Source organism: Haemaphysalis longicornis, unplaced genomic scaffold (genome assembly GCF_048455015.1).
Source record: "Haemaphysalis longicornis isolate Haplotype H1 unplaced genomic scaffold, Haemaphysalis longicornis Haplotype H1 scaffold_12, whole genome shotgun sequence".
Classification (NCBI taxonomy): Eukaryota; Metazoa; Arthropoda; class Arachnida; order Ixodida; family Ixodidae; genus Haemaphysalis; species Haemaphysalis longicornis.
Window position 1 is genome coordinate 23,897,328 of NW_027526225.1, and position 144,179 is coordinate 24,041,506.

The following is a 144,179-nucleotide window of genomic DNA, read 5'->3' on the forward strand; positions in this document are numbered from 1 at the left end:
TGTGTACAGTATACAGGGTGTCCCACCTATCATGCACCAAGATTTGAAAAAAGAGCAATGGCTTTACGCGAACAAAACCTAGTGCGTAATGTTTGCAGTACTGTGGAGAAGCGGATAATAATTTTTTCGTTAATGATGCTTAACTAATTATTTGTAATTAATTATCTAACTCGAGAAGTACTGTTCTAATCACTGAAGTGTCAATGAGGCGCTTGTAGGTACCCACGAGGGGCATCTAACTGCGGTATTTTCAGCGACGAAATAATTGCGTACTCATTTATTCTGACTGATAAAGAAAACCCGCGAAATATGAAAAATACCACGTGACGGCGCATTGTAAAGTAGCGTCCCCAAATAAGCTGATTGAAAGCAACTGCTTCGCCTGTCACCTGCCTGAAGAGACAATCATCACCTTGATAATGGCATGCATGGAAGGAGCAACAGCAGCAAGGTTCGCGGGGTGCGTGTGCAGATAAGGCACAAACTCGGTCGCGATTTATTCTTTCTTTCTTTTGTTTATTTCATTCTGGCTAACTCAGAGGCAGCCTGTTTGAGGGCATTGCTTTACGGTGCGCGCTAATGCGCGCGGAGGCGCCGTCACGTGGTATTTTTCATATTTCGCGGGTTTTCTTTATCAGTCAGAATAAATGAGTACGCAATTAGTTCGTCGCTGAAAATACTGCAGTTAGATGCCCCTCGTGGGTACCTACAAGTGCCTCATTGACACTTTAGTGATTAGAACAGTACTTCTCGAGTTAGATAATTAATTACAATTAATTAGTTAAGTCTCATTAACGAAAAAAATGCTGCCCGCTTCTCCACAGTACTGCAAACATTATGCATTAGGTTTTCTTCGAGTTACGCCATTACTCTTTTTTTAAACCTTGGTGCATGATAGCTGGGACACCCCGTATACAATTCCAATCCAATACAATCAAATCGAATGGAATACAATCCAATCCAATGCTCTTCGCGCATGCGCAACACTGTGTACACGGACGCCAAGGGACAAGCAACGGACAAAGCGAGGTCCTAAGGTGCTTCGCCCTTAAAATGCATGTAAGGCTGGTACTGCCCGCGGAAGGGAACATCAAGCATGCATTCGTTGAACCGATCTCACACGACATGTCTAAGAACGTTCTAGCAGGCATTTGTTCCGTAACGCAAAGCTTCTGTCGTAAACGAACGTGACCAAACACTGTTCTCCCCGCAGGAGTACCGCGACATCTCGACCCTCTGCACGACGGCCCAAATGGAGATCCTCGAGCTGGAGCTGAGGGCTCGCGCCATCCGCTCTCTGATGTCCGCAAAGGCTCGGGACGGGCCTACTTCGTCTTCTAATTCCGCCATTCGCAGCGACCCGCGCTAGCCGGAACCTGCCACTTCCCCCACATCTCTCCATGTACACGCACTCACACCCCACACCCGATCCGCTTAAAAGGACAGCACCGGCTTTTTTTTAGTGCACGTCTTCCGACTCATATGAGATCCTGCGTTTTATGTAGTGGCGTAACCACAAGGAATTTCTACATGAATTGGCGGAAATAATTTTAAGTTGCAACCAGACTTTATGAAATCACAAGAGGTGGCGTCATGTAGTCTCTAAACGTGACACTGCCGTTCGTAGTCCTAGCAGATTCAATGGCGACAGCCCCATTTCTGTTTACCGCCGGACTGTTTCTTTCGAGAGATATCAGTATGCCGACTTTAATTTCAACCTGTGGTGCAGCCACACCAACGTAGTCCTTAGAGGGACACTGAAGAGAATTTGTCAAGCTCCCGTTTTTACTTGCACTGCGTAGGCTGGCTCAAATTAACACACTTTTCATCGTTTATCCGGTTGACAAGTCGATAATTATTTTATAAAGTTCGAAAGAAGAAAAACTACCATGCGCGGTCTGCGGCGGCTGCACCAACTAAACGATGTGATGACGGGAGGAGATACACCGTGATTGGACGATGCCCACGATTAGCATTCAAACAAATTTCGGTTCGTTCTGTAAAATTACATGCTTGACATCCGACTTTATCTGATGGGCATTCTCGATATCTCAGTAATCGTCATACCGCGCTTCTGCCATGTTGTCGGCTGTGAAATGCCCAAGATTAGCCTCCCAGGACGGCTTGGAATCGTAGCGATCACTAGCCGAGGCCTACGCAGCGAATGAACGCCCTCCGCGTCACCGCAGACGCCCAAATGTCATGCGCTTTTCCCCCATATTTGGAGCTAGTCCTAGTAGATTCGTAGTCCTAGTAGATTCAATGCCGACAGCCCCATTTCTGTTTACCGCCGGACTGTTTCTTTCGAGCGATATCAGTATGCCGACTTTAATTTCAACCTGTGGTGCAGCCACACCAACGTAGTCCTTAGAGGGACACTGAAGAGAATTTTTCAAGCTCCCGTTTTTGCTTGCACTGCGTAGACTGGCTCAAATTAGCCCACTTTTCATCGTTTATCCGGTTGACAAATCGGTAATTATTTTACACAGCGGGAAAGAAGAAAAACTACTATGCGCGGTTTGCGGCGGCCGCACCAACTAAAGCTGTGACGTTGGGAGAAGGGAGCACCGTGATTGGATGATGCCCAAGGTTAGCAATCAAACAAGTTTCGGTTTCGGTTTCGGTTCTGTAAAACACAACCGATGGTGTTGTTGGATGGGCATTCTCAATATCTCAGTAATCATCGTACCGCGCTTCTGCCGTGTTGTCGGCTGTAAAATGCGTAAGATAAGCCTCCCAGGACGGCTTGGAATCGTAGCGATCACTAGCCGAGGCCTACGCAGCGAATGAACGCCCCCCGCGTCACCGCAGACGCCCAAATGTCATGCGCTTTTCCCCCATATTTGGAGCTTGCCTCACTCATGCCTGTATCGTAAAAAGCGTGTTCGCAACAGGCCAAGGGTCTGCTGATTCTGGCCTGTGCCCGCTGCCCGCGAGCAGTCGGTGCTTATACCAACAGCACGCCAAAGAGAACTGGCTAGCGCGTCAGTGTCAGCCTGCCCCTGTTCTGCGAACTCGCTCGTGGAGCAGTGAACGTTACGGCCCAAAAATGGTGAACTCAGTATAGAAAACACCGGCCGAAAACGAAAAAAAACAGCTTACAAAAAAAGTGCCCTCGGGGATTCGAACTCGCGACTTGCTCGAGACCACTCGGCCACGGGCCAGGGCTGGTGAAAGCGGAAATATAAGGTATATAATGTATAACCTGTCTACGCTTTTATTTAGTTTTAGCGTTTTAAGCAGCTTAGGTGACTATTTGTTGTATAGCGCTCGTGCAGTAAGCGTCACCCAAATTTCCACAATACCTCACGTATAGCAATTGCATTTCTTAGACGGGAAAGCGTTCGCAGAAGCGTAGTCGTGCTGCTGACCGCTGTGCATGTTCACCCGGCGCAAAAAAGTGCTTCCTGCTCCCTAGTTTTACGCTGTACGGTAAAAGTTTCAGTTGATTTTATTTCCTTAGACCTAGATTGCCTTCGCTGACTTCTCCCGCCTTCAAGTTGCCTTAGATTTTCCTACTAGCGTACCAGTCAGCGAAACGTCGCATGTGCACTTGTGCAGCGCTTGTGTGGAGCGACCTGGACTTGGAGCTTGATACGGTGTACAAACTAACAAAGTAAAGTAAGGCACACACTTCCATTCACAAACGTGTCGTGGCTTCGTTTCAACTGGGCGAACGAATTGCGACGAACCGTCGGCGGCCGGCGGACTAAACGCTGTACCATAAACACTGGGCCGACTGACTCTGTCGGAAGGTCGGCGAGCCGTGCAGTAGCGCAGCCAATTGCCAGCTCATCTCCTCCTGACGTCACACGAAAACGCCATTGAAAATGAGCGAGGATGCAGAGAGGAGGACAGCATTCTCGAATTGATTTTTCTACTAAATAAATTCGCGTTAACACACTCAGAGTGGTCGAAACATGGCCTGTGGACTCCGGACTACAATTTGCGCTAGTAATCCCGCAATGTTCACAAATCACTTCAGTGTCCCTTTAACACTCTCTCAGAGAAAAGAAATACGTCCTATCCGAAGACTTCGCGTAGGTGACACGTGTACAGGAAATAAGTAAAAGAAAATGAAAAATAAAAATATTAGGCTGCTCTTTTCTAAAGGGGGGGGGGGGGGGGGTGCATGCAGACAAAATTTAAGTTTGGTTCATTCGAAAGATTGCCTCCTTAGAATAACACTGATACCACTTTTTACGTAAAGTTCACCCAAATAAGCTACATAATGAGGAAAACGTAGCTTATAGGCACCGACCACTTTCCCGCACTGGATTTGTGACGCAGAGTATGGGTTGCGTGTTGCGTTTGGCGGAGGCCTGCAGAAGCAGACGCAAGTTAGGCAGGGCTTACAAGCTTGCAGAACGAGCTGTTTGCGCTTTAATGTAATGCATATACTTTTTGTAGCAGTAAGAAAGGTGGGGTAAACAATGCAAGTTACGAAATACACGTAAACATGGAAGCACCAGTGCGTACTGCCCGCACTATTGCGGTTACAGCTGCACAGCCGTCCGGCGCGTTGAGCTTGCACTAGCAATCTGGCACAAGCGAAATTGTCTTCTGTGACTCGCTTTGTCGAGCATACCCAATGTCTCACTAAACGATTACTGTCAACCGTAAAAAATTTAGCAGTGGCTCAGCTCGGCTATGCCAGGATATACGTAGCGTGAGCTAAGGTTGAGCTGGTTGTTTTTGGGTTTCCTGGTTGTCTAGGATTAGCTGATTATGATGCTTGCTGCTGCTAAAATGATGTTCAATCCAATCCAATCCAATCCAATCCAATTTAGTCCCGGCGGCGGCGGCTCCGCCGCGCCAGCTGTGCGCCGTGAGACGGCACTGTGCGCCGTCACTGCGACGGCGCACAGTGGCACTGTGGCACTGTGACGGCGCACAGTGGCACTGCGACGCCACTGTGCGCCGTGAGTGCCGTGAGACGGCACTGCTCCTCGCGCAAGCGCGGCACGGCTCTCCAGGAGCCACGAGAAACTGCTCAACCTCGGCCAGTGTAGCTCACGCTACAAAAAAGATTGGCTAGATACAAATCCGTCCAAAAATAAGGTGAATGCGGACAGCGGTCATGAACGGTGTCGTGGTGCCATCTAGAAGAACTGGCGCTAAACAAGGCGTTTCGCCATTCGCTGCAGCCATAGTACAGTGTACTAGTAACAGTGTACTAGAAGCCATAGCCAGCGTACTGACGTTTGCTTAAGTACCTTCCCTGAGTACGTCATTGCAGACGTCTCTAAACACACGATTCAGCGGGAAAATTAAAATTTCGGCTTAAAGTGTTTAATTTCTCAGTTTTTATTTGTTTGTTTACTGCCGGGTGCAGTATGAAACACCAAATCTTTACAACGAAAAAAACTTGTGTTTTGTCTTCATGGCCCCTTTAAACGAGTGTTTGGTTATTCCAAACATGAAACAAAGTTGCTTCCCTACGAGAATTAATCCGCCTGACAACGCGCTAATCGTATTTTGCTTCCCTTTTAAACAAAGCGACGTAAACGTTTTCGAACCATGCAACGAAGAGCAGTTCGCGTTATCTTCAGTAGGTATCGGGGAACTACCTTCCTAATGAAGTGCTATGTTGCTTGTGTGCCGCCGCATTGTCAAGCTCCGGAGCCCCCAAGCGGCTTGAATTTGGCAATTACATTGAGTTTTTGTTAATGATAATGCATTACAAATTTCAGATCGATGCAGACATTTACATCAACTTCAGTCATTCACGGGAAACAGTAACCGCGAATGAACACTTGAAGAATACTTTTCTGCTAACCAAGCATTTCGTTTTTTTTTTTTTTTTTTTGTCTTCTCATGGGCTCTGCCGCAGTGAAATGTTTAAAGAGGTGATTTGTGCGCAGGCAACTTCGGAAAACCTAATTGAATTAGCTGAAAATATTCTTAGCCCCCAGTACACAGTCGGATATAATGCATCTTTGTATGGTACATCCGTTTTGTTGTTTTGTTTTTATTTTTATTTTTTCAATTTTAAGGGTTTAACTCGCCAAAACTACACCCGGGCTATGAGGCCCGTCGTAGTGGATGGCGCCGGATTAATTTTTATCACCCGGAGAACTTTAACGTGCTCCGACGTGTGGGCACACGGGCTTTCGCGCGTTTCGCCTTGCTTTTGTTTGGCTTCAGTTTTTACTCTTGCTTCCATCGCCGCAACTGCACATTGGTTGGTATTTTAACTGGTAAAATGTACTTTAGAGGGTATTGTTTGTGTTTTGGTGTATTTTTATGTATGTTCACCGCAATGTTGTTTTGATTGTCTATTCTGCATTTTGCACACGTATTTCGCTGTAGCAGTGTCAGTGAGGATTACCACAATGCCGAAATAATAAATAAATAAATATCATTTCCATGTCTCGATTAAGACACTCGATCCACTCCCATTTTTGGGGGGTACTTCCTTACCAAAGATGTACCATTACTCGCAACCACATCAAAAACAAACTTGCAAGCAAGATTTGCTGTTAAGTTCTAGCCAAAAAAAATGCCGAATGATGTTTAATAGCGTTTCTGGGAAGCGCGCGTCTGGCAGTATTCCTTCAATCATTGACACGCACCACGTTTTTGTGTGTGTGTGTGTTAAGCAACGCTTCACTACTTTCGTCCAGCGGTTTCGCCGCGGATGCACAAATGCACCTTTTGACCTCAGGCACACCCCCTGCGACACACCCCTTGAAGCGCATCGCGTGATTCGCCGGGCCCGCTTTCGGCACTGCGCGCAAGGCCTCGTTTTCAGTCGTTATGCTCAACTGATAAGCTGAGCGGCACGCAGTTGCAGGCGCTCGGCTGATCGGCAACCGACCAACCCCACCGCCTCTCACGCGTGCGCCACTTGGTGGTTTCGGGCTACGTGACTCATCTTGCGCCCGGCGAAGAGGAACACCACGTTCGCTGCGAATGAAAGCAAAGCGCCCCTCCTTCTGTGAGCCTTGCACGGGACCGAACGGCGTTGAGCCGTGGCGGCAGTACAGCTACAGCAAGGATTAACCAAGCGAAACCAAGACTCAACCAGGCGAAGCCAAGCTTTTTCTTTGCATATCCAAGGGTAGCTTAGCTAAGCCGCAGCCCTTTTGTTTTTTTTTTCTTGGTTCTCTGGGGCTTTCTGTTCACCAAGCACCACTTGTTACGGGCCTAATGCTTGAATGTTCTGTCATGCTTTTCTGAAGAATTTCCAATCAATTTACGCCGAAATTCATAGTGTGGATGTCATAACCTCATAATTGAGTTAAGTAACTGGCTACCCATCGAACAACAGATTATCTAAAATTGGTGCTACTGCGGTCTGTATTAAATGTTCACCCTGATCATTATGCATTAACGCGTGCTTGTTAATGTTGATAACCGCTGCTTATTGGTGGTAAGTAATATTCCTTACCAATTGATAAACAGTCCTGGGTTAACTATTACGTATTAACTAAAACGGTAAACTTTTATCTGCTACCTACTGAATAATTATAACCAGCTCCCATTCATGCTAATAATGTATTGTAAGAATCTGAATTTACTTTAAACTTCTGCTGAGGGAGCAACATAAAAAATTCCGGAGTTTTAAACTTTGTAGTTGCATCGCATTTCACGCAATAAACGGAAAACGCCAATAATCATTTTGCAAAAAAAAGCTGTTAGTGCTACCTCTACCGCAGTTTTTCGTGGCCATCCAATGTCAACGCCCAATGCCTATTTTTAGCCCGAGAAAAATGGAATTACCGAAGAAACAAATAGCAGTAAATTCTACCAACATAGATAATAACGAAGTGTACCACCAAGTCGGTGACGACAAAGCATCTTAGGGCTTAGACTAGTGACCACAAAGCAGTTGTCAATGTTGTTCAATAAAGTATCACGAAATAAAAAAAAATCACTCCATCTTCCCGTAGGGGAACCCTGAGGAGTATGCAAAACAGCCATGGGGTCAATTCAAGTGCTCATTAGTTTTCAGTTCGTCGTTTCCGTTAGGTTGAGGTACGTAGCTACCGTTATATTTACAGTTTGGTTTCCATGGTAACTACCACACTTTTCACTTACCGGAACTACAAAATGGGAGATTGCGTTCTCCCTTGTCGTTGTTGCGCCGTCCACAACCCACTGCGCATGCTCGGCTTGCTGAACGCCCGATGGTGTCTTACCCTTTAATGGCTCCTGGAGCGACAGTGTTACCGGTGTCTTCCCGGGCCGGCCCGAGATGAGCCGAGCATGCGCAGTGGGGGTGTGGACGGCGCCACAACAAGGGAGGGACATAGCCCCGACCATGAGATGCTGGAGCGACAGTGTTGCCGGTGCCTTCCTGGGCCGGCACGAGACGAGCACGCTTCCCCTTAAAGGGCTCCTGGAGCGGCAGTGTTGCCGGTGTCTTCCTGGGCCGGTGGATGAACGGACGACGGACGACGGAGCCGAGAGCAAGAGATGCTTTGCATCTAAAAGTGCTCATTCATTGTAAGGGTGATGGACGGAGAGCTTCGCTCTGCACTAACATGTGGTCAGCGATTAATTTGCACCAATTTTCCCCCACTGCGTAACTGCTCTTCTGCGTCATCGCATATGTCCCGCTACGATACGCAGCTGGTCCTCTGAAGCGAGTAGTTTAGCTCAGTGCAATGATGTGCAAGAATTGAAAACTAAAGTCCCATTACAAAATAACTACAACAGTGTTTGTATTGTCTGTTTTTTTGCAAAAAAAAATGAAAGAAACAATGTGAAACAAATTTACGCGTATTCCTTCGAAATTGAAATCGTGAGACCCTGTTAAATCGCCACCACTCATGAAAGAACGCATGTGCGCCCCTGTTGCATGCTGTGTGAACAAACGTTTGTTATGATGCCCGATTAGAACTATAGAGCTCTTGCCGGCTGAAATGTTTGGCGTAATTGTAACCTAACCGTAACGCCACGGGTTACATAACAGGGCCACAAGCGTTGCCAAGTCCAGTCAGTGGTGCTAGGCTACATTTATAGCCAGCCGACGTGCTAACGGTTGGGAAATGATTAACAGCGAAGTTACAAGATGCCTATTTTCGCACTTGAAAGATACCTCCGGCGTATGCCATGCAGGCGGTGCGTTCAAAGTTTCCGGAGAACTTCGGTTGCTGGCCAGTCGAAGCTTTTGCTGATTGAACATCATGGAGGTTGTTCCTTCCGCTTATGAACAACACTTTGCCAGTCTTTTTCTAGGAAATACTTTGGCAGCCTATATTTATTGGGGGCGCACTTGTAACATCACGGTGCCTTTCGCGGCGTGTGGTTTGTGTCTTGTTGTTGTTGTTGTTGTTGTTGTTGTTGTTGTTGTTGTTGTTGTTGTTGGTGGTGGTGGTGGTGGTGGTGCTGGTGGTGGTGCTGGTGGTGGTGCTGGTGCTGGTGCTGGTAAAAACTTTATTTCTTTTTATTGAAAGGAGGTTGGGGTTTGAAAGCGGGAGAAGCCCTCAGTCCACGGCTCCTGCGGCGGCTGCTGCTGCCCTGCTTGCGCGGTCCACCAACTGTCGCTCGTCCTCGGGATCCGGGCCGAACAGCGCGGCTTCGATTGTATACGGGTGTGGTTAATGGGGGCTGCTGGTCTGTTCTTACAAGCGCAGGTTGTCTGGTACAGTGTGGGATGTTTGTTACAGGGTGGTCATCTCAGTGGATATATGGCGTTGTGTATCTTGTCATGCATTTCTCCAGCTCAAGCTGAGACATAGTAGTTTCAACGCTGTTTGGTAAGCTGAAGTGCAACGTGCGCGCGGAGTATTAATAATGCATAGTATAGACAGGCACTTCGGAATGCCACCCGTAACGCACAAGTCAGCGGTACACCCGGAACTGGCCGGCATCGTTTGTGTCTTCATCAGCATCACCGTCATCACTACCATCATCATCATCATCAACAACAACATCATCATCATCATCTCATCAAAGTACAGTGAAGGACGAAGGCTTTTCCCAGAGGTCTTCAAACGTTCATCATACGGCGAAGACCACTCATTCGCCGTAGCGCGAAGGTGTCGCATTATAAGATCGGCATGCGTTTGCCCGGAAGTCACTGCGACTCACAGAATACGCACAAACACTTCTTTAAGGCGTGTGGACACACATAGTACAAAAATTCATTGATGAGTGCAGAAAGCATGGACAGATAAGTGAATCACGGTAAAGACGAGGACATCCGTGCAGGTACTACGGCACGTTGTGACAGTTCCAGCAGAAACGAATGCAACGGACGGTACAGAACAATACGCAAAGCGGGTGCTTGCTTGCAATGTATGAGGGCATTCACACCTTCTTAACGTACAGTTTTTCAACAGTTCTTGTACCCATGCTTTTGTCACCAACGCAAAGTAAGCACCGCAGAATGTCTAAAAAAATTGGGACTCCATTATCAGTGCTGGCCCGACGATGATCAACAAGAACCGACAAATGCTGCATATTATACGAAAACTTCTTATGCAACAATGCGCATTCATTCAATGAACCAACCGTCTTTAACGTCACCCCACCCTTTCCTAAAGAATGTCCCCAAATGACGCGTAAGCATATAAAAATGCAGCACATGTGAGGATAAATAAATACACGTGGTCCGTATCGATCCGTAGCAGCCCTTGGTTACATGCTAACACTTTCGCGTGCCCTACGGAAGGGAACGTGTAGGTAAAGACGATCATATCGCGCTGATCCTTTCGTCCATGACCATTTGCTTCGACAGAGCTTAATACTGCTTCTGCCTCACTCTTCGCAGCTGTGCGTTAAACTTCGTATTTTTTTTTCTTCGGGCGTGTTACAGTCATGGTATGGTAGAACGTAAGCTAACAGATTATGCTAGAAGTTATGCATATTCACTTTCACCGTGCTGTGGACGGAAGCACTTCTACGTATCAACATGAACAAAAATTTATGGCGAATTGCTGGACAAATCAAAATGCTTAACTTAAAAACGTCGTATTGCTTTCGGCTAACGACACACGGTTTCAGCCGCTCTCCTTCCTATCTGACCTCCTCCTATTTTACACAATTTCACTTCAGTCGCCCGCTTCCCTTTCCCTTTCCACTTTCCTTTCCTCTCTTTCCCTACCACCCTTCCTTCACTTGTGGTGTGATACAGCCAGCTGAAGCGCCATTGGTCAGGCTAAAAAACTAAGGTAAAATTGGCTGCAGCCGATTTTACCTTCGAAAAATCATCTCGTGAAACATCTCACAAAACTTGGATGGGTCATCGTGTAAACGTTTCAAGGTAAAAATGTACTTATAACCATGGTGGTAAACTGAAAAAGAACTGTTCCCAATTTACGACAGTGCATGAACATTGTCCATGTCTTGTCTATCGATATTGTTTTCCAACCATACTGGCAATACGACCATGGTTCTAAATGCTGTGCGCTCCGGGTTGTGACAGGTATATCGCAAGTCGTTCCACATCCATCGGGTCGTTTGTCCTTCAAACGCACGTCCCACAACATCACACACACACACACACACCACGAATGAAGCCCTATCCCTTTTCTCGTCCGAGAGGCAGTGTCCACGCCGGCAGCGCAGGAAGAGGAGTTGCGGCGAGGTCGCGGCGACGGTAGCCAGCCCTTCCAAACCAGGCTGCACACGACGGGTGTTTCACCTCGCCAACCTTTCCTTTTAGTAGAGTTGCAGGACGGCTTCCGTGGCCATGCTGGTTAATGTCCGCAGCTGTAGGTTCACCGTCACAGTCAGGCTCTGAAACGGCACGTCGTATACATGTGGGACGCGGTAGACTTTCACCTTTACGCTAATCGGTAAACTTCAAGTGCGGTGTTTTCCCGCGTATACCGACTGTATAGTCGTGTTTAGAATGACATGTAACGCTCATTAGTGTTCATAGCTTTATGCATTCTTCGTTTGGTAACCATGCTCGAAATCAAGTACACATTACATCTAGTCTTAGTTGGAGCAACTGACCCACTGATCGCCTCCTCCTGCTTCGGTGTAAGGTATTTTAGTCACAACTACTGCTTTTATTTCACGTTTAAGGGCAGGTCAAATCGTCAAGAACAATTTTTTGACTGGTCGGCGTCTCGTGTGTTTGAAAGGGCAGGTTCAGTTCTCCACATTCATTTTAACAACTTTTCGTAGGAATTTTTGCGATACTCCACGCTAAAGTCAAATCTGATGTTCCAGCTAAGCCTGTGGACGACTGTACATAACGTCCTGTCGCATGCAACCTTATACTAATTTTAAGGCAAATAATAGCTTGGCGATATTATCGCTTGAATACTGTGGGGCACTACTGTTCGTACTGATTGCAGTTGTTCAGTCAAAGACAAATGCAAACAGAAAAATGGGAACCTGAAAACAAAAGAATCCCTTTTAAGTCTGTAGCATTCCTGGGCCAGGTATACCTGAGTTTCTGAGGGATTCAAGCGGACGTTTCGTCCAAGCTTTTTCGTGCTGCAAGAAACGAGGAGTGCCATCTATGTGCCCTCTTCAATAAGGACGAATTATGTACAGTCATGGGCAAGTGAAACGCGAGCACGAAATTATGAATCAGAGCACATAAATACCGCGATTTCTTGCCGTACGATTCGAAATGACGCGTGGCTTAGTTACAAAATCAAAATTGGGAAATCTGGGTTTCCAAAAATACCAAAAGCGCGCCATTATTAGACCTCAACAAACAGTATTTTAACACGAAAGTGTTTCATTCCGGGATTCACGGAGATTTCACTTACGTCATATCCGTCACGGAAGTGACGCCAGTACCAAGAAGGAAGTGGGCTGTAAAGGGTGCACCCCTGCACACAGGGTCTTCTCGTGGGGAAGCAATCTTTAGTACTAAAGAGTACGTTATACTTCGGGTTGTTCGTTTTCGGGCTGTATATTTTAACACGGAAGTGTTTTATGCCGCGATACACCAAGATTTCACTGACGCCATATCCGTCAAGGAAAGGACGCCAGTACACCTTTGCCGAAGCGACACGCCAGCCAAGCACACCCACAAACAGCCGCCGACCCGCAAATCATGCTCAGCGGCAGATTTCGCTGCACATTTCACTTTCGTGTTCTGCCGATTCCTATGACAGAGGAATCAGCCACAGTTTTTTTTTTTTTTTCAATTTTGTGTGTTCCGGTTCGCATTTTCGTGTTCCCACTTTATTTGTTCACGGCTGAACAAGCAAAACATTTCTAACTCTACTACTGGTGCCACGGTACATGCATGTCGACATAGTTTAACGCACAGGTTTCCCTGGGAAGATCTCGGGGCATAAACGAAAATTTGGAGCCTTCTTTTAATAGCACATTCATCTCTAATCGGTTTTTACGAAAGTAAAGTAAATAGTCCGGTTTGAAACGGCGCCTCAGACAGGCGAAATAAAAGCTGAATGTAAACGCAAGATAAAGGAAAGAATTCAACCTCCTGCTGCTGCGAGCGGCGCCAAAATGAACGAACACAAAGCATACAGAAGAAAACAAGCAAGACAACACTTACCAAGCGTATTCCCATATTTTTATCGGCTGGTCGGTCTACATTTGGACACGGTTCTCGCCTATTAAAATTAGTTTTTCTTGCTTCTGGTTCATAAATAATGCGCCACGCATCAGAGTTTTATCATCTGTGTGTGCGTAGGGTATCCGTCCTAGACCGCCAGTCAGGGGGAAAAAATGTCGCGGCTAAAAGCGTGCCTCGCAGATTTCGCACCTCACCATACTGCGCTTCCGCTCCGCAATTATCCCACTACAAGCCCGTGTTGAACACAAAAAGCGTCGCCATGATGTGGGCGACATTTCGGGCAAGAATAAGTTCCACACTTTACGGAAATGGTCAATCTGGCCTATAAATCGCTGGAGATTTTGGTTCAAGAGTCGTGTTTGCGGGTAACGTTAGCTAAAATAAAATCCCAAATATTTTTTTGCATTTGCGAGAATACGCAAACAACGGTGTATTATATCAGCTCATCGCAAATAAGTATTCTCTAATATTTTTCCAATGCTCCGCAAACCTTCCAACTGCCTTGCCCGGTTTACAGCAGAGTTGAGTCGTGTCAAAAATGTACTATTGTGAATTAATGGTGTCGTTTCACTCACTCTCGTACGTGCTGCTTTGTTGAACACATCCTAGAACGCAAGGTTCTGTGAAACCCACGTTGCTTATCGCGGAGCAAACACTTATTTTTTTCTAAAGCTAAGCTTTCTATGTCTCACTTGTGGCGGTGCCGGAAAAAGACGCACTCCAGGAAAGCCAACCTTACGCAACGGGTTTCCGCAAAGAGCACATCAATCACACACCGCATAAACAATGGGATGTCTTTGCATGCATAACAACTTCCATTATGGTGGACGAATCCAGTTTAGCCTCATACCGTTAAGCGATGGTGATGATGATGATGAAAGCATTCTCTAAGAGGCGCAAAGATGGCGTGTCGATCACGCCACCCGCTCAACTAATGGGAAGCCCGAACCAACGACTACGCTGAGCTAAACGAATTGGCACATTCAGATGACCCTATCATAAACAAGAGTGAAAATCGTAACAACACATTCAGTTAGCTCAGCCTTGTATATTAGTACTTCGGCTCATTGGATTGTGACTTTGCATTTGTATCGAAGAAAGTTTCGGGTGTCCACCACCTTTCTTCCAAAAGGGGTTGTTATATTTCTCTCTCTCTCTCTCTCTCTCTCTCTCTCTCTCTCTCTCTCTCTCTCTCTCTCTCTCTCTCTCTCTCTCTCTCTCTCTCTCTATCTCTCTCTCTCTCTCTCTCTCTCTCTCTCTCTCGCTGTAAATTCACCTAGGATGGTGATGCTGTTTTAGTGCATTAATGTAACGAAGTTAGCCCGCTGCTGTTATATTAGATTGCTTACCTTCTTCGTCGGATCATGGACGACAGAGTTCTGGGAGACGCTGTTCCTGTTCATGGTCACCCTGGATGGGGCGATGTCAACGTCGAAGAAGACCGCGTTCCTCACAGTGGCATTCTGCCGCGTACCATTTCCGAAATGGCTGATGGACACTCGCAGCAGATTCTGAAATATAGAAGACATCGGGAGCATCGTGACCATCCCTCCAGTGGGTGCCCGAAATTTCAGGCATGGGATAACGGTGTCGCACTTTACCTGGGCGAAAATGAAGCTGAAGAGGTCGTACTGGTTCGATTGCACCGTGCCTGAAATAAAGGAAGAAGCGGGAAAGATTGCATCCACCATTTCGCGGCCGTCCGAATTCACAGCAGACTTCGACGCCGATACCGTGAGCATAACATACACTCACACGCAGACGGACGCACATGCACACGCACACACACAATATGTGTGTATGCGCGGGCGGGCGCGCATTTGATGTTAGGGTGGCACATCAGTACTATCGGCATGTTGTGCTGATGTTTGCCTCGCAAGCAGCAGCGCCGTTTTCTATATCGTGGTGGTTAGGGGGGTCATTTCTTGTAGGAAAGATGCCACGCATATCACAGGCTCGGTTCGTAGCATTCATATTACGTAAGTGTCGGTGCCCTGTCCTAGACAGCAACAGCCGGGATTATTACGAGTCACGCACGGGCGCCCACACAAAGAAGGAATCTAAGATAACGTCATGATAACAAGGCTGAGAAGAGCGAGCAGTTTAAGTGGCGCTAGCGAAAATACGTTAGCTGTTGATATTGCAGCCGACCAGTCAGATTGCGATAAAACAAATGGCAGGAAGGAACCGATGCACTCTCCACGGCCGTCTTTCTTTACACCGTGTCTCAGTGTCAGCCCCATAGATCGTTGGCATGGCATGCTGCAGGCAGTGGGGGATAACGGGTCGAGGAATCGCCAATCCTTTACCGATGCCCTAGCGTGCGCTATAGACAACTTTAGTAGGAAAAGTGCTGTGCTCACAGCGGTCTCTGTCCCGTGCAAAGTGCCTATAATCTAACATTCAATGTAGTACTTGTTTGTCACCGTCAACCGTGAGCCCTTACCCTGCGACACACCATCATCCACAAACAACTCGCCACTGGCGAATCCGTCTTTTGGGTACACATGAAGGTCGTACGGAACTTTCGACCTGCGGGTGGACGTAAAAAGAACATTAGTACGTACATTTTCACAGCCACCCCTTGGCAAGCCACTCTTGAACTACGTTTGTTCTACCGCTTAAATGCCATTAAATTTTATGCTAACGTCTCCTGTGACTGCATGCAACGTGGTTTTGGGTCCGTACCCTTCGTTTTGGGTCCGTACCCTTCGGCGTTTGTATCTCTGATATTATAAGTGAGTACAAGACAGTCAGCTGGATATGTGAGCACTATTTCTTTTTAACACAAAGTAGGATTCGTTAGGGAACCAGTAAAGGCAATCTGTGATGGCGTTCTTCCGGGAGCGCGTTGACCGCTGGTCCTCGTGCTCGGTCTCGTTAGTATGTGGTCGGTTTGTAACAGCGCCGGAGAAAACGGAACCCCTCCCCCGGTTCGCTACTCGGTACTCGGGGAGGGTTCCTAGGGGATGAAAGAGAGGGCAGGCGAAAAGGAGGCTATAGGAGCGGAGACGGGCACGCACTTTAATACCTTTGTGGGCACTACAGTCGTTCGTCTAAGCTTGTGTCGTTCAGGAAACGTAGAAGGGATTTTGTCTCCCTCTGCGAAGTCGATGGTAGGGATCGGTGCCCTAAGATTGTCTTTACTGTGAATGGTTGATTATCCAACCGGCCGAGCTCGGTGGTAAGCACGCGTCTTTCCGATGAATATCGAAGGCAACGGCAAAGCATATGCTCGATAAGATTTTTCTGGTTCAATATAATCTTTTTGACATAAAATGAGAAGCCAGAGCCTAGTACTACATTTCTCCATAAGGCCAATTTGTGTCTCTAGCAAGCAGTATACACCAAGCACTTTTAACGTCGACTTCACAAATGCAATGTATGAAGACATTTGTAAGGGCAGTATAAGCGGTCTTATTAATAGCAATTTCTTATGCGGAGAAAGGGCCACACATCAAGCGTTACAGGCAGACCTACGGCTTTCCTCGTTGGGTCCACGCAGAAGCGCTTCCACATTTGAAAAGCCTCGGGCACATCAGTGCTTGTTGCACACACATCGATCCGCAAACGAGTAAAGCAGTTCTTTTTGCTACTGTGTCGACTCAATTTAGCCATTTCGCTCTTGTAGAGCGTCACGCCGGCTACTGGAATGGAAGTTCACGCAGAAACACTTTCGGTTGCGAACGTCGCTGCAGTTTACAAAATCCCGCAATAGGCGCACCAAATCGTGGGTGTTCGATCTTACCTTTCCAAGGTGCTCTTCAGCATGGGTTGGACTGGGATGACCTGTCCTCCCCTCACGTGGACAAGCAACGTGGAGTTCTCGTTCAGGCTGCGCGTGAGCATCTCCGTCGACCCACTCTGCCGCATCCCCTTGAACAAAGGCGGTCAGAAAGAACGCCATGGGCTCAAAGCACATTCGCAACAAAGCAGTGGCCTACATTTGAGGCTGTAGCGTGGGCCATGCGCGTTTCATTTTTCATAAAAAAAATTACCAGTGGCTTATCTCGGCTATGCCAAGATATACGTAGCGGGAGCTAAGTTTCAGCTGGTTATTCTTAGGTTTCCTGGTTTTCTAGGATTAGCTGATGATCAGTCTTACCGCTGCTAAAACGATTTCCAATCCAATCCAATTTAATCCAATCAAATCCAATCCAGTCGCGGTGGCGGCGGCTCCGGCGCGCCAGGTGTGCGCCGTGTGATGTCACTGCTCCTTGCGCATGCGCAGCACGGCTCTCCAGGAACCACGCAAAACTGCTCAACCGCGGCCTATGTAGCTCACTCTACAAAAGAACAATGCTAAACTGATGCAGCAGAAAAAATAATGAGTTTACGGTGTGTCAGTACATGTACTCAAGACTAAAATGAATCGCAGTTGTAGCGGCTAGACTTAAATTCCGTAATGCAAACCTTAGCTCAGCGATAATTTAAAGCTGGCGAGCATTTCAGACAACCTAAATCTGGCGTTTAACTTTAAATATGTTTTGCTTAGAGTGGCTGTCGCGTTCTTCATCGTAACATCTGAGCTATCGATCGCAGGAGGCCGAGCTTGCTCAAAAGTCATTTGCAGCTGTGTATAAGCGCGTATATTGGCCCCACCTTGTGCGCGTGTGTTTTCGTGTGTGTTTACGCGCGTATTTGCTAATTTGTGATTGTGGGAAAGCCTACTTTACAGAACTTTAGTATGCCTTGGCTTAACCACTCTACACAAGCTGGTTTTGGTGCTATACACAAGCGCATTGCTGAGAAGCAGCAATTTCATAATGTGCGAGCTTTTTAGGAAAGCTTTTCATTTTCAATTTTTAATTTAGATCGCGACGCGATGCCCGCCCTTTAAAGGCCACTTGAATCATGAGCACATATCGCTTATGTGGTAGTTAACGAATGGTACCCAGGTCCCCCGGCCTTTCACGATGACGCGCCTTACATCGCGCGCCTGTTGCTTCGGCTCGTAAACGCCCTTTGAATTTGCGTGAAACAAAAGCCATTGCTTCCGTGAAGGTCGATGAACAAATGATTAAAAGCCCTGCCACGTTTTCGCTTGTTATAAACAAGGCCGTGTCTAGAGTGCCGTCCGACGGTATTATAAGCACTCCACTATATCGACGTCCACCGGCGTTTTGTGCTAAAATTAGGCAACCTAACCTAAACATAACATAAGATAACCTAACGCCACAAAGAAATCATTTAAAACACCAAAACTAACCTAAGGCACAAAAATTGCACCCGCAATTGCACCTCCACCACGTGTAAGGGGCCTTCAAGGAGACGTCGCTCACTGATAGAGCGGAGGAGACAGACGCCGTTTATTTGGCGAACGCGCAGCCAAGCAGCACTACCCTCCGGGATGATAATGATCATGTACAGGTGACGAAGATGAAGCATTACTGAAAAGGATGACAGGTGATGATGATTGCACAGAAGATTGAAATCAGCGAAATATTGTGCCGCGGAGAACTGCAGTGCTTACACTAATAATGAAAAAAAAAAAAAAAAAACCAAGGCAAAAGCCGCTCTCGAACCACCGACTTTGGGATCAAGAAGCTAAGACGGATCCTCTACACTATAAAATGACAGACTCTTTGGCCGGTGCTAGCCTAGTGTTAAATATTCGAATGTCGTGGGACGGCACTCTAGCCATGCCTGCAACGATCAGCTAGAAAGCCGTCGGACGGCAATCTAGACACTGCGTATAAACAAAATGCAACTTGAGCAAGAACGTTTCGAATTCAATCGCGCGGGTAAGCGCATTCACTTACCGACATGAAGTCAAACCAGACGTCGGGCGGAAGGTAGTACTTGTGACTAGTCGCTTCCTAGAAGGCGCAGGGAAGCAGAATGCAGTGTGAGCGATCATCTTGGCATGCAGGGTTCATTTTTGGCTAGCGGCAGTTAGAGCGATTCGCAATGTTCTTCGTGTTTGGTTTTTTTTTTTTTTTTTTTGCGCTATTACAGAGATTCCGAAATACAGAAATGCGGTGGGATGCTGTCAAACTCTGCACCAACTTATATCAGCTCATCGTAATGAATTTGCATCGCAGATTTGGCGGCACAATTACAACGGCTTGACTGATAACAATGCACTTATGGGGCCAGAATTTCAGTTATGCGAAAACTAACACTTTTAACTGCGAAGCTGTTAATCAAATAGTTTGTTATGCGGTCCGCAGTTAAAAAACCAAGAAAATGGCGAGCGCTCGTGCACGCGCGCCTCGAGCGCACGCTCGTCAAGTCAAGCATGCCCACTAGGGGGACCGGCAAATATTGGCCAAAAATAAAACTCCAGCGTTCAGCGTATCATGGCAACACTTGCTCGAAACGAGAAAGACACGTCATAGCGTACGCCCCTCGTTCGCGCGTCCTCGTGCGCATGCGTTCTGACTGTAGAAGAGCCGCGACTTGAATGTCGAAGCTGTTGTAGGTGATCACTGACTCCACGTGGCCCGGCCGCGGATAGTTCGCACGGCCCGGGGAAGGCCGCTCTGCTTCGAGAGACTCAGCGCGAAAGCATTCGCTAGAGACAACAAGTCGCACTTGCAGAGCAGCGTACGTAAACGTCGACCAAAGCGACGAGCTCACTCTGGCCTTTCTCAACATAAGGTTATTGAAATGCCATGCCGCTGACGTCAACCACGACACCACAAGGACAGTAAAACTCAACTTCGTGTCAGTCATTGATATCCTATTCAAGTCATTCAAGTCATGGGCTTCGCCATTCAAGTCATGGGCGAGAGTGTAAGCTTCCCCGAATTTTTCCGGTTTAGTTTTTAATCTTCGGTCCGATCGATTCTCGTCACTAGCCGACGTCAGACGTCGTGTGAAGTAACAACTGCTTATTCCCAGACAGTGGTATAGGACGTCGAAATTAATAGGAAGCAACTACGCGGTGCGGTATTACTGACGTAACTCAAACGCTCTAATGGTGAAGAGCAGTGGGGATTGATGCGGAATGAGCGGAAACTTGCGCTTATTATGCAACAGCACAGGTTCGTCTTTTTTATGTACCGGCAACCAGTTTGTTATTTACGTCTACGACAAACGGCACTATCGAAAAGGTGGGGCGATTATTGAATAGTCCAACGCCGTACCTCGTCCAGAATCGGCGAGAAGAGGATGGAAGAACCCCACATGAACTGCTCGTCGATCGTGTACGTGGCCTTGTCCAGTGGAAACCTGCAAAAATTGGTGTCAGTGCGAACATTTACCGTATTTACTCGCGTATTAGTGAACGCACTTTTTTTCCCCATAAAACCGAAGCAAAGTTATGGGTGCGTTTATTATGCGGGGTAATTTTCCGGAAACCTTTCAGGAGTGACGAAAGAAGGCCATCGTGCACGAAACAAAATATTGCATTAGATAACCTACCGTTCGAAGTAAATATATACGCGTACACATTTCGCAAACGCACAGCGTTTTTTTTTTTTTTTTTGAACTACACTCGTTTTCGTTCGTCAAGGGTTCACTTCGTCAATTCTGAAATGTCTACCAGCAGCACGGTTCCCATGCTCAACTGCGTACTTTACAACCTTTCACTTAAAACTGGCCGTGTAACTGACATTTTGGAACATATCGCCGGCGGAAAAGTGAAAGACAGCGGTAAAAGCAGGCAACAACTCTATCAAGAAAAAAAAATAGCAGTGGCTTAGCTCGGCTCTGCCAGGATATACGTAGCGTGAGCTAAGGTTCAGCTGATTTCCTGATTGTCTAGGATGAGCTGATTATCATGCTTACTGCTGCTGAAACGATGTCCAATTTCCAATCCAGTCGCGGCGGCGGCGGCTCCGGCGCGCCAGCTGTGCGCCTTGTGACGTCACTGCTCTTCGCGCATGCGCAGCACGGCTCTCCAGGAGCCACGCGAAACTGCTCAACCTCGGCCAGTGTAGCTCACGCTACAAAAGTAGGGCTAGACGCTCAGCGGACTCAGCCGACTGAGCGTCGTTGTGATTGGCTGTCCGGCGACACCGCGCTGGAGTGTTCGTTTTTACTTCGAGAGATGGCTCTATACGCCTCGAGCTTCGCGATCGCTGCGCCGCCTGCCGCCGCTTCTCCGCGGCGTTGACGGGATTTGCGCTGCGTGACTGATAGGGGCTCGTGCAGTGTTTTGGTTCTATTTCACTTCTTTTCGCCTTTCCGCGCCCTAAAAAAACTTGTTATGGTGACGAATATAGGCAAAGAGTACGTTTAGGTCACTTAAAAAGCAGCAGCGTCTTCGTAGAGTACGCGATCGCCTGCAAGAGCTACCCGGGGACGCGGTTCTGCGCGCTTCGTCGCCGCTCTTCCGGGCGTCGGCGACGGCAGCAACATATCACCCATGTCACCTCCAAAACATCAGGCACAAATGAATTCTACTGACGCCTCGTTTAGACCTGATACTGGCTTCTTTTTGCAGCGTGGACAACGAATGCGGCTTCGTTTCGCATATATACGCCGCAGAAAAATATGTTTCGGGGATGTGATTACCCAATCCCGGACAATGACTTATGCCTTTTATAAGAATATAAACAATGAAAAAATGTTAAGTATATTCCAAGCCTGTACGTCGTTAAATATGTGCCCACACACGCCATATATCAAGAACCAAGGAAACGAAACCACAGAAAAATAAATGCTGTGCCAATGCGGAATTTAGAAACATAATAGCTCTAACGGAAATGAAAAAAAAAAAAACAGTGCAGCTTCTGGCATGCTAAAGACGAGTCTAAACTTAAGCCAGGTAGGTTTCACTAGACACTAGACCAACTATACGCGAAATGCACTGCTATTTCGAGAGAAATCGGTGGAAGGGGGGGGGGGGGGGGGGAGGGGGACGCCGTGTACAAATGCGGAGCGGAATCAAGCAATGAACGTTTTAGTAATCCCACACATAAATCTCACGTTCACTTTCCTTTTGTTTTTCTACTTCAACGAAGAGCTGATCGTACGGCGGACGCATTTTTGGAAGTATACATGGTAGGCTGTTCAACAAGCGATGAAATATGTCGTTGGAAGAGTGTGGCATGTGATAAGGCCCTCTGATTTCAGTTTCTGGTTTATTGTGCAGGCTCCCTGTGCCATATGACGATATTTCGAAGAAGCATTTAGTCTCGGACGCGGATTATATTGTAAGCCCGTCTCCGCGCTGCTCGCAGAGGATATATGTAGCAAAGGAAGGTCTGCGGGCGCGCACCTCACGACAAGACAACTCTGTCGTGTGCTGATCCCCGAGTATAATTATGCATTGTCCATCGTACTTTTGTTGAATATTCCCGAAATTAACACAGACTGGCTTGTAAATGGTGGTGATCAATATCTGAGGTATAATATTGGCAAACATAACTGGTGTGCTGTCAGGTATGAGTGCTCCGCTGATTACACATGTAAGCGCACAAAACCGATTTAAATCGTAGTTTATAGCCGTATCATGGACATCTGAGGAACCGGCGGTTACGGAGACACGGCTAGTAAATTCAGGTCAGTGTAACTACAATCGGCTCCATCATACGCCGGTTCCGCGACGCTGGCCTGTGACACACACCTGGCGCTAATACAGACCGAAAATACCACACTAAGATCGCGTCGGAAACATTTACACTCTCGTAAACACACCCCATTTCCGAACAGAGTGACTGCTCCACACAAACATGAATTTCAAACGCCCACAAACGGTAAATCTCAGTCGTGAACGTGCCGCAAAAGCAGCGGCGGCACTGGGGAGCGGGGCGCGGACTCCCGCGCCTGCTTTCGAAACGGGCCGCTAGGGGGATTTCAGTGGCGCCCCTACAGGCCGCGCTCGAGGCGTATACTCGGTGACAACTTAAGAACGGCACCGGAAGTTGCCGCTGTGCCTTATCACCGTAGCCGGATGTTTCTCCGCGCGGCGGAAGTAGGGCGTTACTGGGAATATTTTGAACATGGCGTGAGCCGTTCCCGTGATTTTTTGGACTTTATATGCTTATAAACGACTCCAGTGACGACAAACAAACTGCGTGAGACAAGGCAGACGATATCACGCATTCATAGCAAACCCCTTTCAAAATGCGCGCGCACTGACGTCGCGGGTCCGGCGCTTTGGCGGAGTGATACACTACATGCGGTGGTGCCGTTCTTGAGTTGTAACCGAGTATAGTCGCCTTTGCCCCTTTCCTCTCTCGTTGCTTTGGGTGTCAGTCGGCGGACGGTTGGTGGTTCGGCTGTTTTGCACGCTATTCACATGAGTGGGCACGTATTTCTTTCTAGTGAGTGATCTTGCTGTGAAGTTCGTGTGAATTGCGGCGCTCGCCAGAAGAAAGTAATGGATTTCTTCAAATAAAGCTGCTTTGAAGTGAGTGCATCGTTTTGATTTGAGATTTTGCTTGTCTGCAGCCACGTATACTGCCAAGGCATGTAATTTTCACTCCTACGTACGGGCACTGGCTTGTAACCGCCAGTTTTTTACTACAACGATATTTCAAAATAACGAATGATTTTAGGTGGTCCCGCGTGATTCGTTATACAGTCGAGTCCACTTATAACGATACCGTTTATAACAATCTGGCACCGTCAACTTTTGTATTCTTTCTATGGTAAAATAACCCGCTTATTACAATGCCCCAGTGCCACGATATCGGATATAACGATTGAATCAGGTTACAATTGTGCACCAAAAGTGCAACAGTGACGACTCTAATGACGCGGTTGCGAAGCCTGCTCAGGTAGTGTCTTCGTAAAAGGCCAAATTCATGACACAGTCCCTCGGGAACTTTGTTTCCGCCAAGGACATTTACCTCAGCTAGATGAAGCACCTATGATGCTCTTGGAAGAAAAGATCTGCGCTATCTTCACACGCGGCAAACAAAGGTGGCCGACTGTGGCTCCGTTTCCGCAAATTAGTAGTAGTACGACCTTGCTGGCATGCGAATAAAATGTTTTGAGCTCTGTTCCGTCTTTTTATTTCGCAACGCGCTTATAACAATTATCGGTTATAACGATGGGATTTCCTTGGCACTTGTATATTGTTATAAGTGGACTAGACTGTATCGAGATTTGACTGTATATACTAGAGGGAAAACTGGCAAGTCTGTACGCGCTTCAGCGAGCGTTCCGTCATATACCGGGAAGGCACGTTCCACTTGTCCTTGGCATGGATTTTAAAAGAAAGCAACAATATTACTGTAGAAGATTAATGCAATTTGTTTTGTTATTATAAAATGAAGCTCCAAAAAATATTTGTCAGGGCATTATTTATAAGCCTCATGCAAGATAAACAAGAAAAACATGCTACCATTGTTGATTTTGGCTTCGAGACAAAAAAGAAGCCGTGCGGCTAGCTAAGACAAGTAGGCGAGGAACGTCGCTAGCCGCAATGGCGGTGCCCACGGTGGCCCGCGATGGCCGCGCAGATTTCCGTTTAGAATACTTTAGTATGAACCTCTATGGATGGCAATAACAAGACCACGATGCGCATACACCACGGCTGCCTTGGAGATAAGCCAGTCAAAATGGATCTTTTTTCAGTAGCGTTCTGCGCATGCGCTACTGTCGCTCCCAGCGACCGATTGGCCATTATTGGGTGGCGAAATGTAAACAAGACGACGCCATATTGGATTAGCCAGTTGTGAACGACGAGCCAGGTAAGTGATGCTCCCTTTTCTGAGCCCTGTAAGCGGCCGACAGGTAGGCGCTACGGCTGCCATCTAAAAATGTCTGTGCCATCAAAACCATGCGTAGCTCCTGGTACGGCTATCTTAACTGCACATGGCAGGCAGAAAAAAAAGGAGGCGTGTTCTATAATCCCACGAATGCTGTTCAGACCACCGCCACAAGAGGACTACGCTACTGGAAAAAGGTTCATTCTTGCATCTATTCGAAACTGCGCTAGACAAAGTGTATGTTTCTGAGTTAGTGTTAGGTCCTATAACAAGCGTCATCTAATCAAATCACTTTTATGCAACATCGTTGTCCGCGATATTGGGAGCGCTGACAAAAAGCCTTCACAGGGTCGGCTTGACTGGGTCCGCACCCCCTCAGGAAACTAAGAACGCTATAAAGTAAACCAAAGTTGACTATGCAGCAGCGGGGATAGCGGTACATCATTACGCAGTGGTAATAATAGAACAAAAGGAAAATAACACAAAATAAAACAAAAATGAAAAACAGCAGCGACAAAGAGCAGCCAAAACTTGTTCAACAAAAAAGTCGGTACAGTTTTTCACCCTTTTTACAATCTTGCATGTTGTTACAATTGACACGGTAAAAAGAGTTGTCTTAAGGAGGAAAACAGACACACGAGTGCACTAAACAAAACGAACCACCAGCTGAAGTTTTAAAAAAACTGATGAATTTAGTAGGGATGGCAGCGTGTGCGCTAGAACTTGAACCCCGTAATTTGTGCGCGCACGAGGTGCTTTCCAGGGTTCTATATGGCCCGTGTGATGGTCGGGTTTAGGTTAGCTGCGCGATAAAGTTGGTCCTCTTCTTTTGCCCTGCATAATGACGGAGTGATACACTACATGAGGTGGCGCCGTTCTTGAGTTTTAACCGAGTATAGGTTGCTGCGCTATCATCATCAGCGGGAGCGACTAAAGAGGGAAAGCTACAGTACGGCCATTCGTGGGACTGCCGGGTTGAGAAGTTGGGGGTGCGTTTATTACGCGGGGAAAAAAAGAAACCTAATTTTGACGACTAAAGTTGGGGGTGCGTTCATTATGCGAGTGCGTTCATTACGCGAGTAAATATGGTAGCAACGTTTCCCCTTCCCCGTTGGCAACACGATGTGTCAGCTGAATTCTGATCACCACTTTCGCGTATCAGAGGAGGGGATACAGCATAGTTGCAAGTGGGGCGAGTTAACAGATGTTCATAACTAATCACAGCACGAGAGACGGGACAGACAGAAGAATAACGACAGGGTAGGTGCTGACTCTCAACTGAATTTATTGAAAACCCGCCGCAAACATCTATACCGCAGGCAAACAACGCGACACGTGTCAAAGTAGCATTCAAAAACAAAGAAAAGCAGAAAAAAAGAGAAAAAAGGAGAAAGAAAAAAAAAATGAAACATGACTTATTTGTCGTTATCCATGAACTGGACCTCTTTATCACTAAGCACCAGTGAAGGGTGGCTCACGCACTGTTCGCCCCTCTTGCTAATGTGATAGGCTTCAACTATCTCTCGGTGTAACTGCTTCGGGTGCTTGGTAACAATATCAGTCTCCTGAAACACCGGGTTGCAGCCGCACGTGTTGCAGTGTGAGGACAAAGGCGGTCGCGGACATTTGTCGCGGACGTTAGTCAATAAATTCAGTTGAGAGTGAGCGCCTGACCTGTGGTTGCTCTTCTGTCTGTCCCGACTTTCGCGCTGTGATTAGTTAGGAGCGGATATACCAGCCACATGAGCCAGAACTGTGGGGTGGCAATATTTTACCACTGTTCACTCACATAGGGAACTACTGTTTAATGTTAACAAGCATCGTCTTTGAAATAACTGTACATGTACAGGTGCCGTCATAAGTAATTGGAACGAGGATTTGCGAATATCACGAAATACTTGTCTTACTGGCTTTATGATAGCCATTCTGGCTGGCCTGGCTGCATTGGTGTGCGTTTAAAACGCACACCAATGCAGCCAGGCACTTTTTGGAAGAATAAATTCCTGTAAACTTACAAGTCCGTGTTCCGATTCCTTTTGATGGCACCTGTACAATCATGGACAAATGACACTCGATCACGAAAATATCAGCCAGAACACACCAATAGCGCGATTCCTTTCTACGCAGTTAACATTTACGCGTGCCTTAATTGCAGAAACAAAGTTGCTTAATGTGGCTTTCCAAATATACCACAATAGCGCGCCATTATTCGACTTCCATGAACAGTATATTTTTTAATTTTGCGGGTTCGTATTAAATTTCTTCATGATTGTAAGTGACGCGTTACAAGTAATTAATTACTTGTAATTGAATACAATGTACTGTTGTTTTGTAACGCCTAAATTAGTTCCTTTAAGGAGTAATGGTTTTTGTAGTTCAATTACTTTTTTTTATGTTATCGATTTCAAAATTACCCATTACAACTTTTCTCTACAACACGGCTCTAGCCGCTCCGTGTCCGTCTGCGTCGTCGTCCACTGTGTACATTTCATGAACTGTTGTTCTTGCTTCTCACAGAAGCGAAGCTACGCTTTGAATCTTGACACGGTAGCGTCCGCCACTACAATAATCTTTCACAAAAATTGGAGACACGTACCTGGAGTACCGATTTTTTTTTACTCGATTTACCGGTGGGCTGGCTATTTATACAACGCTATATGTGTATATAAAATGTATAAAAACGTATAAAGTGTATAAAGTGTATAAAAAAATGTATAAAAACGAAAGTCGGAAGTAATCGATTACTTTGGAGTAATTTTGGTTACGTTTTTGGTCCTGTAATGGTAATTGGTTACGTATTTTCGGGAACGCGTACAAGTCTGGAAATACCCCAAACTTTTACTGCAGCTAGGAGCAATCAGCGTCATACGAGGCAAAGTACGGTGTGTGCGGAGTGTGGCTGTGTTTTGCCCTTCAGTAATGACTACGTAATGCAACACTCCACCAGCCTCCCCGATGTTCGTGAGCTGGAAACTGCCACTCCATACGCGCGTTGCTAACATGACGACTCGCTGTGAGCGATGCGTTACACTGGTGCCATCTCTCCGCGATGCATTAGTTGCTTGAGGTGCGTTAAGAACCTAAAAGAGTATCCTTCTAACAACTCTGTGACTTGGGTTTCGCTGCGCATGCGCAAAGCCGTGAGCTCAGCCAGCGCCTTTAACCACACTTAAGTCGCAAGCTTCAACGCCCCCTTCCGGCGCAATGTCGGTGAAAATTCGGCATAAATAATCAGTTCAAAACGCCATTTCAAGAAATACAAAATGCATGGTACGATTGTTTTGCTAGCACCAAGTGTGAAGTGCTTAAAACTGAAATTTAAGGATCACTAAAGCGGGCCACACAGACTACAAATTGCAGTTAAAAGTTACTGTTGTACCAGGCGATTTCACTCCGCGTGTATCTTCCACGTAGACAGCGCAGTACAAAACAGCATATTTTCTCTGCAGCAAGCGAACATCCCGTGCACTGGTATGCATTTATTGGCTTGAAAGTTTTGCACGTGGAGCAAGCAGAACTCACTCGAAAAACAGAGGTCTCACGACCGTTCCTCCCGCCATGCTGACCCTGAAGAACAGCGTGTACAGGACCGGCAGCAGCTGGTACCGCATCTGGATGGCTTCGAGGGCAATGGTCATCAAGGACTGGGCGTCTGCCTGGATGGAGGAACGCAAGCCAGGTAGAGACATAACACGCCACGTTATATTTCCCGCAAAAAACACACAAAGAATGGCTGACGATTACTATACTTCCTAACGCGAAATTTGTGCGTAGCGCTAACTGCGGTCTTCTCGGTCGCGGCGCAAAAAATCATGCAAAAGCGAAACCGCCTAACGCTGCGTAAGTGTACAAAAATGCATAAGCCGTGAATCTAACACATTTAATCGTTATAAAAGTTTAAATGTACAATTTTTGTCGAAATAAGAAACTTAAAATGATTTATTGTTGAATTGACGACGCAACGCAGACGATGAGGCGCCGTAGTGGACGGCTTCGGATTAATTTTGACCACCTGGGGATCTTTAACGTGCACCGAAATCCCGTACACACGGGCGTTCTTGCTTCTCGCCTCCGTCAGAAAAGCGGCCGCCACGTCCGGGAATCGAACCTGCGACCTGGTGTTCCGCAGCGCAACGCCTTAGCCACTGAGCTACCGCGGCGGGTGAAAGTTAAGATGAATAAAAGTGACGTAAGAATGCTTCTAAATTAATTGACGATTCTCCTAATTTGTGCACATTTTTAAACCACTGTAGGTACAACAGCGATAACCATGGTGTCGGAACGAAATGTTTTTCGTTCCGGTTTCTGTTTCCTTCGATAAATAAAAGTTCCGTTTCGTTTCAGCTCCGGAACCAAAAAAAATAATAATAATAATGGTTCGTAACGCTTCATAACGGTTCGTGTTCGTGCGAGAAAAATTGATATCTATGAAATTGTTAAAAAGGATTGAGAATTGTGAAATTACGTTAAAGAAGATGAAGTGATGCTTAATAATTGTTTTGAAAAATATAATTTTTGAAAAACTTGTATAGTTGTGCTCTTATTGTTAAAAGTTTACAACGGTCTGTCTCACGGAACACTGAAAAATTTGCTGTTTTTAATCATAAAAGAGATTGTGTGCGAGTATGTAGCAATATATTAACATCAGTACCTTCAGCAACCCCCCCCCCCCCCCCTCCACCGTATATATCCGAACGAAGGGATAACAGCAGGAAAATTGGTGAATAATTATTAAGTGCAATGCACTTCTTAAGCGACCCTGAACCTGCGTCCACCTGCGATGTCCGCGCACGTGGAGATGGGCGCGCGCTGCCTGGCCGCTGACATGGCACATACCCACGTGGGGGATTGGCCAAGAATCGGGCGTGAGAAGGGCTACTGCACCTGCTTAAAGGAGTACTGACACGAAATTTCAAAGCTGAGATCCGCTCTAGCATTCAAGTACAACGCCAACACAAATAGGTGTCTGTGAATAAATGCATCTTTCTTTCTTTTTAGTTGTGTGTGTGTGTGTGATCTCTCTTTCGCGAACATTACCGAACCGCGCAAATTCAACTCGTGCATTCGCACTTTCACATTCTTCCCCTCGGGGAAATGCGGGGAATTTTTGCGCACTTCCACATTGCAAGCGTATTTTTCTAAAATGCTATAATGGATAGGAGTACCCTGCCCGACATTGTTGCTTCCGCGCTCCTTATGAAATATTTTCCGCTGCGCTCTGGCAGCACTTGCTTACAAGTGCAACATGACTTGCAGCTGTTTGCATTGAGTGTGCGGCTGTAATTTGTTTTTTGCGCTGCTAGGGGTGTATGCTGGTGTTCATGCAAAAGGTTGTACGCTGTGCATCTTGTTCTTATGTCGTGTTTTAGAATATTCGTGTTTCCTTATGTATCACACAATGCCGTAAGGCTAATGTGGGTATTTTATTAAAATAAATAAATAAATAAATAAATAAATAAATAAATAAATAAATAAATAAATAAATAAATAAATAAATAAATAAATAAATAAGGCCGCGACGTCTGCATCGAAGCCAGATGCCCGTGGCAATCACGCGTGCACCTCGGCAGCGCGCCTATCGGCACAAACGGAGAGAGTATGTAAGCAGGCAGCAAGCCTTCTGAAGGAGAGTGGGTGCCATAGAGACGAAAGACGATTTCATGCCAGCAATCGATGGCAATTTCCCATTTTGCTGAATGGAAATTGAATGAATCCTGAAACACGTGAAATGGCCACTCAAACCGAAAACCGAAACGAATCTTTTTCGGTTTCGCTCTTGAACGAGGTAATAAATATCATTACGTTTTCGTTCTCGTTCCGGCAAAAAATTCCGTTTTTTTTTTTCGTTTCTGGTTTTCGTTTCGTTCCGAGACCCTGGCGGTAACACAAAATCGGGGAGTGACCGTAAGGTCAGCACTTTCTGCGTGGAAGTTTTACCTCACGAAGCGCTGACAGCGCGCGGAGTTTAGAAACAATCATTTCCCTTGAAATATGCGAATGAGGATGAAATCCCAGGAAGCGCGAGGAACCACTGAGCAACAATATCATCCTCAAGGAGAACTGATTCAAACTAAACTTTACTCCACACGGAATTTCTTTTCTTAAAGCGAAGCTTTTTTTTTTTTTTTTTTTTGATCGCGACCTTAAGCGAAAGCGCACTGCAGGAAAACCAACTTTACACAGTGGAAGGCACATGATGATCATGGGTTTCCACAAGGGCACATCGAGCGCCTCAAGAGAAATAGCATTGGCTTAGCTCGGCTATGCCAGGATATACGTAGCGTGAGCTAAGGTTCAGCTGGTTATTAGCTTTCCTGGTAGGGTTAGCTGGATTATCATGCTTACTCAGAGGCGCTATCAAGCGGCTCCGGCGCAGAGTCAGACTTGGCTACTGCGCAACGGAGGCGCACAGCTGGGCACGCGCCGGCGCCAGTGCGTCTGCCGCGGCTATGACGTCACTCCTCTGGAATGCGCAGACCGGCGAGGCGCGCTTGGCAGTGCCGGAGCGCGCGGCGGCGGCGGCTCCGGCGCGCCAGCTGTGCGCCGCGTGACGTTACTGCTCCTCACGCATGCGCAGCACGGCTCTCCAGGTTCCACGCGAAACTGCTCAACCTCGGCCAGTATATCTCACGCTACAAAAAAAAAAAAAAAAAAAAAAAACTCTTCCTGTGGTCGGAATCAAACTTGGGTCTCTTTCGTTATGAAGCCGACGTCGTTCCGACACGGTCGAAGCAGCTAAGCAGCTTGGGTTTCAGATTTCGACATTCCCTCAGGTTGCATGGGGGGGGGGGGGGGGGGGGGGGAGCTTCACGTTTTTTAACCATCTGTTTAAGTGCAATGCACTTCTTAAGCGACCCTGAACCTGCGTCCACCGGCGATGTCCGCGCACGTGGAGATGGGCGCGCGCAGCCTGGCCGCTGACATGGCACATACCCACGTGGGGGATTGGCCAGGAATCTCCTCGTCTTCCTTGGCAACGGGGGGAGATGGGCGCGCGCTGCCTGGCCGCTGACATGGCACATACCCACGTGGGGGATTGGCCAGGAATCTCCTCGTCTTCCTTGGCAACGGGGGGAGATGGGCGCGCGCTGCCTGGCCGCTGACATGGCACATACCCACGTGGGGGATTGGCCAAGAATCGGGCGTGAGAAGGGCTAATGCACCTGCTTAAAGGAGTACTGACACGAAATTTCAAAGCTGAGATCCGCTCTAGCAATCAAGTACAACGACAACACAAATAGGTGTCTGTGAATAAATGCATCTTTCTTTCTTTGTAGTTGTGTGTGTGTGTGTGATCCCTCTTTCGCGAACATTACCGAACCGCGCAAATTCAAATCGTGCATTCGAACTTTCACATTCTTCCCCTCGGGTAAATGCTAGGAATTTTTTCTAAAGAAAGGGGCTTTGATTTTTCTTGTAAACCAGGCTCAAAGAGCACCATTCATTGAGTCGCGCTGGCTTTCGTAACTGCATCAAAAAGATGGCGACGTCCCGGAAAGCGTTCCTTGGCAAAACAAAATTCCGAAAACTTGCGTCGTGCGACTGCTGAAGTTTGTCAATAATTGCTCTTTGACACAACATGTATCAAACCAAGTTATCTCCGCTTATACGCAAGCTCCTGCGCGTGGGAAGAGTCAGTCACCAATGTACAAGGCTGATTTCGTCAGCGACAAGCGCGCGTCTGCACGCACCCGTGTCTTGTCCATCCGGAAGTCGAGAGCCAGGGGGAAGAAGGCTCCGAGTTCAATCCATCGCTGGCACAGCATCCTCGAGGCCGTTTCGGAGCACAGGGGAACTCCTACCTACGGCGAGGCCCATTCAGAAAGCAGCAGTGGATAGAGGGAGAGAGAGAAAGCTCTTAGAGATCTTTGCCAAATCTCAACACCAACGTGCTACTCGGCAGGGAAGGTGTAAGGGAGGAAATACGCGACCCCATAGATAACGGGGTAATAGGACAGAAGGAGGATGGATGGAGGGATGCCTGTACCAATAGCCATTCTTATTGTTTCTACTGATTTTTTTCTATTTGTTTCCACTCTAGCGATGTAAATCATTTTTGCCTTTTTTATTTCTTGTGTTTATTTTTCTCTTTTTGTAGTTTTTGTGACACCAGTGTAACCACCTTTACCCTACGTAATTCCCTCCCCAGAGGGCATTAGGGTTTTTTTTTTTTAATTAAATAACATAATGATGAAGAGAAGTCAGCCTGGCAGCGAGCTTGGCTTGCTACTCCATATGAACAGGAGAGGGGCGAGAATGGGCGAAAGAAGTGAATACTCAAAAACGCATACAAACTCTAACAAACGCAGATAAGCACACAGAAACTAACAGACTCAGGGAAACACACAAAGCACACGCTAATGAGTAAAGAGTTCTGTTCAGGCCGGAGGCGCGGATAAATGACGCCGAGGCCCCTGCACCCCGTGTCACCACGGCAGTTGAGTGCCAAGAACCGATGACGTCGCTGATTTTCAGGGGTGCATCATCACGCCGTCCCAAAGCTGCCTTCATGGTTAGCCATGGGGTATCAAAACGAAGACATACACACAGCACATGTTCGTTTTCATGAACACTGCAAGCGCGACAGTGAGGAAAAGAAGGGAAATAAAATGAGAGAAAAAAGATCATGCGTGGTTCAGTTTGTGCGAATAATTGATGAATCAGTCCAAAGATCACGGTACTAGTCTATATCATTTAAGTTACGCCCATCTCTTCTAGGCAATCAAACAACACCGCTAGAGCGTTGAATTGAATTGATGGTAAAGGCCATGGCACAAGAAGTGCTCTGAAAGTCATTGGTCCGCGGCTTACGCGCTCGACTTTCTGCACACGACGGCACTTTTCGTGCACCTAAGTGGCCCCACTGACAGCAGGTGTTCCACGGTTTCGTAAGAGCTGCGTTAAGGCAAAACCGATGGTAAAGCGTCTCAAGTCGACGTGGGATACGCTTTGGGAGGCTCATTCTCACATACTCCTACCGACATCGCCTCGGTCAAACCACAAACCCCTATTGTGATATCTGTGGTTTGCCAGAAACTGTTGAACGCATCTTATTAGAGGGTCCGGCGTACTGCCAGGAAAGAAACCACCCCGCCAAGAAGATCGAGTGCCTCAACAACGGACTTTTTTCTTTGAAAGCTCTTCTTGGACCGTGGTCATCGCCACGATCCCAGCGCAAAGTATTAGGTGCAGTGTTTGAATATTTACACGACATCGGCGTCGCAGAGACAATGTAGAACTATGCATCATCATCCTGCGAGACCACCTAGACTTTTACATAACCCACGGAACCCTCCATGTTGCCTTATTTTTTACCTCTTCCTTTTTTTCCCCTCTCTTTCGCCCTGCTTCCTTTAGGTCCTTTATTCACTTCACCCCATCCCCACAGAGTACCCTATAGGCGAATACATGCCAGCAGACCTATCTGTTTTTTTCTAATAAAGAGCTCTCTCTCTCTCTCTCTCTCTCTCTCTCTCTCTCTCTCTCTCTCTCTCTCTCTCTCTCTCTCTCTCTCTCTCTCTCTCTCTCTCTCTCTCTCTCTCCACGGTTTCCGGGGTTCCGCAGTTATCGCAGTAAGGGTGCGAGGTCTCGCCAATTTGAATTTGAAACAGGTATACGACTTAACAAGCGCTGCGTTCAGGGGGTATCCGGAGATATGACGTCTCTAGACGCCTCGGCAGTAGCACCGGTAGCTTCATCCTGGGCTCAGGGTCTGTGTAGTGCAAGGAACCATGATGGTTCTCTGGGAAGGACCAGAGACGGTTCCGTTCCGTTCGGCGTAGTTGTGGCGTCATGGTTAGTGGGAACTGTGCTTTACGCGAATAAACCTAGCTGGCGTTCATGCAGACGGAATGATTATGTGTTCGTCCCACTGATTGCATACGTTCGCCTACGCAACGCATCAGGACGCATGAGCTTGTGCGTAAGCGCATTATGCATGGTTATGCAAGGTTGCGAGCTCTAACGGAAACGGGGCTCAGTGAGGCGTGCGCATGACATACCTTCGTCGCGTTCTCTTCCTACCTCATTCCTGCCGGCCTTGAAACTTGTGAACGTGGCTAAGAAGAGCAATACGACTCGTCCTGCTTGTCTGGCTCGCTCTCGAAAAAGCACACGCTTGCAGAAATGTTGAACGAATTTTAACACGAAAGTGTTTTATGCCGGGGTACACAAACCTTACCGACGTCATATACGTCACGGAAGTGACATCACCAGAAAAAGTTCCATTGGCGCGGCGGCTCTAAGTTTCGAGCCCACGATCAGTCTGGCCGCAGCGGGAGGTATGAAGCGCTCTACCGACTCGGCCACGAAGTCATACCTGGGTACGAACGCGCCTTATGCCCTTCCCTCTAATTTCTCAATTGAGATGGTGCTGCCGTCTAGGAGAGGCGAAGCGAAGCAGTGCGTCATGACGCTAGTGAGCGCCGATAGTTGGCGCCTCGATAGGGTCGCGTATAGAAGCGGAAGCTGCTGTGTTTATCCGTCCGCAACCTATGTAGAACGCCGTTCATCTTGTGAAGCGCCGCCGCTGCGTTCCACAAGCTGAGCTCGTCGCAACGCAATCGTCTGGCGTACACGCCACGGAGCAGGACCAATGTGGTCGCACCTTTGCCGAAGCGTCCCGCCAGGAGGACGTCGCTCGCCAAGCACACCCACAAGACTGCTGCCGACCCGCAAATCGTGCTCCTTTCGCTGTAGCGGACCGTGACTTCACCAAATGATTCGCTGACGACCCGTTCGGTTTCTTTCGCACGGTTTGCGAGCGCCTGGGGTTTCAAACGGGTTTACGCAATGCTCCGGCGCGTGTAATCCAGTGTCTAATGTTGATGAGTCTAAAGGTGCCATACAGACGAAATATAAATAGCGATGTGCAAGTTCATATGGATGCACAATAAACATTCAAATGCTCGTGTGAAGGCGCATTTTCACTTCCGTGTTTTAGCGATTCCTCTAAAAGAAGGATCAACCACATTTTTTATTCACGTTTTGTTCTGTGACTACCAAAATAAATTGGAACGGACAAAGAAGCCCATTCGAAATATCCTGTCTGAAGCTGTGCGCCCTGCCTGTTTACGCGCTTACTTATGTTGCGATGCTCGAATGACAGAAGTATGTCTATAGCATAGTAATAGAGGATGTAACTTCATTATCATCATCGCCATCATCCTGTTTGTGTCTACTGCAGAGCGAAGACCACGACCTGCCAACCACTCCTGTCAAGCAGTTCTTGCATCCATCCCGTGCCTCTAAACTCCCTTATCTCCTTCTTTCATCGTGTCAATGGTCTCCTCCTACTTCTTGGCCCAGCTGTTATCAGTGCTCTCCGCAATTTACGCCCAGCACCACTCCACTTGTTTCCCTTGCTACGACGTCTTCCACCCGAGTTATCTCCCTAACCCGAGACGCTCGCTTGCTATGCCTAAGCGTTACTAAAATCATCCATGCCATTGCTCGTTTCACTGACGTAAGTGTTATTTCGAGGCGCATAGTAAGTATTCAAGTTCAGGCTCCATAAATAATCACGGGAATTACGCACTGGTTGCCCTTTCTTTTGAGTGACAAAGGTAACCTACTGTTCATTGCTCCACACTGCTTGCCGAATACTCCCCAGCCCGTTGTAATTCAACGTCTTATTTCCTTCTCGTGGTTTGGACCGGCACTGACACCTCGTCCAGGTGAGTTATGTATTTTCTTGTGATATATTTTATCCATACGTCATTCACCATATGGCACCGAGCAGTGCACTTCTACTCGTAACACGTTTGCGGGTTTATCACTGATAAATGCGGCCTTGAAATTCATACTTATGTTGGTACCCTTGTTAGGATAAATCATGGTTCGCTCACAAATGCGCGGGACGTTGGTGTGGTTTCAGGCGCATAGGCAGTAACACAACAGGGTAATGAGGCGTTCATTCAAAGATTATAATTACTAGTCGTCGTGGTCGCAAAGCACCAGCTTTCAAGAAAGATAAACCCCGACCGTGGCATGCTAATACACCTGTCACACGGGCACTTTCAATTGCGATTGAAGTGAATCGCTATCGAGTTTTCGAGCGCGCTCAACGCACTGCACTCGTGTACGCCAGATGGCGCTAACAATGTACTTGCGGCAGGCGTCTGGTAACTTCGCGTGGTCGTAGGTATACGTAACTATGCAAATGTTACCGCACGCTTATTTGGGGCAAGTTAGTTTACACAATTTGTGGCTTTAGTTGAAGTTGTCACCTTATGTGCCATTACTGAGCGGGGACGAGAGTATCGCCGCTTTCGTTCAATCGCGCTTGGAAACCTCGATCGAGCTTGATTAACCAGGATTTAGTTCGAACGGGATCGAGCTCTATCGCAATTGAAACTGCCCTGTAGCAGCACCGGATCCGGATTGAGCTCGACACGGATCAACTCAATCGCGATCGGAAGTTGCCGGGTGACAGGGGTTTAAGCCAAGATGCGTGAAGCACAAACTGCACCCCACCCCCCCCCCCCCCCCCCACACTCCGGTTTTTTCTTATCGCAAATAAACTTTCAACTCACGTATGGAATCCCGAAGATGCTGTACTCCAGGACAGCTGAAAGGCAAACGCCACACATCACCTGGTTTGTCGATCAATCATAAGCTATCCACCCACCGACAATGGCTCGGCGCAGTCCCGACCATTCCCCGAAGTCCGGCAGTTCAACGAGATGTCCGGCGTAGCGACCAGTTGAAGGGAACGTGGACTCCGAGATGACAAGACATCTGTCGCTCGTAAGGTCGCTCAAAGCCCTGCACATATTGACACACATGTGATTGGCACTAAACGGACCCAGGCCGAAATTAAGTAACTCTCGGCGGGTAAACTGACAGGCTGTCACAGTATTTTAGGAGCCCGGATTCTGCGATGTTCCTTTATCTTACGAGCTTAAAGGGACCCTGAAACACTTTTGATAAACGCTTTCTCTCTTTCCTTCTCGTTTGGAAACACTGCGAAAGTTATAGTTATCGTGAGCACGGAGCGGCACTGCGTCATTTGCTCGTCGCAGCAGATACGCCTTCCATTTCTGCGTTGCTTTTGTAACTTTCTTTTTAGAGTTGCTATCGAATCCATTCATTGCTGCAACTGAACGAAAGCCGGCCAACAGACGCTACATCGCTGTAATGACGTCAAGCGGTCAAAGAACGCTAACCGGGAAAAAGAGAAAAACCTTTTGATCAAGTTTCTTGGTTTTCTGATTGGCATAGAGCAGTAATTTTTGGTTGAGGTACTTTGCGACCTCCTAATATATGTACTGAGTGTGTAGGTCGCCTACGTTCTGCAAGCATTTAAGATTTCAAAAAACGATAAAAGAAATGTTGTAGGGTCCCTTTAAATAACCCGTATGCGGAGTATTTGGAGCAGTGGAAGTTTCGAGCGAGAAGGACAAACTACGCTTCGATGCGCAACAAAGTGTGGTTCGTCTGCTTCTGTCGTCCGAATACGCAGTGCAGGCTCAAAACTGCGCTTGAAATTAACATTCGGAAGTTCGAAACTAGCCCCCCACAAACTTCTTAGTTTTGTTATTGCACAATTTCTCGTCCTATACCCAGACAGAAAAAAATGTGACGACGTTTCGGAAGCGACCTGCGATCGAATTTTCTCTTACTCATTTTTCGAATATTCGGTTCAGTCATCCTTCTCGGAGCTATTTCCTTCCTGCAAAATCTAGTCTCGTACTGTCGCAAGGCTGCCACTAATTGTAAGCAAAACGGTGTGGGGAAAGGAAATTCGCAATTATGTACGCATCTTAATTATTTATACTATTACGAGTTTAGACACAAGACATCAATCGAAACATTCGCTACACCGCGTGGAAAAATCTTTGACGGTGCAGTGAAGGAGAGCCAAGTGTTCATTTATTTTGTGGAACGTGTTGTGCCCTTGTAGCTTCGGACTTTATTTGATTATGTATTGGGGCGCAGGCTTCCAGCGCGTACAATTAACGGCAAAAACAAAACCATCCTACATGTCATGTACACAACAATAAAGGATCCAAAACAGGGTGCTGAAGTTCGTGTGCTTGACAGAGCAAAGTAGCGCCCGGAGAATATCGCGTTTTCCAGTTATGTAGACCTTTATCTACTGCGAATCTCCTCCGCAGCGCGCCGCTCCACAGCTTCACTTCAAAGCTATTTCAGTCAAACGTACTCTTCTGAAATCATCTGCTTCAAAAGATATTTTTTTTAACTCCTCCTGGGCAGAGCCTTACCTGAATAGATTTTTAACACGAAAGTGCTCTATCCCCGGGTACACCAAGATCTGACCGGCGTCATATCCGTTACGGAAATGACGTCGCCAGAAAAAGTTCCATTGACGATGCTGCGTCCGGATTCGAGCAACGAACTCTCTCGCCGCTACGAATTCAAGCAATTCAAGCGCAAGTAGCTCTACGAACACGCCTTATATCTTTCCCACTACTTTCTTTATTCAGATGCCGTATAGGAGATGCTGCCGTCTAGGAGGAGGGAAGTGAAGTAATTCATCATGGCACTGATGAGCGCCGACAGTTTGCGCCTCGATGGCGGCGTCTTCGTGTACGCGGGACGCGGGTAAATTGAGGCATTCTCCGCCACCTACTGCTTTCGGTTTCGGTTTCGGTTCCGTTTCGTTCGCGCGGATTTCAAGAGGCTGTGGTTTCAGCCGGATTTACGCAATGTTCCGGCGAATGCAATCCAGTGTATAACGTTGATGCGTCTAACGGTGTCATACCGACGTAATATAAATAGCGATGCGCAAGTTCATATCGATGCACAATAAATGCTCCTGCGAAGGCACATTTCTTTTTCCTGTTTTTCCGATTCTATGAAAGAGGCATGAACCACATTTTTTCCTTCGCTCCGTAAATTCCGCTCATTTCAAGATACGGCAGCGTCGAGAAGAGACTGTCGCCAGTGGATCCACAACTGTAAGCGCTTTTGTGCTGCGTATTTGTTATTGTCAAACCCAAGGCCTCGGGCCTACCATTAGCAATAACTACAAGCAGTGGCGTAGCCTGGAATATTTCATGGGAAAGGGGGGGGGGCAGTAAGAATATAAAAAGACGCAGAACCGTCACCCAAACAATATCTTAGCCATTGTTCTGTTTTAATGTAGTTGGAAGATTATTTGTTTCGTTCACTGTAATATCTACATAATAATACCAGTACAGACCAGATTTCGACGGCTCTATTTCGTAAAAAACACCGATTTTCTCGCACACACAGAAAAATCCTCGTAAAGGAAAAGAAATGTCACCTGGTTTCTAGAACAGGCGTTATTTTTTGTCAACCAGCCGACACCCTTCCTATTTTCGTGTTTACATTTGAATATATCAATGCGGTCTGCTAATAGCAAGGGCAAGGAAAGCGCCTAAAGGATGTTGAGTGGAAAATGCAGCCCTCACAAAATTTAGGGGGCTGTTCTGACGCCGGAACCCGGACTACAAGTGAGCGAAAGAACAGCTTACCGCTGAGTTGCTAGGCTGTGGCTCCAGCCATAAATGTTGTGGACGTCGTAATGTCTGTACCGCTGCCGCTCCCCGAAGGCCGCGCTCATGCAGAGCGTTCCGTTACGAAGCTGCGTTGCGTTTCCCTCCTCGTTCCTGTAGGCGACTTGAGAGGTGAGAGATAGAAAATGAAGGGGTAAATCCACAAATGACCGCAACATCACTCAGCGATCAAGCGAAGCTGTTGACACGGGGGGTAGAAACATTTATTGAAGATCTTTCGCTGTTGCAAATAAATGTCAGACACCGACCGTATGAAACTGTCAAGACATTAAAAAATGAGCGATGAGACGTTTCGACTTCGCTACGGTAGCCTGGTTCACGAAACGTCTCTTGCTCGTTTGTTTTCAAAGGTTTTGGCGGTTTCATACGGTCGGTGTCGGACATTTACTTGCAGCATGTTTCATGCCAGCCGGACGTGCTTCCGTTGAGTCCTCAACTTCAAGATCCATCGGTGGATCCTTAAAGGGACCCCGGAAAGCTTTGCGAAGGTGGCAAACAAATGCATTCAGGTGTTAGAACACATAACGGGGGATTTTTGAGCCAAGTGTGAGCCCCATACGTGGTACGGATAATTTGTAAACAATTTTTGAAGATCGCCTTTCTCAGCCGATGAGCACGACGGCGCAGCGAGCCGACCGCGGCTGACGCAACGGCGAAGGCGCCCCCTGATTCGCCCAATCGCCGGCGAGGTCGGCCGCCGGCGGCGTCACTGCCATTGGTTTCCGGCTGCTCTTCCTCCTTCCTGCGCGATCCCGAGGCAAAGGCGGCAAAGGCTTGTCCGCAGCGATTGACACGTGCCTAAGCGCAGGAATGTAGCTAGCGCAGAACGGAAGTCGAGCGTCGCGATGTCACATGGGTATTCCGAGGGTTTCCAGCTGCTTTGAAGGAAGCAGAGAGGGAGGAGGAGTCGATCGGCAAGTGGGGAGAGATGCATTTAATTGCTTCTGGCGCAGCTAATACTGAATGTAGATCAATAATTCCAACGGCATTGCATCGCTATATTGGTGCTACGCGACAATACAGGCCTTTTGTAACTCTTACAGAAGGCTTTTCTGGGTCCCTTTAAGAGTGCGTGAACGTCTAGTCTCTCGCGAAATTCATGCGTACTCTCAGCTCCTGCTTCAGAATTTCGTAACGCAGCGTATTTCGCGCGCCCCTTGTACACCGTGTCAACCGTGCTTAGCGCTCTATAGCCATCTTAGCCATCTATGCCCACCTTTAGCCATCTATTGATAACCATTTATAGCTATCTATAGCGATCTTAGCGCTCTATAGCCATAGTTGACACGTTGTACAAGGGGAGCGCGAAAAATGCACATCCCTTGTATACTGCGTCAACCGGGCTTAGCGCTATATAGCCATCTCAAAGTGATCTCGTTTGTTCACTTTAGCAGCAACGCTGCCTGCCTGCCGCTGCCTTGGTTATCCACCAATATCGGTACTCCGTCGCTATCATTCCAGTTCCTTCAAATTTTGCCGCTCTGCACCGGCTGCAGACTCCATTTTACAGCACATACAAGCGGCGAACCCGTCACGGAACCCGTCGAGGCGGTGTGCGACGGGCGCATCGGCAGATGCAGGTGGCGAGCCGCAGTCAGACTTGACCTTTACATTGCAACGTCAGCAGCGGAGTGAAGGTAGGGTCAGCGCAACCACGCTCTCGTTCGTTCTCTGTTCTGTCGCTGTGGGCATCTATCGGCGGCCAAATGTTTTGCCGACGTACCCCATTCCTTGCGTGCAGTAACAGGTACGTCAGACGGGAGTTCAGGTCCTAACTCACCCGGCACATAAAGTGGATCTTCCCAGCGACCCTGCGGGCACTTTTGACACCACAAGTCGTTCGTTTCGCAGGAGGCAGAGCCGCTGAACTCTGCAGGCTCGTTCATCGTCTGCATGTGAGAGTGGGAGGGGGAAGAGGAGGAAGTGGATGACATTTATTGAAGTCTTGAAGGTGGTAAAAACTAATTCTGTTACTAGAATTCTTAGTGCAAGGAAATTCTTTTTTTTAAAAGCTGCGAGTTAATTTCTATGCCTGTTTTACAAGGCGCTCTTGCATTGCAAGCGCTGTATGGATGAGCGCTTGAGTTATCAAGGTTCGTGTCCAAAGCCTAGAGTCGAACAAAGCCTAGAGTCGAGCCCTTCTGCTTCCCGCGGAAATCATACAGCCTTTGTCCGCGATTATTTGCTGATAAGAAGCTGTAATTATCTGGTGTCCTATGCAGGTTTTGTGGCCTGCAGTAAAGTCCAGGAGGCGGAAAAGATAAGAAATATTCATCGTGGATCCTAGATTTTCTCAAAACGGGTAACAGTTGTGCAGAAAAAACGTTAGGACCCGTTCCACTCTGTGGAGGTTGATGACCAGTGAGGCTGCATAGAATACACATCACACATGTGGTTAGAGAATGTACACGTATTTATTGCTCATTTTTGCGTAATGGTAGTGACTGAGGCTTCCGGATTACTTGATTAAACTTTGAAGGAATAATGAATTACCCGAGCAGTAAACATGGGGATATCCATTTCCTTCGTGTATACATAGAAACCTATGTGTTGACAGCAGACGGGAACGTTTACAACTTCCCTGTTAAGAAACTTCTAAGACCTGTAACTGAAACTCGGCGTGATGATAGAGTCGTCTTAGCGGTCATTTGTCATCGAATTTTTGTTCCGAAAGTTTTGACAAAAACAGCCGTTCTTTGTAACCGTACCCCCACGATGCTCATGACAAGTTCTGATAAATCAAGTGTTGCAGCGGTTTTCTGCTGAGCATTCGCGATGAGGTTTTCTTGCCGCGATGCTTTTCTCCACCCCGTATTTGTTGACGGACACAAAAAATACGCGGAACCGTAATCATAAACAGCTTCGCTGTAAAATGCAATTCGTGGCCTTGACTCATACCCACGTAGTTACACATTTTGCGAGCTGCGAACATAACTAACTGCCTCATTCCCCACTCGGCTTGGAAGTAGTGCTGGAGCGGACTTACGAGAAACATTGCGTTGAAATCGATCGTGGATCCCTGGTAATCCATGATGGCGTTTCTCCACCACTGCTTCGTTGAATTCTTCAGAAAGTCTGGAAACGCCGACGGCCCACTTGGCATCCCCTGTAAGTTGAAAGCTCTTGCTGTGTTTGCCATTTATTCACGCAGAACGAAACTGCCGCCATCTTGGTCGAAAGTGCTGAAGTCGAAAGCGTGGATTGCGTTTAGGCATTCCACGTGAAAGCATTCCAAGTTATTCTCATTCTACATAAACGCATTCCAACCTATTCCCTGCAACCCACTCCCTTTAGGTACGATCTGGAACAGACATGTTAACCCGTGCTTAAGAAGTTTCAATTCGTTTGAGCGAAACAATTTTCAAACTGTAAGGCAATACTGAAGCGGTATTTGTTTGTTTGTTTGTTTGTTTGTTTGTTTGTTTGTTTGTTTGTTTGTTTGTTTGTTTGTTTGTTTGTTTGTTTGTTTGTTTGTTTGTTTGTTTGTTTGTTTGTTTGTTTGTTTGTTTGTTTGTTTGACAGTACAGCAGCAGGCACATACCTTGGCGTAAAGAACAGCATTGGGATCAGCCACGTTAGGCGCCGAGCCTTTCTTCACGAACACGTCACCTTCGAGGCCCGTCGTGTACGGCGCATACTCTGTGATGTTGTCAGCGGCGATCGCTGGGTTCTGAAGAGAAGGCCGAAGCAAACGAGAGTAACTCAAGTGTCCCTTTACACTGCCTTGCCTAAATGTTGTTTAGACCAACCAAGTTTATATTGTTTCATATGCGAGAGCACGTATGGGGCCAACTACCCCAGCGACCTGGGGTTCTGTCATCCCATAGCGTACATAGGGAAGCAAAAGGAAGGCCTTCTTTTTCCTATTCCTAAACCCATCCGAGGCCCTCCTGTAGTTCCCATTGAGTTCCAACACAACTCGACGTAAAAAACTCAACTAACGTGAACCGTGAGGAGAAGCGAGGCACGCAGTGTAAAGGTGTGTTCAAAGATTGTAACTCTCTCTCTCTTTCCACACGGCGTCCACTGATTGGGAGCCGGAGAATTAAGCGTCGGCGGGAGGAGCGATCACGCGTTTGCTGAGGCGGTGGCGCCCTCTCTTGCGTTGAACCGGATTTAAGCAATTTGCATGCTCCATTTGCCCCAGTTTGGCGTAGTGGCAGGGGTCAACGTGAGCGCAGTGCTATTCCCGCGCCTTGCCCTGGGGGCTCGTCCGGGTGAAGAGAATTTATTATAACCCACATAACCCTGGGGGCCCGTCCTCGGTGATCAGCGAGGCCCCGGCACCAGATAAGTACGCCTTTTCTTGCTTCGCCCGACCGGATCAGGCCTAGCGTCGAGTGCGGGTAGCTGACAAATTATAACCGGTCTACAAACAGCTTCCGCTTTTGCTTGACGATTGCTGAAGCGGACAGGGAGCGTTCCAAAAATCTTCAAATCATTTTAGTCTATTGTGAACTGGTTTTATCCACTATACCTGTTACGTTCGAACGCAATTCGTTGGAAAACGAGTGTCCCGGTGTTTTAGTACCGTGACTACATGAAACGAAGACGACGACAGGAGACGCCGACAGCCCAAGCCCCTACAGGGCTTTGCCTCTAAAAATATTAAGCACATAAATACAGTGATCTAGCTTCAGTCTAACGCCGAAACATTGTGACTGAGTCACCTAATAGGGGTCTACGTTTGGATTCGTAGTTACGAGTAAAGCAGCCTTCTACTATGACAAGTTTGCGTTGACCAATATGAGGCAAATTTAGTTCTGTAGTGTAATCAGTGAGCGGGCCTTCATGACACGCTCGAAACTGGTGCTCAGCCAAAAGCTATCGTTACTGAAACTAAAGTGTCGACGGTTTACTACGTGGTAGCCTTCGACGGAGACCTTTCTTATTTCCCATTGTCTCCGGCCGTCCTGCATTTCGGCTTTTCTTTATGAGGAAGAATTTTTCCAAAGCCGTGATTACTTATTTCTTTTACTCGCCTAAGGCTAAAAGGTCGAAATGTATGAGCATTTAATCAAACTTTTGGCAAAATGCAACATTCCTGGAGAAGAATGGCGGGCTCTGTTCACTTGATTCATGCTGTGTTACTTGAGAATGTACAAGTTATTCGATATTCACCGTTGAATTTTTATTAAACCGTTACTGTAAGGCAATCTCATCGTTCATATCAACTCAAAACAATGCTGACGAGTGATGCATTCATGCCACCTACAAAGAAAATTCACGAATGAAACCAAAAGTGCATATCAGTTGACTCAAAAACTTCATTATCTCTTCCTAATGTAATTTTCAAAACCGCGTAAGCTTTCTCACATCAAAACTGCGTCGAAAGTGCGTCAAAACGCTCCGTACTCTGCTTCCAACATTCAGTGAAAGTGCGTTCAATCGATCCGATTGGCACACCTTCAAAGACAAGTCGCAAACGCAAACGCAGTAAGCAAACGCATCTACGAGAGCGAAAACGCCCGTGTGTTCGAAATTTCGGCGCAGTTTAAAGGGGCCATGGAGAGAAAACACAAGTTTGACTAATTAGAAAGATTGCCTCGTTAGAAGCATATTGACCCCATTTTTAACTTAAACTTCACTCTAATAAGCTACATAATTAGGACGAAAGGAAATGGCCATGCGACGCACTAGCTCATTTCCCGCAACATATATGAAGTCATATGTGCCCAGCTGCGCGATTGGCTCAGGTCGGCAAACGCAAATTAACAGGGCTTGTAAGCTTGCAGAACGAGCTATTTGAGCTTACATTTAGGGCACATTCTTTTTATAGCAGTAAGAATGGTGGCGTAAGCAGTGGAAGTTACGAATGTACGCGTAAACATAGGAGTACCGATGCGTACTGCTGTTGGTACTGCCGCGCACTATGCTGTTTTAGCTGCACAGCACTGCGGCGATTTGGGGTTGTCCCAGACGACACTGCCCGATTGGCGTAAGTGACGGTGTCTGACGTGACCATATTTGTCGAGTGAATACCATGTTTCACGAAACGATTATTTTCTACCTTAACAAAAACAAGCCAGGTACAAATACGGTCAAAAACAAAGACAGAAAACGCCCCGTCACGGTATGGTGGTGCCATCTAGTTTGACTAACGGTAAACAAGGCTCCCGAGCACATATGACATCATTGCAGACGTCATGCAAACACATGATTTGGCGGCAGAATCAATATTTTAACTTAAATTGATTAATTTGTCAGTGAATAAAGCATCCTTTGCTTCCGGAGAAGCGCTGGGGGCACCACAAAATACCAAATCTTTTGAATAAAACAAATTTGTATTTTGTCTGCATGGCGCCTTTAAAGATCCTCACGGGGTCAAAATTAATCTGGACTCCTCAACTACGCCGCAGCTCATCGCCTGTGTGGTCGGCGCGTAAAGCTCACAATCAAAAACGCATCCACGAACGATCTAAATGTATACTGACACGTGGTCCATGAGATAAAGCTATACTATTGCGTACTCCTTCATGATCTATGCGTGTATTTCCTTATCTAGAACCGCCATTTTTCGCAATATTCAAGTAACTGCTTTGACTCAACAGAAGTTTGGTTTCACGCACGCGCCTTGTGCCCAGAGACCTTATCGGAACTTTTCTGTCGGCCAACCGGTCTAAGGAAAATGCATTAGTTTTTTGAGAGGACGCCATTGGTTCTACTAAGAAAGCTTTCACTTTAAAAACGTGACCTGCGCTGTGGTAGTGCCCAAGGCAGAACGTCATTCCTGCATTGCATGATGCCACCGCACAGGCCGAACTACTGAGTCAAATCATGTGCTCGACATCGATATTCGCCAAAATTTGGTTGTCGGCAGCGTAGATTGCTCCATCGAGTGCCCTGTGGTGAAGCTGATTTACAGGATTGCACTTTAGTACAGATTCGAGAATCGGCGGGACGCAATGACAAAGCGTTTCTCTACTTACTGCGATCAGCCCCACCTCGACACCCTCTGTGGCGAGCTGTCGAATGTACGCTTGGAGACCACCGAAAGCAGAGTTCAGGGTGAACGCCCTCGAGTCTTGGAAGACGTCCAGCCAGATGGCATCCTTAAAAAAACAAGGTCGTCGAAAAGCAACAGTGGTGAACTTTTCCTTCACAGTTTCTTCTTCTCAGCCAAGGCAACGACAAAAAGATGTTTAACACACATGGCGCCTTCCCGCTGACGGGCAAAATTTTAAAAATTAAAATGGCTCATAAAGAGTGTGGGCATTTTGGTAGCAACAAAAAATTGACGAGTGAAACGTCACCATATAAAACATGGCCGTTGAGCCTCCAACTGAGAATTTGAGAGAAAAAATAATTAACAGGTATAGACATTGTTTTGATAAGTACACATTCGCATCGCATTTGAAAGATTGATTGATTGATTGATTGATTGATTGATTGATTGATTGATTGATTGATTGATTGATTGATTGATTGATTGATTGATTGATTGATTGATTGATTGAGTGAGTGATTGATTGATTGTGAAGTTTAACCCTCCGGAGCTACACAACTACAGGAAACGCACCGTAGTGGAGTGCTCCGGATTAATTTCGACCACCTGGTGATCTTTAGCGTGCGCCTAAATCTCGAACACACAAGCGTTTTTGTTTTTCGGCTCCATCAGAAAAGTACGGCCGCCGCGGCCGTACCTGGGTTCAGCAGCACAACGCCTTAGCCACTGCGTCACAGCGGCGGAGCGTTTGAAAGAGTGTGTTTGACGATTATAGTGATGGGGGCTGCGATAAGGGACCCTTGTTAAGTATCTATTCAATATGTTTTACTTATTCCTCTGGGACTGCGCTTCGATGTAAGCCTCGCTGTCAAAACATCATGACAAGATATTAAAGTTTTCTCTCTCTCCCTCTATCTCTCTCCCTCTGTTTCTCCCCCCCCTCTCTTTCTCTCTCTGCGCCTTCAAGCTTTTTTTGGACATGGACTTCGATTCCTAAGTTGGGGAGGGGGTGGGGAGGGGCTGCGAACAGGGGCTGCTTTTTGGGGCTAGAGAGAGGCTTTGCTGGCAAACGAAGAACTTTGTGGGGAAGTATTCGCAAAATGATGGGGTATGCGTGGTCTGCGGAAAAGAAACAGAAACTATGCGGCACATAGTGTTAGAATGCGAGAGTATCCATTCAAATCTACATGAGGGAAATGTTCAGCTTCCAGAAGCCCTAGTATTTAAGGGTAGCACAGAGGAAGTTAACTTCAAATCTGTCGAGGTGACGAAAAGAAGATTAGAATGGTGGTGGAAGAAAAGCAGAGGGGAGAATATTGCCTAGGCCTAGGACAGCTACCACCTGTAACAGGGAAAAAAATTTCTCCCACCTCCCCTCGCGGGAACCCCTGTGTAGATGCGACGCATAGGGGGTTCCGTTGTTGTTTCCGTTAGGTTGATTCTCCCATCGCGTGAAACGTGCCGTGAACCCCCTGCCGCGGCTATGACGCAACGTGGCGCGGCTATGACGCAACACAATCCAACACAATCCACTTTAATCCAATCCAAATCCAAATCCAAATCCAATCCAATCCAATCCAAGCCAAGCCAAGCCAAGCCAATCCAATCCATTCCAATCCAATGTCCCTCGCGAGAGTGTGTTCGCTATCGGAGAGGAGAGGGGGTGAGCGGCGGAGAGCGTAGCTCGCGCGGCGAGTAGAATGGGGGAGGGGTGTGGACGGACAACAAAAACGCCGTATGGAGGGACAAGGCGAGTGAATGAGATGCAGTCGCATCTAGAAAAGTATTTTGTGCCTAATAAGTTTGTTATGCCTGCCCTACGCAGCGCTAGTATTAAACAAAGAGTATAAAACATAGGTGTATTATTCCTTTTTGGTAAGATGACACGTCATCACCCCGCTACAAAGGGGGAACCAATAGCAATCATCATCATCAGACACCACCGCCACAGCCAAGAGGGCTCAACCAGACCAAGAACGTCCTCCACTGAAGAGACTGAAAATTCATTCTCACTGGGGGTGAGCCTTACCTTAGGCACACCGGACTGATCGAGAGACGTCATGGCGCTCTTGACGTCATTCAGCGATGTGTAGTTCTTCAACCACACCTGGTACCCGAGTGCCCAGATGGGTGGCATGAAGGGTAGCCCAACGAGCTGCAAGGAAATGTCATCCGATATTCATAAAGCTGGTTTCTAACGGTGCGCAGTATTTGTAAAGGGTTGAACAAAATTTTTGTTCCGCTTTCAGCGACTCAACAAAGGGCAGGTGGTAGTTTAACGGCGCCGAAAAATTAATTTGGACACTAATTATTGGACTGGGAATCAATGCACCGAATGAATCTAGGAATTCATACCATTTGCGCATTACTTGGAAAAATTTAGATACTCATTGCAATAAATATATCCAACTTTGTTGCTTACACTTTTTTCCACGCGCGGTTGCACTTTGGACTAACTGGCCCGGTCACATACGTTTTTTGCCCTCAAGTGAATTATTGTGTGCCATAAATACCATTTCCCCTTTTTAAAGACGATAATCGTTCTTGGGATACTTGCACGCAGAAATTTTGGTCGGTCTGTATGTATGTCTGTCTGTCTGTGACTCGATTCAGCCACCCGGCCAAAGCGAAACGGAAACAGCGCGATAGTCTTATATACCCACAGCCAGATCTAAACCTGTAAGCCCGGTGTGAAGGTTCATACGTGTCAACACTGTTGAACAAGAACAAGACATTACGCAAATATAAAGCAGAAAGTCAATACATGAGTGATATTTGGAGTGTTCCTTTGTTAAAAATTCACGGATGCTTGGTTTTTGCGATAGCAAATAAAATACTAAATTAACTCCAGAAAACCGTCGCCTGCTGTTGCCCGCGCTACCTGGCGGCATTTTAAAAAAATCAAACGGCAACAACAACGAAAGGTTCCACTAGATAGGTTTCATGTTCCGCTTGGAACGCTCATGGAGTAGAGCAACGTGGTTCTATCAACGTTGAAGTGGGGCGCCTGCATTCACGCGCGTCTCCGCCGTACGGCAGGGCTGGCATCGACGCACCTGACTTGGAGCAGTGGAACGCGGTGAATTTAAATTGACTTGAGCAAACCTTTGGCGTGTTTACCTTGGGAGGAGCGCGACGGAAGAGGAACATCATGAGAGGTGAGCGGGAAAGTAAATGGAGGCATTCACAAACACTAACGTGTATGGTCGACATTTGCAACCAAATGAGCAGATACGCGGCCAATTTTCTTTCTCTTGTTTTCCTTTTTGTCGTATTTCCCGTGTTCTGATCTTTGCCACCATGTCCTTAGGTTTATTCAGTGTATAATTCAGTGCTCAATTACCTTACAACCCAACATGTTACCCCATTCACTTTTCCGCACTGGCCTTATTTCCCCACTCCTGACATAGCCCTAATTACGGACTGCAGTATGTACAAATAAATAAATATGCTGTGAATACAAGAAACAACACACAATACATATTAATTGGTAACATTACGCAATACCTGGTGTACTTAGAGTCTGCTTTTTACCACTGCTCCAATAGTAATTTTCTCACATTTTCAGCAGTGAACTCTAATTTGCCGGTAGGTTTCTAAATCGTGAGGGCAACCGTGTAATGGCATGTGTCGCATGTTCTGGAGTAAGATCGAATGAATCCTAAGGAGAAACGGGAACGCTGTAATGAAGAGGGCAGTAGAGGAGGACTTAGTAAACCAGAGGAGAGCAAAGCACAGCGGAGAGGAACGCCGTGAAATAAAGTGTAGATCGTTGAAGTTCCTGCCCTAGGAGAATTGCGACACCTCCTTTCTTTCGCTAATAAACGTCTCTCTCTCTCTCTACTCTCTCTCTCTCTCTCTCTCCTCTTTTTCTGTCTCCATCTCTCCCTCCCCTCTCTCGTTCTCTCTCTGCATCTCTCTCTCCCTTTCTCCCTCCCCATCTCTCTCTCTTCTCCTACAGGGTTGCCAGTTGCCGTGTGATACATGTCGCTTCATTTTGTTTTCCTTGCCGCCTAGAAGCTAGGGCGATGACGAAACAGCAGCATGTTGTCGCATCTGCCTGTCGTTAATATGCCATCGACATTTTAAACGTTTAGAGGGACAGACAGAAGATTTTTGTCGAGTATGCTTTCTTTATCCCGAATGCAAGGACATCACTTAGAGCACCTTAGCATCTCTTCGGTTTTGCTGACAGCACCCTAGAACTTTTGAAATCGGAATTTTTAGATCTACCAGCTATACGTGGTCCACCCTGAGGAATGCTAGCAACCATGACATTGAGCCGTGCGGCAAGGCACTTAACTGCACGTGAGAACAAAAGAGGTATTCAAAAACTTGTTCCCGGCTAAAGCAACAATAATAGATTGCAGGCTTCCTTGTTCCTTTACGCGGTTGAATCACGCGTTGAAACTGACGGAGTTGTTTGGACACGTTCGGTAGTGTCACTTTTAGACACTGCATGGCGCCACTTTTCAGACGAGAGAAATTTTAGTGCTAAGTTAACTATATTTCTGTTTGTTTTTTAGAAATTCCTTGCAGTTATCGCACTATATAAAGCGCTGGCTTTCATATGAGCTACAGGACATGCACTCCGCACCATGCAGTTATTTGTCCCTTTAAACGTTGATAATATCTTGGCATATTGCGGACTGGGCTGCGCAAGCGGAGCTAATTCATCCTGTCGACTGCGCCACTTGCGACGCCAGCAGAGCCCTTCTTTTTAAAATGGAATAATGCCTGTCAGATGTGTTGTCAGTGCTACATTTCTAAACCTCTAAATTCACCTCAGCCACCACATTTACAGCACTCATACCTTTTGGTACAGCTGTACCACGTGGTTCGGGGTGGAGCCGACGAAAAAGAACAAGTCGAGAATTCCTCCGGTCGTCCTGATGGCTACGTTTCCGCTTGATGTCACCGTGTAATCTGTTCGAGGAGATGCAAGGCATGGTTAACTGCTCACAAGCGTACCTGTAAATAACAGGGGTCTTAATTGCTGGTGACCAGGCCCACTGAAATGGGCTTTGGCGACAAAATACAACTTCGCGTAATGTGTGAGAAATAGCCTCTGGCAACGTACTCGTCTCAATTATAGCCCGGAAATGGAGTAAAAAATATTGGAAACTTTCGAATTGCGCGCTGCACTACAATCGCACAGTGATATTCCTTGGAGCTGGCCTTGATCTGCGGCAGCCAATCGTACAAACAAGATTGTGTGACGACATAGAGACGTCGCCGAAAAGTGGGTGGAAAGTGGTCACTGCTTCACCCGTGTACCTTTATATCTAGCTAGGTTGTTCGAAGCTTGCTTTAAAATTGGTAATATTCTGAGGGGGTAAATGCGGTCTTTTCAATGAACGAAACTTGATTTTAGTCCTCTTCGCTCCTTCGAAAACCATAGTTGGAAACGCGGAAAAGCAAAGACATTAGTGCGCGTTTTGCAGTGAAGTTCTCCCGTGCACACAGCTAAAGTTACTTCCGGTAAGCGTGGCGCACAAGGTTTTCGTGGCAGAATGTATCCTTTCTATGCCGTGTGCACGTCACAACCTCCCATTTAAAACATGAACGCAAACTTTCCGTCACCGTAAAGTGAGGTATATATGCTTGATATGTGTTGGCGGAATTTCGCAACAGTGTTCCTTCTGTCAACATTCGCGGTGGAGGGATACACTCGAAGTAGCACTGTGCCTCTTAAATGTTCCACTGCTATCACCTGAACTCTATATCTGTCATATACGTTTCAGTAGCGCTCTATATGAATCATCACTGGTTTAACGTCCTGCCCTGGTTAAAAGTGCGCACAGTACTCTTACGAGAGGAAAAGGAATTGAACAGATGGAGCGGGGCGCCATGGGCATCCTATACCGATGATGACAAAGACAGGTGGCGCGAGTGATTGCTCGGGCTGTGATGGCCGTATTGTAAACAGATTGTATTTCTGTTTGTGAATAGATCGCTTCAGCATCAACCAATCTTCATGTCCAAAAATATTACGTGTCGGCAGAGCAAATGAGACGAACGATAGTTCAGGATTATAAGCGATCTATTTACAGTATGTACATGGCGGCCACCACAGCTCCTAGCCAGGCCGTGTGCTGCCCAGTCCTTCGTGGTCGTTTGCAACGTCGCTTTTTCTTTCTCGTAAGAGTACCAATAACAAAACATTGTTGGCCAACCGCATTACACACGAGTTCGTTTTCGATACCGACGAGAACGGTACCTCGCCAACTGATGTTGTTAGAATACAAACAATGAAGGCGAGAACTTACCCATGGCGTTGCTGTTGAGGATGAGGACGCCCCACGTTGTGCCATCTCCTTTGGGGTTCATAAAGAACGGATGAACTCCGGCAAAGTTTTCCCATTTCTTGAAAAGAACGAGTACAGACGCATTGTTGTGAAGTGTCTGTGCAGAAACTTGAGCATGGTGCAAATTCTTAAGAAAGGCTAAACGTGCGAATATTTAGCATTCCTTCAGTTACGGTTGCACTGCGAAGTAGAGATCTATGCAGACGAAACTATACAGACATGACCTGATTAACACCTCGACACCGGCGATACAGTTGAACCTCAATTAACGAAGTCACCGAGGCTCGCGAATTATTTCGTTGAGTCGAGGACTTGGCAAAACCAAGAACCAAGTCGTATTGCAAGCTGTGACGGAAAGCCAATTTTTAAAACAACTTTTTAAATAATTATGATGATGATGGTGATGGAGTTATGATGATGATTATGGTGATAATGACGCCCTCTATGAGTTTGTGCGCACCCACAAGAGGTAATCGACGATGCGTTAACCCTGCAGTTCACCCGGTTCTCACCATCTGTCCACCTCCTCCTATCTTCCATCGATAAATGCAAATTTAAAATGCCACCAGGACTCTCCAAGCGGGTAGAAGCAATTCTACATCGCATGCGGTTGAATGTCGCATACACGCGCAACTTCCTCTTCAAGATGAAACAGGCTACGTCGCCACTCTGCCAACACTGTGATGTGCGAGAAACCTTGCAGCACCTGCTCTGTTAAAGGGGCCCTGTAAGGCATTTTGAGCACACTAAATGAACTAGCGCAACCGTTAGATTGGGTCGTCAACGTCCTCTGTGCCAAGTATTACTCTTTTACGCGCAGCGGAAAGCTCACACTTTTGTTGCAAAGTTTGTCGTTTTTTTCTCACCCTTTCCTTCGTGTTTTTGGACGCCGCCATCTTCACATGTCTACATCATCGATTCCCAGATGTTCGTCATGAGCTAGACATCCTGCTATTGGGCGGCTTTTTCACGCACTTCCGGCAAAGAGATGAGTCGTCTGCTCAGCGTCGGCTCACCGGCTTATCTGCCAGCGGAGTGCCGGAGTGCTTGGGCATTTTACGACAAACGAAGCAAGTGTAAAACAAACGCTTAACCGTTTGTATTGAATGCAACACGGCCATAACACGACATTGATAATCTGTTACCTGAGTACGTGCCATAAAGAAAGCGTTGAAGCCCCGTGGCACTTCTTTCGTGCAATCGCAGAGAACGCCCTGAGCCGAATGCCCGGGTTTGACGCATACATTTTATTCAACTTCAAAACAATCCAGAGATGCGTTTCTAACGAACACAACGTCACAACATGCGTTGAAAGTCTGAACCACGATTGACAGTGGATGGGTTGCCTCCTGCCCGTCGTAAATTCGGTACTCACCTCGCGCGCGCTTTGCGGGGAGGAACAGCAAGTCACTTAACTCTGGCGCACAAGCCGATGGCTTTTAGCCACGCACACTGCACATACCCCAAGCGAGGTTGAGTCGTACGTCGCTCGAGAAAGATAATCCAGACCATGGGAAGCACTATCCACCCGCAGAAGCACAGCGGCGCATTTCATCGCGAAACAAAGGCGTCCACAACACACACACCATCGCCTCCTGTAATGCCAAACGCATCTCGCACTTCCCAATGGGAATGAATGATACGCCTGCAGTGCCCACATGTCGCGAGGTGGGGCCCCGAGCTGAACCAGGATCACGGAACCGTAACTGACTTCTAAGCGGTTTGTTGCCAAGGCAACCGATGTTTGAGATTGTCAAAGAAATGGCGCTCGCTCCAGCGCTAGAAAGCTCAGAGCAGCGGCGTAGAATGTTTTGCCAACGTTGCCGCTCTCCACCACGCGTCGCCCCAAGCTGAACTGGTCACATGATTGAAGCGTTTTGTGCACGGGTTCTGTATCGGTTTAATACGACTTTTTCACATGCCGCCGGCAGGAATTACCACCGCCGCAAAATAAGACCCGGCACCAGCGGGGCCACATCTGATACGGCGCTTTTTGGATAAACAGTGCGCGGTGCATCAAGGGAACGAGCGCACTAAAGTCTCTCGATAAACGCCGATCGAGGGACTTTAGAGCGCACGACCCTCCCCGTGCGGCTGGAGTTCGCCGACGATAAAAAGTCATGTGCCGCCAGCAACGTACACCGCGAAAGGGCAAGGCGAGGCCGCCGCATACATGCGGCCAGATTTTTCGTTCGCTTTTCCAGCCTTGAGCGGCGGAGTGCGGGCACGGCCGCTGGATGAAAGGCGGTGCGCTCTCATCCAGCGGCCGTGGTGCGGTATTCATGGTGTCAACAAAGCTTGCCCGTAGCAGACGACAGTCTGATCAGCGCAATAGCGGAAGTACGTCACCGCTGCGGAACGCAGCATCATGGGAGGCAAGGCTCGCGCGCCGTCAACAGCGGAGAGTAAGTCGAAAGGAGGAGGAAACGCGAAGCGACAATAATGCGCGGTTTTTAATTTACGATTTCTCAGCTAATACTCATCGCTTTAACAAAATTCTTGCGGGAGGAGATTGCAAATACATTGCTTTATTTGGGTAGATGTACATCCATGCATCGGCGGAAGGTATTTCAGGACCCCTTTAATGTGCTCGATTCAGTACTCAAAGAGTGTCCCTCGGAGTGGCTTTGGGACTGCCGCTTTCCGTGGACATGCAGCTAAAGGACGTTTTAGGACCATGGGCTTGTCCCAAACGTGCTTTACGGGCTACCAAAGCTCTGATAGAGTAAATGGAACACACAGGTCTAGACCAGTCGCTGTGAATAACTCGCCGTGTCCGTGCGCATCAAGTTCTTGAACATCATCGCCATTATCTTTATCACGTCATCAACTGGCGTAGCAAGTTAGGCATTTTAGCCCAGCTAACATCACCAGACTTCATTAAAGATCGCTCTCTCTCTCTCCTCCTCTTTATTCCCCGATAGAAATTAAATGTCAAAAAGCGTAAGTAACGATCGAAAGGTTACCACACTTGGGCTGCTCGTCGTGGTGTAGTTGCCTGCGCGTTTCGAAAACAGGGTTCCGGCGCCCGGAGCGAGGTTGATGTGCTCGTGTCCATTCTCGCCGAGTCCGTACAGCTGCTCGCCGCTGTAAGGCAGCACGACTTGCAGGAACTGCTCGGTCATCACCAAATGCCACGAGTCTAACCTAGAGGGTCAAAATATCGAACGAAGGCGTCAGGCAACAGTTGTAGTTTCGTCAAACGTTGTGCACTGTAATTTCGGTTACAACTCGTCCGCAGCAACACCCCATTAGTGTTTCTGGTGCGTCAAAACCACGTTACTGCCATTCCTGGAGCCAGCAAAACGCAAGATATTCTTTAGTGCTAGTGTAGAAATTTTCATGCTAAAAGAAAAAGACCATTGGATGATCAGAAAACACATTACCGTCGAACGGTCCTCACAGATGGTGCAGGACACCGCGGGACGGACGTTTTTTTTCATATGTACAAAACGCAGTCCAATTTGGCCCGCTTAAGCAACCGAGAGTCTCCTAACTTCGGGTTTAAAGGAGTACTGACACGAAATTTCAAAGCTGTGATAACTATGTAAAACGCTTCCTTTTTATCAGGAGATACCTCCCAGCAAGTTTCAACAGCAACAGTTCAGCGAAACATATTTAAAATCCATTTTAATCTTCGCCCGCACGAGAAAGCCCAGATCGGGCCGACATGACATCATGTGCTACTTGCCCCAAACTGCCGACGTCGGGGCTCCCGTGACAAAGCCGACGCGCTGGCTGTGGTTGGCGCGCGCTGCTCGGGCGTGTGTACACGTCATGGTTTTGGGACTGACGTCATGCTGCCCGGGCCTGTGGGGACGGCGAAGACCTCGGCCGGTCTGGGCGCGCGCGTGCGCTCGCTCGCATGCGCTTCCAGAGAGGCAGCGATGCGGCAAGAATAATGACGTCACGTGATACATCCTGTTATGGCGGCCGCTCGGCGTTCGTTTTGCCGAAACCGAAACTGGCACGAATAAACGACGCCGTAAATGAATGTTTACGCTGCGCTCGACCGTCTAATCTGTCATTCTATGATTAGTGGGCTGGTAGGCACGCATAGCAGCGAAAAAAACGTAACACGAAAATTTCGTGTCAGTACTCCTTTAAAATGCTTATCCCGCCCTCCCACAAGGCACACCAGGCTCACCTCCAAGACTTCCGCAGACTCCAAGATGTCCGTGACTGCATACACCCCCACCATCTACACCCCTCACCCCACTTGACCTAAAGTCCTCTCACTCTAACATAAATCTGTCTCTTCCCCTCCAGCGCACCTACTATTTTTTTTCTTCAAAAAGTTCCAAGTACAAGCTTACCTCTCGGGTGAGGCTGAAGCATTTTATGGTGAAGGTGGTGGTGGTAATAACTTTATTCATCCAAAGCTATTAAGAAAGAGGCACCGGCTGGGAGCACCGGCACTCTACAGTCCCCTAGTAAAAAAGCTGAAGAAACACCTTTCTTTCGTGCTGTCGTAAAATATTTTGGTTGCAGTTAAGCCTTAAGCTCTTGCTTAGAGTTCTATGTGGCCCAGGCGTGGCATAGAAAATTTTGACAAGGACTGTACGTGGCGACTGCCGTCAAAAGAGCGAAAGTCTTACGCCTCAGCCCTCATTCACACAGCCGTTTTTCACCCGTCACGTCACCGTCACGTCACCGTCTTCCGTCATGGGCGACGCTTTCTCGGGCGATTTCTCGCCGAAAACGGTGCGACGGTGACGGGAGGCCGAGCTCTGCGTTTCCGTTCCGTCAACACCGCGGGACCACGCTCCGTGGTATGCCAGCCAATGAGAAAATAAATTTTTACGGCTAAATTTAGCGAAAAGTGAGCACACGTAAAAATTTAAGCCATTTCTTTTGCTTTTCAGATTAAGCACGCTCAATTCTAGGCGAAACTGATCACTACGCAGACGACCTTGTACTCTGACGGAGAGCTCCAGTACGAACGTTACTCCGTTTACGTCGCCGTCGCGGTTTCTTGACGTGACGGTGCCGTGACGGAGAAGGTGACGGCTGTGTGAATGAGGGCTAGTGCGAGCAGTCTCCCACCGTGCTTGCAAGCGTGGAGCAGGCTCACATGACGACGTAGTTGTCCGACCGCAACACGCGCAGCCTGGCGCGTCCTCTGCGTGTCTCGTTGGCCTCGATGAGGTACCGCAACTGGGCCTTGTCCACCGCGGGTGGCTTGAGCAGCAGCGGCGACTCCTCGAGCACGGGAACCTCGTAGCGCCGCCTATCTTCGTCGTGGATCTGCAAAATAAGTTAGCAGTGGCTTATCTCGGCTATGCCAGGATATACGTAGCGGGAGCTAAGGTTTAGCTGGTTATTGTTAGCTTTCCTGGTTGACTAGGATTAGGTGATTATCATGCTTACTACTGTTAAAACGATTTCCAATCCAATCCAATCCAATCCAATCCAATCCAATCCAATTTAATCCAACCCAGTCGCGGCGGCGGCTCCGGCGCGCCAGCTATGCGCCATGAGGCAACACTGCTCCTCGCGCATGCGCAGCATGGCTCTCCAGGAGCCACGCGAAACTGCTCAGCCTCGGCCAATGTATAGCTCACGCTACAATAATTGGACACCCCATTGGACACCCACGCTAAGTATGGGTCGCAACGGCAACGCCGGCGCCAGGCAAGAATTCACAGAGAGACTCCGTGCTGCAGAAACGGAAGAAAATGAAGAAAAGAAAAGAAAAAGTAATGGCTGACGATTACTATACTTTCTAATGCGTAATTCGTGCGCAGAGTGAACGGCAGTCTTCTCGGTCACGGCGCGTAGCTGCTTCGTCTCGGGAAGTGATCGCGTGATCAGCGAACGTGCGGCCGCGCGCTCTACTTTGCCGTTATCTGGCAGCACTCGCCGCCGCCGAGCATGTTGTTGTAAACCATGCTTGAACCTCCCGCGCATACGTCACGTGGCTCGGATAAGCCACGCAATGGGGAGGAGAGAGGGAGTTGCTTTAAGGAAAGAGAAAGGAGCAAGGAGGAGGACGTAACGGAGCACGTGCTGGGCGTCTTTGGCGCCGCCTCGGCATGCCGCCCTCAACCTCGCACTTTCGCCACACTTTCCTCTTCCGTTTTCCTTCTGTCTTCAGTGCTTCCTTCGTTCGCTCGGCTACGAGGCCGACCAGGCTGGGAAACCATAGAAGCGGACACTTAAAGGGACTCTGCAAACCTTTTTTACACTTTTTTTGAACTGTTAAATGCTTGCAGAACGTATAGTCACCCAACTGACCCACTACTTAGATTAGGGGGTCGCAAAGTACCTCAGGCAAAAATCACTGCTCTATGAACATCAGATAACTTGGAAACTCGCTCAAAAGACTTTTCTCTCTTTCCCGGTCTTGACGTTCTTCGACGACCCGAATTACGTCACTGAGGCCATGTAGCGGCAGTTGGCCGGTTTTCCTTCAGTTGCAGCAATGAACGCTTTTTGATAGCAACTTTAAAAATAAAGCCACAAAAACAAAGCAGAAACGGAAAGCGTATCTGGTGCGACGAGCAAATCACTCAGTGCCGCTCCGTGCTGGCAATAACTGTAGCCATCATAGTGCTTCCAAACGCGAAGGATAGAGTGAAAGCGTTTATCGAAAGTGCTGCAGGGTCCCTTTATATGCTGCGCATTTAAAAGGAAAATAACAGGTTTAACGGCTCAACCGTGAACTCTCACGTTAACAGAAACGCAACCTGTATGCTATGAACACGCTGCGTCCGGTTAATGCTTGTTCCACGTATACTGCGGGACACGTCTTAGCGTATACAGTTGTAAGTCGATCCCTTACCCGCAGCCTGAGGGTCTCCTCGGTAATGAGGACTGCCTGGACTCGCACGTTGTTGATCACATCATCGGCGAAGGGGTTGTCAGAGGTCATGTCGTACGTGAGGCTGTAGTTGACCTCCCGGTCGCCGTACGTGGTGTGTCTGTAGCGGTAGCCGAACGCGTCGTCCCGCATGAAGCAGCGGGCGCTGCCGCCGAGCTCGGGATCCGACATCACTCGGCAGCCGTGCCGTTCGCAGTCTGCGGGTACGCGACGGATCGAAACGTGAAGACGAAACTGGGGACTGAGGTAAGCGAAGTGAAAATGTGCTTTTTTTAATGTAAACTAATGTATAGTACACAAGCCTGATTGGAACATTAGGGTTTGTATTACACACAAACACAGATATACACTGAAAACGAACATTAAACCCTCGTTAAAACAAACAATCCTGGAAACAGCCCACTGGCTTCTATATAGACGATCCTTCGTTAAAAGCGGAAGTTACTCTTCATGCAGTGCTGTGATAACCATGAATAATTAGGATAAAACGCGAATTAAATAACCCTTCAGAGTTTCGTTATGGTCTTTCGGCAGTTCTACTCAGACAGTATTCGTCCGGAAATTACTTCATTAGGCGAAATACGGGAGGTGTGATATTATATGTTCTAAGCTTGTTCAGTCGACAAAATTAAGTTGATGAGGGACATTTTCCTTGCACCATTGTTTTTGCCGATTACGATATGTCGGCTGCTAAAACACATTAATGAGTCCCTATAGTGCAGCGCTTAACGGACAGCGAGCTCGTTTAGCCTGTATAAAGTGTGCGTGAACTAACGAAAACTGAGCATTAACCGGCGGATACGTGAACACCGACACTTTGAGGGCTCAGGTAACACCACATCACGTCGTAAACCAACTGGCCCGTCAGAATGCTTTGGGGTACCAGGTTGGTTACAAAGAGACGGGACAAGAATATATGCAACCACCGGACGTCCGGCGGCCGTCCACCGTACGTCCTAGAGATGTGCACGGGCTCGGGCCGGCCGGCCGGCCCGCGGGCCGGGCTGGGGCCGGGTAGCACGCATTTTCTCGGACCCGCGCCGGGCTCGGGCTTGAACCAAAATTTTGTCGGGCCGTGCCGGTCCGATCCGGCCCGGGCAGTTCCTGAGGCCCGGCTATCATGTGCCGCAAATTCTAAATTGTTGGGAAGAGAAAGTTTTCTTCTTGATATTTCAGGTAAAGTGAAAACAAAAAAAGAAAAGGCTAATTCACTACCGCACCGTTAAAAGATGTGATAAAAAGACGATTGCACTTAGAAAGCCTTCACATCAATAAAAGAAACGTCTGGGACCCTACAGCTTAGTGGGAGAGAGCGGGCCAGAAAACAGGGAACTCCAGCCCCAGACTACAACATGATTGTATTTTCTCTCTCTTTTTCAAACTAAAACAAGCAGAACAAATATGACCTGGATTTCGCAGCGTGTGCAGAGTTGGAAGAACCAAATTTCTAAGCAGAGCCCATGATTTTTTCGCGCAAGAACTTTTTCACAGCCATGACTAAAGGCAAGAAAGAACAGAAGCGCAGATAAAATCATGCTGCCAACGTAACTAGAGGGAAAGACAAAAATCAAATGGTGAAACCGGACGCATCTGATCAAATTTCAGCAAGAAATGGAAGAAAGAAAGGTGCAATAGCTGTTGAAGAATTGCAATAATAAAAAAAATCCACTTACTCGGAATCATTTAAGGTACCCTCGGGTGTGCCTTTATTTCGAAGACTGGCAAATGAAGTGGCAAATGAAGTTACACGACTACCGAAAATACAGCCTCTAAGTGAGGATAAGTTGTACAAAGTTCGGTCTAAGTTTAAAGGGAATTTAAATCTAAAGTATTCGTATTCGCTTTGTGCTTACGCTTTTTAGGTTAACAGCAGACTTCTTCAAGTTCATCTTAATATCCTGTCGGGCTAGGGATGATATTTAACAACACTCTGGCGGGCTCGGGCCGGGCTCGGGCTCAATTTTTATGAATTTCTCGGCCCCGGCCCGGCCTGGGCCGTGTCTCTATCGGGCCGGGTCGGGCCGGGCCGGGCCGGGCCTAGAAATTGCGGCCCGCGCACTGCTCTAGCTACGTCCATTCCGGATCTAGCGGACGTCCGTATTACAATCGTTTCACGGCCAGTTGACGTACCATGTACGTCCGTGGGATATCCGTATTTAACACTTCCGTACGTCCGGTCGGACATCCGAAATTGGTTGCATTTCGGATTTACAGTAAAAATTTCCAGAATCACCTAACGAGAAGCTGATGTTCCTAGAAGCTGAGAAGGTGATGCACCGCACAAGACCAACACACTGCCAGGCAGACAGGCATACACGAACACAGTGAACTTGTTTCATATGCTTCGTTAGCGGTTCTCAGTTCTTATATATCCTTCCCCAAAGAGATCATCTTTGGAGTCAGGTGCTTCAAAAAAGTAAGAAAAGTAGAATTCATTATGTAAATATACAGATGAAACTTGCAATACACAAGTCTGGCTGTTGATGTACAAAGCCTTTTTAATCGGAAAAGCAAAGTAGCTTCTTTAGTTTTTGCTTTTATATTTGATTTAAGTCATTATTTGGTGCTTCGTGGTAAATTTGTATCTCCACTAGTGGATGTCATACGGACTTGTACATCCGTTTCTGGATGTCCACCGTACGTCCGAAAATGTACATCCAAACATGGGCGTACAGTGACCGTCCACACTGGGCATTGGATGTCCGGCTGTATTTCGGACGTCCCTCGGACCTCCGTGGTTGCTTGGGTAGGAGAAGGCCGATAACTCGAAAATTGGTGCCAAAGTGTAGATTTCACAGCGCAGGATAAGATAAATTGGCAGTCACTGGCTGAGGCCTTCATCCCTCAGTGGACATAAATAGGCTGATTATGGGGGTGGGGTTGGTGGTGGCGGTGGTGGCGGTGGTGGGGGTAATGGTGTATGACGGTAATTGTCGGGTGGTGTGCTGTGCACAAAACACCATGTTCATCTAATTCGTAGCACTCTTTTCCGTGTACTCCCATAGCACCAGCCGTGTAATGGCCTGCACTTGTACGAAGTTGCATAATTGGAAGAATTAAGGCATTTAATCGTTAAAATTGCGTAGAGGTAATTGGTTGATCGGAATCTTAAAAAAACAATACATACAAAATCCAGAAAATTTTTCAACAGACAAAAAAATACACCAATACAGACAAAAAAATACACCAAGTCCGAAAAATAACGACAGAAGCGCTCAAAAAACCCAGAAACGGACCAGAGAGAGAGAGAGAGAGAGACCAACCGTGCACTACGCCTTGCAGCTGCTGAAAAATACGAAAATGGCAATTTTGGAAACTTAGAACAATAAAATAATTTAACGTATTCGGCAACTCGCAGGCAAATCTGGCTCCAAAAAACTCGCTATCAAGACAAGCAGCGCAAAAATGCTACGAAATAATAGACAATTCTCCGATATTCTCGATTACCTTCGATGCCGGTGACGGGGCAGGGGATGTCCGTGACCTTGTCCGGCTCAGAAGTCCCGGAGCCCCCGCCGTCCGTCCCACCGCCGCCTCCTCCCGACGAGTCCGCGGGCGCCACGTTGTAGTAGAAGTACCGGTGCGTTGCTATGGTTACGGCCAACGCCACCAGGATGATGATCATGCAGGCGAGGAAGAACACTACGCAGCCGATGATCAGGTGCGTCTTCGACAGGCTCGCTGTGCAGACGAAAAAACAGAAGACGAGCGGGAACAAAAAAAAAAATGGCCGTGTATCTGTTTACTTCGTCGCAAATGCCGTTTGAACATGATAGGGGTCCGGCGGCCCTGCCCCTTAAATCAATTAGAGCTTACCGCGTTACATTGCCCAACTATGAGGCCCTTCACTCAAGCTTGCCTGGATGCACATGTTGATGATGATGATGATTAGTGGCTCCCTTTTGAATCGGGGCGTCGGTTCTCAGCAGCCGACTTGCCTGTTTTATTACACTTACTTGCCATATTCATAGATAACCTAATGGATTTGCTTCTCCACCCCCCCCCCTAATCTCCCTCTCACCCCTGTTTTAAACTCTCATCGCTCCCACCCGCTTTTTTATCCCACCGCTGTTCTAAATTCTTATCCGTATGATTACTCCGCCTGCGTACCCATCCCTTCCCTACTTTTCCTCCACCAACATTCCATGTCGCCTCTTTGTCACCTCTATGGCCCTGAAGTTGAGGCTCCCCCTCGCCCCAAATCCCAAAGTCTCCGCCAACGTCGTTTCCCCCTCCCCCCGCGGTGGTCATATCTCTGTGCAGCCCCTGACAACATGGTTCATAGATCACTGCCGCAGCCTGCACATGTTTCATCCTGCTGCCTGTAGGTACCCGTGTATGCCCAGGTTCTCAGGCACCCCGCCCGTGCTTCGAAGAGCAATGCTCTGCCTCTCGTATTGCCATAGAATCCCTCCTTCTTAATCTCTAGTTTCTCTATCATCATCATCATCTGTCTATAAGTCTCCACGGTTTTTTTCGCTTCCATTCTCCGTGCCCACTTTGTCGTCTCTGCTGCCTTTACCTGCTTTTTAACTGTTGTGTACGTAGAATATCGTTACAACGAACTTCGCGGGACCGCGGGATTTAATTCGTTATTTTGAAATATCGCAGTACTGCAAAACAATTATTTCCATGTCGGTAATGTAACACAACAACAAAAATTACGTACCTTTGCTGCAGGTGCGAGTGTTGATACGCAAATAACAAGCAAAAACGCTGGGCACAGTCTGATTACAATTTATTGCTTAAAGAAATCTGTTATCTTCTTGTGGCGAGTAGACGACAGACGCTGAAGGACGAACGACTCCACATCCTCGACCTTCTTGTGAACGTCATCGGGAACATCTTCGCAGCGCCCGAGGAATAAACGGATCTTCTCGATCGAAACAAGAGCATCAGAGCTAGAAACAGTCGCTTCCTCTTCGTGCGTTGATACGGTGTCGGCATCTTCCGCATCATCTTCATCATCGCACTATACTTGCCCACGCACTTGGTTGACGATATCTTCGGTGGTGAGCTCCGCGGATGTAGCCGCCGCGCTGTCGCAGTCAACGTAATCGTCGAAGGTCACCGCGGTGTCAAAGGGGAGCTTCTCCGTAAGCTCATCCCAAAGTTCTGGGTTGAGCTCCTCTCTGTCCTCGCTCTCTTGTGGCACAGGTGAAATCTTGAAAAGGTCAGCCCTTCGCCAGCAGTTGCTGATGGTGCTTGCCTTCACGCTCCACCACGACCCCGCGAGCATTTCTGCCGCTTGACGAATGTTGACCTCTGTGGGCAGCTTGAGTCGGATGTTAATCAGGAGGCGCTGCACAAGACGCTTCCGAAATTTGGCTTTCACACATCTGATGATGCCCTGGTCCAAGGTTGGAGCAAAGAAGTGCAATTGGGAGGAAGAAATTCAAGTTTCACATTGCTCAATCGCACGTTCACCACATGCGCCGAACAATTATCAACGATGACAAGGATTTTTCTTCCTTTCTCCATCATTGCGTCGTCGAGTTGCAGCAGCCACTGGGTGAACAATTCCCGCATCATCCACGCTTTCTTGTTGGCTCTGTAGTCGCAAGGCAACGAGACAACGTTTTTCAAGCAGCGTGGCTTAGCGGACTTGCCAATCACTAGCGGCTTGAGCTTTTCTGTGCCCGTGGAGTTGCAGCAGAACAGAACTGATACGCGGAGACGCGATTTTTTTCCGCCCTTGCACTTCTCCCCTTTAAAGTTCATAGTTTTATCAGGCAATAGCTGATAAAAGCACGCCGTTTCGTCGGCGTTAAAGACGTCGTCTGGAGAGAAAGCCTCGACGATTTCTTGGAAGTTGTCATTCCGCCAGGTTGCTGCACTCTCGGTGTCTGCTGCCTTCTCTTCGCCACAAGCAACTTGCCAAGCAATGCCATTCCTCTGACGGAAGCGATAAAGCCATCCGGCACTTGCATCAAAGCCGGAGATGTCCAAGGCGAATGCAAACTGTCGGGCCTTCTCCTGAATTATAGGGCACATCGTGTTGCCTAGCGTCCTTAAACCACGTGAGGACGGCGTCGTCAACCTCCTGGAAGTCGCCCAGCCGCAGGCGTTTTTTTGAGGGTGCCAGCTGAGACTCTCGATGCAGCTTCATGATCTTGTCGCGATCTTTGAGTATTGTCGCGACTGTTGATGGCGCGATATCACGCTCCCTGCACAAGTCGACTTCTTTTTTTCCATTGCTCAGCTCCGCCAGAATGTCCACTTTTTCTTTGAGCGAAAACTGGCGCCGCTTCTGTTTAACACGGGGTCCAGAAGAACTCATTGTCGGCCAACAGAATGCACAACACAATCACGGCGCAGATACTTTGCAGCTCCAGCTGACATCTACAAACGTGCTCACACTAGGCGTACGACGTAGTGTACGCACTCATCAGGCCGGTAGTGACGCCGCTCGCGATGATGCCGATGCTGCTTGGACTGTATCCGTTGAAACGGGTTTCCCCAGCTCTTACCTTCGGCTGCTGATGATGATGGTAGGTGAAAGCTTCAAAGATTTGACACCGAAAGTTCAGTGGAAGTTCGTAATAACGAAGCGTAATAACGATCGCGAGTAAAAATTACCTACGTTATTCTGAAATATTCGGTATTCTGAAATTCGTAGTACTGAAATTTTTTTACATATACAGTATAGACGTTTTGGCGGGGATTTTCAAAAAATTCGTAAATCTGAAAAATTCGTTAATTTGATGTTTGTAGTAACGAGATTTTACTGTATACCCCACCTTCCCCTACCGACTTTCCGTACCGCTTGGTCAGCTGTCTCGTCCTCCGTCTCCACCGCGTTTCCATGCTCCTCATATCCCCGCCGCTCCCAGAGCTCCCCAGCGGGGGCGAGTGCGTGCATCCAGACACCTCACACCACACGCGGTCCACGCGCCATCTACTAGAATCCTTCATCACGGTTGAATAACTTGGAATGCTGTTAGAAGCTTTAGTGGCGCGGGCGACAGCAGGCGAGGGCGTGATACAGCGGATGTAGTATTTCATTTACTATTTCAAAAATCAAGCATCCATGTATTTTTTAATAAACGAACTCGGCAAATGTCACTCGTGTATTAATTCTATGCCGCAGGTCTGCGTAATGTCTTGTTTTTGTCCAACAGTGTTGACAGATATGAACACTGCAACCAGATCTCCGGTCTGCCCCCGTGGTTGCTGCGTTCCAGATGCGCGTGCTTTTCCACTGGAGTTACCTTTCTTTTTAAGTGCGGCCCACTTTGTTTCAGTGTCGTGTAGCGGTAACGTTTTGGACTTTGCTAAGCAGGTTGTTTGGTGTTACACTTAGAATGAGCACACGTTCAAATGACACATTGGTGAACTTCCTGATGTGTGCTGGGGCTTTTGTATTGTGGCGAAATCGTGGTGCCGCGTGTCTTCGCGCCCGACCGCAACGGGCGATGTTTCCATTGTTGTGGCGTGTGCGGTCAATCCTTATGAGTCACTTGGAAAATGAGTTGGCAGCTCTAGGCGAAGAAGCCTTCCTGTTACGCTGGTCCACGCGTTTCATAGTGGCCAGGAACAACATCCTGAGCATCACTATTGTGCCGTATTGACTTTCAACGAGTTTATGAACTGTTTCTGTGAACGCATCTGAACTTTTTATGGATTGATTTCTGAGTAGCTTGTTTTACCACCATAGACATTTGTCGTGCAAAGTGTTGACTGCCCGGAGAATTTGGAAACTGATTGGATTTTGTTTTTCTTTCGGGCAGCGCTGTTACCACTAGTCGCTTCGTGCTGATATGTGGTTTTATAATAAATTCTCTTCTCACATAGCTGTCTTGGGATGCAGAGGAATTCGAGGACAAGCTTAGCGCATTTTGTGGGGTGCTGCCATGCGTGCCAGAACACCTGGTTGAGTTGCTGTGTGCTCCTGTGGATACCGACGAGTTGAGTCAGTGTGTTAAAAAATGGAAGGGTGCGTCGGCGCCTGGGCCTGACGGTATACCTGCTTGATTTTACAAGAAGTTTTTTCCGGCCATTCGGGGTGCACTCCTCGACATGGTGAACGGCTTTCTTCAGCGAGGAGTGCGACCTGACTCCTTCCGTGAAGGCCGTGTCATCTTGATCGCAAAACCAAGCGGGGATTCTACGCAGCCTCAGGCGTATCGACCAATTACACTACTGAACACTGACTACAAGATTGTAGCATCCATTTTGGCCAGACGCACCAGTACAGTTTTGCCCGATATCATAAGCCAAGCGCAAACGTGCAGCGTACCAGGTCGCACAATTTTCTCATCCCTGGCATTGATGCGCGATTTGTTCAGTTACCCGATAAAGATTAGCGCTTCTGGGTGCTTCATCTCTCTCGATCAAGCGAAAGCTTTTGACAGAGTGGAGCACCGATACTTGCTGGGAGTTTTGCGCCAATACGGCTTTCCGCCAGATTTTGTCGCTATGCTCGAGCTGTTGTACTCGGACGTCAGCTTTCAAATCCTTGTCAACGGGCTTTTAAGTAGTCCGTTCTCGGTCACCCGTGACCCGTGGGATAAGGCAGGGCTGCCCTTTGTCACCTTTGCTTTTTGTCATTTGTCTCGACCCACTGCTGCGCCGTGTTGATGCAAGCACTGCCATCCGCGGCTTTCCGTTGCCAGGCATAGGCCAAGTTAAAGTGTGCAGACGACGTGTCCCTGTTCATTCGGGACGAGGACAGCTACCGAGCGTTTGTGCGGCTATTTCAGGAGTACGGTGAGCTGTCTGGAGCTCGACTGAACAGGGGAAAAAGTATGGCGGTGCGCTTCGGCACATTTGCGTCTGGCTTGGCGGGCGACGTAGAATGCGCGACGGGTGTTCGAGTAGGTGTGGTTTTTCATTCCTCGGGTGAAGTGGCGCGTAGTACGTGGAAGCGCCTCCTTGAGACTGCGGAGCAACGTCTTGCAGTTGAAGGAAAGTTCAGGCTTTCCCTTGCAGAGCGAAGCTACATAATTAAGTCGTCCGTCTCGGCGGCGCTTTTTTATGTAGCACGCGTAGCAAAACCGCCGCGCCATTTCACCCGACAGTTCGCCACGAAGTTTGGATCGTTCTTCTGGGCGGGCAAAACAGAAACAGTGTCACGAGCGCTGCTGAGGCTGCCCAAGTCAATGGGTGGTTTTAGTCTGCCTTGTTTGCAAACCATGAGCAGCGTGCTGGCGGTACGGGCAGTGATCGACCTTGTGGACTCAGACGAGTACCCAGGAAAGGCGCTGCTACAGTACCTTCTGGGAACTTCCCGGTCATTATTTTATGACGCGCACATCGCCGGTCCTTCGGCTGAGCAGCAGCCGCCATTTTACGCGTACGTTATAAAAACATGGCGAAATCTCCAGTCTTCCTTGCCAGGCCTAAGTTTTAGGGAAAGTACGGCAAGTGAAGTGTCCGAAAAATTGGCAATAACCCAATTAGACAACCAACAGATAGGAAGGTCACGCGGTGTCCGTTGGCATCAGCTGACTTCGGCGGCACTTCCGGCTGATGTTCGGGATTTCGGGTGGTTACGTGGCTGGGAAGTTCTCCCGACGTGTGACCGTCTGGCGAGATTCGGCGTTGTGCGTTCCGCACAGTGTCCACACTGCGGCCACACTGAAACGTTAGAACATGCCTTGTTTCATTGTCGTGTAGCGGCAACGTTTTGGACTGTATTAAGCAGGATGTTTGGACTCACACTTCGAATGAACACTCGTTCAAATGATGTGTTGGTGAATTTTCTGATGTGCGCTGGTGCTTTTGTTCTGTGGAGAAATCGTGGTGCTGCATGTCTTCGAGCCCGGCCGCAACGGGCAATGTTCCCACTGCTGTGGCGTGTCCGGTCGATTCTGATGAGTTATTTGGAGCATGAGTTGGCAGCTCTAGGGGAAGAAGCCTTCCTCTTGCGTTGGTCTACGCGCTTTATAGTGGTCAAGAGCAACATCCTGAGCGTTTCTCTAGTGCCGTACTGAATTGAGTTAGTTTATGAACTGTTTTTCTGAACACTGGTGAAGTTTGTGTGACTTGATTTGTAGTGGCTTGTTGACCACGCCAAAAATTTTGTTCAGTGTGTAGAATGACCATGTTACATGCAAGCTGATTGGATAATTTTCTGTTCTTAGGGCAGCGCTGTTATCACTAGTCGCGGCGCCCTGATATGTAGGTTATAATAAATTCTCTTTACCACCCCATGTGGACACCTGTGGAGGGAGGAAGGGAAAACGTTTATTTATATTAAAGACGATATATTCTTTCTTGGGCTACTTAAACCCAGAAATTTGGGTCTGTCTGTATGTCTGTCTGTCTGTCCGTCTGTCTGTCTGTCTGTGACTCGATTCAGCCACCCAGCCAAAGTAAAATTGATATTGCACAATAGTCTTATATGCTCACAGCCACATGTAAACGTCTAAGCCCGGTTCATATGTTCATACTTGTCAACTTTGTTGAACAAGAACAAGACATTACGCAAATATAAGACAGGAAATTAGTACACAAGGGATATTTACACTGTTCCTTTATTAAAAATTCATTGATGCTTGGTTTTTCGATATCAAATGATATTCTACATCTACGGCAGAAAACCTCCGCCTCCTGGCGGCATATGAAAAATCACGCGGCAACAGCAACGAAAGGTTCCACTAGCTAGGTTTCACGTTGTGCTTGGAACGCACGTGGAGCACGGCCACGCGGTTCTATAAGCCTTGTAGTCGGCCGCCTCCATTCACGCGCGTCTCCGCCGTACTGCAGCGCTGGCATCGAGGAACCCGGCCTGTAGCAGTGGAACGCGGTAAATTCAAATCGCCTTGCGCAAACCTTTAATGTGTTTACCTTGGAATGAGCGCGGCGGTACAGGAACAGCATGAGAGGTGAGCGGGAAAGCAAAGGGGGGCATTTCCTTGGCAAATGTCTACAAAGCCTATCGTCTTTTGACGACATTTGCAACGAAAGGAGCAGATACGCGGCCATTTTTTTTTTTTAGTGGTTGTGCGGCACTCCACCGAGGGCTCGTGCCACGTGCGACAGTTTCCAACGGGGTCAGCAGGGGTGGTACACTTGGTCCAGGGCTCCAACGGCCTCTGCTGCTTTGCGTTCCCGCTGAATCAGACCGATCTGGTCTTCACAGCAAACGCTGACCAGCAGTGCCTCCCAGTGCTCCGCATTAGGGTTTCTGATTTCGCGGACAGCCGTTGTGCTTTGGCATTCCCATGGGGAGTGGTAGAGGGTGGGTTTTTCTTGATGGAACAATGGGTATGCGTCTGCATATCGAGTTGGATAAATTCCGGAGCATCACGACGACGCACGCGACCCGAAGTCGTCCACGTTGTTCGCTTAAAACCTTTCTACGCACGATGACGGTCTTCTAATTTTTTTTTATTTATTTGGACTGTCGCTTGTGTTAGCATCGGGTCGATGCACTCTTAGAGGGGGGGTAATGCCGCGAACCATGCATTGGGTTTGTTTATTTGTGTTTTGCTTTTGCCGCCCGGCTGCGCCGGTCTGTGTTATCGGTGTTATGTATGCCAATGGAGGCGCGTGTTTCGTTCTTTCTTTCTGTGCCGCATGTGTTATCTCTTCTGATAGAGAGAGCGTTCCGAACTAACGCGAACAGCCTAGAATAATCTTCGTTGATCTACAGTGTTCTGGATACAATTCGACTATTCCAGAAACCCTCACGCCGAGTGATAAATTCCCGCTGAGCAGATGCCGCGGGATTCGAATCGTTGCGCTCGCCTTCGCACCTCACTTTCTTGAGTGCTGCTTCGCCGCCTGTATTCTTTGAGTTGTTAGGGGAGCACAAGTTCGCTCCAATAAACTTGTTTTCCTTGAAGACAACTGCGTCGTTTTTGGCTTCGTGACATCTGGTGCGTCGTCGTGATGTTCCGGAGCGAACAGTGCCCTGGCACTCCCCTAGGCAAACTATTCGTAGTAATTGGGGATTATGTACTATGGCGTGATTGCAGGGCCGTTGCACAGAATCGCAGGCTACGTATGCAGTGGCCCTTGCTTTCCTTTTTTCAGATACCTCGTGACATTTCTCGAATGCGCGTTGGCCCTGTTGGGTGATGGGCCCTGTTGGGTGATGAAGAGTTTCTGCAACGTTGGTCTGCCCGGTTTAGTGAGGTTTCGAACAAAAGGGGTAATATTCATGCCAGCTTTCCAGGCCTGTGTCCTTAGGGATTTTCATTTTTGCAATTGATTTTGGTCTTAGAATTTGTAGTTATTGCGCTACAGTACTCGCTGTGACATAGCACCAACCCTGTTCTGTATATTGCTGCATTCTTGAAGCGAATGTTTTTGTACCCTTGCTTCGCTCGCGTGTTAATCTTTTGGTTGTAAGCAACACTAAATTGCTTTAACCTTTTGTCTAGAATCAACTTGAAAGTTTTTGTGAGTTAGTGTCTGTAACTGGCAGCTTTCGGGCTCTGCTATAGTTTTGTAACAACAGGCGCTGCACTATTTTAATTGTTTCTGGTTTTAACGTTGTATCATTGATACCAGGATTTTTTTATAATAAATTTATCCTTTCAAGACAGGCAGACCAAAATTTCTGCGTTCAAGTATACTAACAAAGACTATGGTCTTTAAAAATGGAGTTCGTACAACGGCACGTTCCGAACTACAGTGAAACCTGGGGCGGTATTCTCGTAACTGTCCCTTTTGAAAACGTCCCTTTTGCGTCCCTTTCATCGTGACGTACTTCCTGTTAAGCAATGGGCATTGGCAGTAGGTTTGCTGCGCTTGCGTTACGTCACTTCCGGTTGTTTGCTTTTAGCCAATCAGGACTCGCCAAAAGGGACACTTTTGAAAGGGACGCAAAAGGGACAAAACTCGAGAATATCGCCCCTGGATGTAACGAACCTCTAAGTAGCGAATTCCCAGATTTAAACGAAGTTTTTCCTTTCCCCATTTTCATCTCCATTGAAGTCCATGTGTTTGTGACCTCTATGTAACGAAGAAGTTGCGAGGGTTAACCTTGATGTGAGAAATTCTCTCCGCTGGTGAGGCAGTGTTTTTTGCACTTTTTCTAAAAAATCGACTCCCGAAACGCACCACTTGAGCAAATTTTGCGCGCACCGCAATCTCTCGTTCATTTCCACCAGTGAGGTGAGGTGTCGGTTAGGTGATTGGACTGCAGTCCAATCACCGTGTCGGCGTGTAGTCGCGCGTCTCCACTGGTATCTGTGGTGTCCGTTCTTCGGCGATGAGTTCTACTGCCAGAAAAGGAAAAGTTTTGTCTTTTCAAGCCAAGCTCGATATTCTAGAAAGAACAACGCCCGGTACAGTGGCCCAGCTAACATCCCCTCAACAATTTTGAGGGAGGAAAAGAGCACCAATTTCGCGAAAAGGCGCCCTTTCGGCATAAGTTTGGTTCTTGAAACGGGTTAAGGCACCGAAAAGTGTCAAAAAGCAGAAATGATGCGTAAGTTACGTTTGTGAATACGGGGGCCGTGTAGTAGCAGCAGGCGCGAATCGTGAAGTTTTTCAGTGTGAAATATATCCTTGAACAAGGGTGAGTTCAGCAGCACTGATGCCTAGCATATTGGTCGAAACCTGCATGTAACGAAAACCTGGATGTTACGAAAAAATGCTAATTTCTGTCAACTTTGTTGTATGTTTGACTGTAGGCGTAAATGCGCTTCCAGTCAGAGAAGCACCCCTTGCGTGTTGCCCGGGGGGGTGGCAGAGCTGGGGATGTGGGGGACTGCAGCGACAATTCACTGCCCTAACAGGCGAGGCCCACTTCGTTTCATGTGCATTTCTTTTCATAAAATATTCGGCTTGACTTTTTTTTGGAAGGGGGAGGGGAATTGGTTGTCCATACACTAAAGAAGGCGAAGGGGACAAACGGTGTGAATACAATACTATACACACTAAATTTAAACATGCGGGGCGGAGGGGGAGATCGCCTGCTGTATACTACACAGGGCACCTCCGCAACCGTGACAAAGGTCCACAAGGAGGCAATCCGGTTACCATTGCATGCACACTCGTGCTCAGACATGAGCCAACCCTGAATCCATCCTGGTGCGAATATACACTCCAACACCTTAATTACGGTTCGCACAAACAGTCTAGGAGCTTTCCCACACTTACAATCACTAGCTGATGGATGTCGTACGCGGCAACCCGCACACATCTGCGCGTCTGTCTCGAGTGCGACCTCGATCACGAAGATGTCACAGGGAACGAAAAAGCGCATGTTCTCGTTCGTGCAAATTGGACTCCGAGGGACCCTTAACCCTAGCGCCTGAAACTACAACACTTAAAAGGAACGCGTTGCCCGTTGTGAAGACGACGGATGAAGGACCTCCGTCTTTCGCGTCGCAACCTCCAGCTTCTCACCCTTGAGCTTAGAAGCCGCGAAGGTAGATAAATTAGCCAGGCCAAAGCACTCTCCCTCCTAGGTGATGTCATCACCATCGTCATAACGACCCGACCTGCCCCATCCCAATGTCAGGTATGTGGCTGCTATCCTGCCAGGCCACCACCCGCTTTGTACGCCGATGAATTCGAACACCGCATATTGCCTTCATCTTGGAGTACTGGGCCACGTCTTCTGGCCTTGCCTCGCCATGCGCATTGCCGACGTGAGTGACCCTCAAGCAGTGATGCCAATTTAGCGGATTTTCCGCTAAATCTGGCGGATTTCATTTTATTCTGAAGGGGAAAAAATTAGTCTAGCGGCTATTGGATTTTTTGACGGGCCATTTTTATACTTAGTGGATTTCTGGCGGATACCTCACGCAGTGCACCGATTCAAAATCGCCCTGCAAGAAACCACTTCCGTGTCCTCTAAAAATGCAGAAATTGTTTAACTTCAGGGGTTAGGAGGGCTCCTGTTCACTTGCTCCGCCTATCTCAGACAAACAAATCCGTGAGGTTTCAAAACGGCTCTGAGACAATCGAAAAAATTCAAAACCAGTGGAGCAAAATCACCCTCCTTGACTGGAATCAAATATCATCCACGCAGTCGTTCTGGTGTGAAGTTCACTTCTATAAGGACGCCTGCGGCGAAAACCCGTTCGCCGAGCTGGCCGGATTTGCCATGTCGATGCTCGGGCTGCCGTATTCAAACGCCGAAGTAGAGATGAGGTTTAGTCAGCTTAACATAGTAAAATCCAAGACGAGAAACAAGCCGAAGCCCGAAACAACAAACTCCATCCTCGTCGTAAGAGCGGGACTGAAGTGACACCAGAAAAGTTGTTTTGATTACGAACTTCCCGCAGCAGTTGTTAGTGCGATCGGGACATCTGCAACGTATGTGCAACCAAGTCACCTTTCTGGTCCCTCAACGAGTACCAGCGGTCCTGTGGAGATGGTGTCAGACGACGACAGCGGCGACGAAGATTTCGATGTGTTTTTCGTTGACCTGTGATTTCTTTTTTTTCATCAGTGTCAACATTTATAACGTTTCGCCCCTTTAGTGATGAGGTTGACCAATGACGACCACCGCAGCACTGAAACCTGAAGTGTTCTGTTAGACTCCTTGGAAGACTCTTTTATATATTATTTCAGCTCTCGTAGTTTTTGGGGAGCTTTTAAGAATGATAAAGGTATTTCTCATATGAAATTGCACTGTTATTTTAAATAAAATAGGCCCTAGCGGGAAATTTAACGGTCATGTTTTAGAATCTAGCGGAATCTGGCGGATTTCTCATTGCTTTTTAGCGGATGTCTGACGCCCAGCGATGGCAACACTGCCCTCAAGCGTCCACAACACCCGTTAAGCCTTCTGCACGGCCCACCGGGACCCCGATATCGACAACTCACACAAAGGCTGTTTGCAAGTTTACAACATTCTCTCTCATGTTTCTTCTTTCAGCTACGAATCCACCGGATGTGCCCAATGAAGCCTGAATGAACCCGAGGCCAGAAACAATCGGCGCAGAGCATCAGCCACACCTTCTCGTGACGTCGGGATACGCCTTGTGGCAACCCTGTAATGAGCATGTCTATCCGCGCGCACCAGTACGTTGTCTGGCGGCCATGTTACGGACTGGCCGTTAATGCTTTGCCAACTGAATACGAGGTCGTCCCGCAACGTGCTGGAGTTGGAGGGCGTGACCTCAGTCACAGGGCATGCATTCCGTTTTGAGGGAAAACGTGTTTTGAACATATGTCATTTAGACAAACGGAACACGCTACATTGTTCTTTCCGGTCGACCTTTGTGTTGGGTTGGGAGGGGTCGAGGGCTATCCGGGCGGTAGCGGTAGCGCAGTGCCCTGCCAAGGCTTTGTTTGCGTGGAGCAAGCAAGCAAGCTATGATGCTCGTAGTAATGCCACCATTTGAAGTTTGTGGGAAATAACACGGGAAATTTGACTGCTCATGTTAATGTTCTAGTCATTGCTTGATGATTGATTTTTGTTAGCGTAAATGGAAGTGGTTCGTAGTCTCTGGAAACAAGTGGCTTGTACGAATATTTCTCGCGCGTACCCCTGTAGGCTTCTGAGTGATTTTCTTCTTTATTCTTGAGTCCTTTGATCATTTTTTTCTTCTTTACTTTGTTTTTGTTTATCATCGGCATAATTTTACATTGACCTCTACTATTTATCTCTATGCTTTTCTCTTGTACTACACCTTAACTTTTGCAATGTCACATGGCAGCCAAGCAGCATTTACACATGTTTTTTCTCCCTTCCGCTATTATTTTCCGTCCTTTGCTATTTCTTTTATTGACGGAATATGCAACGTCAAGGTTTTTTGCGTATACGTCCTTGCGGATGCGCATGCGTACGCGTTTGTCTGCGCCTGTGCGATAGCGTACCTGCCCATCGCCATGCTATTGTGGTTCCGATCTCAGCAACGATAAAGTTATATGGTTTTATTGTTTTACCGGGTGTTTTTTCGTGCTTTTAGCAGTCTATTTGCTTTCATATCAGCAGCAACGCTGTTGGGGCTAGCATAATCTGTTACATTTCATTGCGAAACTCGACCTATAACGAACTGTTCCTTAGTTTTTAAAAACTGCAACATCAACCGTAAAAATGCCTGGTTTGACGCCACGCCTTTCCGATCAGAGGGAAATGAGGTCAAGATGCATGATCTGGAACAGATAGTTTCCCTCGTTCCAGCATCTAAAGCGACGCTTGCCGAGTTTTTTTAAAGCTGAATATGTCTATTTTTAACCTTCACGCCTTAATTCAGCAAGCTTTTGAAATGCCGGCGAAGTCATCGAGTGGGCCTATAACATTTAGGCTTAGCGTAACGGCAAGCCAGATAGTCAATGTGTTGCAGCTTCGGATTAGAAATACGTTTACAGATCACGTCGCGTGCTCTTAACAGTGCCCTATTACCAGCATTATACGAAGTTCGTACGATGCACTACAATGTACTACGTGCAACTGCAATGTACGTGCATGCACTGCAATGGCCATCACCCATCATCTCTGTTCTTACCGTTAAGCGCGGGAATAACCATAAGGCCGTACGGTATACGTGCCGCTTATACTTACGCATTTTGCAGCGTTCCCAGCAACTCGTGCTCGTCGTGGACGGTGGTCTATCCAGCCTGAAGGTCTGCGAGCGTCCGAATGCCCCCCCTCCGTTGTCCCTCGCCATGAAGAGACCGCGTCGCACGCGCGGTCGCCCACCGCACGGCGCGGCTACGTCCTCGGCACGGTTGCACGCTCCCCGAGTCTGGTCGGAGGATCCTCCGCTCCCGGAGTGCGCGTCGCTAAAGATCCGCGCGATGCAGCCGCGTATCCCGGGGCCCGATTGAACAGTATCGGCACCACTGAGTTGCACTGGTATGCGCACTGTGCGCTCGTGCCGCGAACAATGGCCGCCGCTGTCAGCGCCCGCCTCAATGTCGTCCGGAACTGCCGACGACAGCGTCCGGTGGAGCGGCGCTGGCTGAGCTGTCCCATCGCTTAATCGGGCCCGCCAGCAATCGGAACATCGGTCCCCGGTGGGAAGAACGATTGCGACAACGGTGTACGCGTATACAGTGCGTTCGCGGTGCGCCAACGAGATGCACATGAATTAACATTGAACGATACAGGCGGGCCAGCCACCGCCGCTGGCAGGGACTGTTTTTCCGGTATGCCGGCTATGTCAGACCGGCGTGTCGTCGTTCGTTCGTGCGCCATTAGCAGCAGTAGCAGCAGCAGCAGCGTTCTATTCGTGAAGCGACGTCCATCCACCAGCGACCACAGGGGATAATGCCAGGATCGGTTTCATGCCTGTACATCAATAGCTCCTCGCTGGCCCTTGCGGAATGGCGCGGATTTGGTTGCAGATGAGCAGGTGTTGAGTCAGTGAACCTACAGGAGCTCTCGCTCCCAGCTCTCGCTCTCGCTGCCAGCTTAGTGCTCGGCGCGTGTGCTATTTTAGGGCGAAAACACTATACTAGGCTGGCAAACTAGATTTCTTCTAAGCTCCCGGGGCCGGCGTAGAACCTGGGTCCTCTCGACGCCGATGGCATACCGACTGCGCCACGTCTGCTGTTCGCTCACTGAAAGCAAATCGTTCGGCGTACAGTCCGCGAAGCGCAAATTGCTACAGACGCTACCGCTGAGCCTTGTGCTCAATGAAATTTGCTTGCATTCGTGTAAAATGGATATGGAAAGGGAATCGGGATAGTCGCCTGAGGTGCCTAAAGATAGCAGTAGTAGCCTTTTTAAAGGGGCCATGCACACAAAATACAAGTTTGTTTTAGTTGAAAGATTTTGTGTTTTATAGTGACTCTAGCGCTTGCTTGTCAGCAAACGATGCTGCGCTTGCTTGTCAGCAAACGATGTTTTATTCAATAAGAAATTATTTTAAGCTATAATTTCAATTCTCCCGCTAAATCGTATGTTTTGTGACGTCTGCGATGACGCAACAAAGACAGGTCTTCAAGCCAACGTTAATACGCCCTTTACTTGGCACAGGACTCCGGAACGTCTTGGTCACCGTCAGTCAGTGCCACCGTACTGTGCAAGACCATTGTCCACCCTCGCTTGGCCGTATTTGCACCTGCCTTGTTTTTGTTGCGGCTGGAAGTTATCGTTTCGTGAAACATTGGGTATCCTCGACGAACAGGGTCACGTAAGACAATGTCGCTTAGGCTAATCGACCAGTGTCGTGTAAGACAACCCCAAAGCGCCGCACTACTGTGCAGCTAAGGATAGTGCATGCAGTACCACCAGCAGTACGCACTCGGGCTTTTATGTTTACGTGTACTTTCGTAACTTCGTTTTCTTACCGCACCCTTCTTGCTGCTATGAAATTAATATGCACTACATTTAAGCTGAAATAGCTCGTTCTCCAAGCTTATAAGCCCTGCCTAACTTGCGTTTTCTTTTGCCGGCCTCAGCCAATTGTACAGCTGTGCATATTACGTCGTAGCTTCTAGTGCGGCAAATGAGCTAGTGAATTGCATGGTTATTCCCTTTCTCCCTAGTTACATAGCCGTTTTGGGGGAAGTTTACTTTAAAAGTTGTGTCAGTATGGTTTTAACGGGGCAATCTTTCGGAATGAACCAAACTTGTGTTTTGACTGCATGGCATTTTTAAATTTCATACCCCTTCGTCTAAAGACGACGGAGGTTGAACGCGAAGCTTTCTCGTGAGGGATTCCTTGCTTGTCATCTGAGTTCAGACTTCCACTCGCAGACGGTTTGAACTTCGACTCGCTGAGCTTTGACTTTGACTCGCGCGCAGCTTGGACTTTTGATCGCAGTGGCTTCAACTTTGACCCTTCTCCATTTAATTTCGAACGAATACAGCCTCGCGTTCAACCATCGTCGTTGTTGAACGGAGGAGTTCATGCACCCCTCTCCAAATACAAACTTCTTCGACCGTTTCAGAATGGCGCACTCGGACAGACGTCGGCTCCAGGGGCAGTTGCGACCACGGGGAGCTTTTTTTTTTATCTTGGCGCTTCCACGATCATCATCATCATTGTGTGAGAGAGTTGGCTTTTCTGCAGTGGTGTTTTTGACGTGACGTACGCCGTCAGTGAGATATAGAAAGCTTCGCTTCAATACAGAACAGGAAAACCTGTGGTCCAAGTAAGGGGAATGGGTGATTAGCAACAGGGGTGGGTATTAAAGGGACCCTGCAACACTCTTTGAGCAGTGCAAGTAAACCTGCGCGACGTTCAGCTTACACGGCCAGGAATACCTGAGACAAATATTTCACGCGCACGTGAAGCGGTGCGCCCGAAAATCGCTGTGAAAGACGCGGAAAAACCAACCGCGCTCTCTTCAATTTTCCTCATTATGCACCCCTGGCATGGCCTAAACGACGTCATTTAGGCCATGGCTGTCTGATTGGCTGTCGCTGGTCAACTTCGCAGACTATTTCTCGTATTTCCTCTGATGATCCGCCGTCGGGGGCGCTGTGTACCAACATCTTCTATGCCTGAACCTGTACGCAATTTTGCCGTTTCTTTTGTGTTTTGAGTGCCCGCAGAGTTTGAGCGACGAACTCGATACTTCCATTTTAACCAGGCCGCTCGACAACAAACGTTTATTGCTTCAAAAACGCCCTACCAGCCTGAGCGCGTGCTTGCGAGCAGGCAGCCATGGCTGCTTTTTTGTTGCACCAGAGCCGAAATAGACCCGTTCACGTTATCGTGTATCCACGTTGCGAAGAAAAGGAGAAAACTCCCCGGCCTGTGATATTGTAACTAAGTGGTTATAATTATCCTCTTGTTTTGAACGAGTGGCATCGGGTCGATGCCATCCAGGAGAGGGGGCAATGCCACGGCTGGTAATGAGTTTGAACTTTGACGTCATGCCCTGGGCAGGCATTCACCAACCGCTCTTGTTTCTCCACCCAACTTGGGGGATAGCCGCTGATAACTTGTGGAGACGACGACGACGAAGAAAGGGACCCGGAGAAGAAGAGAAGGAAGAGGAGCTCGAGAGTTCGGCAAAGTCTAGAGGTTCGCAGCTCGCTTGTGGGCACAAGTTCGCCTGTGTAAATAAACCATTCCGCTAGTAGTTTTGTTTATACCGTGACAATATATCGAAGGCCGCCGTAGAGAGCGCCCCGAGCCGCCCCCCTCTAAGGTCCCTCTTACCCCCCTCTCCGGGAGAGAGCGCGCAGCTTTCGTCGCGTTGTCGGCGGTCGAGTTGAGAGGGAATAATAGTGGGCGTTTCGCATTGCGCGTAGTTCCTGTGATAGTGAACGGATTTTTATAATTCTTGCGGGAGGAGATTACTGGGACAATGGACTTTACCCAAAAATACCTTCCGAGTAGTCGATGGTAAGTGCTGCAGGGTACCTTTTGATGCAGACAAAACAGTTACAAGCTGCTACCGTGAGAGTCCTCCATGGGCACCGTGAACGTGTCTCTTTTCTCTCACGGTGCGGCCGTCAAGGCGAAGCAAAGGGCACTGAGCCAGCAATCACAGTACCCCTTCTGAGCCGCTTTTAAGGGAATAAATGGCTATTAGTATTTTATGAAGTCTGCCCAAATCCAATTGGTTGGAGTCTCTGTGGGAATGGTTTCGATTGATTGTAGGGTTTAACGCGCCGACGCAACGCAGGCGATGAGGCACGCCGTAGTGGAGGGCTCCGGATTAATTTCGACCACCTGGGGATCTTTAACGTGCGCCGAAATCTCGTACACACGGGCGTTTTTGCTTTTCGCCTCCATCAGAAAAGCGGCCGCCGCGGCCGGAGATCGAATCCGCGACCTCGTGCTCAGCAGCGCAACGCTTTAGCCACTGAGCCCCCGTGGCGAGTCATGAGAATGGTTTAATTGGTCCATAGAGGGTGCGGTAAATTTTCGATAAGAGGGGAAAGTAGAACAGGTCCAGCTGAGACGGCGAAGTGGGACAGTTGCACAGGTACTACGATAGGGGAACATTGAGGTAGGTTTGGTGAACCATTGTGTAGAGTTTTAGGTGTGTGGGCCGCATCGGCGAATAGTTTATTGTTGAATATTTCACTGGATCGATGAAATGGAGGTTGGGCCGCGAGGTGTCCTTTGGGGGTAACAGCCTTCGTGCGATCTTTTGTGTTCTTTTTTTTTTTTGTGCCGCATTTGCCGAGGATGACAAAATCGTGTAAGGTCTCTACCACAGGAGTCATCGGAGGGGATAGTCCTGATTACCTGAGGAAGAGTTGTCATGACTTGGAACCCAGTCAAGGTGAACATGCGCTCGGTTGCATTTAAGGACGTCGACTTGGAGCAATTTAAGAGTTAATGGGTCCGTTGAAGCATTCGCCCGTAGTCCATTAATAACGTCAAATGAATCGGTGAGGAGGCGTATGTGATTGGGCAGAATGTTGTCGTAGTCATAGCTAAAAAGGTTGAGGGCAGAGAGGATAGCATGGGGTTCGTCTTCAAAACTGGTGAGATGGTCATTTCGCAAGGTATGGTAGCCAGGACGTTCGGGGCATGTCCAGGAAATACCGGCAGCGGTGGTAGTAATGCTTGCGTCTGTGTGTATGTGCAGTTCAGATTTAAGATGACTGGTCTGCAATTTGGTTGGAAACAGTGCGTTAAAACGGGATCACGAAGAAAAGAACCGGACAGGACGACCTTTCCAACCAACCATGTCCCTTTACCAACTCGCCCAACTCTCCATCCTACTGGTCTGCAATTGTTGTCTGCGGAGCTTGCGTAGACAGGTGTTGGCGTGAGGAATGGGTTTCCATAAAGCCTATTCTGCTAGTGGGCCTTGGGCGTCCCAATCTATCAGTGCTAACTCTTAAACAGCAAAGGATCGCTTGAGGGTGGCCCGTTCTCTGGCTCTAGTGATAACGTTAATTATAGGCGGAAGTGGAACGGCCTGTTCCAGTCGAGAGGTGTTGGTGTACTTGGGGAGGCCACTTATGAGACGTATAACGGCAGGACAGAGTATTTCCAGGGCTCGAAGATTGGTGTTTTTGAGGTCATATGCCTGGGCGCCGTAGAAGAACGTGCCCATGGCGACTGCACGGACCATAATGAGGGTGGCCTAAATGTTTGAGTGGTTCCACCGTACTTGTTTGGTAGTCGCTGTATAGCGGGAAGAGGAGGCTTCCACTGTTTTCTGAGTTGTTTCAGCGGTATGGCAGCGTTACTTTATTGTTACAATTGGAATACGGTATACCCAAGAGTCGGATCGGTTCAGTGGCGGAGGTTACATATGAAGTAGCTAGGGAGATACTGACAGGGAGTTGTTTGGTGGTGACACACAGTCGTATAGCATTAGAAGTCCTGTTTTTTTTCTGGAGCCGATCCGAGACCAAGACTTTGGAGAGAAATCTCGAGGCTGAGGGCGGCTCCTGGGAGCTCTGTTAGCATGTCACCCAAAAAGTTGTAGTCGTCCGCCTCTGTACAGACAGGTATGCCTTCCGTCACGCCAGATTCATATCCGCACACGACACATATCCACATGGGAGATTGACCGAAAGGGCATACGTGATATCTGCCTTCAGACCTATATCATCATATGCTCATACGACGCATGCCCACGCTCAAACGACAGCACGGCTGCAAAGCGTTTTATCAAGAACCGGCCAAACAACGGCCAAGAAAACACTAACGCGGTGACGAAAAAGGGTACTTTTGTCCAAGATTCCTTATTTTAAGTGCGAATGCACTTCTTAAGCGAGCCTGAAGCGTCCGCCGCCGTCCGCATAGCAACAGCTGCGGGTGCGCGCGCTCCTCGTCTTCCTTGGCAACGGGGGGAGATGGGCGCGCGCTGCCTGGCCCCTGACATGGCACATACCCACGTGGGGGATTGGCCAGGAATCTCCTCGTCTTCCTTGGCAACGGGGTTGTTGTTGTAGAACTTTTATTGTGAGAAGAAAGGGGAAGGGGGCAGGGGTGAAAAGTTGAAAGGGAGTTCATGGGTGGGGCCCAACGTCCAGGGCTCCAGATGCAACGGCTCCCACCTTGGCTCTCTGGATCAGACGTAGCTGATCTTCGAGAGATGAGCTGGTAAGGGCTGCCTCCCATTTCTCGATAGGATTAATCTGTATACTATTGTTTTCCTGGGGCCAGATGAGCGGGCACGCCCAGGTTGCGTAAATAGCGTGGCTATCTCTCCGCATTTTGTGCACGTTTCTTGGAAGGAATTGGAGAACATTTTTGCCAGTCGTGATTTATGTGGGTACGTGTTTGTTTGTATTTGCCTCAGGATTTGAGCTTCTATAGCATTTAATTCCTTATGTGGAGTAGGAAAGGTGCTTCTCTTTTGCCTAATAAGCGAGAGTCTTTCTCCATTATTTTCGGGGAGGGGGGTGTGATAAGCGTGATCGTCAGGTGTGCGGTGTGTGAGTTCACGCACTGCCTTGTCCGCTGCTTCATTACCCTCCAGTCCTTCGTGTCCGGGACACCATGTGATATTGTATTTTTTCTTCAGTTCAGGTGGAAGAATGTTTTTGAGGCGTTTTGGTATTCTTCCTGCGGCAAGATTCAATACTGCTCTCTTGGAGTCTGTTATTACGTTCAGACTTCTGCTCGTCTTTTCGCCGAGTCGAATTGCCATGAGGATGGCACCAGTCTCTGCTTCTTCTGTGTTTGACTGTCTAATTGTCATGCAATCTTGCAGAGCTCCCTTGAAAGCTGTGACCACTAGTGTGGCGTTGGTTTTGTCATATGTTCCAGCATCCGTATAGACCGTGTTTTCATGATCCTTGAATTTTTTCCTGAGGTATTTGACTCTCGCTTGCCTTCTGTCTTTGTGTACAGTGGGGTCCATGTTTTTCGGTAGAGGAAGGGTTTTGATGTGACTGCGCTGTTCAGGTTTCAAGTCCGTCATTTCGTCAAGTCGTGTTCTTTCTGGGGGGCTACCTATCTTCCATAGGATGGATCTCCCAGTTTTAGTTGTGGCAAGCCTTTCCTTCTGGGTGATTAGTAATGCTTCCTTGATCTCTTCGAGGGTGTTGTACACTCCTAATTGAAAGAATTTTTCCGTGGACGTGTACAATGGTAGGCCCAGTGCTGCTTTATATGCCGTCCTGATGATAATGTTTATTCGTTCTTCCTCTTGTTTGTTCAGGTTGTGATACGGTAAGCTGTACGCCAGCCTACTCGTGACAAGGGCTTGCATGATTCGTAATGTTTCTTCTTCCCTCAATCCGGCTCTTCCTTTAGTGATTCTCTTCACAATTCGGGCTAGCTGGGTTGAAGATTTACTGATTTTTTCAATAGTGAGATCGGCTCTCCCGTTTCTTTGTATTTTCATTCCCAGGACGCGAATGTGGTCTCTTTCTGGGATTACGGATTGGCCAATCTTCACAGCTATCTTGTCTTCCTTGTTGCTGCTTCGTTGTGCGTGGATTCTTACTATCTCTGATTTTTCCGGGGCGCACTGGAGTCCATTTTCGCCTGCCAGCTTTACTACCCAGTTTACGGCGTTCTGAAGATGCCTTTCTTTTTCTGTAGTTGACCCTTGCGTTGCCCATATCGTTATATCATCTGCATAGATGACGTGTCCAATGTTCGGGAGTTCTCTCAGCTTGTTCGCGATCTTTATCATCGAAATGTTGAAAAGGAGAGGGGATATGATGGATCCCTGTGGCGTGCCTGCATTTGACATCTGAAAGGGTTTTGATCTCAGTTGGCCAATTCCTACCGTTGCTGTTCTGTTGGATAGGAACGCTGTTACGAACTTGAAGGTTCTTTCGCCGCAGCTCATTGCGCTGAGCGTTTCTAAAATGGCTTTGTGGGAGACGTTATCAAATGCTCCCTTCAAGTCCAGGGCTAGGATAAAGTGTTCTCCCTGAGCAACCTTCTTTATTACTTCTTCCTTTATGAGTAGGAAGGCGTCCTGTGTGGACAGTCCTGCACGAAAGCCTATCATGCTATTTGGGAAGATGCCGTTATCTTCTATGTAGTTGGTTAGCCGATTGGTGATAATTCTCTCATAGAGTTTCCCTACGCATGACGTAAGAGAAATAGGTCTGAGATTTTCAATTGTAGGCGGCTTGCCTGGTTTGGGAATAGATACAATATCCGAATGTCGCCATTCTGCTGGTAAAGCGCCCGGTATCCAAAGTTTTTCATTTATGTATTCTGTGATTTCATCCACCTGCTGATCTCCCATGTTTCTTAGCATGGCGTTTGTGACTCCATCTTTTCCTGGGGCACTGTTTTTCTTTGCCGACATCATTGCATTGAGGACTTCCTCTCTTGATATTTCCTTGTCCATATACTCGTTCTTACTTCCCTCGTATGTGTTTGGTTGGGTCTCCCTCTTCTGTGCTGCACAGTGCTTATTTTTAAGGGCCTCGATAAGGTCTTCGTCACTCCCTGGGAAGGTGTGCGCCACTCTTCTCAAGTTGTGGTTGTTTTCTCGTCTTGAGGAGGCGGGGTCTAGGATGCTTTTGAGTATAGCCCATGTTCTAGATGTGCTCCTGGTTCCCTTAAGCGACTCGCAGAAATTATTCCAGTTTTGTCTGGCTAGTTGGTCTGCATATTCCTTTGCTTGCTTCGTGATATCTTTGATTCTTTGTTTGAGTTTCATGTTTTTCTTTTGATTCTTCCATCTTTTCTTGAGGCTTCTCCTTGCATCCCACAGGTGGGCTAAATGGTTGTCTATGTTTGGGGTCAGTTCAGTTCTCTGTATAATCTTTGTGGAGTTCTTGTGCTTATTTTTAAGGTTGTCACACCAGATGCTAATATCCTGAATTTTCGTTTTGTTTTCCTCGAGTTGCATGGAGTCTCTGTATTTTTTCCAGTCGGTTAGTTTTGCCACACCTAGTGGTTTCCTAAATTTAGTTGCGAGGACAGCAATACTTATGATGTTGTGATCACTTCCGAGTGTTTCTTGTGTGTTAGTCCAGGTGATGTCATTCTCGGTTTCTTTTGTGAAGGTCAAGTCCGGGCATGTGTCTCTAGAGTGTTCATTCCCGGACCTGGTGGGATTCGTTGGGTCATTTATGTAGATCAGTCCCATCTGTTCAATTGCCCTGAGAAGTCCCTCTCCTTTCTTACTGTTTCGCTGGTAACCCCATTCCTTGTGCGGAGCATTGAAATCTCCTGTGATGATTATTTTGTTGTTTCTAACAATTTTGCTAGATTCCCAGAGTAGATCCTCGAAGCATTCGTCCTTTTTTGATGGAGAGCTGTACACATTTAAGACAAAGACGCTCTTTTTCCCCCTTTTGTTTGGTACAACTTCTATAAGCGTTGCTGATGGTTGTACTGTAAGTAGGGTGTGGTGAATTGTCGTGATGTCCTTTTTGACGTAGGTCGCTACTCTAAGGTCAGGCGTTGCTATTATCGCTGTGTAGCCCTTTATATTGGTTTTGCTTCCTGCTTCTTGTAAGCATATGATGCCTGGCTTAATTACGGACGCTTCGATGTATTGCTCTAAACTGGGTTTTTTCTTCCTTATGCTACGACAGTTCCACTGCCAGATTTCCAAGTTTTCATTTTCCTTTTGATATCTATGGATCTTCATCTTCGCTCTCCGTCTCTTCTGTTTCGGAGCGTTCCATATCCGCTTCCATCACTTGCTGCTTTTCTGCTTTGGGGTTGCGTGGCATTTTTAATTTTCTTTTGCCTTCCCCGCTCTTGCGAAGGGACGTGCTTAATTGACTTTGTATCTGATCTAATCTGTTGTTGAAGGCTTCCTGCATTTTAGCGAGGAAGAGTCCTATTCCACTTGAGTCTTGCAGCAACGTTAGCGGTACTGCTGGTGCTGGGATAGGAGCTGGTGAAGTTTGTGGAGTGAAAGGATTTGGATTCGTTCCTTGTATTCGACCTTGGAAATTTGCGCTTCCTCTGATCTCGTTTTCTCTTAGTTGTTTTTTAAGTTGTGCTATTTCAGCGTTCTGTTTCGCTATTTGTGCTCGTAGTTCCTCTATTATGAGGTCCTGTTTAGTTTGGCGTGTTTCTGTTTTGTTGTTTGTGTTTCGGATGGAGGCAGCAACCTTAGACCAGCTCACCTCGGCTGACGTTTCTTGGGTCCGCTCCTCCTGCCCTGGTCCTCTCCTCCTGACTAGGTGGCTGCCCGGGGTGCTTGGTCCCGCTGTCTCTCCTTGCAGTTGAGATGCCTTCTTAGAGTTCGCCTGTTGGGTCGATTCTGGGCTGTGCTCCTCGTACGGGGGTGGTTCCACGCTGCGTGTTTGTTGGTCCTTGGTTTTTTTGGTCCTGGTCTTCTTGGGTTCCTTTTCGACGTCGGTGACTGGTTGTCTTGAGATGCTGCGGTCCCTGGTTCCCCTGGTCCCCAGTGCGTCTTCTAGCAAGGGCCATTCGGTGCTGAACCATCTTGGGCGGGGCTGCTTCTTGTTTTCTTCGTTCTTCTTGTTCCCTGATTTTCTATTTTGGTTTCCTGGTGGAATTCTGGCCTTTCGTAGTTTTAATTTACACTCCCGTGCCCCTGTCATGTGGCCTTCTCCACAAAGGGCACATTTGGGTTGGCAGGAGTGATCTTCAGTCGGGTTTTCGGTTCCACAGATTGAGCATTTTTTAGCGTTTGGCGTCGGGCAGACGTCAGAGCGATGTCCCGTCGACATGCAGATATAACATACCTGACGAGTTGGTTTGTACAAAAAGCATGGCATTTCTCCTCCGTAAAAGTAGACAGCACGGGGGACTGTGTCTCCCTCGAAAGTAATGAGGGCGGTCTTGGATGTCCCGAGCATGCGAGTTTGGATGATCTTGGTGTTTTGCGTGCGAACTCGTAGTCCTTGCATTAGCTCTTCGGATGTTGTTTTTGGGGGGAAGCCATGCACCACTCCTCTCACTTCCTGGTCGGAGAAAGCCACATACGCCACAACCTCGTGGTTTGCTCCTCCTAGTGGTATGTGCGTGATTTTGCGGAGCAAGTCAGCTGCCTCCATGTTAGACGTACTGAGGACGAGAATGTTGGATCCTAAGCGGGGACGTATAATTAGGTCGTTGAGGTATTCTACCCGGCCGCCGCATGCCTGTGCGATAGCCCTGGTGACTTCCACTGTAGTGTAGTTCTTAAGTGGGAGTCCTTTCTTGGGCCGCACAATTATTTTTACATCCTCTTTCGGCAGCGGAGGCAACCGTCTCCGCGATCTACTCCGTCTCCCTGTCGTCGGTGGTTGAGTAGCGGTACTCGCCTTTGCTGTAGGTGGTGGTTGCTGTGCTTGTCGTTCAGCAAGTTTGGCCTCCTGTCGTAGCCGCTTCTTCGTCCTGCGGCTTACGGCTTGGTCCCAGCCTGTGTCGTCGTGGTTCGACGCCTCGAGGGAACCTGGGGCCGTTTTCGCTCCTGTTTCGCCTTCTTGCCTTTCTTGATCAGTGCTTGAATGATCCGTGTCTTGAAAATCCATGCTGGATTCTCCGTGAGTGTTGCCTGTATTGGTTCCGGCGCTTGAGGGGGCTCCGGTTACACACTGGTGTTGCTGCGGCAGTGCACCGCTCGATGTAGGCTCCATAGGCAGGCCCTGCATCCCCGCCAACGTGGCGCGAAAACCGCCACGCCCGTCGGGGGACTGCAGGGTTAGGCTTAGTTCGGTCCGCCGCACTCACTCACTCTGTGGGTTTGTAGCGTCGTCGAAACTTTACGCACAAACACAAAACGAATATGCACGGAGTCCGTAGTGTGAGATTTATCGTCTCGCACACAAATTTCAGGTGTACTTGCCGGGTTTGCGATGGCGAAAGCAGTTTTCACAGGGCCCACGCGAAGCCCGCCGTTCCACCATCAGCTGCACGTGCCATGTCTTGGCAACGGGGGGAGATGGGCGCGCGCTGCCTGGCCGCTGACATGGCACATACCCACGTGGGGGATTGGCCAGGGATCGGGCGTGAGAAGGGCTAATGCACCCGCTTAAAGGAGTACTGACACGAAATTTCAAAGCTGAGATCCGCTCTAGCAATCAAGTACAACGACAACACAATTAGGTGTCTGTGAATAAATGCTTCTTTCTTTCTTTGTAGTTGTGTGTGTGTGTGTGATCTCTTTCGCGAACATTACCGAACCGCGCAAATTCAACTCGTGCATTCGCACTTTCACATTCTTCCCCTCGGGGAAATGCGGGGAATTTTTCATTGTCTTGGCGAAACCAAGAGGAGACTGAGATATACGCACATATGACCTAACTAGACTCCTTTCGGGCGATATCCCGTGCTTAACCCAGCCCAACCGTCTGTGATTTTTTTTGTTGGCAGTGTTTCTATGCGTTCGCGTGAAGGCTGGTGGCGTTGTCCCCTGCTGACAACCATGTATGACTTCAAGTCGTTGCAGGGAGCCGAAAAGGAGAGGGAAGCAGAGATCTCCCGAAAAAGCGACCACAGAAGAGCTCCTCTCTGCTCCCTTCCAGTTACTAATCGCAACTTCTGAGAAAATTTAAACGCTCATCATTTCCCCATCAAACTGCCCCCGTGAAAGGAGGTAATGAATCACATATTTTAAGCTGTCGCTGCTATCACAACGAATCTCTTATTGCAGCGCACCAAATTAGGTGCTAAGAATGTGCGTCGCCTGCCTTACCGGACCGACCTGGCGCGGTGTGACGAGAAGTCAGCTAGGAGAGGATTAGGGATCGAGAAGGGGGACAGAAAGGAGACTTAACAAGGACATGACAGTAGGAGATGCAGCATGAGGCATCACCAAATAGTTCCCGGCAACCTGGACAAGATGGGTCAGAGCGGGAGCAGAAAAAAAAAATGTCTTTCCTGGTGTAGTAAATGTGCCCGAATCTCACGAAGGATATGGGCCTGGGGAATAAAAATAGACAAAGGTGCGGGGATTACGCTCCTGCAGGGCAACTAGCAGCCGCACTACCCGTGACCTGCAACAATATCGCGGCAGAACTAATTGATTGTAGGGTTTAACGCACCGACGCAACGCAGGCGATGAGGCGCGCCGTAGTGGAGGGCTACGGATTAATTTTGACCACCTGGGGATCTTTAACGCGCGCCGAAATCTCGCACACACGGGCGTTTTTGCTTTTCACCTCTATCAGAAAAGCGGCCGCCGCGGCCGGGATTCGAGCCCCCGACCTCGTGCTCAGCAGCGCAACGCCTTAGCCACTGAGCCACCGCGGCGGGTTCGAGGCAGAACTGCAGGAAACTGGTAGCTCCCTGTATGCCCAGGTTTCGGCACACGTTAAACGTCTCCAGGTGGCCGAAGTAATCCGTAGCTAACCCCCACGGCACGGCGTCCCTGAGCCAAGCTGTGTCATACTCGCGTAAAAGACTAATTTTTACGTTTAAAATGTGTAACCCTAGTCCCGAGTGCGGTTTACTATTTCTTCCGACACTTACGGGTAACAGCGGCTCGGGGAATAACACTTATTTTATCTCCGGTGCAAACATGGCCTGTGTGGGTCAGCCGCATACGGTGGTGTCAGAGCGTGGGGCCACTAGCTCCTGCTTCAACGAACGTTAATATGAGATGTCTCCAGCGGCCATTATTAAAGACGATAGTCTTCTTTGGGCTACCTAAACACGAACATTCTTGTGCGTCTGTCTGTCTGTCTGTCTGTCTGTCTGTCTGTCTGTCTGTCTGTCTGTCTGTCTGTCTGTCTGTCTGTCTGTCTGTCTGTCTGTCTGTCTGTCTGTCTGTCTGTCTGTCTGTCTCTCGATTCAACCACCCGGCCGAAATACAAAGAAAGGATGCTTGAACACGCACTATAACAATAGACAACCATTGCAAACTACTAATCCTGCTGCCATCTCATACATATGTACATTATTCAGCGCAAGGGAAACGTCGGGGACGTTTGAGGCCAAATATGAGTACGTCAGCGGTAGTACCAGCGTTTTTTTTTTTAATCAAGAATACACGTTGAATCGGTTTGTACGAAAGCAAATTGAAAAAAACAATGCGTTAAAAACGATGTAAAAGAGAGGCTGGATAAAACCTTACGCTAAATAAAGACGTGCTTTCGAGCTGTTTCAAACACAACAGGAACGAAAAGTCCTAAAAGATGGCGTGCGAGCAGCGCTAACGCCGGAAGATTTAATTAACTTCATTGCATTCATCACGAGAAAGAGGAGTGAAAGAGCGTGAGACTGAGAGGTCGGCAGGGAGAGGGGACGGGCGGATAAGGTTTTCTCTGAGGGGGGATGTCAGCTTCTATTGTGGGGGTGATGACGATTATTATTATTATTATTATTATTATTATTATTATTATTATTATTATTATTATTATTATTATTATTATTATTATGAGGAGGAGGAGGAGGAGGAGGAGGAGGAGGAGGAGGAGGAGGAGGAGGAGGGTAGCCTTTCGTATTAACCGAAACCTCGGAAAAAGAAAAATTCCAGAAATCGAAAAAAATCATCTAGGTATAGATTCAAAAATTATGGGGAGATGGTGTTGTGCGGAAGGGGCGGAAGCAGACTGTCGTCTTCCGACATGTGCCGCGAAGCAAGCGGATACGAGGCAAATTTTTTCGTTTCGCTCCAAGCAGCCCTTCGTTCGTTATAGCGAATGCGTTGCGATCGCAGATTTCTGAAGAAGAAATTCCGTGAAAAAGCATGCCCCCCGATCCGAGCCAGTACCTTTTTTCGCAAATGTTCAGCGACATTGCGACAGTATCATACATAAGGCACATGCTGGTGGGCCCCGCTTATTGTTACTCTATACGCCTCGAGATTCGCGATCGCTGCGCCGCCTGCCGCCGCTTCTCCGCGGCGTTTGCGGGATTAGCGCTGCGTGGCTGATAGGTGGTCATGCAGTGTTTTGGTTCTCTTTCGCTTCTCTTTGCCTTTCCGCGCACTAAGCAACTTGTTATGGTGACGTCTGTAAGCTAACTGCACGTTTAGGGTACTTAAAAAAAACAGCTGCGTCTTGGTAGAGCGCTCCAACGCCAACAAGAGCTACCCGGGGAGGCGGTTCTGCGCGCTTCTTGGCCGCTCTTGCGGGCGTCGGCGACGGCAGCAGCATATCACCGCTGTCACCTTCGAACACGTCAACACAAGTGATCGCCTCGTTTAGACCAGATATTGGCACTGTAAGAGGTTGGTTCATTTTGCAGTGAAAACAAATGCGGCTTTGCTTCGAATGTGTACGTCGTAGAAAAATATGTTTCGGGGATGTGATAACCCAACAGCTGACAAAAACTTGTGCCTTTTATGGGAATATAAGCCACGCGAAAATGTTAAGTACACTCAAAGCCTGTGCATTGTCAGATATGTGCCCACTCATGCCTTATAGTAAGAACCAAGGTATATATGTTAATGAAACCACGGGAAAATGAAAGGTCTGCAAGTCAGGAATAAACAGAATAGTCGTAGGGGAATGAAAAAAAAATGATGCAGCTTCTGAAATGCTAAAGACGTTTGTTTGAGCAAGGTAGTATTCGCCAGACCAACTAGATGCGAAATGCACTGATATTTCGCTAGACATGGGGAGGGGGGGAGGTGGTGAGGAGGAGGACGCTCAACTATCGTTGTTTACAAATGCGGAGCGAAATCAACGAATGAACGTTTTAGCAACCACACACACAAGCTGCGTGTTCATTTTTCGTTTGTTTTTCGCCTTCAACGAACGGCTGATCACTCGGCGGACGCATTTTTTGAAGAATACAGGGTTGGCAGTTCACAAGCGATACGAAGTGTCGTTGGAAGAGTTGATTGATTGGTTGCAGGGTTTAACGCGCCGACGCAACGGAGACGATGAGGCACGCCGTAGTGGAGGGCTCCGGATTAATTTTGACCACCTGGAGATTCTTAACGTACGTGCGCCGAAATCTCGTACACACGGGCTCGTTGGAAGAGTGTCGTATCTGATAAGGGTCTCTGATTTCGGTTTATGCTAGATTCTGCAGTCTCCCTGTGTCATATGACGATGTTTCGAATAAAAGTTTGGCCACGGACGCGGATTACTCTATAAGCCCATGTTCCCGCTTCTCGTGGAGGATAAATGTAACAGATGAATCTTTGCGAGCGCTCACCTCGGGACAAGACGACACAGCATTAAATTTGTCGTCGTGTGCTGACTCCGGAGTGTAATTTTGCATTATCCATCGTACTTCTTTGGTACAATGTTTGTGAAATTTATGCCGCATTGGCTTGTTCATGGTACTGATCAATATCTGATATGTGATATTGGCAGGCGTAACTTGCGTGCTGTCAGGTATGAGTGCTCCGCTGGATTTTGTAAGAGCACAAAGTCGATTTACATCATAGTGTGTATGGCCGCAACATGACCATCGGAGGAAACACTGCTTACGGAGACACTGCCACTAAATTTCAGGGCTGCGGAATTGCAATCATCTGCATGCAAATGCTGGCTTCGGGACGCCGGCCTGTGACACAACCCCTGCGCTCATATAGATCTCACTAAGATCGCGTCATATACGTTTATAGTCTCATGAACACACCACGCTTGCAAACAGAGTGCCTGCTACACGTTATTCGGTATTTCGAACGCGGACAAACGGTAAATCGCTGTCTTGAACGAGCCCCAAAAGCAACGGCGACAGGGGGGAGCGGGCCGGGGACTCCCGCGCCTGCTTTCGAAACGGGCCGCTAGGGGGATTTCAGTGGCGCCCCTACAGGCCGCGCTCGAGGCGTATAACGCGCTTAAAGGAGCCATGAAGAGAAAACAAAAGTTTGTTTTATTCGAAAGATTAGGTGTTTCATAGTACCCCAAGCGCTTTCCCGGAAGCAAATGATGCTTTATTCACTGAGAAATAAGGCAATTTAAGACAAAATTTTAAATCTCCCGCTAAAATTGAACATTCCGTGACGTGTACAATGGCGTCATAGAGCCGGTCCATGAAACAGATACTTAGTATGTCGACTCCATATAGCACCCACACGCGGGAGTCGATCGAGACGGCGGCCATTTTAAAAATACTAGTAAAACCTAGTGCACCAGCAGCCCTAGTCATGGAATCGCCTGATCCGGAGAACAAAACTCTCGCCGAGGAGCTCGGGCTTGCATTTAACAACCTCACACCACTAAAACGCTCAATGCTTCTAAGTGCACGAGCGGCAAGAGTTGTGGGATACGCGGTGGACGGGAAAGCGACCATTCCGCGATAGCCACAACAGACGAACGCCCAGCCGTCGGCACCGCTGCCTCGTCAGCCCCGTCGCGACGGACGAATATAGACTGGTACGTATGTGCCGTATTTTGATTACGGTTAATAATAGTTCAATTTCAGTAGCAGTATCGCTTATGCCAGTTGACCGGTGTCGTGTATGGAAAGCCGTTCGCGCGAGCTCTCTGCTTCGACCAGAAAGATACGAGCGTCAATGCGCGGTGTTTACGGAATTTTTTTCCCCAAGGTCAGAGCGATTTGACGAAGTCGGCGACGAACGCCAGCATGTCCCAGGAGTGAGCTAACGTAAAGGTCCCTGCCGTAATCACTTCCTCGGAAATGAAGCGAGCACACTCGTACTTCCTTTAGCTCTCTTTCTCCTCCGTTTGCAAAGTTCACAAAACGTAGCCACTTGCTTCGCCTAGGTTCGTCGTTGGGCAGCACATGAAAGGAGATCTCCTCACCGGCGGGGATGTCGCACTCCCTCGACGATTTGCCCGTACTACATGGGCATTTCAAAACGCAGCAACGAAATTTCATTGTAAAGTACTCGAACAAACTGAAGTTTTCAGTGGTTGTAAACTGGAAACGAGCTCGTAACGACAGCAGCAAGCCAACACCATTCGAAACTTACGCGACGACTGGCACTATCTCGTCGCTTCTTGCTGTTCCTTACTCCCCTCGTTTCTATTTTTACCTTTGCTGGTTGGCGATATGACGGCCAACCTCCTGTGAAAGGATTACGATACGAAGCAAGGTCGCGGCTGTGCGTGCTGGAACGGTTCGTTGGCCCCAAAGAGCCTCGAACCCGAAAATTCGTCTGCGCGACGGCGAGATGTCGAGCTCGGCCGGCGCTAGTTTCGTATGCATTGGCGCACACGCTTGCGTGTTTGTTCGGACCTTCAACCGTTTACTCCACCGTTCTTTGTCATAAAAAGAATGTGCAGTATGTTTCACGGGCATTTAGCTCGCTATGCAAACTGTAAGCCCTGCCTAACATGCGTTTGCTTTTGCCGGCCTCCGCCAATCGCAGAGCATTCCCAAGTGACATCACAGGTTCTGTTGCAGAAAATGAGCTGGTGGGTCGCATGGTCATTTCCTTTTTTCCTAATTATGTAGCTTATTTGAGCGAAGTTTGCGTTATAAGTGGTGTCGTTATGGTTCTAACGAGGCAATCTTTCGAATGAACCAAACTTGTGTTTTCTCTTCATGGCTCCTTTAACTGCGGACGGCGATTAATGTGGAGCAAGCTTAATGGAGCCATGAAGACAAAATACAAGTTTGGTTTATTAGAAAGACTGCTTAGTCCCAATAACAATGATACCAATATCATCGCAATCTTCGAACAAATAACGGCGATATTTAAGAAAACGTGTGAAGCAGTCGCGACCCTCTAGCCAATTTCCCGCAACTTTTCTATGACGTCACGGAACCTTTTTTGTGCGATTGGCGGCCGCCTAACTGACCTGTCGCGACGACACACGAATGGACGTCTGTAATGGGGCCTCTAGTTCCATTTGACCGCATCACTTGAATGCTAACTTGCAGTTAACGCACTGCAAATTATTTTATTGTTGGCCAGTATGACGTCATTCTTGCTCATATCACGTCACTGTGGCGCAAAATTTGAAAGTTTTTAAATACTTCTTGCTTTTTTTGTTAAAAAAACATCTTTTTGGGGCTGTAATGGAGCTGAGTGAAATACTGAATACTAGTTCTTTCAAATAACACGAAGTTGTATTCATGGCTCATAAAGCATCCTTGAGGAAAAACATCAGTACGTAACTTGTACTAGCAGTCTTCTTTCAATTGAAAGTATATGTGTTCTTGGTATTGGCTATAGCAGATTAAAAAATACGCGCTGAAAACAATGCTCAGACCTTGAAAAACAAAAAGCGCTCGTGCACGAACGAGCCTAAACCTCGTGGCGGCGTTTCAAGTCCATCAGTTACTAAAGGTTCCAGTAGATGCCGCGCGAGTAGTCGAAAGCGGTACAATTGAATGAACATTAATCCACCGCATTTATCGTGGGAGAACCGAGACGAGAGGGGAAGAGACGGGTTTAAGGAGAGAATAGAGGCATTCACGAGGCAGTGGCGCATGCGCGGCCAATTTTTCAACTGTGATTCCTGGTGCGGGATATTGGACTCTCTTACAGTTGAGGTTCCCGCGGTGTCCGCAATTTCTCGCACGAGGGGGCTGCTTATCAATTGCGTACGATTTCCGTCCCCGTTACGCGGAATGGTAACCTAGAGTAGGCGCGAAGCGCGGGCTTCCGTTTCAATTAATGCCGGGCCGCGTTCAAATTCGTTCATCCAAAAATAAAGCATTCGCCGCTGGTGTACAAGCCCCACGAAGTCAGTAAAGGTCTGTGAATCCGACGAAATTCTTACAAGTAGTTTTATCGCCGCGGTCCGAGATAATATCGTACACCTGGCAGTTGACCACTGACCCGCGACAACCCTCAACCACAAATATAATCCCGCCAACTACCCACTACGCCCTGCGAAAGAAAATTTGTCATCTACCTCAACTGCAGCCACACGGCTACAAAGGAAACCTGTGCCGCTTTGTCGAGAACTTTGGGGCAACAGAGAGAGAGCCACCATGGCCCATATCCTATGGGATTGTGAAAATCACCCGCAGGAAGCCAGAAACACTACAATTCCGCCAAGATTCATGGAAGCCATGAAGAATGGAAACTACGAAGACCAACTCCAGGCTGTCCAGCTGGCAATGGCTGGCCTCGAACGCCAACGGCCTGCAGGCGCCGCCTCCGCGGAGGTTGTGTGAGCAGGCCTGGCAGGGGCTCAGCTATTGCGACGTACTAGCCGCGTCTTCACAGCTGGCTCTAATAAAGGTTGTTTCTCTCTCTGGGGTTGAAGAGAAGTTCGTCTTGGTCCAGTATCCAGGAACTTACTCTACCTTGGCTATAACCGACTATCCCGCCGGAAATCCCCCCCCCCCCCCTCCCCACCTCTCCGGACCCCACGAAAACTGCCGACTAATTCTGGTACTTTCTCAACACCCTTCACCAAGCTATTGGTCCCCACACAACACACACTAGACCGTTAACACTGCCCACAACAGGCGCATATAACAGTCCCATGCCCACACACTAAAGTTTTTTTCCTGTCCATCACATTACGCCACAGCAGCGGGCGGAGGTGCTGACCAGCTCGGCCCTAGACGTCCAGCGTGTTACGTCCGAAACTTCCAAAACTATGTAAATCGGCAGGAAGACCTACACGATTCAGACTTTAACCTCGTAAGGTTAATTAACTATCCACTTGAGTGCCTCATTAACGGCCCAGATGATATTGCGGAGTTGATTTGTGGAATCAATATTCGTTTAACCAGCAGGTTATTAGCGCAAAACTTCTAAAAATTCATAATTTCTGTTTTAGATTTGTAAGGGTATTCTTGACTCTCTCGGCAACAAATAGGATCACTTTGCCGGTCTTGGAAATATTGTGGGATCTCTTTAAAAAAAACTTGTTAACCGCTTTTATACCCCGGAGGATCGGGTTCCAAAAACATCATGCCTTATTAAGCGTCTACGCCAGGGTTGTCTAGTTTCGAAGTTTGATGTCTCAATGACCAACAAATGTGGTTAGAACGTACGTCAGTCATTCAGCCTTGGTAATACATCTAGCGTGGTCTACACTGGGTAGGGTAGGAGGTCCGTTTCGCATGCATAAGTGCATCCCACCTTCGAATAGAGTTTCCAGTTAAGTCGGGATTAGCAAGCAGCTCATTAAAATGTGCTTGAGTTTGAGGTGACGTCTAAGGTTTAAACCAACGTTGAGGTGGGCTCTATAAAGGGTACCGGGATAGTCTTTTTGCAGGTTGTTCCGCACACTGCAGCACCACGGTGTTTTGAAGGAAACAAAATTGGAAGAAAAAAAAGAAACTTGTTTGGTCAAGTCTAGAGCCACTAGATTAGCTTATTTAGTGGCTCTAGTTAATTCAAATTAGGTTAAGTTCGGTTTAGTTAAAGTTATGTTACCTTACGTCGCACAGCCCGTGTTAGATTAAGGTGATGTCAATTTAATGACGCTGCCACGTTCAATTTTTCAAGTACTCGCCAAATCGTTTGACGTGTGTAACGTGATTGGATACGATTGTGGCTGTAGCTGTTGTTTACAAGATTCCTTTATCTTGCGGAAAAGTGTATGTTGGTCAAACAGGTCGCTGCTTAAACGTTCGATTATTGGAGCATCGCAACAAGCTGGCTTAAAAAAGATGATTACGCACGTCTGGCCGAACATTGCCGCAGGTGTGAGCACCGATGCTATCCGCTTTTCCGCGAGACTGATATCCTGTTTAAGCATAAATACAGGCGTACTAGAGAGTTGATGGAATCATACTACATCAGAAAGTGGGGGAGAGATTGTATCAGTGAAACATCAGTTGTCCTGCACGAAAAAGAATTTGGTTATTTGGAGCGGTCGTCGCGATAAGGTGTTCCTGTGTTAAGAAATGTGCGTTGTCAACAGTGGAGGGTTTTGGTCTTGATAGTATGTCATTGGCTGGTGTGGGCACGTGGCGTGGTGTGGGAGGAGGATTCTTTGTATGTATAAGTAGTTACGTCTTTTCCAATAAATCGAGTTGAAAGTCAGCGCTAGTCCTGTCCACTTCTTCTTTTTGTGTCCCTGTTAGTTCGCACTGTTCCTCAAGATGCAAGTACACCAACTCGCCCAACTCGCCACCCTGACGTGTGTAAGTTGGCACGAACAGAACGGCATAGAATGTGCGCATTAACGCGCACGGAATGATTTTTTTTCGCAAGTAGCGCTATCTGACGGACGTTACGATGAACTCTTGCTGGCGACCTACGCTGCCCGTCGGTAGGTGCCGACTGCGTCCCGTGCGCCCAGTTGCGGAGCAGTTTGCCGTACATTGCGTGCTTCATCACTGAATCATTAACATTATTGGTTGTTGCATGTCTACTTGCGGAAGTTGGTACGCGTCTGAGTGTGCGTCCCCGCCCTGCTTTAGAGTAGATGTCATTCCGTTCTTCACCAGTTCGACGAGCGGGATGGACCGGCACTTTCGGCACACCTAAAATGTCATTCCTTTTCGGTGTGCCTCCCTGGCGAACAAGAAATCTGGGACTTTCATTGCGAATGGGATTCGCTGTTAATGCTATTTACCTGTGTTACACGACAATATCGAGAGAAATTCGACCCGAAAGAAAGACATTCGCCCTTGATTCCCAACCTAGCAGTGGTGCGTCGACAAAAGCGTAGCAACACTCAGTCTAAACACTATCGGCCAATCCGTATTTTTCCCTCCATACAAACCTTCTTTTAATTATGACACGCTGCGTTCTCTGAATTATTTTCTCCTTAGTTCTCCAGAATATCTAGGGACTGTAGTGAGGCTCACTGCTAACAAAGTGCGGATTTGTTGTCTACTTGTCTTGCTCCTTTCCTAATTATAAACTAATAAAGTACGCTGAATTTCCTGCGTAAAATAAAAACAAAAACCTCCAAATATAGTATATACAGCGGCCATGTCTTTCGATAGAGCAGCGCAGGACTGTGACATAATACGATTTTTTTTTTGGCATTCAGTGTGATGCTGCCGTATAAAAGAACGGGTAAATCGATAACAGATATATTCGCCACAAGAACAAATGTTCCTCTATCTGCGTGGTTGCAGGGCATGGCACCTCATGTCACGGCCGCTCAACGAAAAAAGATCCCTTTCAGCGAGTGGCCGGGCTCAAGATGAGTTGTTTCCGTCCGGGATCAAACCGGGGAGCTTGCGCGTGTGAGGCGCACGTGATAACCGCTACACCACGGAAACGGCGACGTAGACGCTCCCGAACGTGTTCAGGGAAACAATAGAGAGTTTTAGCATAGCGGCTCCCGTACGCTACGCTAAGGTTAGCGGGTAGCGGGACCGGACTGCGCATGCGCGCGCGGGGACTGCGAGGAGGTTGCCCCTCAGCGGAGGGAAAGAGCGGGCATGGCGAAGGCAGGCCGCGCGGAACTAATCCTCCCCACCGTGACGAATTTGCTCTCCCCAGTCGCGCCCCGCTACCCGCCGCCGTAGCGTTAGCGGACGGAGCACGCTATGCTAAAACTCTCTAGTATGCGGAAGAGCTATATGTTGCTATCAGTTTCCTTTGTTTTTGAATTGTAGCAGAGCGTGGTTTCGATCCACGGACCTCTGGGTTATGGGCCCAGCACGCTTCCACTGCGCCACTCTGCTAGGCGGAGCAGCGCCGTCAAAGACTTGGTGGATAAAATAGCGCTGTAATTTTGCAGATTCTCGCACAGAGCGGTACAAAAGAACGTGTGTCGATATTCACTGCAATTTTTTATTCCAAGGACATATTCCCCTGTCACACGCACTTTCAATCGCGATTGAGTTGATCCTGGTTCCTCAAGCGCGATTGAGGTTTCCAAGCGCGATCGGACAAAGGCGGTGACACTCTCGTCCCCGCTGACTAGCTAATGACACAGAAGTTGACAACTTCAACTAACGCCAGAAATTGTATCAAATAACTCGAGCCAAATGGGCGTGCGTATACCTACGACCGCGCAAAGTTACCATACGCCGGCCAACGTTAATAGATACTTTTTCAGTTTCGGAACTGCGCCTCCCAAAGCGGGCGCGACTCACGGCCGCTGGATGAGGCCGTGCGCGACTTTACCCTAGGCGCTGAGAGGGCGCTCCGGTCGCGAGTTGCGCTGTGTCGGCGGCTGCGGCGGCGGCTCCGGCGGCAGCGTTGACGGCGTGCGCGGCCGGTCCGCTGGGCTCAAAGTTGCGGCCGCGGTTAGTTGCGTGTCTGCTCTACGAGTTTCTTCTTCTCGCTTGCGTTTGTCTTTGCCCTTGTGCGAGAAACTTGCCGTTTTCAGTGTAGTCGGTTTGGGATGCTATTGAACAGTGCGGCCGCGGGTGAAAGCATTTCGTGACTCCGTCAACGTGCTGTGTTTTCCTTCTTGTGCTGGGCTTGGTGCAATGCCGACTGGCTTAACTCGCAGTCGGCTGTACGGGATTTTCCAGCCCACTTTGGCAGTGATGCTTGTGAGGAGACTGGGCACATGCGTCGTGCATGAGGCACATGCTTATGATCTTTACAAAATGTACAAGAGGAGGACGGAATATAGTCTCATGCTAAAAAAAATAGTGAAACAAAACAGACAAATGAACAAAAATAAAAATTCTTAATGCTAACGCAATATAACTAGAAAACATACAATCTAAATGTCAAGGATTTTGGGTTAGCTTTACCCGCGCAATTTGATTTCTTTGAAACTACGAAGGATACGCGGATGCCCTTCATAAAGAAAGCATGCAGTTGCTGCGCATGGTTATCAGGAAATATCATTCGTGCTGCAACGAACTTGCGCGATTGGCATGCCAAGCGAAATTGCGTGCGCACTTGACAGCTACTGCTACGCTAAAATTTTTAAAAGGCTTTCGTTCTTGGTATTTTAGCCCCCGCTAAAAATCAGTGGGCGTACGTATACATCTCCTTGCATAATCGACCCGTTTCAAATAAATCGCGAACTGGAATAGCGCGCGCGCGGCAAGAAAATGTTGATCAACTTCCGAGAACAGTTATTTCTTTTCGAGTACGCAGCCAGATTACAACCCGAGATGCCGAAGCGGAACGCTACGGATGGGCCGGCATTTGCGCGAGGGCGAAGGAATCCAAGAGCGATAAAAAATCACGTGACCAGCAACCCTACGTAACGTGTTACGCCACGTAGTTTTTTTTCCTGGGGGTATGTTATATTTTTCTGCCATTCTTTTTTTTTTTTTCTCGCGCGCGCGCTGCGTTTGCACGGCGTTGCACGAGCTCTCCGGCAAGTCGACGTTCTCATGTGGTGCCGATTATTCTTCTCTGTGCCTGTTCTAGGTTCAAGCGCACGGAGCTTTTCTTGCGCGCTGACATCCCAGCACTCACATGCGGTTAACGTTATGATTTCCTTCCGACTGGAGCAGGAAGGCGAAAACCACTTAGTTAAGCGCTCCACATGTTTGGTGTGCGTTCGTGCGTGGGCGCACACATCCGGTAATTGTGTACATTCTTGAAAGCAAACAGCTACAATAAACAGAAGACAACGAAATTGTTTGCCACATGTGTGGTTCTTCCGGGTTCACTTTTGCAAAAGAGCATGGATATACGCGCATGCGTATATGCATGCTCAAAGTTTCGGCGTAGTTGCGTGTCTCTACAAGTTTCTTCCTTTCGTTTGCGTTTGTTTTTGACCCTTGTGCGCGAACCTTGCCCCTTCAGTGCGTTCAGTTTGTGACACTATTGAACAGTGCCGATTTCATCGAGGATTTTGTGACTCCGTCAAGACGCTGTTTTCTTTGATGAGCCTGGCTCACCGCAATGCCAACGTACTCCGCACCTGGCTGTACGAGCAGATACAGAAGCAACACTCAGAAGTGTCACTTTTTAGCGCCGTCATCGGATCCATAGCTTCTCACTCAATAGAAAAGAGCGATTCCCCGCGCGGACAAAGAGATAAGCAAAACGCGCAAGGTATGTGGGCTTCATTTTCTCGAAGAGGATATTGCGATCATTAACGTAAAGTCGTCGAGATCGGCCGGGCTTACTGGGCACTGAAGGAAAGTGCAGTTCCCGTTAACTTTCACAACCTTCCCAGCAACTTGTTGTGCAAGCAGACTCGGCGGCGGTCTCCGAAAAAGAGAAAAGTAGGGTCTGCGCACGAGCTAGGTGATTACGAAAGGAGAGCACTTTCCCAAGGAGCGACAAGAGGAGCTCTCCAAGGCGCCTGTTCCGTAGCAATGCACCGATTTTGCGCAGATAGTCGAGAATAGTGCGGCAATACGGCTCCCAGCCAACTGGAGAACGGCAGCACTCAAAGAAGAACCGGAGCAGCGTTGGCAAACTTTTTTACTCGGCCCGAAAGAAAGCGCGCGCGGAGCATGCGCTATATAATCCTGAAGAGCGTTGTTGCTTGACACGATATCACATATGTTGTCTACGAAACGGGAAGCTGCTCCAACAGTCGTCTGAAAAAATATCATTCGGGATGCAATAAATTTGCGCAATTGGCATGGCAAGAGAATTTGTGCGCACGCTTGACAGCCACTGCTACGCGAACGTTCATGTAAAACGCTGTCGTTCTTGATATTGTTGCAGCTGAGCCACCGCTTCAAATCCCTGGGCATACGTACACGACTCCTTGCATAATACCGTCCGTTTCAAATAGATCTCGAACTGCAACGGCCAAAGCAAAATGATGAGCAACGTCCAAGAACAGTTATTTCTTTTGCAGTACGCAGCCAGAAGCGGCGAGGACCGGAGACGCCGAGCGGAACGCTCCCCGCTAGCAGACGACGCTCGCTCTCCTAGCGCAACTAGCAACCGCAGCGCCGCGGTGGCGAGAGTCGCGGCCGGCCGCCTTCTCTCCATGGCCGCGGCGGGGAGATGCGGAACTGAAAAAGTATCTAAAAACGTTGACGCCGGCTGCTGCTGATGATGATGATATTTGGGCTGTACCCGTTGAATCGGGTGGGTGTGCCGCGCACACACGCGAAGTTCATTTTCGGCGCCATCTGGCGTACGTGAGTGCAACCGGTGCGACTTCTCAGTTGGGATCGTGCGATGCGATGCGATGAGGTTTTTAAGGGGGGGGGGGGGGGGGGGAGAGGTAGTGAAAAGGGGCCCGAAACTGTCTGGCGTGGGGTGCCGACACCTTATCAGGCATTGGGATCGTGCCGTGTAGCAGCGGTGGTGCGTCGAGAGCGGTTGAAAAGTCAAACGCGCTTCGCTTGTATCCTAATTGAAAGTGCCCGCGTGGCAGCGGTGTAAGCCAGTATGGCTGCGCTCTTTAACTTCTTCAGTGCCTCTGCGACTGACGACACCGTTCTGTTCCTTTTCAAGCTTTTCATTACCAGTCTTTCGGCACTAGCAGTCTACAGAAAACGACATCCAAGTTTTCTATTCGTCATCACAGGGCTATGGGAGATGTGGGGCCTTAAAAGTGGCATCTCTACAAGTATTGTGTTAAAAGCTAGTTAGAGATTTGCGAGACCTGAAATTATTCAAAATATTTAAAGGGACAGACTACCGATTTTTGTCGAGTATATATTCTCTATCCCAAATGAAAGGGCATAACTTAAAGCACCTTGACCAGAAACGGTTTTGCTGATAACGCCCTAGAACTTTTTAAATCGAATTTTTTTATCTACGAGCCGTATGTGTCCCTCCCAAAACTAATGCTGGCAACCATGACATAGAGTAGCTCAGCAACATACTTTTGTCTATGTGCGAAATAAAAAACGATATTTAAAAACTTGTTCCCAGCTAAAAAAATTTGAATCGCAGGCTTTCCTGTTCCTTTATGTGTTTTTTTAATGCAATGGTCTATTTTGCACGAATGCGCCATCTGTTGGGATAGACGATAGGTAGAATCTGGCTTCACGTTGTGGAGGCGGGAAGTTCGATTCTCCCCGGGGGCGACGTTTCATTTTTTTTTTTTAAGCTGCCGTTGGCGTATATGGAGACTGAAATCAAATATTTTGGCAGAATAAACGCCCCTGACTCAGGCAGAATCGTCAAAGCTCCTTCGCTGGATCTGTTTACTGAACGCTGCCGTTGATTCTGGGCATGGAGGCTCAGTTAGCCACACTGAGAGGCATGCTGAGAGGCACCCAGCGACGGCGGGCGGCGTGTCTTTAAAAATTTCAGAATAATGTTTAGAAATACATACGCAATTTAACCTCGTACGAATACTTGTGTTAAAAGGTTTTCAATACGTAAATAAACGTTTCAGCAGTTACAGTAGCTGCTAGGTTTGCAGGTCACGTGACAGGGACACATATTGTAGTGTCAAGTTTCGACACTACGAACCGCCACCCTTCCGATTTCAGGAAGTTTGCTGCCAAATTAAAATTATTTCCGCCAGTTTGTTTAGAAATTGCTTGTGGTTATGGGGCTATATAAAACGCTGGCTTTCGTATACGCTAGAGAACATACACGCGACAAAAATCGGTTGTCTGTCCCTTTAAAGTAGCTTTGTGCTTTGTTCACGTTTTGTTGCACTGATTCATCCCGCGGTATGCATAGTGGGTCACAACGTCCACTTAATTTTACGCCCAGACCATATAGGTGCGGACACTCCCCATTGCTCCCACCAGTAACAACGCTAAATAAAAGCGAGCGCCTGCTCAAGTACGCTCATATTTACTCTGCACATGCTCTACTCCACTCAAACAACCCTTGCATTGAAAAAAATTGACGGTCTATCAAAGGCTTTAGCATAACATTCGCGGCAACATGTTTTAACTCTCACCTATTTTGATTAAGTATTTACAAGTTTTCTGAACTATAGCATGGGCACCCAATTCACACCGACGGGTGCCAAGATTTTCGTGGGACAACGGTGTTGCAACCGGGCGGGCCGAGCCGCAGCCGCGAAGAGGTCCTGAGCTGATAGGCCAACGTAACTGTTTACTTCATAGCGCAAGAGGTGAGCCGAAGCCAAAGAACAATGCCCCGACGGGCGAGGTTACAATACAGGACTCGAGCAGAGCGACAGCATGGATTCGCTGCTCTAACAGGAATGGTTTACAGCTTGCGGGGGTATATTTATACCCAAAAGCGGTAACGGTCAAAACGCAACAAGCGGCAACACGCCACGAACGTCACAGACACACACAACGCTCTTTCCAGTGTTCGTTAGTCGTCGGTAGCCTCCGCGCACGTTGAGTCCGGGAGAGGGGAGAGAGGAGGACTCCGTTGCGATCGACGGGGCCTCTGTGTCCTTGAAGAGCGTGGAGACGAGTCTCGCTGGTAGCCGCCGAAGTTTTGAAATGCGCCCAAAGCGAAGCGTCTGACGCGGCTTGTCGCAACTTGTCGCCGACATGGTGGCGCCTGTTTTCAAAGGCGCACAGTGGCTTTGCCGCACAGCCGAGGAGTGATGCGGGGAAGTACTGCGGCGCTGGCCGATTCGTAACAGCTTCTCCGCCGGGGGTCCGAGATCCCGATGGATAAGGGTCTTCAACCGTTGTCCGGAGGAATGCTTTCGAAGTGAAGTGCTCGGCAGACGCTCGACTCCAGGCCTGGGCTGTACGACACCGTGCTGGAGCTTCACCGGACGGGTCACTGGACGAGTAGTGGTTCCCCAAGAACGTCTCTGGCTTGGTCAGGCAAGCAACAGAACAACACAGGAAGACTCAACCGCATCGCCGGCAAGTGCGAAGACCAATCCACACTGAAGCTCTACCAGGCTTTTAGTTGCAAAAAAGTACGCGAATAACTAACTACTCTAGTTATATTTTTTCCCAGCAGTACTTTAGACAAGTGACAAACTTGAAAGGTGTCACGTTTTGTGGCACGTCTCGACCAGCTCAGAAGAAAGGACACTGGAGAATCGTTGGCACGTTTACCACAGCACACATTTATTATACACAACTACAACCCCTAAGCAAAATAAACCACAAGGCAAACAAAGAACTCAACCAAAGAAATTCCTAAATACTAATCCCTAACAAAAACCCAGAAAAGCCACCAAACCAAACCGAAAGTCACTATAATGAAGTCCCTAATAACGCAACCAGTCCTAGTTCCTCTCTATACAACGTCCATGTTAGCCATCTTAACAACAAGGGTCATATAAAACCCAAGTCCCTAGCGGACGGGCCTACCGCTGTCTCCGGCGCTGACGTGTCGTACCCGTAGCGTGGCCGTGACACGCTGGTAGTCGTAGTTGTCCGCTGCCGCGATGACGGTGGTGGTGTAACCAACGTAGTTGTGCGTGGTAGTCACCCGCTGGACCGCTGTTCAGCTACTCCTCGTGGTAACCCTCGTAGCAGGAAGAAGCCCCTGGCCTCGAGGCCGTCGCCGTGGAAGCAGGTAGCACCGGGGAGCTCCGGGAACGTCGCCGAGTGGGGACCGCCAAGGCGCTAGTTGACGGTGCGTGCTCGCCGTACGCAGGCGCCCGGCCGTCGCCGTTGGGGCCACCAAAGCGCAGGTTGGTGGTACGACCTTGGTACGACGCGGAAGTGGAAGCCGATGCCACGTCGGTCCACTCCGGCCCAAGCTGACGTGGCTCTGGTCGATGGCGTGGCCTCGTACCCCCGGCTTGTTCCTCGGACTCGTGCCACCTGACCTTCCTGCTGTGGCGTTCTTCTGATCTCTCTCTCCCTCTCGGCCTGTGCCCCGGGATTAAATAGCCTCTGCCCGGCCGTCGCGGCACTCTCGCATTCACTGTGCCCGTGTCCGCCGCACGGGTCACCACCACATTGGTTAATTCTCCACGTGCCTCCATCGCGTCACTTCGTCATTAGTCCTCCCTCTTCGCGGGAATTTGCATTCTCTTCGTCTTCCTCTTCGTCAGCCTCTGGCTCTACTATGACACGTCATCTTTGTTTTCAAGGGGGGATTGCCCCCTTAATCAAGACAAAAGGTGACATTTCGCGTGATTGGAAATGTCCCACACAAAAAGAAATGTAATCGTAAAGGGCGAAACGGTCAAAACGCAACAAGCGGCAACACGCCACGAACGTCACAGACACACACAACGCTCTTTCCAGTGTTCGTTAGTCGTCGGTAGCCTCCGCGCACGTTGAGTCCGGGAGAGGGGAGAGAGGAGGACTCCGTTGCGATCGACGGGGCCTCTGTGTCCTTGAAGAGCGTGGAGACGAGCCTCGCCGGTAGCCGCCGAAGTTTTGAAATGCGCCCAAAGCGACGCGTCTGACGCGGCTTGTCGCAATTTGTCGCCGACATGGTGGCGCCTGTTTTCAAAGGCGCACAGTGGCTTTGCCGCACAGCCGAGGAGTGATGCGGGGAAGTACTGCGGCGCTGACCGATTCGTAACAACGGAAAACAAGTTTCCTAACTTTTTCCCGCCTAAACCGTGAATTTGGCATTAATCGGTTATGCATACACGATGTCATTTGCAAGAACGAACGCCTAATTCTATAAATGCTTGTATTGTGCCGTAAGCTTAACTTCCTAGCACTGGGCTAATAAACTCTTTTGATAAACAAGTAAACATCCTGGATTCAACAACTGTCTTTTTAGAGAATGCGAAGCCTAAAACTCTGAAGACAGAGCGGTATCAAGACGTGACAAATAAACACGACCTACAAGGGAGTTTTTTTATAGGCCAAATAAGGAGACTTAGACCAGCTTGAAGCCATGATAAAGGAGGGTATGAAAACATCCCAACTAACTTATGTCAACAACAGCAAGCAGAAATCCCCCGTAAGCTTCTCTTGATCAGGCCGCAGGTTCGATTCCCGACCGCGGCGGCCGCTGTTCTGATGGAGGCGAAAAGCAAAAACACCCGTGTGTACGAGATTTCGGCGCACGTTAAAGATCCCCAGGTGGTCGAAATTAATCCGGAGCCCTCCACTCCGGCGCGCCTCATCGCCTGCGTCGCGTCGGCGCGTTAAACACCACAATCATCCAATCAATCAATCAATCAATCAATCAATCAATCAATCAATCAATCAATCAATCAATCAATCAATCAATCAATCAATCAATCAATCAATCAATCAATCAATCAATCAATCAATCAATCAGCTCTCTTGATCACCTGGGTCTACGTTCGGAAGCATAATACTGAAAAAACAACGCCGACAAAAATACGCGCCCCGCCACTTTCACTGATCACTCAATTCTCAAACGCCTAACATAAAAGCGACACCATGTGGAAATCCTGCATCTTAGCAAGTGAGAAGAACATAGGATATTTCAGCGCATTTCAAAATCGGTTTTTCGCTGCAGCCAGTCATAAGCGCTTGTCCCTGTACCAGGACAAGCGTGAACTTGACAGCTTCCATTTTGTCACAAACAGCACGCCAGCGAAACTGGCCAAACTATATATGAGCTCGCGCCTTGATGGCCAGCCTGGGCAGGTACTCTTAACTAAAAAAAAATTCACCTATCATTTCAACTAACCCAACACCATTTTTGTTAATTAAGCTATCATTCTGCGGCCTGCCGAATGTAAAGCTTAGTGTAACTTTTGTGTCAAAATTGAAATCGGCCAACAATGCAGAAACCTAGAGTCATTGTATAGTCACCAGTTCGAATCCCTATAACCCGTTGATATTTACGTTTTTAGGGTCGAATCGCCACGGCATTCCTACCGATCGTGGCTATAAGTCCTCCACAGTCCCGGACACGAAGATATGAACCAGAAGACATGTGCACAGATAGCGAAATTTCTTTCCATGCATGTCAAATTGATGCGTGGCTTAAAGGAGCCATGAAGAGAAAATACAACTTCGTTTAATTTGGAAGAACTAGGATTCAGTATCTCACTCAGCTCCATTACAACCACAAAAGATGTTTTTTTTAACGAATAAAAGCAACAAGTATTTAAAAAATTCAAATTTGGCGCCACAGTGACGTGTTTTTGAGCAAGAATGACGTCATACGGGACAACAATAAAACATAATTTTCAGTGCGTTAACTGCACGTTAGCATTCAAGTCAAATGGAACTAGAGGCCCCATTACAGACGTCCAGTCATGTGTCGTCGCGACAGGTCAGTTAGGTGGCCGCCAATCGTACAAACAAGGTTCCGTGACGTCATAGAAAAGTTGTGGGAAATCGGCTAGGGGGTCGCGACTGCTTCACATGTTTTCTTTAATATCTCCGTTATTTGTTCGAAGACTGCGATGATATTGGTATTATTGTTATCGGGACTAAGCAGTCTTTCTAATAAACCCAACTTGTATTTTGTCTTCATGGCTCCTTTAACTGCAGTAACAGAGTTAGGAAATGTGGCTTTCCAAATATACCAATCTAGCGCCATTATTTGTCCACCACGAACAATGTAAGGTTAAATTTTGTGTGTTCTGATTCATATTTTCACGATTGTCATTTGTCCGTGAGTGTAAGAGCAGCTATATCGCTTCTGCGCAAAATCCCCTCCTCCCTGCTCATTTTTTTAAACCGTCCATTTGTGCACGAATAGCCACCCCTTCCGCCCAGATTTGCCACTTCTTTGTTTCTTGCGCCGCTTTTGCAGAAAAGCTGTCACTTTATATAGTTGGCGGATTTCATGGTTTCCGTATGCGAGTGAAAACTCCCACATTAAAGGGGTCCTGAAATACCTTCCGCCGATGCATGGATGTACATGTAACCAAATAAGACAATGTATTAGCAATCTCCTCCCGCAAGAATTTTGTTAAAGCGATGAGTATTAGCTGAGAAATCGTAAATCAAAAACCGCGCATTATCGTCGCGCCGTGTTTCCTCCTCTTTTCAACTGTTGACGGCGCGCAAGCACTCCCTCCCATGATGCTGCGCTAGTCAGCGGTGACGTACTTCCGCATTACGCTCCTCCGACTGCCGTCTGCTACGGGCAAGTTTTGTTGACACCATGAATTCCGCACTCCGCTCAAGGATGGATAAGCGAACGAAAAATCTGGCCGCATGTGTGCGGTGGCCTGGCCTCGCCCTTTCGCGGTGTGCGTTGCTGCAGTGCAGCACGTGACTTTTAATCGGCGGCGAACTCGCAGCCGCTGGGGAGGATCTTGCGCTCGGTCCCTTTCATGCACCGCGCACTGTTTATCCAAAAAGCGCCGTATCAGATTTGGCCCCGCTGGTGCCGGGTCTTATTTTGCGGTGGTGGTAATTCCTGCCGGCGGCATGTGAAAAGGATATTTTAAACCGATACAGAACCCGTGCACAAAACGCTTCAATCATGTGACCAGTTCAGCTTGGGGCGACGCGTGGTGGAGAGCGGCAACGTTGGCAAAACATGCTCCGGCGCGGCTCTGAGCTTTCTAGCGCTGGAGCGAGCGCCTTTCTTTGACGATCTCAAACATCGGTTGCCTTGGCAACAAGGCACAAACCGCCCCAGAGGTCAGTTACGGTTGCGTAATCCCGGTTCAGCTCGGGGCCCCACCTCGCGACATGTGGGCACTGCAGACGTACCACTCACTCTCATTAGGAAGTGTGACATGCGTTTGACATTACAGGAGGCGATGGTGTGTGTGTTGTGGACGCCCTTGTTTCGCGATGAAATGCGACGTTGTGCTTCTGCGGGTGGATAGTGCTTCCCATGGTCTGGATTATCTTTCTCGAGCGACGTACGACTCAACCTCGCATGGGGTATGTGCAGTGTGCGTGGCTAAAAGCCATCTCGGCTTGCGCGCCAGAGTTAAGTGACTTGCTGTTCGTCCCCGCAAACCGCGCGCGAGGTGAATGCCGAATTTACAATGGGCAGGAGGAGGCAACCCATCGTCTGTCAATCGCGGTTCAGACTTGCAACGCATGTTGTGACGTTGTGTTCGTTCGAAACGCATCTCTGGATTGTTTTGAAGTGGAAAAAAATGTATCCGTCAAACCCGAGCATTCGGCTCAGGGCGTTCTCTGCGATTGCACGAAAGAAGTGCCACGGGGCTTCAACGCTTTCTTTATGGAACGTACTGAGGTAAGAGAATATCCATGTCGTGTTATGGCCGTGTTGCATTCAATACGAACGGTTAAGCGTTTGTTTACACTTGTTTCGTTTGTCGTAAAATGTCCAAGCACTCCAGCACTACGCTGGCAGATCAGCCGGCGAGCCGACGCTGAGCAGACGACACATCTCTTTGCCGGAAGTGCGTGAAAAAGCCGCCCAATAGCAGGATGTCTAGCTCATGACGAACATCTGGGAATCGATGATGTAGACATGTGAAGATGGCGGCGTCCAAAAACACGAAGGAAAGGGTGAGAAAAAAGCGACAAACTTTGGAACAAAAGTGTGAGCTTTCCGCTGCGCGTAAAAGAGTAATACTTGGCCCAGATGACCTTGACGACCCAATCTAACGATTGCGCTACTTCATTTAGTGTGCTCAAAATGCCTTTCAGGGCCCCTTTAACATACAGACAGAATAGCAGATACCCCTTGATATGTATTGGCCAACGCTTTCACTCGCTATTTTCCTGACATTACGCCTAACGTTAAGTTTTGATGCCGATCTCGACAGTTACCCGGAGCTTGGTGATGTTGCTTGAGAGGTAATTATAATCACTATTAGGACGACTACGTATCGTTATGCCTATAAACATAACACATGCCCGCATAGGCGGATTTTCCCGTGGTTATCCTCCAATTTTTTTTACATTTCGGGCCAGCCTGATGATGATGATAACCACTTTATTTTGTCCAAAACTGGCTGAAAGGAGGAAGGGAAAGTATTCCTCCCCCTCAGGTGGGGGCCGGCAGCCCTCGGGCGCGAGCGGCTTCTTCGGCCAGTTGGACGACCTTGATCTGTGTTTCTGGGTCGGAGCTAAGCAAAAAGGTCTCACCGGTAATGCGTACGTGTGCTCGCAGGGTTAGTGGCTGACCATCACAAGCCCAAATCGTGTGAGTGAGTGTGGCTCGCTGGGTGCCCGACTTGCATTGATCATTGTGAAGGTCGGGATAAATGTGGCTGAATAATGCAAGATTGGGGAATGCATTAGCCTGTAGCTGACGCCAGGCTACAGATTGACGTCTGTTGAGCGAGGGATACGCTGCGGGATATTTCTGGCGCTCCATGCGAGAGTGTGGAGCGATGTCCCGGTAGGTCACCAGCCTGTCCCTAGCCCCCTGGCCCGAGCCAGCAGCGTCGTCAGGGCAATCCCGAGAGCTGAAAGCCCGGGCCGCCTCATTTGCTAGCTCGTTTCCTGGGAGAGATGCGTGGGCCGGTGTCCAGATTATTTGCACATTGCGCATACGAGTGGCCTGGACGGAGCGTAAGATGAGTAGGGCTGTATTGGAGGTCTTGCCAATCTCGTAGTTCCGGAGTACTGTTCCGCAGCCTCAAATTTGACTCAGTGATCGTACTCACAGAGCAGCACGTTTCGCAGTGGTGTTTTGGCCATCTAACCAGCGCTGCTCAAACCCGCATCGATGCATTGGCCGACGATTTTACCATGAGTTCCCGTTTTGTGCGAGTCCTAAATGAACCACTATGTGACCAACAAAACACCTCAAAGCAGACATTTAGAACTTCATGCGAAAGCACTTTCGCATGAATCGTACAAGATAGCATATCAGTGGTTGTCGTTGGCGGCCTGAATAGGTCTGAGTAACAAGGGATGAATGGGTGAGTTGGTGAAGGTTGGTACTCGTAAAAAAGAGCGCTTCAAACAAGGACGAAAGAACATACAAATCACGGATCCTAGAAAAAAGTTGGCCTGCCTTGCCGTGCAGAAAAAAAAAATGAAGGAAGCTCAGGCTAATGCGTAAGATTTGAAGTTACCGAAGCTGCAAGCAGCCTCCACGATCATTACGGCGTGGTTCAAATCTACTATTGCTGTTGTTGTTGTTGTTGTTGTTCCTTCACAAAATGGCGCATACCCAATCAGGGGATCGGCCAAACATCAGTTGCTAATTCGAATGAGATTGCTGCCTAGGTGGATGATTCAAGGAAAGTTAGAAAATTTTGGAAGCTTTTTCTTCTTGTTTTTGAGGAATCGAGATTGGAACTTAGTCAAAATTGAAACAAAATAAATAGAAACCGATTTGCTTCTTCTTCGCTGCCGCAAGGAACTTTACTCCATCATTGTTACTAGGCCGTGTCTAGAGTGCCGTCCGACGGTATTATAAGCATTCCACTATATCGACGTCCACCGGCGTCTTGTGACAACTTTGCCGTGTCTGGCAGTACACCGCTCTAGATAACGTAGAGCTAGGCAGCCTAACCTAACAATAACATAAGATAACCTAACGCACACAAAGAAATCATTTACCTCTTTCGTTACGGCGGAAAAACGGCCGATTCTATGTGCTTCCACCAAACATTATTTTTCTCTTGAGCTACTGGACACACGTATAGCCTTCCTATGCATGAAATTGTAGCTTATAAATTTCTCTTCCAAACACAAAGCAGCAGTTTTGTTAAAGGTACAATTACTTACAGTTTATTCGTCAAGTAATCAGAAAAAAGCCCCCAAGAAAAGTATACGAGAAACACAAATCGGCACTTTTACCGAGACTAAAAATTATTTCAAGTATTTTAAGATATGCAAATTGTCCCTACGTTCCTTGGCTATGATACAATATATAAATCAACAGTGTACACCAAGTTTTGGATTTTTGAGGGCCCGTCAACCTAGCGCAACTGACGGCTGTGCCACGCCGCGAGGGCACTCAAGGGTGAGTGAGTCTCTGTAAAACGTGCATCCAAGTACCGTACTTACCCGATTCTAACGCGCGCTTTTTTCCCGGATAAATAGGTCGAAAAATCGCATGCACGTTAGAATCAGATACGAAACCGACACCGAAACAGCGGAAATTTCGTCCCACCGATCGCCATCGCCATGTCAAGATGGCGCCCAAGCATTTAGCAACGATTTTTCGGACGCAGAAAGCATAGGCGCCTAGGCTTTTCTATCGGCGTTCACACAAATCGTCAAATCGTTCCACTTGCGCGCTTGATAACAGCAATGGCAGCAGCGGCTCTCACGCGTTCAAAACGAGCGGTCGGCTGAAGCGTGCGCCTCTGGAGAAGCTGGCGGGATGGGCGTGTGAGACGTGGGCCACGATACCATCGACCAAGGTTGAACGTTAGTTCAGAAGTGTGGCATCGTGAACGTGCTTGACGGCACGGAGGACGAGATGTTGTGGTCAGCGGAGAGCGACGAGGAGTGAGATGAGTGAGATTACTTCGGGAAATAAATCACCCGTTTCTCTCGCATTCGTTTTTCTTGCTCACACAGTTCCGTGCGCGTTACAATCGGAGGTGCAAGTTTTTTAGTTTTTTTTTTTCAGGAAAATCGGGTGCGCGTTAGAATCGGGTAATTACGGTATACTCTTTTGTGTCCTCGCACAAAATTCTCATCACTACGGTGGTAAAAAACAAGAAAAAAAAATCCAGCGCTCTCGACAAGCGTCGCACCTGAACCCTGCAGCGCTAATCTGACACGAGCGCCAGGTTATCTTGAAGGCAATAGCGCGATACGGCGTGGTGCATTTGGCAAAATATCCCGGCCGTACGTTCTCAAGACCCGAAACACAAAATCAAAACCGCAGTCGTCAGATAAGAAGCACGTTTTGTTTATAAATACAGCGCGGAGTCACAACGAAATTACCTGCCAGCACTTGTTGAAGTGCGGGGCACCTGAACCGGAGCTTCGTCGTCCTAACTGAAATCTGAAGATCCCACATCATTGCTTGACCCCTCAGAATAAATACCGCATGATAGTAGAACGTTATTGCTTGTCGTGGAGAAGCATTGCTTTTTAAGAATTGCAATGATTGCTGGCTAGTTGGTAAATGGTTTTTCAAAAACCAATTCCTGCGTGGCTGAAGGATGCGAGACAGGAGGGTGCCCGAAACCTGCAGCTTCACAACTGAATGCTGCGGTCGGTTTACAAGCTGCCACCCACGCTTGAAAAATCATGCACTCCTCCGTCTAACGACGATGATGGTTTATTGCAAAGCTATCTCGTATGTGTTTCCTTGGTTGCCTTCTGGATTTAAACTTTGACTAGTTGAGCTTCGAATTTGACCATGGTCAAATTCGAAGCAGTTTGGTCTTTTGATCGCAGCGCCTTTGACTTCGTGCGAAATCGAATGGGAAATGGTCAAAGTCAAAGGCGCTGCGATCAAAAGACCAAACTGCTTCGAATTTGACCATGGTCAAATTCGAAGCTCATTCGAAGAAATCTTTGCGTTCAACCATCGTAATCATCAGACGGAGGGCTAGATGATTTTGCTGTTTAATTTTAAACTTCCATGCACCCCTCTCCAAATCTAAACTTTTTCCAGCGTGTCGGAAATTTTTCTGTGCTGGAGGACTCGGGCTGATGCACCCATATTTTAGGCAACTAATCGCGCGTTTTTGGTGTCTTCACAAGGCATTACATGATTTTTAGGTACTCTGTAAAGAATACTTAAACATTAAAAAACACCAGGTGACGTTAACACTGTCACATTTTTTTAACTATCGGTGCCAGCCTTATTCCACGCAGGTGGTAAAAGGGGAAGGGGAGGAGGGATGATTTGTGGCTTGGGCTGTTGAGTTGGTGAATAACTTTGGCTCTTGATAAAATGACCACCACAAACGTGGGAGTTCCACTTCGGCTTTCAGGCTCCCATGCTGTCACAGTGTCGCTCACCAAAACCGAAGGCACAAAACTCACGGTTACAGTAAGTGCAAACAACCGCAACATTTCTACGGCTACACGGTAATTCATCTCGTACGCAAGTGCCGTTCTCTTCAAAGCACACGTATCGAGGTATCCCAGCGCTAAGGCTGGCGTGGAAACCATATTCATTGAAACCAGCGAAGATAATTTATAGTGGTAGAAATGAATACTAACATTCCTAATAGTTTTATTCCTACACAGATCGCGCGGAGCCAGGGGCAGAGCGCTGCAAAAAGCGCTCGTCAATGTAACCTTAGAAGTATCCAATAAGTTTGCGTAGCCGTTTAGTGCATCTAAGAATAAATGAATACTAATAATAGTAGTTTTATTCGTACTCAGAACGGGTGCCAAGCGCAGATCGCTGCAGAAAGCGCTCATGCCATTGCAGCCGATACCCAACTTTAGAAGCGTTCGACAAGTTTACGTAGTCGTTACTCCATCTAAAAACCCAACACATCTGTCTAGACTTCGTTTCATCTCACATGTCCGCTCACACCACCACGAAAACATTCAAAGCACCGAAGAAAACACGACAAAAACAACGGGAGGCTGTGTAGTCCAATGCACCGGCTCATTCCACTGACGAGGGGAGCGCCGAGTGGTGGCGCCACCCGTCCAGCTGCCCGGTCCCTATAGCGCCCATAACGGTGAGGGGACGCGCCGGCGCCAGTGCGTCTGTCGCGGCTATGACGCAACACAATCCAACACAATCCACTTTAATCCAATCCAATCCAATCCAATCCAAATCCAATCCAAGCCAAGCCAAGTCAAGCCAAGTCAATCCAATCCAATCCAATCGAATCCAATCCAGTGCCCCTCGCGAGGGAGGGTGCGCTCCAATTCACCGTTTAGACAGCTTCGTTGCCGTCTTCGCGGACAGTACGCCATGTTAAGCCCCGTTCCAATTCGAACGAAGCAGTGAACGAAGACTGCTTCGAGGAGACAGCATAGAAGTGATCGAAGTCAGCAACGATGCAGGCTACCTTCCTGTCTAAACTGAAAAACGACGCAAGCGCCACCTTTTTACGTTTTTATGATGAAACAAAAGCACTTGTTTCTTTATTTCAATATGTAGTATTATTTACTAATGATGAAGATGACTTTGCCTAATTTTTAAATCACGTAACGTTTGTAATAACAACGGTAATATTAGTTACGAAACCTGCGGCTTGCTCAACTCCACATGTCTGCTACAACGCTGTCGTCTGCTGTGGCGTTTGCGACCGCGGCGCCGTTCCAAATTCATTCCTTTAAACGTCTAGTTATACTGCTTCGTAGACTGTCTACCAAGCTGTCCGCTAATTGGAACGCAGCAAGTGTGTTCGCTATCGGAGAGGAGAGGGGGTGAGCGGCGGAGAGCGCAGCTGGCGCGGCGAGGATAATGGGGGAGGGGCGGACGCCGACGTCGCTGGATGTAGGGACAAGGCGAGTGAATGAGATGCAGTCGCATCTAAAAAAGTTAGGCAATAAAAAATTAGACCTGCCGGGATTCGAACGCAAGCCGTCCGGGGCAGTACTCAGTACACTACATAGAGGCCACAGAGCCCGAACGGTGGGCTCCTTTTACCAGGCGCTGAAAAGAATAGCGCGCGAAGTGACATCACGCATGTCACGTGGGTGCTCTGTGCAGCGAAGCGTTTGGAATCACGCGTCCGGGCCTGCCAGTCATGCATGAGGAAGACGACGATTTAGATGGGTGTGACGATGACAACTACTACCACAGTTAAAAGCGAAGACGCCACGTGTGAATAAACAATTTCAAACTTAATGCAATGCGTTGTGGTGTGTCCTTTATTGCTTACATAGAAAGAAATCCTCCACCTTCACTATGGTTCAAGCATTGCGCGACTTAGTGCGAACTTCGCCAATTTTTTTTTTATTTAGAAGATTACGATAGGGACAATTTCCGTATTGTTTTCTCTTGCAGTTCCCCGTGGTTCGTGTCAAATATCTTTGCACGTTCGCAATTATTTTATTGATAAACTTCGGGGCAAACTAGCATTTCGTTACAAATAGCGAAGTGAGCGGTATTATTCCGTACACCAAGCACACCCGCCCGTTCACAATTTGTTTAATACATTTCAGAGTAATCAGCGAAAAATCGAGACGGTATTCTCTTAGGCCGATCATACTGTTGCGGACATGAGTCAAAGTTCGATTACAACGAAACCGGGACATGTAGCAATGGTTATCGCCTATGCGCAATATAATGGGTCACAATATACTATATACACTAATCACCAAGATCGATTACGTAGATTGAACAGTTCTCTGTTCATTTCCAGAAGCTATGGACAGCGATGCGCACAATGTGCGATGCCGGACGTTCAAAATTCTCAACCTAATCGCAACGTTGCGGAAGTCTTAAGAAAACTCATTTCGACAGAAATAAATTGAACGGGTACAAAAATGGGCGGCAATGTATACAACATATGTACAACATGTATACGTACAACAGCCGTGTACATGTCCACTATACACAGCATGTTCACGGCTGTGTGGTCAATATGTACGACGACCCTGGCTTCGATTATACACATGTACATTTGTCTAATCATTATGTAACGGCAGTCCTAAGAATTCGATGAAAATCACATAAATTGAACGGGTAGTGGTACGGTCGATTATCCATTATATACAATGTTTACACAGCTGCGCGGCCAGTATGTACACGGCTAAAGGTTATACACATAAAGAGTTCGCTGCGCATCCTGTGGGAGGCCGCCCCGGAATCGGTGAAAAGGCCGGTTATAAGCGGCCCACGGTTCAGGAGGTCCCGGGCGCCAAAGACTTGGTGCAACTTATTTGCTTGCGGGCGTAGCTAACGAAGATCTGCTCCAGGGTGGTGTCGCACACGTAGAACTCTTTGAAGCGGTACTTCTTTTGAATTATCGCCATCTTGGAGAACATTTCGCCCCAAGTGGTGTAGGTCGTGGCGATCCGATACTCCAGCACGCCCTGCGTGGAGTGCGGTCGCAGAGGAGGCGAAGATTACTGCACGCAAAAAAAAATTACGCCCATCTTCCCGCGAGGGAACCCTGGTGTGATGCGACGCATCGGGGGTTTCAACGAAGTAGTCAAAGCAAGGTCACGTCAGTGCGAGAGCGAGCGCTTGACTGAACCGCCGCGGCGCGATACCCGCTTTATATTCACAGCGATTGAAGGAGAGGAGACAACGGAGGAGAGTCGCGCATGCGCGCACTTGCGCGCACCAGAGCAGTTAAGCGCGCGCTAAACAAGCGCGCCAGCTGTGATATGCTAATGAGCCGGAATGAGAGTGCTGCACACAACTGTGGGAGAGAAGAACAGAGGAGGGATGCGGACGGACGCCGCGACGACGACGCAGGAGGGACGAGCCGAGCGCCATGGAAGACGCCTGTACCGACGCGACGGTGGTATAGCCGCCACTGCCATCGATGTGTGTGCAAATGGAAGGAGAAGATATCACCCCGGAAGAATTTCATCAAACGCCCGGCTGGTTGCACGTCGGCAGCAGCGGGAAAGTGACGACGCCCGATCCCCAAGACGCTCCAGGTGAGCCACAGGCCTCTGTTGACCCCGAAAGTGATTCGCATGCCACCAAGAATTCACACGGCCGGGACGTGAGGAAGGAAGTCATACGCGCTTCTCGCATGCCCGCATTACCCGCAGAAGAAATCAAGATTGTCATTCGACCCCGCGGGGGCCTTGATATTGCCAAGAAAGGAGCAGCGAGTGTTGCGGCAGCCATTATGGCGGCCGCAAAAATCGAAAAGACGGAGAGGGTAGACGACATGGCGTGCCCTAATTTTCCACAGAACATCATGGTCATCAGTACTCCAAGCATGGCCCGCGCAGAGAAATACGCACGAATCCAAGAAATCGCCATTCAGGGAATCACGTATGCTGTCAGTGCGTACGGAACCGCCGCACACGGTATGGTGAAAGGCGTGATCAAAGGCGTCCCCTCGGAGGATAATGACCGCGACATTCACGAACAGATTGTTACTAACTACAATCCCACGGCGGTGGGAGCAAAGCGCATCGGTACCTCCAAGACAGTCATCGTCGCTTTTGCCAGCCAGTGAAAAAGTCCCCCGATATGTGCGCTACGGCTACACATTATATCAATGCAGTCTCTATCGCAAGCAAATTGAAGTTTGCAAAAGTTGCGGCACGGTGGGCCACCGCAGTGACGTCTGCCCCACGCCCAAGGCAAAGGTGTGCCTGGCATGCGGCATACCCAACCCCCAAGAGAGCCATCCATGCACACCCAAGTGTAAATTGTGCGGGGCGGGCCACCAAACTGGTGACAAAACATGCAAAGCCCGCTACAAGATTCCCTACGTCGTACGAAAACGCCGATGGGAACGCCGACAGGCATAAGCAGAGCAACGCACGTGCGATCTCTCGCCCGGGGATTTTCCGCAGCTGACGGCCACAGCTGGTGGCCCAATGACGTCACGCCGCGAGAGCACCTCACGTCACACATCGCGTCATGCCTCGCGCAGCGCATCGCGTCACGGCTCACGTCACAGCCGCACGCCATCGCGCAGCCAATCGCGACGCTCCCATCGGCGAGCCTCGCATAGCGCCATACCCGGGCACGCAGGGAATGATCAACCCCCCCCCCCCCCCCCCCCCGACAAGGTGAGCTGGGCGGACACGGCAGCTGGAAGAGATCGAGCCAAGATGACGCCTCGCCACCGTATACCCGGTAGCAATGGAAACAACCAATGCTGTGCCCAATTACGAGCGTCCAACGATCTGCTTGCCAAGAAGCTCAGCGACATGGAGAGGCAACTGAGAAACCTTCAGTCGCAGCTCCACCAACAACAGCAGCAGCAATTCATCAAGCCTTCATCGACTACGCCGGCTCACGCGGCAGCACCCATGCTACAACCTACGACGCCACCTGTACAACAGACGCCGCAGCAGATCAACCGACCTACGACGCCGGCATCGTCCCAGGACGCCCCCGACCTCCACCCCGAGATGGATGTCGCCCAATCCGACGACGACGACGACAAGACACCTGCTGCACCCAAGAAAAGAGCGCGTAAATCGACCAAGGTGAGCTGCGACGTGCAGATCGAACGCCTTGAAGAAAGACTCACCGCTAAAATCGACAATCTCACGGGAACCATCCACACGCTCACCACGACGACCGAACAGCGGTTTGCTCGCCTGGAAGAGATGATTGCGGCGCTGGCGGTTTCCCAACACCGATTAAGCGAACGCGTAGATCTCATTGAACAGACGCTGAAACCCATAATCTGCAGCCCGGTATTCGCAGCTCAATTCGCCAACCACCCCTATCTTCAAGAGCAAGCGCAGCAACCCGCTCAGACCCCACAATGCCAAAACGCACCCTCCCTACAATAAGACCGGGAGCGGCGCTCACGATATGGCAGTGGAACTGCCAGAGCTACAACAACAAGAAAGCCACGCTTCAACAACACATACAACATGCAGCTAAACGGCCAGACATCATCATGCTACAAGAAACAGTGACGCTAGATCCGACTCTACCGGGATACAAGACCTACGCCGACACGACGGGCCGGCGGGGCGTATGTACCTTCGTGCGGAAAGGCCTGACTGCCGTAGAACATCAGCTCCACAAAGGCAGAAAGCGCAAGTGTGAACACACCTGCCTTGAGATAATTCCCGGAAAACGCTGTACGCATGGACTCTACGTAGTCAACGTCTACAGCAACCCCAAAGACCATGGCCAAAAATTCAAAGCTTTGCTCAGAGCAGCCAGCAGCCAAGCGCGCCAACACGCCCTGGTCGTGGGGGGGGGGGGGACTTCAATGCCCCCCATCAGGCATGGGGCTATAACAGAGCCACTGCCAAAGGGAAAGACCTCATGCAAGATGCTATGGAGCTCGGTTACACGCTAATTACGGACCCCAAACAGCCTACGCGGTCGGGCCTCTCCTCCACGCAGAGGGACACTACCCCCGACCTTACCTTTGTCAAGAACGGAGCTGACATCACGTGGCGCAATACAGGCGACGACCTCGGAAGCGACCACTACATCCTTGAGATCGAGATACTCGGCGGGGGAGGTCACACACTTGAACACAAGTGGACGGACTGGGATCTCTTCCGACAACACCGACGAGAAGGTAGTGGAACGCTAGACATCAACGACCTCGAAGAATGGACCGCAACCATCAAGACAGACGTTCGCGAAGCCACGAAGACGATCGAGACAGACGACGACATCCCGTGCATCGACAGTAAGCTCGCCCACTTACTTGAGGCCAAGAAGTCGATCAAATCCAGGTGGAAAAAGCAACGCTGGAACCGCAAGCTCAGAAAGAGGGTGACCGCATTGAACAAGGCCATTGCGCAGCACTGCGCCCTGTTATGCCGGCAACAATGGCACGAAATCTGCAACCGCATTGACGGCCAGCTCCACCAAAGTAAGGCATGGTCGCTCATCCGTCACTTACTCGACGACACCAAGACCAAGTCGTATCAACAAGATCGTATGGCCAGGCTCATGCATAAGGCGGAAACCGAGCTAGGCAGGGACGAACTCATCAAGCGCATCGGCGCTAAATATCTCCCTGACCACAACACCGAGACGCACCCGGCATACTCGGGAGCACCGAACGACCACCTCGATCGGGACATCACGAAGGAGGAAGTCGAACTCGCCGTCCGAGAGTTAAACACCCGATCAGCCGCGGGTCCCGACGGAATCTCCAACAAGGCCCTCCGAAACCTCGACGACGCGTCGCTAGAAGCCCTTACCCGATACTACAACAAGTACTGGCGCAGTGGCAGGCTGCCCCATCAATGGAAAAAGGCCAAGACGGTGCTCATTCCCAAGCCGGGAAAACCTCCCCGCATAGAGAATTTACGCCCCATAGGGCTAACTTCATGCGTGGAGAAGGTTCTCGAGCATGTCCTGGCGAACCGATGGCAGGAATACCTGGAGCAAGCAGAACTCTATCCCAACACCATGATCGGCTTCCGGAGAGGCCTCAGCACACAAGACGCCATGCTGCAGCTCAAGCACGAAATCCTGGAGCACGAGACCAAAGACAGCCACGTCATTCTCGGTCTCGACCTTCAAAGCGCCTTCGATCGCGTCAAGCACTCGGCCATCCTAGCTCAGGTATCAAGACTTAACATGGGCCAGCGAAGTTACGCCTACATCAAAGATTTCCTAACGAACAGACAAGTTGACCTTCACGCAGGAGAGATCGTCTTGCCCACGAAAGGCCTCGGTAGCGTGGGCACCCCCCAAGGCTCGGTGATCTCTCCGTTCCTGTTCAACATCGTGATGATCACCGTAGCAGAAGCAATATCCAGCGTGCCTACCGTCCATTACACCATTTACGCTGATGATATAACACTATGGACAACAGGTGGCCCCGATGCCGACATAGAACACCGGCTTCAACGCGCCATCTCAGCCATTGAAGACTGCCTTAAAGGAACGGGTCTCCAATGCTCGCCTTCGAAATCAGAACTCCTTGTCTACACCCCTCGCAAAGCGGGCAGACCGTTACTACCCCAAAGAGCTTGCGATCATCTCGCCCTGTACACCGAGACTGGCCAGCGCATTCCCGAAGTTTCGGAGATCCGCATACTCGGCATGCACATTCACAGCAAGGGCGACAAGACAAACCTCATGAAGAAGCTTGCACTCAAAACAACAAGTACCCTACGCCTTCTACGCCGAGTCTCCACGGCCCGAGCCGGAATGCAGGAGGACGGCATGATGCGATTAGTACAGTCTTTCGCCGTCAGCCACATTGCTTACACGGCGGCGTACCACACGTGAACCACAACCGAAAGGGACAAGATAGACGCCATGATACGGAGACTCTACAAACGGGCACTCGGACTACGCGAGTCCACAGACAACGAGCGCTTCTCCCACCTGGGGGTTCACAACCGCGTCGACGAAATCATCGAAGCACAACTAGCTGCCCAGCGCGAACGCCTCGCAACCACAAGAACGGGACGCCACATCCTGGAGATCCTCGGCTATGGTCCCCAAGTCACGGGAAGACACCTTTCCAACCTCCCCGACACGATCCGAGCCAATATTCACGACAGTCCTATCCCTAAGAATATGCACCCTGACCACAACCAAGAACGCCATCGAGCCCGGGCCAAGTTCCTCGTGGAGCAATATGGGTACGACTCCCGCGCCCGCTACGTCGATGCGGCCGAGTACGGCAACGGCCGTTACGTGATGGTTGCGATCAACGCCTGCACGGGCCAAGCTACCCAAGCCGCCAGCGCATGCTGCAACAACGCCACTGCGGCCGAAGAGTTGGCTATCGCCCTCGCCATGACCGAACCGGACTGCGACACTATCCTCAGTGATTCACAACAAGCCCTCCGCAACTTCGCAAGAGGACGCATCAACCCCCAAGCCGCCCGCATTATAGAGCGAACAGCAATGTCGCCAGGCCCACGCAAGGAACTAAGATGGATCCCCGCCCATGCGGGAAATTGTTCACCGTATGCACCGAACCACAATGAGACGGCCCACAGGGAAGCGCGCGCTCTCACCCACCGCGCCCCCACCGCAAGTGCCTGTCCGGAGTGGGAATGGTGGACGGCGGCTGAAGACTCGCCGAGTGGATATGGAGAAATCCTCAAGAACATGAGGGCTGCTCGCCAGCTATACCCCTCACCCCACAAATCTCTAAGCAGGGAAGAAGCTGTACACCTACGACGCCTCCAAACTGCGTCGGTGCTCACACCGGCGCTCCTCCATCACCTGTACCCCGACGATTATCCCAGCGCACAGTGCGACATCTGCAAACAAGGTACGGCCAATCGCTGGCACATCCTATAGGACTGTGCAGCCATACAAGACGGCGTCAGCTTCACAGAATACCCCGCAGATCTCTAAATCGCCATCGCCTCAACCAACAAGTCGGATCAAGAGTGGGCCATCCAGCAGGTTCTCAAGGCGCTCGAAAGGCACGGACTCCGGGTCCCTGTCGAGTAGGGCTACCCAAGAGGATGCAACGCACGGCCACGTTGAGGTCGGCCCGTCAACCGGGCTTTACCTACTGCAGGATTTACCCAATAACGTCCTTTCCATCCATCCTTCAGTACGCTTCAGTCTTCACAAGTAGTTTTAAATGCGGAGCATTTCTTAGGCTCGCGATGTCACTCGTCGATGTTGTCGGCGCCGTCCACACGCTCACTGCGCATGCGCGTCGCGTCGAGGCGCAGGTGCGCGTCTCTCCCCCGTACCCTCCTCGCTCACAACAACAGGTGCGGCGGTGCGGGAGGAGCGCGTCTGTGCGCGCATGCGTCGTAGCTACCCGTGCGCTGCGTCGTGCTCAACAGTAACGGCGGCAGGGCGTGTACACGTGATAACGGCGTGGTGGGTGCGTGGAAAGTTCGCACGCTTGTGTACAGAAGTGTGCGCATGCGCGTCTCTCCCCCGTACTCCTCTCCCTCGAACGCGGGCGGTGTGTATATAAGCGGCGGAGCGCGCGTTCGGAATTCAGTCAAGGGCGTCTTTGCTTGGCTTTCGCTTGACTTGACGCTTTGCTTGACGGCACCAAGCAATAAAGACAGACTTTAACTTTACACTCCTTGCCTTCGCTTCTCCTTCATTCAATAAATAAGAATAATGAAGACGAAATAACAATTAAGCATTCCCAAACCATACCCAATTACGCAACATTCACGCGATACCCCCACCACTCTGCGACGCATTTACTCGAGTTCCCCCCGTGGGAAGATGCGGGTGGGTTTTTTTACGCAGACGACAGGTTTAAGAAACTACAATTGAAATAATCATAGCAACTATAGAACAGTTGTCCAAACTATGCGCAACAAACACTGGCTAGAAGCCTACGAATAAACTCAACTAGCAATCAGTGGCTGTTGAATCGATCTTCATTTAACTGCGTTCCTCATTTAAGTTCTCTCTAAAAACATACTTTTTGATGTTTTACACTATGAAAGCAAGAGAGTGTTTTAAGAGAAATTTTACGCCAAGCATATTTTAGTGTTTTCCGTTTCCATTAAGTTCAACGCTTTGAGGCATAGGGCTCCGATCATTTCAGTTTTCAACAGCAATATACCCCTGCCATACGGCAAATTTAATGTCATTCCCATCGAATGTCATTCGTTCGATTTAGTGACATTTTTTGACGCGCTGCTACACGGCCAAGATTAATGTCATTTGCAAATTATGGCAGTTGCGATCGGTAAAAACTTGCGTTCAAAGAATATTTTAGTAAACGCTTCAATATTTGCTAAAAGTGAGCGAGAAGAGCTTGAACACCTTTACTGCACTTTTGAATGCACTTTAGGCACTTTCTGAATGCACGGCGCCTACCACACCGGCTCAAGCTGGCCTGGCAGCGAGACTAGCAGTTTTATTTTTTACAACTGTATTCGGCTCGTTTCATATGAGTAAACAAATGACTAAACAAAATACGCATGTAAAAATATTATAATGCTACTGACGCATTCGTAACCTGTTTTGGGTGGGCATTCCCACCGAGTCTTTGGTGTCAAGATAATACATTTGTTGGCAGAACGCAGTTGAATGGGTTCCGCAAACTCATTCGGTCCCTAGTGTCATTTTGATCTAATTTAATTGCATTTTCTCGTGTGGCAGCAAAGAAATGTCATTTTGAACGAATGACATTCGATGTTAATGACACCAAATTTGCGGTGTGGCAGGGGTATAACGCACTTCAGAACAGAGGCTCAATAATTATTACTTCAATAAATGAGCACTGTCCTTAGGTCTAGCTCAAGCTTGCAAAGCGACTGTTCAGTTCTACAGGATATACAGTTCAAACCTCCAAGGCACGAAATTTTTGTCGGTAACCAGGAGATATATATGCAGCTTTAGATTTTTGCCTGTTCATATAACGAAGATTGTTCGCGAATGCATGTACAGGCCTGACATGGTTCACTCCACGAAGGTACGGAGACGCCTTCCTGCCTGGATAGCTTTAAATGTTTATCGGCGCCAATTTGAAGTTTGTGTTGAGTGCCTAAGGAAGTGGTGAAAGTGTGCAGCAGCAGCCAGCGTACCTGAAAGGAGTAGTCCAGCTGGCAGCTGTGGAACTCGTTCTTCATGTCGTTGGTGAGGTCCTCCTGGAACTCGGAGTCGTCGAAGGCGTCCTGGCGCAGCTTGATGGTGATGGTGTAGCCGCGGCCGAACTTGCTCCGCAGCTCGTCCACGCTTCCGATGCACTCCAGCTGCCCCGACAGCAGGATGGCGATGCGGTCGCACAGGATCTCGCACTGCTGCATGCTGGCGGTGACACGACACGCCAAAGGGCGCCGTTTTTGAAAACTCCTTTCACGGTGGGACCGGAAGCGCAACCGGAAGGGGCGCTCCTTTCAACAGCTCCTTTAACCCCGAGCAATCGTACTCGTAGCGCTTAACGAACGCGTTAGAACCTCGCGTAATGATTGGGCTATTGCGCGCATGTTTATTTTGTGAAAATGCGAAACAATATCCGCATGTGTGTTTGCTTCGAAGGGTCGAACAACTCATGTAACCGGTCACCTACCTCAGCAGACACCTTCTCCCGAAACCGTATACGTCGGAAGCCGAATTTGGCTTTCTTCATGAAGTAACGTAGATTCAGCGTATGTTTCTTTTTGCAGTATGCAGGGCAGTCTACGGATACATTGTCTGTACACGTTTGCGATATCCCGTTATTTATTTATTTATTTATTTATTTATTTATTTATTTATTTATTTATTTATTTATTTATTTATTTATTTATTTATTTATTTATTTATTTATTTATTTATTTATTTATTTATTTTTTTATTTATTTATTTATTTATTTATTTATTTATTTATTTATTTATTTATTTATTTATTTATTTATTTATTTATTTATTTATTTACATACCTGTGGGAGGTGAGCAAGATGGCGCAGTCGGTCATCTCCCGGACGGTGGCGAGGCTCCGGCGGATCTGGGCCCGCGACGAGACGTCGACGCCTGTGCCCGGCTCGTCCAGCAGAATGACGCTGGGCAGGCCCGCGATGGCCAGCGCAATGCACGCCTTGCGCTTGTCACCGGGGCTGCGCGAAAGAGGGACGCGGTGACTACTCGGAGGCTAACCAAACAACGATCCCTCCGGGGCTCCATACTGACCACGCCCCAAAAGCCATGCCATGGTTTTACAGGTGCACACAAGGTTCGCGTTCGAACTTCACACGAAGGTTGCATTTCGTGGTCCATTTTGTTTGGAACCGTGAACAACGACGGTACTTACCTGTTTATTCTGAAGATAAAAAAACTATTTTCACCTATGGGAAAATGGCGCCCGATTTGTACTTGCGAGCCACTGCAAGGTGATCTTGGAACGAAGGCGCCACCTGCGGAATGCAAAGCGAAACGGACGATGGGGATCCACGGTAGGAAGGAGCCAAATAAGGTAGCAGACGATCCGATAATCTCTTTCGTCCCTAGTTTACGATGATCAGAAACAGCTGCATAACACCTGGTACCCATCGTATTAAAATATCCCCACGGCTCATCGTTGCCAATAAACTTTGGAATTATTTCCTCGTTTTCACATTTTCTGATCGTCTGCTACCTCATTTGGTTCCTTCCTGCCGTGGAAGGAACGTGAATATCCATCTACCGTTTCGCTCTGCATACCACAAGTGGCACCGTCGTTCCAATATCAGCTTGAACTGGCTCGGTCGTCCAGATCGGCCGCCATTTTCCAATGGGCGAAAATCGTTCTATTGGTTTTCATAATAAACAGGTAAGTACAGTCGTTGTTTTCGGCGTCAAACAAAATAGACCAAAAAATGCGACCTTCGTGTGAAGTTTGAGGGCGAACCGAACAGCGGTTTCCTCAGAAAAAAATTTAAAGTGTTCCAACTATCGTCGCAACACCCGGTATATGCACTTATACGATACTGTACGTAGGGGCTCCTAGGGCCGAACAAATCTCTGCCAACGAATCTGTTTCCATGCGCAAATGTTTGTGCGCACCTCCATGTGCAGGTGCGTACAAACAACATGCGCCGATCCGGCTTCGTTTTATGATGAGTTAGTTGTGCCCTCGGTCTGCGCACACGTACACTGAGTCACTGTCACGTTCATGTAAAGCTCGACTTCCCAACTACATTGAGACAAAACCGCTTTTCCGTCCGCTCCGTACAGGGACGCGCGTCGCGCCATGTTTACGGCGCTCTTACGTGTAGTTTCTGGTGACATCGTTGGCGACGCCGGAGAGGTCCATTAAACTCAGCACGTTCTTCACAATGGCCGCTGTGTCGCTGGGTGTGAAGCCGCGCAGGACGCAGAAGAGCTCCAAGACCTGCAATACGTCATAGCGCGAATCATGCATACATGACTGGTTCAATGACTCTTGTTTTTAAGGTCATCATTAGAAGGACAATCGCATCTGCAGAGGCTTTCGAGTCATCTTAAAGGAGTACTGAGACGGAAAATTTTACGTTGCACTTTTATTGCTTTTATCGGTGCTTAACCGTCTGGCGCACCCGAAACAGCACTTTAAATACTTCAGCGCTCGCTAATTAATTACATTGAACGGTCTGAAAATAGTTTGTTTAAAATTCCCGCGCTCTCAGACCGAAAGGCGCATATGACAGAATCCCGGCGTGACCTCACGGCTTTGTGCGGACGTCTAAACACTGCGGAGGCCGGTGTGGGCATTGTTTTGACCGCGTCGCCGCCGGAGCTGAACGGCTAAGCGGCCAAAAGGTGCCAGGCCTACCATTGCGGCGGAAATTCGATGACCGCTTTCAATAGAAGTCCTGATGGCGACTTCTATTGCGATTCCGGGCTATATTATCGCTTCCGTTCCTGTGTGTGGAATTTTATTTTTGTCAACAGCGCCTTTCTGGGCAGCGGTTATGCCCGGTTATGCTCGGGGTACGTGCACCCGTTTGTGAATGTACCGGCGCCCGCTCGCCGCTCGCGGGGCACGTGCGTGAAGTGACGTCACGAGTTTTTGACGAGTGCTGTCGCGTCACTTCTTTTGGATTTCACGGGATGATGTCATGCTGATGTCCATTTGCTGTGCCGCTCGAGCGGCATGAGATCCAATTGAAGTATGTTCTTTGCGTCGCAGGCCGCTCATATTTCAGCCAGGGTATTCTGTTGAGTAAAGGAAGCGAACTGTGCAATATTAACGCCAAAAATTGGTGTCAGTACTCCTTTAAGCCATGAATATGGTGCTGTTGCGGGAGGTTCCCGTTTGAACCCGTTCCCATTTGAACCCGTTCCCATTTCAACCTTCCCGTTTGTTCCTTCCCATTTCAACCCGGGGCGAAAGAACCTTCCCGTTTCGTATTTTCCTATTTAGCCCGTTCCCGGAATAACGTACCCAGTTTATGAAACGTTATAAAAAACATTTTCATATTGTTTTTAATTTACTTCCGTTTGTTCACAGCCGCTGCGATAGCATGTTCAGTACATCCAGAGTCCTTGACTGCTTTTCAAACCTGGGCTTCACTTTCTGAATCTAGAGACGATGACATTCGGTTACAATTCGTCATACCAATTAACAAATCTTTTAAAGTAACAAAGCATAACAAACAAATTAAAAATTAACAATTTAATAAACAAATCTTTTAAATTAACAAACAAGTCTTTTAAATTAACAAACCAAAAAATGATAAAATCAAAAAGCCCAGAATAGCGCCGCGGAAGCACAAATAAAAAATCGCAAAAACACCCTCACTTTGAAAAAAATCATATTTGGCGGACTCCCGCATTTAATCGTTATAATAGCGGAAGTGTACATCAATGTCGAAAAGAAACAGATGAAAACTATAAAAGATAAAAATATGTATAAAAATAAAGTAACCCTATGTATCTGGATACATATGCCACATCTGGCTATAAAAAATTCTCCCGCATTTCCCGAAGGGGAGTATGAGGAAGTGCGAAGCACGGGGTGATGCTATGAGGGGGAGTTTGTTGAAGTTTGGTGGCATTTTGCCCGTTAGTTACACTAACACCCCCTCGTGATCACGTTCGGCTTAACACGCCTCGTTTGTCCCTCTGCGGAAATCTTGGTGAATTAACGTGTATGTTCGAGAGGAGGAGCGCACCGCACCGCAGCGCACCGCAGCTGCGAAGCGCCGACCGGAGTGAAGGGAGAGGAGGCGCAGTCACGTGAGATAATGCAGAACTAGCGGGTTTGTAGTATCACGTGTACACCACGCAGTTATCAAGCCGCTATAACGCCGCTGAGTCGCCAACGCACGCCGCTGACGACATAGTTTGAATGCGTTAAAGATATAAAGCGCGTTACTAACACTGATACCAACGTCGCGTCCGTGGCTTAGTCGGTAGAGCGTCGCGCTGCGGCTACAAAGTCCGCAGATCGAAACCTGGCGCCGGATGCTGTTTTTTTTTTATATAGTGTAGTGGCCTGGCTGGCGCGCCGAGAGAGGGTGTTGCGAGCTGGAGAGTAGTAAAGGGGCTTTAGGCAACACCACCTAGACTACTTCAGGCCTCCGCACTGCTCGCGTGACGTCACGGACCTGGCCCGACGCAGCTAGCGGCGGTCGGCGCAGCTGCGTGCTTTGTGCGCACGTTCAGGGTCGATTTTATTTAAGAATGCCAGCAACCTTCATGGTAGAAGCGTGTATAATTTATAAAGAATTTACACGCAGAAAACTAAAAACAAGAATACTCTTTCACTGAATAAAGTTACCAAGAGTTGAATGACATTAAAAATGAAATATTTATTCACAAATACACAGGTTATGCAGTTGCTCACTATACTTTTTTTCACACACACATCTTTGCAGCAAACTAATTACATTTTTGCAATTGTGTAAAAAATATGGTAGCATGTAGCACATATATTACTTTATATACTTATATTACAACATTATTCACAATCACGATGGCACTGCTTCATTGCTACCAAAAGAAATACTTGCACATAAAAAAACAACATGTTAGCATACAACAGGCTCGGTCCTTGTTTGCATGTCACTTCCAAATTACACATGAGTGATGCTTCATTACAAAAAATGTCAACACCTGCACATGCCAAATGACATCCGCAAACATAACTCACTTCAGTGTAAGCAGTTTTCTCTGATTTGTAGAGCTCTTCTGCCTAGATATGCTGTCATTTCGTCGAGCAACATAGTTCTTCAGAAGTGTGTTAATGGCTGGCCTTATGATGTTTTTCATGACTACATCTGGGTGGTGGCCGCTCATGCAACTGTCCAGTTCCTCACTGTCGCTTAGCAGGAAGAGCATAATACTCTGGAGGGCCAATCGTTGATTGCCTTCCACGTGAAACTGGTGTTCATACACTTTGCTAGTAAGATGCTCTAGAACGACTTTGGTTGATAGAACAACGCGCACCACAAATGGCTTCGGAAACTTTAGGCCTCCCCGGCTCATGCTGTCAATCAACAAATGATCGTTCATCTCCAGCTCTCGATCCTCAATGGTGAGTTGCGTGCGACAGTCATCGCATGGCTGGCGCTTCAGTGCCGCATATGCACAATAGCCAGCAATGTACGTTATGGCATGCATGTCACCAGCCGCCGTCTTTAGGTTGTCTTCAGTGAGTGTGACGTTGTATTTGCTTATTAGAGTTTCAGCATTCAGTGCCCTTTCCTCAAGTTTGGAAAAAGGCATGTCCTCTAGAATAAGCGTGTTCTGAAGACGAATCTTTGTTTCTGCCTCAAAAACTTGGGTTATAGAAACATTGTAATGTGACCCGCAGAGCTGTCTGTACCTTCCAAACCTTGCCTCTAGAGGATCAGTTTGGAACTTTCCCAAGAGTACGTATCTAAAGCCAAGCTCGTGCAGACAGTACCTTGCTAGTTCGATCAAGGCATAGGTGCTCAGTCGTAGAGCAAAATGCGTCTCTTTGGTCAGACTGTTAGACTGAGTGCCTCTGCCACTCCAAGCGTCAAGCCAGGTCACAAACTTGTCCAGGAACTCAATCTGCTGGCATTGCATGTCGCTCACTGGCTCCTGCCAAACATCCCTGTCTGTGCCCCTTTTCCGGTGTTTTGACGTTCACGACTTTCCACCACTTAATAATCAGGTCAATAAATGTTGCGGTTTGTTCAAGCACTGGTAACTGCAGCTTCTCGCCTTCAATAGCTAGAGCCGACGACACAAAGCTGTTGAAAATCTTGAGTGCCAGCTTTACATTTTGACGCTCCAAGTTGGTAGGATAGAGTGCTTTATATGTAAGCCCATGCGCAACTTTTTCCAGTTTGTCATGTTCCATCTGATACAGGCGTCGCAGACAAAAAAAGGAGGCTTTCTGGTCGCTTCCGTTTTCTGCGGTCACACTTTCAAATGACGGGTAATGAAAACACTTATCATCATCTTTTTGGTTTATCCAATTATTTCGCACACATTTCAACAAATGCACAGTGTCCACTACATAAAATAAAGGCTGCTGTGAGTTTGCAGAATGCGGGTAGACAATGTCTGGTTCTTTACCATTACCAAAAAGCGACATCATTTTCCTGTTGATGGCGTTGTTATCGGTTATCACCGCGACAACATGAAGGCCAGCGCTTTCGAGGCTCATAATCACCCTTTTCAAGACATCATGTAGCTCATTTGCTGATATTCGGGTCACAGGAAGAATGTGCACAACATCCTTGTATGTCGACAAAAGCGACTGAACCATGAAAACATGGGCTGTTTTAGCTGGCTCCGCGGAATGAGCAGCAGATCCTGTTAAACAGCCACCTTTGAACTCGAAAAACTGCTGCAGGTGTATTTCATACAACATAAGCGACACATTTCTTTCGTGTTGCTTCAGAATGCCCGCTCTACGCTTTATGAATCTCAAAAATCCCTCCTCACTCTGTTCTTTGGAAGGGCTGACATCACAAGCTGCGCAAACTCTTTTGACTGTTTCAGGATGTGGCAGCACTAGCTTTCCACTGTGGCGGAAAAATTTGTAAGCATGTGGTGAAATAGTATGCAAGATACTAGAAAAAACAAGAAGGTCTGAAGAGTACCTCACAGCGTTGGCCTTTCTCGTTACGAGGTGACACTGCTCCTTTAGAAACAACAGTGCGTCAGCCCTTTCGCTTTCCTCTAAATCCTCATTCGTGATGTCATCAAGAAGGGAAACGACTAGGTTTAAGGTTCCTTGCACTTTGTCCTGTTTCTGGATTGGTCTCTCGCTGCTGTAAGTCTCCACACTGTCCAGGAGATCAATGAGCACCCGAAAATCGAAGATTTTTGAAGGAATGCATAGCTCTTCGCTAGAAAACAACTGAACATTCCTTAAAAACACGCTAACAGATAAGTCAGAAGTCACCACCACAGACACAACTATTTCCGGGGCTTGCGATGTGATCTCGACGTGGGCAAAAATCACGCACGATTCACACACGGTAGGGGACCAAAACACCTTGTTTCGTGTGCGCTCCATGCTAGAGGTAATGTCAAGGAGGCTCTGAACTTTGTTCTCCTGTGACTCGGCTTCGTAAGTGACCTTAGACTGCTGGATGGCATGCTGAAGTAATTCATTTTCAGTCCTCCTCCTCTTTTCACCAGGAGCTTCGCGTGTCTTCCGCATATCAGACACGTATGCTGGACAGTCAGGAAAAATTGTTGGCAGTGCGTCAGCCGTCAGCCTTGTGAGCTTCATGGGCGCTTCGATGGTCCGCCCGTCAACGTCCGTGTATGTCGACGTTGTCCTCAAATACTGGGGCTTGAAGTGGCGTTCGCACACCTGCGCACGACCGAAATGGGCACGCAAATTTTGAAGCTGACTCAACAGATCGTCGGATGCAGCAAGCGAGTGGACCCACATATATGGAAGGATCCTACGAAAATCTATAGCTTTATCGCAGCTAGTATAGTATTCACTGATGAGGACTATTAATATACACAATTTCGCTTACCTTGGGGTCCTTCAACTGTGCAACATCGACATCGTCGCGCCGCACCGCACGTTTCCAATCGTCTCTTCGCTTCGGGTCTTTAGGGAACGAGAACAACCGCACTTTTGGTCCCCCATCGTAGTTTCCTCGGCACATTGGCACACAGCACCGGCCCATGCTTCCAGAAGCGCGCGCAACATAAAAAACACAGCTTAGGGACACAATTTCTTGCGATCGGAACACACAACAAAGTAAACGACCACGTGCACGGCTACGGAGATCCCGTCGCCCGCAAACATGTTCTGTCATGCGGCGAGAGAGCGCGGAATGCTTGGCGTGCAGCGACTAGCGCCATCTGTCGGGAACGCATGGCAACTTTTGGCGTCTTTTCGTCGGGCAAGGTGCGATGACGTCACGCCAGTACTGCGCGGGAGTGCGGGGGCCTGAAGTAGTCTAGTTGGTGTTGCTTTAGGAGAGTAGGCGAGGGGGGAGAGGAGGCGCTATGCGAGCGCCCTCACGCGTCGGAAATCTCCCCCCGTTGCTAAGGAAGACGAGGAGCGCGCGCACCCGCAGCTGTTGCTATGCGGACTACGGCGGCGGACGATTCAGGCTCGCTTAAGAAGTGCATTCGCACTTATTCCTGGCCAATCTCCCACGTGGGTATGTGTCATGTCAGCGGCCAGGCAGCGCGCGCACCCGCAGCTGTTGCTATAGGGACCGGGCGGCCGTTGTATGGCACCACCGTCGTTTCAGCGAACAGCGCCGCCCGTGGCGAACCGCTCGTCAGTGGAATGCCGGTGGCGGTCAGCACAGCGTAGTTGTGCATGGCTTTCTGTCGTTTTTCTGCGGTGCGGCTTGCAAAGCGTACGTAACCCCACGGGCATTTTCAAAACGGTAAATCTTGAGCGTGGTTGTGACGTTTACGAGGGATGCCATGTGTGTTATTTACGCCCATACTCGGTATTTACAAATAGCAGACGACGCTCAATGCGCCAAGCTGGAAGTCAAGCTGGAAGTGAAAGTTCGTTGCTTCATGCACTTTTTTTCATGGCTGGATGCAGTTTCGCGAATCGAGGAGTATATTTCCGCTAAATGCTCCCACAAAGCCGGGGTGTGCAACCGATCTAGGAATGCTGCGGCGGTGGCCTTTGGCAGTTGATGACGAAACGGCGTCGACGTCATGCACAAGCGAAAGACAAAGCTTAGGGGTGTCTTCGAAGATTTACCTCAAAACAGAAATTGTGATGGACGACGCTTCCGTAACTTCATTACCGACGGCTGAAACGTGTTTAATTTCACAGAAATGCTCTTACTACAGTCATCGGGAATCGTTGATATAATAAATACCGCATGATAGTAGAACGTTATTGCTTGTCGTGGAGAAGCATTGCTTTACAATAATTACAATAGTTGCTGGCTAGTTGGTAAATGGTTTTTCAAAATCCAATTCCTGCGTGGCTGAAGGACGCAAGACAGGAGGGTGCCCTAAACCTGTACTCAGCTTCACAACTGAATGCTGCGGTCGGTTTACAAGCTGCCGCCTACGCTTGAAAAATCATGCAAGTTCGTCTAACGACGATGAGGGTTTATCGCAAAGCTCTATCGTATGGGTTTCCTTGGTTGCCTTCTGGATTTAAACTTTGACTAATTAAGCGTCGCATTTTACAAGCACGCAGTTTGGTATTTTAATCGCAGCGTCTTTGACTTTGACCATTTCCCATTCGATTTCGCACGAAGAAAGCTTTGTGTTCAACCATCATAATCTTTAGATGGAGGGCGAGATGATTTTTCAGTTTAATTTTGAACTTCAATGCCCCCTCTCCAAATCTAAACTTTTTCAGCGTGTCGGAAATATGTCTGTGGTGGAGGACTCGGGCTCATGCACCCATATTTGAAGCAACTAATCGCGCGTTTTTGGTGTCTTCACCAGGCATTACACGATTTTTTAGGTACTCTGTAAATAATACTTTAGCATTAAAAAACACCGGCTGACGTTAACACTGCCACATTTTTTTAACTATCGGTGCCAGCATTTATTCTACGCAGGTGGTAAAACGGGAAGGGAAGGAGGGATGGTTTGTAGCTTGGGCTTTTGAGTTGGTGAATAACTTTGGCTCTTGATAAAATGACCACCACAAACGGGGGATTTCCATTTCGACTTTCAGGCTCCCATGCTGTCACAGTGTCGCTCGCCAAAACCGAAGGTACAAAGCTTACGGTTACAGAAAGTGCAAACTACCGCAACATTTCTACGTACACGGTAATCCATATCTTATGCAGGTGCCTTTCTATTTAAAGCACACGTATCGAGGTATCCCAGCGCTAAGGCTGGCGTGGAAACCGTATACATTGAAACCAGCGAAGATAATTTAAAGTGGTAGAAGGGAATTTTAATATTGCTAATAGTTTTATTCCTACTCAGATCGCGCGGAGCAAGGCGCAGAGCGCTGCAAAAAGCGCTCGTGTCAATGTAGCCCTTCCCCAACTTTACAAGCATCCAATAAGTTTGCGTAACCGTTAGTACATTTAAGAAGAAAATAATACTACTAATAGTAGTTTTATTCGTAGCCAAGCGCAGATCGCTGCACAAAGCGCCCATGCCATTGCAGCCGATACCCAACTTTAGAAGCGTCCGACAAGTTTACGTAGTTATTACTGCATCTAAGAACCCAACACATCTGTCTAGACTTTGTTTCACCGCACATATACGCTCACAACACCACCAAAACATTCAAAGCACCGAAGTAAACACGACAAAAACAACGGGAGGCTGTGGAGTCCAATGCACCGGCTCATTCCACTGACGAGCGGAGCGCCGAGTGGTGGCGCCACCCGTCCAGCTGCCCGGTCCCTATGCGGACGGCGGAAGGTTCGGGGTCGCTTATAAAGTGCATTCGCACTTAAAAAATCGCAGTCATGAGAAGCGGCGAAAATTATAAACTTAGCTTTGCGTTTTATTGATTCTGTTTATTCCCGTCACTCTAGCGTACTCAATTTGCATAATAGGGCAAACCTTCACTAACTTAAGCAGCGCAGGGTCGTCTCTAGCCTAAATTTTCTTTACTACAGAAACTTAAAATTGTCGCGGGAATACTACCTCCAAGGGCCTTTCAGACGTTCAGCGAGAAGACATCATAGCAAGGCTATTAGGCAGCCAATCAGCTGAATTACTATTCGAAAGCTCTCTTTGTTTCCTCGTGCAATTTCTTACTGGAATAAGTTAACTGAATGAACAGTGAACTCGGTATCCTTAGAAGTATTTTCCTCACGTATTGTAAATATGTGTTCTGGTTGAATTGTATTTTAAAATTGGAATACATTATGAATTCATATCCTTGTTCGGACCCCTTTGCGTCTATTACATGTTTATGTCTTTTATTTATTTGTTTGGGGCGTTTTGCCAACAAATACTGATGTTTTTTATGTTCACTCCTGCATGATCCCGACCAGGCCGTAAAGTATCAGTAAATAAATAAAAATATCTGCCCATTACTCACTTAGGAAAGGCATTTGTAGCCAATTGTCAGATTTCTGCACATATTTTTTGCCTTTTTTTAAAGTCTCTCCTACGGACATCTTTGATCTATAGATCTCTCGAACCCGAAGATAAAGCTACGCTCCAAACAATGAGCATAAGAGCGGCTGATAAATAAATTTCAGCCGCACGTACGAACACCAACTGCTGAAAAATCCAATGCGTGCATTCCTCAAGATATTGGGTATCTTTATAGTACACTTTCGCCGCTATAAATTTTGTGTCAAGAGGGCAGTATCGGCCCAAGGCATTCGGAAACTTTTATCGGCCGGAAATTCGGTCGATTCCGGAAAATTTGGTGCATACAAGTTTTTAGTGCATGACCCGTTGCTTGTAAGCACATTTTGGGGAACAGTTTCGAGGATGGTAACGCATATTTTCAGAAATTCAAATGGGTTGCAACGATGCGGGTTCAAATGAGAACGGCGCTTTGGGAGCGGGTTGTAACGGGAAGGGCGTTTTGGGAACGGGCTGAAACAGGAAGCGCACAAACGGGAAGGTCGTTTCGGGAACGGGCGCACACGGGACGGGTCAAGCGGGAAGGGCGTTTCGGGAATGGGTTCAAATGGGAAGGGGTCAAACGGGAATGGGTTCTTTCGGGCTACACCCGCTGTTGCATCCAGAGAAAAGCTTCTTGCAGGGTCATCCCTGTCATCCGCAGAGTGCACTACAACTGCATGCGTACGAGTACATCGTGACTCCACGCCAAGATAATGCGACAACTCTCCGTTCATAAAGAAGCCTGTATGCAAAGTCATCGCTCGGGGTATGTGCGGCTGTGAGTTGCGAAGCTTGAAAGATGTCGGAGAAGCACAACGAGCAGGTCTGAGTATAGGCGCGTCTGGACCATGGTGCAAGCGTGTGCCAGGGTGCAAGCGTGTGCCATAAAGTTTGCGAATTTTGCATGGGGGCGTGAATGGCTGTGAAGCCTAAAAAGCTGTCGGCAATCGCATTTTGTTATTGACATCAGCTTGCGTATCTTGTACACATCTTGTTCGTTGTGCGCACATTATCTTTTTGAGGAAAATAACTGATTCGATAAAGATCCTATTACGCACCAATGGCGCTAACAATTTTACTCCATTGTCACTGGCGGTCTATAAATCTGGAATAAATAAAGAATGCCTCTACGGAAGATTAAGGCGCATACGTTGCTCTGATTCCCGAGCTGGCTATTTTGTGAGGAGGACACACGAGCTAATACTCGCTACAAGATAATGCTTGTGCGTGCTGCCGGAAAGATGCCAAACGATGTAACCGACCATAGTAAAATTCTGAAGAGTTCATTCAGTCCAGAATAGAGAAAAATTGCACTTTCCTGGAGCACTGGGCTTTGCAGCTGATGGAAATGTTAACTCAACCGCAGTGAGGCAAGAGGCGATTAAAGTCTTGGTAGAGAAATTAAAGGCGGGGTGGCTACAGGGCCGTCACAACCATAGTTGGTTTCAGCACAAAAAAACAAAAATCAACGACAAAATGTGAGCTCTCAGTTTGAGGAAACAAGAAATAGCAGCAGCTATATATCGCTCGCGCAGGCGACATTTGTCATCACTACAATTCAAAGGAGGAGCCACCGCATCAGTAAGCCTAGTGGAAAGTGAAAAAAGCTGTAAGAGGGGACGAGAAGGAGGAACACAAGCAAACGCTTGTTTTCAACTTTGAGATATAGTGAGATTAACTAAACTTATTCAAGAGCCACAAACCATAGATTACACAAACATGGAACTTATCAGTGCGTGCTCCTTCCAGAGGTTTTGCTGATGCAAGTGTTATCTAGCTGGATATACAATGTCTATACTAGCTCCGAATAACTATGCCGGTTAAGGACTGCAGTATAATTGTATGCAGGGATTCAGAAGCGCTTCACTGTAACTGTGTGCTTCTTTATTTCCAAGTATCTACACGTTTCGTCATGTACACCCTTTTCAATCGGCTTTACCTTTAAATGTGACAAAAATATTTTAAGGCAGTAAGAAAAACAGGTGTTCTCTCTAGCTTTCCTGCATAAAAAGTTTCCGCCTCACTCAGGACATAAGCTTGTACATTGAAAGTTTTGCAGCCTGCGAGTTTCCGGCTTTGCCCACAAAATTTTGACAAAGACTGTACTTTCCAACTAGTCAAACATTCGGTTCTGCTTCAGTGAACCTAGCGCGCATGCCGCGGCATCAGGCATCTATGCAGCGATAAGTGTGACTGCGATCTCCTCCAAGCCGGTTTCTGCGCGTGTCGTCAGCTCGCGGGTTGTGACGAAACATGTAGTGTTCGGTTAGCGACTCGTAACAACCTACGCGGCAGGTCTTATCGTTTGTCTGGGATTGTACCTCTGCGCCAGTTCCCGCGCCTCAATTGCGCAGTAGCCAAGTCTGACGCTGCGCCGGAGCCGCTTGATAGCCGTTTTGCGTGGCTCGTGAAGATCCGTGCTGAGCATGCGCGAGGAGCAGTGACTGGACAGGACTTGACTGGACTGGACTGGGTTAGACTGAATTGGACTAGACTGGATTGGACTGGATGGCTGAACCTTAGCTCACGCTACGTATATCCTGGCATAGCAGAGCTAAGCCACTACTATTTTTTTTATTTAAGCACATGTAATTAGACTTCGACCACCTTTCCAGCGTGACCATCAATGTGTTACAGGCGTGTATCAGACCATGGACATCTCCACCACAGAAGAAAAGGCTCATATCATCGGCATAAATAATAAATTTTGCACCCCAAGTGATATTTATAACGTCATTAAGGTAAATATTAAACAGCAACGGACTAAGGACGCTTCCTTGTGGGACGCCAGAAAACAAAAACGGTTTCATTTCGGAAGTTTCATTTTTCTGCGCAGAAACGAAGAGTGAGCACGATAATTTTATTTCTATTACATTTTGTTACGCAAGAAAAGCGTGTAATTCTCTTCAGTTATGTCGTCTTAGTATGCTTTATTTTGGTATATGTTGCTGCTGTCACACCGGAAGTGTGCATACTTGTTGTATGTATTTTGGCATGTATAACTGCTTCTGCTGTCGCTTGTGCTGTCAGGTGCTAGGGGCCTAGTCAGGCGAGTATTGCAGTCGTCTTTGGCGGCAGCTGCTGCACCTGGGGCGACTGCAATGCCTCAATCGCCTTTTGCCTCAGCACCTTGGCAATTTTATTGTCAGAAGTTCAATAAACAATATGTATTGTTTATACTGAAGGTTTGTTTTCTTTTAGGCAAATAGGACTTTATGAGTAATGAAGCTTGGCCAATAATTCCGTAGTACTCTAGCTTTTTTAGAAGTAACTCATGGTTTACCAAATCAAATGCCTTTGAAAAATATATGAAGATTCCCACTACAAAGGCTCTGTTTTCAAATTGTGTAAGAATATGTTCTTTTTGTTCCAGGAGGGCACGCTCGGTAGACTTCGGGTGAACATCCGAGGTGGCCATGGCCAAAAGCAACCCCACCAAACGTCGTCTTCGCGAGAGTGTCCTTTACGGTGAGTATATGACACCTTGTCAGAGCCTGCGTCCTCAGTGCATCAGGAATGTTACGGGCACACCGACACCGTGCTGTTGCGGTATGGGCTCAGCCGCCTGGTCGGGTAACAAGCTCCGTCTGAAGACTCAACTCGCGTTGCGAGCCAGGAAACTGGCTAGGTATGCATCTAGTGACCGAGTGGGACATGAATGCGAAGCACGTGCTGTATTTTCTCTTTCCGAGTCTATTCATCTAACCCGCAGTGAGTTACTAAAGTTGTCTTCTACGATCGGGATTGACTGTGTTATGTTTTTCGGCTGTAAAATTGGAATGCTGTAGATGGAAGGAGTGACTGGCGACTGCTGAAAACTGTGGCGTCTGCGCATCTTCGAGAAGAAAACCGCACGAAGCATGGAGTGCGCATGCGCGAAAGAAATTGAGTGGGAGGGGCGCGAAGCCCTAATGGGAAAGGGAACTTTGGAGTAGAACACTGCACGGGCCCGATTTTAAGGCCCGAGCCCGGCCCGACCCCGGTTTGTGAAGCCCGAGCCCGACCCGGGCCCGTAACACCAAGCCCGGGCCCGGCCCGGGCCCGGGCATTCATAAGTGAGCCTAGCCCGGGCTCGGCCCGGGCCCGTCGTCTCAAGCCCACGCCCAGCCCGGGCACGGTCTTTTTTTTTTTTTTTTTTTAAGCATAGGGAGGGCCCGCACGTGTGTGACCCGGCCTGGTCTTAGACGTTAAAGAAAATTTGTTTGTTATATTTGGTCGAGTGTCTTCGTAGCGGGAAATCAGACAGAGCCTCTAGTCTG

The 144,179-nt window shown here is 48.3% G+C and overlaps 4 protein-coding genes and 2 non-coding genes across 8 annotated transcripts in view; 1 reads left to right on the top strand and 5 right to left on the bottom strand.

Annotated features, from left to right (window-relative positions):
• The window catches only part of LOC144162493 (uncharacterized), a 520,233-nt gene extending 512,472 nt beyond the window's left edge, over positions 1-7,761 (top strand). For all 3 annotated transcript variants that reach the window (XM_077693052.1, XM_077693053.1, XM_077693054.1), the window contains one exon: positions 1,214-7,761. In XM_077693052.1, coding sequence (XP_077549178.1) covers positions 1,214-1,369 — 156 coding nt within the window. In that variant the 3' untranslated portion in view covers positions 1,370-7,761. The remainder of the gene's footprint in view (positions 1-1,213) is intronic.
• Positions 7,762-11,083: 3,322 nt separating this feature from the next.
• LOC144162494 (lysosomal alpha-glucosidase-like) lies at positions 11,084-78,450 on the bottom strand. Its single transcript, XM_077693055.1, has 24 exons — positions 78,071-78,450; positions 64,099-64,332; positions 60,613-60,848; positions 58,903-59,075; positions 56,795-56,975; positions 53,790-53,886; positions 52,334-52,446; positions 49,550-49,675; positions 47,504-47,626; positions 44,116-44,244; positions 43,561-43,680; positions 42,355-42,463; positions 40,533-40,677; positions 37,700-37,836; positions 37,605-37,639; positions 32,763-32,873; positions 28,594-28,727; positions 20,554-20,638; positions 19,225-19,281; positions 17,211-17,338; positions 15,909-15,994; positions 15,064-15,113; positions 14,812-14,973; positions 11,084-11,691 (listed from the first exon to the last, which is right to left on the bottom strand). The coding sequence occupies exons 1-24, from the start codon at positions 78,174-78,176 to the stop codon at positions 11,614-11,616; spliced, it is 2,955 nt and encodes a 984-aa protein (XP_077549181.1). The 5' UTR covers positions 78,177-78,450; the 3' UTR covers positions 11,084-11,613.
• Positions 78,451-101,206: 22,756 nt separating this feature from the next.
• Trnav-cac (transfer RNA valine (anticodon CAC)) lies at positions 101,207-101,279 on the bottom strand. Its single transcript has one exon. It is a non-coding gene; the product is annotated as a tRNA-Val (tRNA).
• A 336-nt stretch (positions 101,280-101,615) lies between these two features.
• Positions 101,616-101,687, bottom strand: Trnam-cau (transfer RNA methionine (anticodon CAU)). Its single transcript has one exon. It is a non-coding gene; the product is annotated as a tRNA-Met (tRNA).
• Positions 101,688-129,448: 27,761 nt separating this feature from the next.
• Positions 129,449-144,179, bottom strand: part of LOC144161892 (ATP-binding cassette sub-family A member 2-like) — a 42,083-nt gene continuing 27,352 nt past the window's right edge. Inside the window, exons 7-8 of the mRNA XM_077692454.1 lie at positions 130,722-130,843; positions 129,449-129,590 (exon numbers count right to left, since the gene is read on the bottom strand). Coding sequence (XP_077548580.1) covers positions 129,582-129,590; positions 130,722-130,843 — 131 coding nt within the window. The 3' untranslated portion in view covers positions 129,449-129,581. The remainder of the gene's footprint in view (positions 129,591-130,721; positions 130,844-144,179) is intronic.
• On the bottom strand, positions 133,836-136,744 carry LOC144161891 (uncharacterized). The gene is made up of 2 exons (XM_077692453.1): positions 136,407-136,744; positions 133,836-136,234 (listed from the first exon to the last, which is right to left on the bottom strand). The coding sequence occupies exons 1-2, from the start codon at positions 136,692-136,694 to the stop codon at positions 134,468-134,470; spliced, it is 2,055 nt and encodes a 684-aa protein (XP_077548579.1). The 5' UTR covers positions 136,695-136,744; the 3' UTR covers positions 133,836-134,467.

Coding starts and splice junctions, on each gene's coding strand:
- LOC144161891 (XM_077692453.1), bottom strand. CDS start 136,694: ATGACAGAACATGTTTGCGGGCGACGGGATCTCCGTAGCCGTGCACGT. Junction 136,235..136,406: donor CACAGTTGAAGGACCCCAAG/GTAAGCGAAATT, acceptor GGTCGTGCGCAG/GTGTGCGAACGCCACTTCAA.
- LOC144162494 (XM_077693055.1), bottom strand. CDS start 78,176: ATGGCGAGGGACAACGGAGGGGGGGCATTCGGACGCTCGCAGACCTTC. Junction 47,627..49,549: donor ATCAGTCCGGTGTGCCTAAG/GTAAGGCTCACC, acceptor TGTTTTTTTAAG/GATGCCATCTGGCTGGACGT. Junction 43,681..44,115: donor ATGCTGTTCTTTACGCCAAG/GTATGTGCCTGC, acceptor TTCAACTTACAG/GGGATGCCAAGTGGGCCGTC.